Source organism: Aphidius gifuensis, linkage group LG2, assembly GCF_014905175.1.
Source record: "Aphidius gifuensis isolate YNYX2018 linkage group LG2, ASM1490517v1, whole genome shotgun sequence".
Classification (NCBI taxonomy): Eukaryota; Metazoa; Arthropoda; class Insecta; order Hymenoptera; family Braconidae; genus Aphidius; species Aphidius gifuensis.
In genome coordinates, this window is record NC_057789.1 from 20,032,879 (window position 1) to 20,174,553 (window position 141,675).

Sequence of the window (141,675 nt, forward strand, 5' to 3'; positions counted from 1 at the left end):
CTATTGCCTCCTCACTCTAGTGCATCAAGTAGTCGAACATAAAGTCCATCCGCAGCCACGCTGGTCTTACGCCGGACTACTCTATGCATCTGACTACTCAATTATAGGTTACCCTGACAGTAAGTAACCACACTAGAGCAAGAGAGCGAGTGATATACAACGTCCTACCTATACAGCGTAGCGACATCGTAAATCACCCCCGAGAGCATGCACCACGCATCGGGAGCTTGGTTGGACTCATCAGTGACATCAACTAGTTCCAGCCTAGGACCCAGTCGACGTCATCGTCTAAGTCGGCTAACTCTACCAAGGAGTCATGCCAGCTTCACCAATGATATCAACTAGCTCCTCCATAGGAGCATGTCGACATCACCAAGTCACCAGCCAACTCCACCAAGGAGTCAGCTAGCTTCATCGGAAGCCAACCACGGACTGTCACCAGTCCCGGTGCCATCGGCCAGCTCCGAGAGCCGGCCGACGACTGGCAGTGAGATGCCAGCGATCACCAGTTTTATGGACTCTCTATCCCCACTCCTGTTTGACCCACTCCATACGACCATCTGTGCGCACACCTTGATGCGACTCTCCGGTGGGAGTGTCGAAGTAGGGGATACGAATCTGTCGTAGCCAGGGTAGGAATCCGGATTATCCACTCGTGGTGGATGTCTACCAAGTCAACACTGACATTCAGGCGAAAATGGATGTCACTACCGAGGCCACTCACAAACCGGTGGTATTAATTAGCGTCTTAGTCGATAAAACCACTCAGACCAGACCTCTAATTATTTTCGGGAGCGCGAGATCTGCCAAATCTCGTTACAATATATATCATGTGTAGGCCAGGCATGCATGTGTATATAGGTGTATGCTTTGGAATTTTATGATGCTTACAGCTGTTATATCTCGAGCTGACTGAAGGGGTGTGGTCAATGCTCTTTTTCTTTTCTTTTTTTCTTCTTGTCTTGTTGTACATCGGCATAGGGTTATATTTGTTCCATCGGTGCATTCGTGTCATGGAAGAGTACTCGAAGGCCAAGAGTACTCAAATTGTTGTTACATTCTTATGTTTTCATGGTGTACATATATGTTTCAACATTTGCTTGTGTTCCTTTTAATTTCATCGTTGTTAAATTAGGTCAATGGGTTTAAACAGGGAACTACATTTGACAATTTTTCAACAGGGAGAAGATCAAGTACGAGTCCTAGTGGAGAGGCTCACACCTCGGCATCTAGTACTGCTGACAACAGCATTAGTGGAGTCTCTTGATCGCTGGGGTAGGGTTGTCACTATCCGAGCATTGCTGGATCAAGGGTCTGAGACGTCACTGGTTACTGAGGAATGAGCAAACCGTCTAGGACTCAACAGATCATCAGCATGCCTTGCAGTGGTTGGCATTGGCCAAAATTCCATGCAAGCTAGGGGAGAAATTATAATCACGGTGATCTCCAGGGTTTCACCATATCGCCGAGCTGTTTCAGCTTTACTTATGCCAAGGCTCACTGGGTTGTTACCATCGGCAGCCATTAAGAGGCAGCAATTACAAAATTGGCCTCAGATTCAACATCTGAAGCTGGCTGATCCCGAATTTTATTTGCCAGCGCCAATTGACGCCATCCTTGGTGCTGATGTATACAGCACAGTATTAAAGGAAGGCGTCTTGAGAGGTAGAGAAGACCATCCAACATCTCAGAGTACAGAGCTGGGTTGGGTGTTATCTGGTAACACACTGAGCTTTGGTAGAGATGTTTCTCTCACGACATCAAAGCATTACCACCAGGGCATCAAATGTCAGAGAGAAGAAGAGTTGTACCAACTTGTCAAGAAGTTTTGGCTGCAAGAAGAGCAGTTTGAGTCATCAGAGTTATCAGACCTTACAGATGACGTCTGTATGAAATATTTTATTTCAACCTATGAGAGAGATGCACACGGTCGTATGAGTTAGCCTTGAGAATGTTGCACAACCAAGAGAAGAGAATGGCTAAAAATCCAGCTCTTCAACAGGCATATTGTGACTTCATGAATGAATACGAGTCACAAGGTCACATGGTCAAAGCATCACCTGTTGAAGACCATTCTAGATGCTACTACCTACCACATCATAGTGTCATCAAAGAGTCGAGTACATCAACAAAGTTGAGAGTTGTATTTAACGGTTCGCAAAAAACAAATACTGGTGAATCTTTAAACGACAACTTGTACGAGGGTCCCAAGTTATTGAATTCTTTGGTGTCTGTACTCACACAATGGAGAGCATATCAGTATGTTTTTTCGTGTAACATACGACAAATGTTCAGACAGATCATCATCTATCCTGATGATCAAAAGTATCAAAGAATTCTTTGGAGACATACACTCGACTCACCAGTTCAAGAGTATGAATTAACAACCGTAACATATGGTACCAAACCAGCACCATTCTTGGCTTTGGCTACCTTGAAGCAACTTGAACTGGAAGAGGGAGATAGGTTCCCGTTGGTTAAATCAGCTATTTCACAAGGGTCATATATGGATGACATATATGTTGGTGCTGATAATATACAACAAGGAGTTGACAAGGTGGTACAAATACAACAAATGCTTCACTCAGGTGGCTTCGAGCTGAGGAAATGGATAAGTAACTCGAGTGAGTTATTGAGTAAAATTCCAGTAGAATTTCATGAGAAATCATCCACCTCGAGTGATAGTAATCAAGTTTTCAGGACACTTGGTCTCAATTGGGATACAACAGCTGATTGTTTTAGTTATATTCCAATAGGATATAAAGAACTTAAAGCGATCACTAAGAGAGTCGTTTTAGCACAAGTCGCCCAACTATTCGATCCACTTGGTTGGATATCACCAGTCATAGTTAAGGGTAAATTATTTATGCAATCTTTATGGAAGATTAAGCTTGACTGGGATGAGCCAATTCCTGAAAATTTATTGGGTCCATGGAGAGACTTTGTCTCTCAACTGAGTCATCTATCTGAGATAAAAATACCGAGATGGTTGAATCTCACACCAACAGTTTTATCCATTGAGATTCATGGATTTGGTGACGTTTCTGATGCAGCAATTGGGGCTGTAGTGTACTTGGTGTCTACTGATACTCTTGGTGTAGCCAAGAGTAATATAATAGCATCAAAATCGAAGCTAGCACCTATTAAGGCCGAATCCAACAGCTCCAATAAAACTAGAGTAAAAGTTTCGACACCGAGATTGGAGCTGTCAGCCGCAGTGCTGTTGGTGAAATTGGTGAGAGATATTCAACAGAGTTTGGGTTGTCAGTCAGCAAAGATACACTTGTGGACTGACTCATCCATCACTTATTATTGGATCAAAGGCGACGCGAGTCGTTGGAAAACCTTCGTCCATAACAGAGTAGTATTCATACAAAATACACTCACACAGGCAACCTGGCATCATGTGCCAGGTGAGGATAATCCAGCTGATATCGTATCACGTGGTACATCATCATCACAACTGCATACAGACACGTTGTGGTGGCAGGGTCCAGCCTGGATTATCAAAAGTCAAGATTCATGGCCTGTGTTGAGTAACCCAGAGATAGACATGACTCAGGTTGAAGAAAAGCCATTAATTTGCAATGTGACGTCAACCATGCGTGAAGAATTTTTGGACAACTTCTCGTCATTGGTCAAAGCTGTTACAGCAGCAGCTTTGTGGAGGAGATTTTATCAGAGTTTCTCGTTGAAATACCCTGTAAATAAATCTTCTTGGATTACATCTGAAGAACGTCAGAATGCATTGCTGGGTTTGGTAGCCCTGGTGAAAAAAATCTGGCAGATTCTGTTAGATTCTGGCAGATTCTGCCAGCCAAATATTCGGCTTTCAACAGTCTGCCAGATTCTGTCAAGTATTGCCAGTTAAAAACTCGACTTACAACAGTCTGCCAGATTCTTCCAGATTCTGTCAGCCAAATACTCGATCTTAACAGTCTGCTGGATTCTGCCAGATTCTGTCAGCCGAATATTCGGCTTCCAACAGTCTGCCAGATTCTTACAGATTCTGTCAGCCACATATTCGACTTCCAACAGCATGCCAGATTCTGCCAGATTTTGTCAGCCACATATTTGATTTCCAAAAGTCTGCCAGATTCTGCCAGATTCTGCCAGTTCAATTGATAAATATTGTTTTTTTTTTCAATAAATTGTTTTTTTTGAATTAATACAACTGATTAGGAGACATCAAGTCGTCATCGAACTATTAGTATGTTATAATTTATTCTTTTATAGGTCATTTATCATTATTTTACGTTAGTTGTTATTCAACGATTCTCACATGTGCTCAGGTCAGAGTTAATTCACATATATAGGAACTGAGATTATGATACTTATAAAAATTTATAAAAACATATTCAAGTTTAAAAAAAAAAATGCAACGCTTCGAGATTGAAGTTTCTTGATACCTTACCGTGATGTTTGTAATAACCACAATCATTCGTCCAGAATTTTTTTTTAGGGAATTTTAATTTCCTATTGTTTTCGCTTTTCATCTGGACCCCCCCCCCCAACCATGGTAGACCCCCTCCCCCCCGAAAATTTTCTGAGTCCCTTAATCTAAATACGATAAATATGGGAAACATCATTAAATATGAAGGAAAATATAGAAAAATCACTGAATATAAAGAAGAAAAACGATAAATATGGGAAAATATTAGTAAATATAAAGAAAAAAGCGCTTAATATGAAGAAAACTCTTATAATTATGGGAAAATATCAGGGAAATATCAGTAAATATGAAGGAAAAATCACTGAATATGAAGAAAAATATGATACATATGGGAAAATATCAGTAAATGTAAAGAACAATGTAGAAAAAAATAGAAGAATATCAAAGAAAAATCAGTGAATATAACGAAAAAAAAGGGAATAAATATGGGAAAATATCAGCAAATATAGAGGAAAAATTACTGAATATAAAGAAAAAATTGCTGAATATGAAGAAAAAACCGATAATTATGGGAAAATTTCAGTAAATATGGAGGAAAAATTACTGAATATGAAGATTAATACGATACATATAGAAAAATATCGGTAAATATGAAGAAAAAGTCGCTGAATATAAAAAAAAACCGATAAATATCAGTAAATATGAAAGAAAAATCACTGAATATGAAGAAAAATACGATACATATGGGAAAATATCGAAGAAAAATCAGTGAATATAAAGAAAAAACGATAAATATGAGAAAATATCAGTGAATATAAAGGAAAATATAGAAAAGTGACTGGATATAAAGAAAAAAACGATAAATAAGGGAACATATCAATTATGCCCCCCCCCCTGAAAATTTTCTAAGTCCCTTAATCAATCTAAACACGATGAATATGGAAAATGAAGAAAAATATAGGGAAATAAAGAATATATAAACGAATAAACAAAAATATAGAAAAATCACTGAATATAAAGAAAAATACGATAATTATAGAAAAATATTAGGAAAATGTAAAAAAAAAGAAAAGTATAGCAAAATATCATGGAAAAATCATATTTTTCAACAAGATTTTTCAACAAAAAGATTTAAAAAAAATTTAATAACATGATAAATTATTAAATATTCAATTTAAACAAAATATATACAATCACTGGAGGATTATTGAGAAAAATTAATGAACAATACCCATCAATAAATAATAAAGAAATAATGATACCAGTAGAAGCTAATATAAAATTCGATGACGATGAGGAAAATGAAAATATACCAAACATTAATTTCGAGTTTGAAAAAATACAAGAAATTGTACATCTACCAATTAATTCATTTGCAGGCAAAATAATTTTAGCAAAAAAAAAAAACTATTCAATAGTAATAATGACATTATTTAGATATCATCGCAATCATAATAGCAATAAATAAAGTGGAATTTATATATGCAATGTCAGGACGGTTATTAAAATAAAGAACAATAACATTAGCAGACGACAGTGATTATAAAGTAAAATAAAATTAAAATGAAAAAAAGTTTGATTAAACTAAATAAAGATAATAAATTTACCAAAGAAAATATATTTTAGATTGAACTAACTATATGGAATGAAAAGGCAGAAAATTTCTAGGGAAAAAAGGGTGATGTGCTAGTATTAAAGGAATTGAAAATAAATGAATATAAAAAAATTAAGAATATAATGACGACTTCAGCAACAACTAAAACGTTAGATCCTGATTCAACCAAGAGAAAAAAGTAAATAGAATGAATACAATCGAACTCGACAATTTTGTAATAAATATTTAACATTGACAGGCTAAAATCATAGTACAACAAAATGAATAAAAACAAAGAATTTAAAAGGTTAGGAGAAAGCGATTCTGGACATGGAGATGACCCATTAGAAGGAACAAGCAAAACGAATGAAAATTAAATAAATTTTAGCTGTAACAATAATCATTGTAACAATAGAGAATGAAATAAATTTGTAGTCACGAATTTTAATATATATCAAAGAAGAAATTAAAATTCCACCCGCAGAGAAGGCACAGTTGCTTCAGCAACTGTAATATTGATTTTTTTTTTTAGAATTTTTTCGTAAAAATAGTCTGGCAGATTCTTACAGATTCTTGCAGATTCTGGCAGATTCTCACAGATTCTGGCAGATTATGACAGATTATGGCAGATTATGGCAGATTCTGGCAGATTATGACAGATTCTGGCAGATTATGACAGATTCTGGCAGATTCTTACAGATTTAGACCGGTTTTTGAAACAACTGCCAGATTCTGTCAGATTCTTGCAGATTCTGCCAGATTCTGTCAGATACTTACAGATTCTTGCAGATTCTGCCAGATTTTTACAGATTTAGACCGGTTTTTGGAACTACTGCCAGAGCCTGCCAGTTTTTTTTCACCAGGGAGTAAATAATCAACGGTTATACTTTCATGAAGAGATTAAACAATTATCAAAGGGTGAAACCTTGTCAAAGTCTAGTTCTTTGATAAAATTGACACCATTCCTTGATAGAGATGGTACTTTGAGAGTCGGTGGCAGACTGAGTAAATCTCTCATGACAAGTGAAGAAAATATCCGTTGATACTGCCAAAAGAGTCGAAACTTAATGAGCTGGTAGTACATATGTGTCATGCAAATACTTTGCATGGTGGTGCACAACTTATGTTGGCCACCTTGAGGCAACAATATTGAATTGTTGGAGGACGTTTACCAGTCAGAAGTTTCATTAATAAATGTGTTGTTTGTGTGAGACATCGAGCTGAAGCTGCACAACAGTTGATGGGTCAACTACCAGCATCAAGAGTATTGATATCGAGGCCATTTCTCCATACAGGAGTTGATTATGCTGGTCCATTTGAACTGAAAACATGGTCAGGTAAAGGCAACAGGTCATACAAGGCCTACCTGGTTGTGTTTGTGTGTATGGCTTCGTCAGCAGTTCATCTCGATTTAGCAACTGACTATACAACTGAGGGTTTTTTAGCAGCATTTAAGCGATTTGTCAGTCGTCGTGGACGCTGTGAGAAATTGTTCAGTGACTGTGGTACTAATTTTGTGGGTGCAGATGCGGAGTTAAAACGCATGTTTAAGGCATCCTCAAAGGAAGTAAAAAATCTGGCCGGTCTTCTAGCAAAAGATGGTACAGATTGGAGTTTTATTCCACCTGGATCACCACATTTTGGTGGTAAATGGGAATCAGTTGTAAAGTCAGCCAAACATCACATCAAAAGAGTCATAGGTAATCATAAACTCACCTACGAGCACTTCAGTACCTTTCTGACACAAGTTGAGTGTCTACTCAACTCTAGGCCATTGTGTCCAATGTCTGAGGATCCTGATGACTTCCAGGCATTGACACCTGGTCACTTTCTCATTGGGGAACCACTCAATGCTGTGCCTGAGCCATCAGTGTTAGATGTTCCTGACAATAGACTCAACAAGTGGCGATTACAGTATATCAAGAAGTTTTATACAAATTTTTAGATATTTTTATGAATTATTTACTGAGTTATTAATTTAATAACAAATTCAGAAGCACCGTTAAGGCTTTACATGCGTGATTGTCCGCTCCTTCTCTCGCGAACGTCTATACTCGCGCGTTCGTATATCCATTAAATACAAACGATATACGCGCTATTTGTTGTTAAATTAATAACTCAGTAAATAATTAATAAAAATATCTAAAAATTTGTATAAAACTTCTTGATATACTGCTTAACAATATTGCCGCTGACAAGTTCCTCAATTTTTAAATTTCTCCGACTCTTTTTTCATTCAAAGTTTGACAAATTGAATTTTTCATTGGTAAAACACAATAAATAAAAAAAATTAAAAAATATAAATAAATAAATTTTTTGATGTTACTGTTGCCATCGCTAGTCTATAATAAAGCTACAGTCAAATTTTTAAGTCAATTTATTGATTTTTAAAGAAGTTGTCACGAGTTATATGTTTAAAAAAAAGTATTTTTAAAAAAAAAAAAAATTTTGTTTTTATTTTTTATCTCATTAACTAATTATTATAAAAAAAAAATTATTTAAACAAAAATGTTTATTTTTTAATTTTATAGATGACTGCATTTTTTATTTTTTTTATTTTTCAATTTTAATTTTCAACTTAAACAACGTCGCTTTTTCTTGTCTTAGAGCGCGGAGCGTGTTACTGTATCCGGACCCTCGATTATTCTATTTAGTCACATCCATTCCTTAGAGACAGTTTTTTTTATAAATTATCAATGGAAAATGTTGCTAAGAAGAAAATGTAATCGAATAAATTAATGCGTAGTCTGAATTAATTTCTCGGCCATTTCCCACAATAATTTCAATTAATTATAAAAAATATGGCTACGAAATTAATCTAGACTGTTAATTAATTTATTTGCGGCTTTATTCTTTCCTTAGATACGTTTGCCATAATTAATTAATTGAAAAAATATTTGCAAACGTTGCCGCGAAAAAGATGTAACCAAATAAGTTAATTTATAATCTAAATGAACTCTACAGCCATTTGACACGATAATTTCAATTTAATATAGAAAAAATTGCTGTGAAATTAATCTAGACTACGATGTAATTTATTTGGTTACATCCTCTCCTAGCCTCCGTAAAAATTTTTTTTTTAAATTTTATGTATTGTTGTTAAAAACTTTTAAAAAAACAATATAATAAACAATTAAACAACAACAATAAACAATAACAATGATAAATAACGTATTTTGGACTTTTTTCATTTGCTATTAACTAGCTATTGACTAGCTATTGAGTGGATGTTCCATGTCATTTCACTCTCGCGGTAACTTTCCATAAATTACCAAAACTCAGATAACAACGGATGACAGCTCGGACATAACCTAAAAAAATTTGACATTATTCTTCGCTATGATTATTAAGAAATGACATCGAATCACGCTATAATAATATGATAGAAACATTGTTAATTTTTTCCTTAATTTATGTATGTAGATCAATTTTATATGTTCAGTATAATGCAGAGCCTTTGTAATCCATAATTCTTTTTGCTATTGACTTGATATTAATCTGCTATTGGTAAGCGCCTATTTCATTCATGACCTTTCCGCTAGAAGCGCGCCAATGTGGTCGTCTCATAAATAGTGGGTCTCGAGAAATTATTTTTTCTATTTTTGTAGTAATAATATTTAGTATTTGATAAGCTTATAATTTTTTTTTTTATTCATGTCGCCTAAGAATAACAATGAATAACAAGATCAACCATTAAAAATAAACTTGTGTAATCGAAACTGGTTATTTTTATAAAAAGTTTTCAATTTATCAAGTTTCTATCGAACGCTCTCCAGGTATGAACATTCACTGCAAAAAAAATATTCTATATTCGATAACAAAACTTATTGAAACTAAAATTTTCGTTCTAGGAAATTTTTAGTTTTGAAAGAAGAAGAAAAGTTCTTGTTATGAATGGAAAACTTCTTATTAAAAGAGAAAAAAATTCTTGAAACATGACAGAGTTAAATTTGAAATAAAACTAAATTGGTTTTGAAATAAGAAAAATTATTCTTGTAATGACAAAAAAACTTCTTGAAATGAATGCTTAAAAGGTCTCGAATGTTGACGCATACTTCTTGAAAAAATCTTTTTGTTCTCACGTTAAGAACAACAGTTCTAAATTTTAGAACAAGAGTTCTTACAAAAAATCAAGTTGTGTCTTGAATTGAGAACAAAAAGATTTCTATTAAGTCAAATTTAGAGTTAATTCAAGAAGTAAATTACTACTGATTTAAATAAAAAAAAAAAAATATTTATTCATTTTGGATAAATAATTGACATCACTCGGACTTGAACTCACTGCTTCTGGTGTGAAATTCCAGAGCTTTACCTACTTAACTACGGCAGTGATTATAAAACGTAAAAAAAAATTGTCTCCTTAAACACTCATTCACCCGTGATCTAGTTTGATCTAAGTGCAGATCAACTTTGATCTGATCAGATCAAATCTTATCTGAGCTAGATGAAATTAGATTTAATTTGATCTGATTTGATCTGACGATTTGCAACGAAAATACTGTTCGTTTCTGCTGCTCGACTTTTGATTTATTTAATGGTCACCCCGAAATTTTTTTTACAGGCTAACGAAAATATATTCATATATCTTCACGTCATCTACAGAAATCAATGATCTAACGTAGTTACACTCAGATATTGTCTACAGGATATCTACATTGAAAAAAACAACTAAAATGCAGAATTTTTGTTCTTGCAAAAAAAATTCTTGGATAATTAAAAAATTGTCTTCTATTAAATCATAACAAAAAAAAAACCTGATTTTTTTCACAAAAAGAAGCGTCAAGTATTTGAAATCATATATCATATATGTTTAGCTATTTTATTGTTTTAATACAAAAAGATTTAGTACCAAAAAAAGTCAAAAATTAAATATATTTTTAATGCATATAATTAAGTCTTACCCTAGCGAAAATGGCGACACCGATTCGACACCAATCCGACAGTCGGTTTGTGCACTGATCTCATACAAAAACGACACAAAACCGACACACGACTATAAGAATTTCTAAGTCATAAAAATAAATAGTAAGAAGCATTTAAAAAATAGAATATTATGTCTAAATATTTCTAAATAATATTTTTATAATTTGAGACACATTAGAATTTTTTTTAAATAATTTTTTTATTGAAAAAACTCAATTCTGTTTACGTATTAAAAGTGAGGTTAGCTGTCAGAATCATCTGTACACAACTGTGAGATTTTACAATTCTCACACAATTCTGACACAATTCCGACACACGACTGTGAGAATTGGACGTACGACAGTATATTTTTATTTTGTATTTAATATAAAAAAAGAGCATTTTATTAATAAAAAATTTTGTTCAATATTAAAGTTATAATATTTTAATAATTTTAGGCATATTAGATTTTTTCATTCTGAATAAATTTTGATAAAAAAATAATTGGAATCGTCTGTGAGAATTTGCGATTTGCAAAAATTTTTGTATAATAATAAAATTATAATCTTTTAATAATTATAGGCATATTAGATTTTTTTTAAATTATTTTATTAGAAAATTATCATTTTTTGATTTTTTTTAAAAACTAATACATTTAATCAGTTTCTCACGTATTTGGTATTTTTGTAACTCGAATTTTTGTAACGATTCCAATTATTTATTTTGTCAAAATTTATTCAAAAAAAAAAATCTAATATGCCTAAAATTATTAAAATATTATAACTTTAATATTGAACAAAAATTAATAAAATGCTCTTTTTTTATATTAAATACAAAATAAAAATATACTGCCGTAGTACGTCTGTCGGAAGTGTGTGAGAATTGTAAAATCTCACAGTCGTGTACAGATGATTCTGACAGCTAACCTCACTTTCAATACATAAACAGAATTGAGTTTTTTCAATAAAAAAATTATTTAAAAAAAAATTCTAATGTGTCTCAAATTATAAAAATATTATTTAGAAATATTTAGACATAATATTTTATTTTTTGAATGCTTCTTACTATTTATTTTTGTGACTTAGAAATTCTTATAGTCGTGTGTCGGTTTTGTGTCGTTTTCGTATGAGATCAGTGCACAAGAGTATATATACTCTTACTAATACAAATAATAGTTTTACGTCTCAATCGTTAAATGTATTGGGCAAAAAAAAATAATAATACCTTTTCTGAATCATTAAATGTTTTTGATGGAAAAAATTTGAGACTTTAACTTCATTTAAAAAAACAAATTATGCCACATTCACTGAACTAGTTGATATTTTATCCACAAATTATAACAAAATTGTTGATACATGTTTATCAAATAATATGTCAATAGAAAATAATGAGACATTCACGGAATCATTAGATAGATTGTCAAAAAAAAATAAATAAATAATGAAACATTTACATCAAGTGAATTAAAAAGTGCATAATCAATTCCATCAGTTAGAAAATCATATAATTAAGTCTCAACGTACAACGCTAGCAAAATTTTTGGGGAGTGGCCTAAATCCAGCTCCTATGCTTTAACACAGGAAATATTCATGCTTGACAACCCCAAAAAAATAAAAAAAATATTTTCAATTAGTTTTTTTTTGTATGAAATCAATCATTATATATATTTTGATCAGTACCCTGGTCAAAAAAATCTGGCAGATTCTGTCAGATTCTTACAGATTTAGACCGGTATTTTTGGAACAACTGCCAGATTCTCCCAGATTATTTTGCCAGATTCTGTCAGTTTATTCTGCCAGATTCTGCCAGTTTTTTCTCACCAGGGTATAATTATTCTATACCATAAAGAATCATTTTTCCATAAAAAAAAAATTTATAATCGTATTTAAAAAAAAAACACTGAATTGTGTTCATTATGTTGTCAGACTGATGGTGATAAACAGTAAAAAATCTGATGAAATTCCATTTTTTTATGGATAGTTTTTATAATTACAGAAAATCTAATACTATTTGCCACAATAATATTGGTATCAAAAAAAACTTGATATTTTTTTTTATAATTCAGTAGTTTTTGGGAAATCTGTAACTACATTTGACCACATTTGTTTATATTCGAAATTATTTTGTTACACTTGCTCCCGTAAGAGCCATGTATAACCTCTCTAAAACAGGCCGACTTTGATAATTAATATAAAAAAAACGAATACTATTACCTATAATTCTAAGGGCACATTCTAAGGACACAGTATATTTTTATTTTGTATTTAATATAAAAAAAGAGCATTTTATTAATGAAAATTTTTGTTTAATATTAAAGTTATAATATTTTAATAATTTTAGGCATATTAGATTTTTTTTTTTGAATAAATTTAATATTACTGTGAAAACTCGTCAATTTCACCATTCGAATTATCCAACTAATCTCTAGAAGATGGATTACTTTCAGTAACATCACTAAACGTACTTATTTGCATTACTGATTCAGTTAAAATTTGTAAAACAGCCATTGCTAAACAATCACCAATGTCATCGTTACATTGTGAATATTTCAATCCATTGTTAATAAATTTGCTATTGCAACATGTTATTTCCGTTTTCATTAATTTTATCAATATCTGTTGTTGACGTATCTAAAAAAAAATGGTCTTGATGTGTTCATAATTGTTGCATCCTTAAAATCAGTCGATCGATTGATAAAAGAATTGATACCATTCGATTGTGACATATTTAAAAATGCATTAAGACTTTCTTGACCATTTGATAATGACAATGATATTAATAACGTGACTGACACTGATGGTCTCAACATTGCTGACACATGTTCTTTGTCTTTTTTATTTTTATTAACATTTTTATTATTTATTTTTATTGATGATTCTTGTTGATAATTTAATTTCCAAACATTATTACTTGTTGGTGATGTTATTTCCATTATTAATTCCAAACTCATTCTTCCATTTTTTCCGGTCTCGTAAAAGTTCTTATATCAATTGTTTTTGTTGTATCATTTGACAAATCATTAAGTGAACTTACTGATAAATCTTTTCTTAACTAAGCTTGAAGATCTTCGACACTTGATGATATTATGTCATTCACTGACAGCAACCATTTTTCATTATCATCAAAATTAACATGTCCCGAGAAAAAATGAAAAGATCTTCTTATATATCTTTAGATATAATAATATATGAAAATATATTGTTGGATATAATTATATATGAAAATATATCTTTAGATCTCAACTTATATAAAATTTTCTAGCAGTTTTATGTCAGGATATCTTCACAGATGTATGTTGTGACGAGACTCGCTCGTCTACCTTAAATTATAATTATATTTATTTTTCCTGAATATTTTTTCTTTATTATTATTATTGTACGGTTGACCAGTGACGTTTTTATTATTTTTATTTTTGTGAGTAGAGGGGAATAACCGGTTTGTACACTAGTAATATCCCCTCTAGTACTACCATTCCCACCATGTGCCCTACTATGATTTTGACTGGTCAATTTGAGTAACTTTATTGAGATTGGTGCATATCAGTCATAGTGGGAATAAAATTGGAAAGGGTAGAATCACAGCTATTTAAGCTGTGGCACAGCACACACAACACACATTCCCTTGCCTACAGCCGCAGTGAGTCCAGGTTCTCTGGTGAGCCATCCCAGAACCTCGGACAACCCCTCCCTTGCCCCCTTGGAATTGGAGTCATCCATACCATAGTCTTAGGAAGCGGAGCCATCCCTTCCACCAAGGTCTAGGAGCAGGAGTCATCCATCCAAAAGGTCCCCTTTATCTTGGTCATTGTCAGAATTGTGTAGTTCTTTTGTCTCCCTTTGTTAGTAAGCGTACTTGGTCAATCATTTATTGTGTTGTATTTGGATATTTGATAAACTTTCGTATTTAATTATAAAATAAACTTAGTCAATTTTGAGTACATTAATTATCGTTTTGTTGAGTGATTTATTTTCCCATTGTTTTATTATTTCAGTGACGTAATTTTAATATTCTTTACCCGTCCCTCTCTCCACAAACCAGCATACTAAGCGACCCAGGCAAACCCCTCAACTTGATTTTGGGATTTACTATTTCAGGCCCGGATCAACATATTTGGTTTCTTGTGCGTTATTTGGATTATTTGAATTATTGTGCGTTTTATTTGGATTATTTTGGATTATTGTGTGCTATTTGGTTATTGTGTGTTATTTGGTTATTTGGTGCTATTTGGTTATTTGGTATTTGGTATTTGGTTATTTGGTATTTGGTATTTGGTTATTTGGTTAGTTCTAAGGTCGTTTTGTTGTTTTAGCGGCGTAGAATAAAGCAACTGGCATATTTTAATAGTCGTTTTTGGTGATTTTAGCGATGTAGAATAAAATCCCGATAGTTTAGTGACGTTTTTGGTTTGTTTTAGCGTCGTAGAATAAAATTTACTATCCCCCCTTTATCTAAAATAATTCGTTGATCCGCGACCCGAACTAAATTCTAAATTGAGTGAGAAGGTAACATGTCACGTTACAATGTATATATCTTGATATATGACTTTATGACCAAATATCTCTCGATATATACAGAAATATGAGTATATATCTAAAGATATAAAGACATATGATTGTTCTTCCTCTAAATTGTAAAAGATATATCCAAACATATTATTACGAATATCTCTCAAGATATACACAAATATGAGTATATATCTAGAGATTTGAAGACATGAGAATGTTCGTGCTGTAAATTTTCGGCAAAAAATGAAAAGATCTAGATCTTCTGGGTATAAGAAGCTTATACCCAGGAAAAAATCGCGTAGATCTACGTATATCAAATTAGATCTAATTAGATATAATTAGATCCGAAAGTAGAAAGATCTACTTATATATGCTTATATATAATTAGATCTATTGAGATCTAATTATATCTAACAAGATCTTATTGAATCTGAGTAGATATAATCAGATGCAATCATATCGAAAAGGCGGCAAGTTCTAATTATATCTCGATATATACTTGTTAGAATGTGAGTTTGGGGAGCTGATCAAATAAATAGACACTGACAATTATTATTGGTAACTTAATATTTAATGTACATTGAATATATATTTATGTGTTATTACAACAAGTGTTAGAGCAACTCTGATCAAGTACATGTCTTGGTTAACAAGACGTGTGGCAGAGCATGCGCAATGCATATATCTAAGTTGACTATACTATAATGTATTGCACCTAGATGTCGTACTTTCACTATACTCCAACATTCCCCCTTAAAAGTACAAGTATATAACAAGATGACATTATTAACATTTAAGCTTGAAGACCAATCAGTTCAGTAAATTTATAATGTTTAATTGATCCCAAAGCTTTGGTGAATAAGTCAGCTCTTAGCATATCTGTTGATTGATATTTAACACACACTTGCTGTTCTTGAATTGCATCTCTGATGAAATGATGCTTGACATCAATGTGTTTTGTTCTGGCATGATAGATTGGATTACCAGATAGTCGCTGAGCACTTTGATTATCATTAAATACTTCAACTATTTTGTAAACATCAAGGCCCAGCTCGTTTATAAAATTCTTTAAATATATTGCCTCTTTTGATGCTTCAGTAAGGCTCATGTATTCAGCCTCAGTTGATGAGAGTGCTACTGTTTGCTGCTTCTTAGCTTCCCAGGTAACAGCTGCATTTGACAACATGAACACAAATCCTGTGTGGGATTTTCTGTCATTAATACAACCACCCCAATCAGCATCAGTGTAACCAACTAGTTTATCAGTTGTATCTTTCTTATAAACAAGTTTATAATTAATTGTTCTTTTCAGATAACGTAACACTCTTTTAGCTGCTACCCAATGATCTTGATTATAGCAATTGTTAAATTGACTCAGATAATTTACAGTAAATACTATATCTGGTCTTGTACCAACTGCTAGGTACATCAAACTACCAATAAGTTCACGATAAGGTAATTTTATACAATCATTATTTATCACTTTTAGCAAGTTTTAAATTTACTTCCATTGGTGTTAATGCTGGTTTACAGTCTTGCATTTCAAACTTTTTTAACACATCATTTATGTAATTTTTCTGTGACAGTTTTATTTCACTTTTTGTGTCTTCAAATTGAAGCCCCAGACACATATTTACTATGCCAAGATTTTTAATGTCAAACTTCTTGTTCAATTTTAAAACAAATTCATGTATTAAATTTTCATTGTCACTCATAACGAGCAAATCATCAACATATGTTGCTACAATTAATTTTGAAGTTTTATCTTGACTTGAATAAACACATGGATCAGCTTTGAGTGGTTTCAATCCAAGTTGTTTAAGTTCAGCATCTAGCTTTATATACCACTGCCTACCAGCTTGTTTAAGGCCATAAAGTGCCTTTGTAACTTGACATACTTTATTTCCTTGTTTTATTTGTTTCAACATTGTTTTTGGATTTTCATCATCTTGAAGTTCTTCAAGTATTTCTTCAAACATATCAGGAATATTCATGTATAATTTTTCATTTAAAAAAGCAGGGGTAACATCTAACTGATGTATTTTTAAATTATGTTGTGCTACTAAAGCAACAAGCATACTTATGGAATTTAAACTTATCACTGGTGCAAAGGTCTCATTAAAATCACGACCTGGTCTTTGTGAGTAACCCTTGGCAACAATTCTTGCTTTTCTTCTGTAAATATTTCCATATTCATCATATTTATTTACCAGAATTAATCTTGACCCAATAATGTGTTGATTCAATGGTCTATCAACTATTTTCCATGTATTGTTTTTCAGCTGAGCTTGAAATTCACGTTTCACAGCTTCTTTCCATTGTTCACTGTCTTTTCCAGCAAATGCTTCTTTTAAGTTTATTTCAACAATGTTTGCTTGCTCATCAAAAATTGATATTTTTCTTGGTCTACCAGGTTTCCCTGTTTTTAAATAAATATGTTTTTGAGTCTTTGACAGCATTTCTTTTGCTTTATTTATTTCAGCATCATCAAAACCTAAAAATTCATCAATTGATTGATTTAAGTTTTGATTTGTATTTGAATTTACTTGATTAAATACTGACATATTATCACTTGATACACTTGATAAATCTTCATCATCAGGTTTATTATTATTGTTCATGTCATTTCGTGTATTTAATAAATTTTCATCATCAACTTGTTGATGATTATTATCTGTACCATTTGACTTTTTATTTGCATTTTTATTTGCATCAGAAGTATCATGTATATTATTATTTTGTACATCATTTACAAAACATATGTCCAGAAAAACTTGTTCAAGATCATTTTCATTTGATCTTTGTTTATCTTGTGATAAATCTTTTAAATTTTTAATTTTATTTTCAGTCAAATTATTCAAGAAAGTTACACTTCTTGTAACAGCAACTTTATTTTGGTTTACAAGCCAAACTTTGTATCCTTTTTTCTGTTCAGAGTATCCCAAAAATATACAATATACAATTATACATACACATATACAAAAACATACACGTGCATCCAATTTATTTTTGTTAACAATTTGATTCAAACAATAACCTCTTGTTCCAAATACTTGAAAATTAGACAAATCTGGTATTTTATTGTACCAAATTTTGTATAGAATAAGATGGTTGATACTCTTGAGAGGACACCTGTTACGTATGTAGTTTGCAGTGGTCATTGCCTCTGCCCAAAAATTTGATGGTAGACCAGATTCAAATATTAAACATCTAGTCATATCAATTAATGTGCGATTTTTCCTCTCAGCTATTCCATTTTGCTGAGGTGTATGGATAACAGTGTAACGTCTTGCTATCCCATTTTCAGCAAGAAATTTATCAAACAATTTGTTGTCATACTCTTTTCCATTATCAGTTTGGAGTATTTTTATTTTTAACCCAGTTTCATTTTCAACTTGTAATTTAAATTCTTTAAAAGCCTGAAAAGCATCAGCTTTTGATTTTAATAATTTTATCCAGCACATCCTTGAACAATCATCAACAAAAGTTATAAAATATTTCATGCCACCTTTTGAGGTTACTGGCATCGGTCCACATAGATCCCTGTGAATAATTTCAAGTATTTTAGTATGTTCATTTGATGATTCAGGAAATGGAGTGCTTGTGAATTTGCCTTTTAGACATGTTTCACATGTATAATTATTTGGTTTATTGATAAATTTTATGTTTTTATCTTTCAACAATTTTTTTAATACAGCAAAATTCAAGTGGCCTAATTTCTTGTGCCATATGACAATTGATTTATTGCTTAAATTGTTTAATATTTTTTCATGTTGATTTTCTTCAGCAACAAAGTTAATCTCGTGATTATTTCCTTTTATATATTTTGCTTGATCAACATTCTCAACAATGTAATAAAGTCCATTTATTTTTGTTGCAGTGAATTTCTCATTACCCATTTTATCAGAAAGAATTGCATGTTCTTTTGAAAAAGTGACATTGAAACCCTTTTCTGTAATTTTACTCACAAATAATAATCCAGTTCTTAAATCTGGTACAGAGTATTATCAAGTCTAAACATTTCATTTGATTTGTTATTCAGTTTGACCTTCACAATGCCTTTTGATTTAACACTGGTCGTAGCATTATTTGCTAAATTCAGTGTTGTAAAACAATCATTCAATTCATGAAATTTATTTTCATTTCCACACATGTGTGAAGTAGCACCGCTATCTAAACACCATATATCAAATTTATTTTTATTATTTAATTTTAACATGTTTTGTGTGTTGATCAACAAACCAGTTTCTTCAGCAGTTTGTGCTGAATCATTATTTTGTTTTTGAAAATCTTGTCTTTTATAACAATCAATATTTTTGTGTCCTTTGGTTCCACAACAACTACATTTATATTTGAAATAATTTGTTTTATTTATATTGAATGAATGTTGTTTACCTTTTTCATGTGAATATTTATTTTCAGTATTATTATACTTTTGTTTCTTATTGTCATTTACTTTTATTATTATTGTCATTTTGAGATGCTATCATTGCACCTGATTCACTTGCACTTGTTGAACTTTCTCGTGCATCACTTTCATCTGTAATTTTTATTTTGATGCTCTCAAGAGTTGGTAATTTTTCATGTGATTCAATTGCAGTTTTAAAATTGGCAAAGCTGTCCGGGAGACTCATCAATAGCATGATGGTTAACAGTTCCTCGTTTATTTTAATATCAATTCCCTTCAGTTTGTCTACAATTTCAGAAAATTTATATATATTTTCACGCACATCATGACCTTCACTCATCTTGAACAATACCAGACGTTTCAATAGACTTGCCTTTCTGGCTGGTCCATTTGATTGATAAATTGAATGTAATTTCTTCCACATATCACGTGATGTAAGACAATCTTTTATCTGACCTAATTGTGCAGGTTTAATAGATAAAATTAAATCCGATTGCGCTTTGAGATCATTCTCTAACCACGTTTTTATCGCAGCCTGTATTTCAGGAGTATCTCCTTCAGGCTTTTTACAGTTACCGTTTACATAATCGTACGTACCACTTTTTATCAGAACTGCAATTACTTGCATTCTCCAAGTATCAAAATTGTCTTTGCCAAGACCTTCAATCCGTACCATTGCGTGTCCAGCCATTTTCAAGGTTAAGGTACACCTCGTGCTCCAACAAATATTCTTTTAAATATTTTCTTATTTTAATTTTGATTGAATTAATCAACTTATTTTTTTTTAATTTTCAAGAATGCACAGGCCCATAACCTGTTAGAATGTGAGTTTGGGGAGCTGATCAAATAAATAGACACTGACAATTATTATTGGTAACTTAATATTTAATGTATATTGAATATATATTTATGTGTTATTACAGCAAGTGTTAAAGCAACTCTGATCAAGTACATGTCTTGGGTAACAAGACGTGTGACAGAGCATGCGCAATGCATATATCTAGGTTGACTATACTATAATGTATCGCACCTAGATGTCGTACTCTTACTATACTCCAACAATACTTATATATGTATATTTATGTATCAAGAGATATGAGGACACAACAATGTTCATCCTCTAAATTATAAAGGTTACATTTAAACAAATTTTTCCATACACAAATATCTCTCAATATATACACAAATATACTCAATATCTATATATATAAATGTGAAAATGAAAACCTTTGAGGCATATGTTTTCAGCAACTACCCAACTGATCATTATGATTTTTTTTTAAATTAAAGAGCTTAGCACGGAGATCGTTTTCAGCTTTTATCCGATTTCATAACTTAATAAACAACCGAGTTATTAACTATTATAAATAATAGCCTGCTACGAGGCAGAGTCAACAGGCGGCGCTTCGGTAGTGGCTGCTTTACACTCATGCAATCACAGAGTCGGAAAAAGAGAGAGAACGCGCCATAGTCCCAAATGATTTATCTATTTGCATTTAAACATAATCAAAAAATTGAAAAAAAATTAACAATAATATTTTCGAATCAACTAGCTTAGGAATCATCAGACCGATAGATAAATAGAAGTGTAGGTAAAAATATAGTTACAAGCTTAAAAATTTTGGTAAATATTCGGTTTAAATGGAATGTGTTATCAATAGAAAATGTTTAATAAAATGAAAATGTTTACGTACAAAATTTCTTTGTTGGATAACCTTGGTTTAGATTTTCTATTAATTCTGTCTTTAATGATAATGAAAATGGCAGCACGAAATTATTTAATAATCATCATCATACCTTATCAATCCATTCAAAAAATTAAAAAAGAAAATTTTATCTAAACAATTAAAGTAAATCCCATCGTCAAACAAAGTTTGGGCCTAATAGTATGTAATCCGTATTGTAAAGAAAAACAGACTGATAATTGAAAAATAGTAGTAGTAAAAATTTTTTTAACGACAAGCATAAATGTGTATTCTTCCCCTATTCTTATGTGTTGAAGTTGTCGACTTTGACATCTATTATCTAAAAAAAAAAACTAGCATGAAAATTTAAAAAAAATTCATCGAAAAAATTCTGACTTTTATTTGCTACCAAAAAATCGAAAATTGAATAACGGGAAATTTATTCAACTTTCAACCTCAAGTTTGGAATAGGAATATTATTTGGAGCTAGCAAGTCTTCAATTTTTTTGAACAAATGATAACATCTCTAAAATTGTCAAAATAATCTCGAGCGAAGCCGGGTTAATCAGCTAGTATGAGTATATATCTAAAGATATGAAGAGATAGTTCTTACCCGTGTAGGAATTACCAAGACTCACAAAACGGCCAAGTTTTCTCCCAACGAATGCATTCAATGCTGGGCAGCTGATTGTGCGCCATTCATGAGCTATAAGGCTTGGCTGATTCACGGTTGGTTCTTCGCTTACCAAGGCTTGTGCCGACCATTCGTTGAAGAAGAACTGGCCAGCTCTTTTCAAGCCATTCATCGGCCAAATCTTGGTAAACGATTTGGTGGCTGAGACTGGAAACAAATGATTAAGCCAATGAGTGGCTCATTAAGGGCTAGCCGGCTATTGATTCATTCATCGGACGAGTCTCTGTTAATTATTGGGGGCCAGGACTTGGAATATACAATTAAACAAAGAGTCGGCACATTAAAGACTGCAGCCAACCTGTGACTTGCCATTCGTCAGCCGAGTGTCGATTGTTTTTTGGGTCACCAAGACTGAATAAATCATTACAAATATATAAATAATAAAAATGAATTGTTTTAAACAATTAGAGATAGTATTTTTTTTTTGAATCAATTTTTCTCCTGATGATATATCTAAATATACTATGATGATATCTAAATATATTATGATATATTAAAATTTATTATGATATATCTGAATATATTGTGATATATCTAAATATATTATGATATCTTCTTTGATATTAAAAGATAGCGCCATAAACGATATATTTAGTTACCTCTCGATATATCTTGATATCAAGATATCCTGAGATCTCTTGATATATTATTATATCTAAGAAGATCTTTTTATTTTTTTCCAGGAATTTAATAAATGATGTACCGAGTGGAAATCAAAATAACAACAACAATATTGATCATATATAAACAACAGCAATCATAATAGAACAAATACATGGTGGTGGCGGTGGTGGCGATGATGCACCACCATCATGTGTTTGTGGTTAATTAGCTCATAAAAAAGATGTTGAAAAAATCGATCAATATTTGACATTAAATTTTTTTAACATCAAATAGTTCGTATTGTTTTTTTTTTTTTTTTTTTATTCAAATATTGAGGAGATAGCTTCTAAATTAAAATCAAATTTATTTCCATTATAATTTGTATTAATTTTATTTATATTTTTTAGGCTGTAACATGTCAGATTACGAGGCTGAAATTGACTCAATATTCAATAATATTGAAAGCTTGAGTCATCTGAAGTTGATACATCAGGAAAATATTAAAAGATATCATCCTAACAAAAATCCTGAAGATAAAAGAGCAATTAAAAAAACTCAGTATTTCGAGAATATATATATACATAAAATAAAAAGTATACATAAAATAATAACAGAAGTGTTCGGCTGACTAGTTGTTCAATAAATAAATATTTATATAAAGATATATTCTGTGTTAAGTTTTTAAATTAGAATTTCATTTACATAAAACCTTAATATTGTAACTAATCAACAAATTTAAAAATTTCTATCATAATTGTTAATGACTGAATGAACATAATAGTTCACTCGGAAAGAGAGCGAAAAAGACAACTAGTCAAAAATATATTAATGCAACGAGAGATCTTTCAATTATCATTTATTAGAATTACTAAAAAAGTTTCACTTCCCTGTGCGTACAATAACACACATCTTTTTTTTTTATTATTATTATTTACGATTCTTTCATGTTAATCAAGTAATTATCCTTTAGCTTTGGAGTATTCAATATACATTGAGTTAGGAATTCATTAGAAATCCCAATTTGTACATTTAGTATTCTCTCAAAGAGACAGGTGTGTCTGCAGATTAAATTTACTAAGTGTATCATCAAGTATATAGGCGAGGTACTTACAGATTTTTTTATATTAGATTTTATAGAGAAAGGAGAGTATTTCCTAAGATTATTTTTCTTTGCACTATTATTAATAATAATATTTTCTATTAATGATAGACAGTCTACAGTACCTTTAATTAGTTTAATGAAAAAAGAGACGATCGCAACACATCTTCTTACATGAATTGGAATTAACATTAAATTTTCGTTTAGTATTTTATCACATGTACAACGGGGTGGATATTGACCAGTTGATTTGAATATTAGTTGTTTAAGAAATCGCCTTTGTATCTTGTTTAATAAAATAACTAGCTTTTTAATTTTTATCTGCCAATGCATATTTAATTTTCGGCCTAACATAGGCATTAAATAGTAACATTAACGTTTCACGTTTAGTAAAAATTTTAGCCAAACGTGTAATAAATCCAAGAGATGCTGATGCTTCTCTTGTTATGTTATTAATATGAACATCAAACTTCATTCTATTATCAAATATAATACCCAGGTCTTTAAGATTGTCTACTCTTACCAATATCTCATTATTAATTGTGTATTCATGTTTGATTGCATTATTGCCACGATCAAAAGACAAGATTTTACATTTTTTTTCATTTATTATTAATTTATTTGTTTGGCACTAATATGCAAATTTATTAATGTTATCTTGTAAAATATTACAATCAGCACTCGATGAGATTGATGAGTAAATTTTTACATCATCAGCGTACATCAGTACTGCGCATGGTATATAATTGGGCAAGTCATTGATGAATATATTTAAAAGAAGAGGGCCTAGGTTAGACCCTTGGGGTACACCAGATAATGATACATATGGATCAGATGCTATTCCTTCAACATAAACAAAGCATTTTCTCTCTGTCAGATTGATTATATTTAGTGGCAACCCAATGCATATTAATTTGTTTATTAAAATAGGCCAGTAAAGTTTATGAAATGCCTTAGACATGTCAGTGTAGACTACGTCTACCTGGCATTTGGCTTCCAATTTATCTGTAATATACTCTGACATAACCAGGAGGTTCGAGGTAGTTGAACGACCAGGTAAGAATCCATGTTGAAATTCAGATACAAAAGGAGCAAAATAAGAGTAAATTATATTGTATAGGCAAACTTCAAATATTTCAGATAGAGACGGAAGTATTGACACTTGACGATAATTACAAATTAGGGATTATTAAACTGCATTTTGATCATTCTAGGTCTACTATGGTTATTATTATTATTATTTTCAATACTACCAATTCTGTTAAAACTATAATTAATATCTTTACAATCAGCATTAGTAGAAATAAAATCAATCAATTCAGTTATCTTACCATTATCATGTGATTTACATTCACCATGGTACCCCTGTTATTATTATATTAGACATTCTAATAATTCTTTCATTTAACTCATCATTTACTAAGTTAATATGTTGTTTAGATATACCATCAAGTGCTTCAATTCTGGATGATACTTCATTTAGTTTCACCGAATGATCTTTTAATTCATCTTCACATAATTTAATTCTTGTTGCAAGTGTTGTAGAAATATTATTGATGTTGATATCAAATTGCTCCATTTTATCATTGATCAAATCATTGATTTCAAGTTTAAATTCGTCATTACGTTTGTAATGTGCATTTAGTTTACCATCAACTAACTTCATTATTTCTTCCCTGAGCTGATTGTATTTTTCTGCTTGTTTATTATAAGCTTGTCTTCAATTCATTTATCCAGCTTGGCTTGTTCAGCATCAAGTATGATTTTTTGTTCATCAATTATCTGTTTCGCAAGTGCTGTGTTTTTATTATCTATTAATAAAGAGAGTTGATTTAGTAATACGTTGTTGTTACTTGAATCTAGTTTTTCTTTTTTCTCTTTATCATCTTTGGGTGGTCTGCCCAATCTTCTGCTTATTGTTGATATATTGCTGCTGTTGTTGTTGTTGATTTTGACAGATAGATCAGCTGCAGCGTTGCCAACTCTAAAAACAGCAATATGGTATGAAGGAGGGGAAAATATGGTAAAATGGATACTATTATGGTAAAAAAGGAAATTTCAAATTTTTTATTGAAATAAATTAAATGAAAACATGCAATTAATTTTTTTTTTTTATTATTTATTTATTTATTCATATTTACTTATTTTTATTAATATAATTATTTATTAATAATGACATTTTTCATATTAATTTTTTTTAATTTTTATCATATGAATTTTAGTACTCTTTAATGTAAAATATATTTTTAATTAAAAAACAATGGGTGCATTCCTTTAATAAAAAATTTTTTTTCGTTTTGCAATTTCGCCCTGTAATACCGGCCAAAATTTTATAGGAAAAAGCTGTTTCGTGTAGTGGCAGTACTGGCACATGACATTATTTTTTTTGGCTTCCAATTATTAGATGGATGGAACTGTTCAATGTTTATATCAAACTGAAATAAATAGAAAATTGACTTGTTGTGATTGTTTGTTATTGTCACATAGCTCATACCACACATTATCGTAAACTGTAAAGGCTGGAATATTGCATAGAGAAATTTATCACTTTTGTCGTTTTTTCTGTTTCTAGTTTTTAGTCGGTATTACAGGGCGAAATTGCAAAACGAAAAAAAATTTTTTATTAAAGGAATGCACCCAATATATATTGTTTAATTTTTTTTTTAATTAAAATATTCAGTTTGTATCAAATGAAACTCCCGATAACTCATCATCATCATCATTAATATAATTTTCTTTTTCTTTAACATTTGGTTTATAATATAAAGTACTTGTAGTCATACGTGAAAGCATTTCTTTGGATGGCTTAAATTTAATGCAATTTCAATTGGAAATAACATGTTGACTAGCTAATAATATTCCACGCATTGTTGGTACAGCTAATTTATTTCTTATTTTTGTTTTAGCCAAGTTAATTTTACTGAAAGTTTTCTCACTATCAGCATTACAACTAAATTATGGTATATGGTAAAGTCGTTATGGTATATGGTATGGAAGATCAAAATATGGTAAAATGATTCAGCTGTATTTGAGTCACGCAAAATAGATGGTATATCCATGTTTCTCAATTCCTCAGCTGTACTGAGAGACACACTGCGACAATTTGGAGAGTGGCTGAGTGGCATTAATGATCGATAATGAAGAGAGCACGTTTGTCACAAAATAGATAGAGTCGAATAGAAATGAATAATAATAATAATTTTGATTGATAATAATGTCAATTAATGAGATACTTCATTGACAATAAGTCAAATTACACTGAATGAAAGGCCAATTATCACTGAAGATTGACCGTGTGAATGATTAGAGATATCACCCTTATGTATTGATTTGAATAAATAACTCTTATTGTGTTGGCTAATTATGATAACTATCAATCAAAACTAACCTTACTCTATCCAGTGTATGGTTAATTTTCAATTGTTTAATAATTCAGAGCTTATATAGAGTGATTATTGAATTATAAAAGTACACAAAACTTTACACCCTGGTTCAAGTACTTTTGTTTAGTCCAGAAATAATGATATATGCAATTTTTAATTTGATGCTAACTGACAAGGCATCTTTTAAAAAATTTTTTATTTATCAGCGACATATTTGACCTATTGATGATCATCAAAATGCTGTCCAACTAGTACACCAAAATGATCATAAACCAATGAATAATATGATGGTAAATATGAAAATAAGGAAAGAATTTTTAATTTTCTAATTTGGTTTTTTCTATTAAGAATTATTTTATTATATTTCTCGTTTTAAATAATATTATATAATTAACTACTAGATAAAATTTTAGACAAATTAACTACTAGATAGTATTTTAAACAAATTTCTTTAATTAGAATTTTTTTCATTTTTTTTTTTTTTATAAATTATATTTAAACAAATTTTTAAAATAAAATCAATAATTTTTATATTTTTAATATTATAATATTCAAACTGACAAGTACTAATTAAATTTTTGAAAAATTAACTTAAATATATTAAATATTATTTTTTTTCAGCCACATATTGGGCTTATCATTGATCATCAAAATGCTGTTCAACGAGTACATCTAAATGGTCATGAACCAATGAATACTATGATGGTAAATATAATATAATATAATAATTACTTTTTTTGTATAAAGTTGTGTTAGAAAATAATTTTTTGTTGTGTTAGAAAATAATCAAACGATTAATTAATCTGAATAGAAAAATTTTTTTAATAAATTCACCTTTTTACTTATACCATGTAAACGTCATTGAGAATTAATTTTCAATTAATATCAATATTGAATTAATGAATTAAATAGTAAAATGTATCGTCATTTGATTTTGACTAGTAAATTCTTAAACAATCATTTTTAATTGTGAACATTTTTGAGTAGGGTGCAAAATTCACAGTGGGACAAAATTCACAGTCGAGACTGATTCAGGCGCCACCTATCAAAGAAGGTTGTTTCAAAAACATTAAGGATATTCTAAAAAACCTTTTCAACTTTCAATTTTCATTTTTAGAATAACCATTTGGAGTCTTCTAAAAACCTTTTTTGGACTCTTTTGAAGACCCTTTACTTTTTTATAAATTAACAACAATATTAATTACAAAACCCTTTATTGGAAAAACCCTTTATTTCTAAATACATTAATAACAATATTAATCACAAAACCCTTTATTAGAAAGACCCTTCATTTTTTAATAACTTATTAAGAATAATATCTACAACGCCCTTGATTCGAAAGACCCTTTACTTTATAAATTAATAACAATATTAATTAGAAAAACCCTTTAATGGAAAGATTCTTTATTTCTAAATAAATGAGCAACAATATTAATCACAAAACCTTTTATTAGAAAGACCCTTTATTATTTAATAACTTAGAAACAATAATATTTTCAACGCCCTTAATTCAAAAGGCCCTTTACTTTTTTATAAATTAACAACAATATTAATCACAGAACCCTTTATTGGTAAGACCCTTTATTTCTTTATAAATTAATAACAGTATCTCACAAAACCCTTTATTAGAAAGATCCTTTATTTTTAATAACTTATTAACAATATTATCTACGACGCCCTTGATTCAAAAGACCCTTTACTTTTTTATAAATCAACAACAATATTAATTACAAAACCCTTTATTGGAAAGACCCTTCATTTTTTAATAACTTAATAACAATTATATCTATAACACTCTTGATTTGAGCGATCTTATATTGAAAAATTATATTGAAATCGACTCACAGACATAAGGGACTTTTGAAAGACCCTGTGTCATAAATATTATAATAAAAAATAAAGAATTATTAAGTTGTTCTGCTACCAAGGGTTAATTGATACAGGGTCTTTCTGACTTCGGGAATTTTCAAGTTTTATAAAAAAAAAAAAAATTATAGGGGTATGTAATCGAGGCTCACGAATCGAATGGTAGGGTTTAAAATTTGATAGAGACAGAAAAAAGGGTTAAAAAAATAATTAATCATAAAAAGATCAATTTTGCGTATCCAGTTAGCTTTAGAATAAAATGATTCAAATAAACGTTGTAGAGAATATTATTTTGGGAGAAAGAGAGGGGGAGGGGTACTTCTTATAAATTTTTTTTTATAACCACCCGTTTTCAAATAATTAATTTTCAAAGTTTTGTATTTTCGATTAACGCGTTACCCCTTACAAATCCCCACCCAAAAGTCCCCTGCACGACCTTGATAGATATTTCAAAAAAAGAGATAGTTTTATTTCGACCCGACGCTTCCCGACGCTACCCGACTGTATCCGACTGGACGCGCACACGTATAAACTGCTGTTGTATTTACTCGAACCGTAAAAGTATTAGTAGTCCAGTCAAAAAACTTCGAAGTATTGAGAGAAGAAAATTGAGAGGGAAATATATTGATGTCGCGCTCACACTCGGTTACGCTCGGTCACGCTCGTTCATTCGGTTCCTACTATATCTGTCTTCTTTAAATATATATCTTTCCTTTTTTCTTTCAAATCAAATTCTGAGCCGATTTTCGTTTTCGAAGCATCCGCGGCCGAAGAATAATAACGAAAGCAATTGTTTATTGTTAAATTAATATTAACAATTGGATACTAGCTTCAATAGTTGACCAATTTCAATAATTTTTTTTTTGTTTTGAAGGGCTTGAAACGTGCTATTATCTTATTTATTCAAATAAAAAGAATTATCACTTGAAAAACAACAATAAAAGAAATTGTTTATTGTAAAATTATTATTAAAAATTAAGTTTCTATTTTAATAATTGATTGATTTTCTTTTTTTTTTTATTTGTTTCAAAAGGAACAAAACCAACTTTAATAATACTGTAAAAATCAAATTTTCACTCGCAAAACAACAAAAAAATTAATTGTTTATTGTAAAATTATTATTAAAACTTAAATTTCTATTTTAATAATTAATTGATTTAAAAGTTTTGTTTTTTTTTTTAAAGGGGCCAACACAAACTTTAATATTACTGTCGAAAAAAATTTTCACTTGAAAAGTAACGATAAAATTAATTGTTTATTGTAAAATTACTATTTGAAATTGACAGTCTGTTCTAATAATTGATTGCAGTTTGTTTTTTTTTATTAGTATTGAATTTTACAATGAACAAATAATTTTATTGTTGTTTTTTAAGTTGAGAAATTGTTTTTTTTTTCTAATATTGAAGTTTGTCTCATCTATTTTTCAAAAAAAAAAAGAAAAGAAATCAATCAATCATATTGGAATCTCAATTTTAAATAATATTTTTACAATAAATAATATTAAATAATATTATTTAAAATTAAATTTAACAATTAATCGATTTAAAAATTTTTTAGTTTTTTAGTTTTTTATTAAAAGTTTAGAACTTCAATAATACGGTAAAAAAAATTTCCATTCGAAAAATAACAATGAAATTTATTGTTTAGTGTAAAATTACTATTTGAAAATTGAATTTCTATTTTAATAATTTATTGATTGCTTTTTTTATTTTTTTTTGTTTTTTTTCACAGTCATATTGAAGTTTGTCTTGTCTTCTTAAAAACAAAAAAAAAAAAAAATCGCAATCAATTATTAAAATAGAAATTCGTTTTTTAAATAATAATTTTACCATAAACAATTTCTTTTATTGTTGTTTTTCAAGTGATGATTCTTTTTATTCAATAGGATAATAGCACGTTTCAAGCCTTTTAAAACAGAAAAAAAATTATTGAAATCGGTCAACTATTGAAGCTAGTATCCAATTGTTAATATTAATTTAACAATAAACAATTGCTTTTGTTATTATTCTTCGGCCGCGGATGCTTCGAAAACGAAAATCAGCTCAGAGTTTGATTTAAAAGAAAAAAGGAAAGATATATATTTAAAGAAGACAGATATAGTATGAACCGAATGAACGAGCGTGGCCGAGCGTAACCAAGTATGAGCGCGACATCAATATATTCCCCAAAATAATATTCTCTACAACGTTTATTTGAATCATTTTATTCTAAAGCGAACAGGATACGCAAAATTGATCTTTTTATGATTCATTATTTTTTCAACCCTTTTTTCTGTCTCTATCAAATTTTAAACCCTACCATTCGATTCGTGAGCCTCGATTACATACCCCTATAATTTTTTTTTTTTATAAAACTTGAAAATTCCCGAAGTCAGAAAGACCCTGCATCAATTAACCCTTGGTAGCAGAACAACTTAATAATTCTTTATTTTTTATTATAATATTTATGACACAGGGTCTTTCAAAAGTCCCTTATATCTGTGAGTCGATTTCAATATAATTTTTCAGTATAAGATCTTTCAAATCAAGAGTGTTATAGATATAATTGTTATCAAGTTATTAAAAAATGAAGGGTCTTTCCAATAAAAGGTTTTCTAATTAATATTGTTATTAATTTATAAAGTAAAGGGTCTTTCGAATCAAGGGCGTTGTAGATATTATTCTTAATAAGTTATTAAAAAATGGAGGGTTTTTTTAATAAAGGGTTTTGTGATTAATATTGTTGTTAATTTATAAAAAAGTAAAGGGTCTTTTGAAATAAGGGCGTTGAAGATATTATCGTTTATAATTGTACAGAGGAATTTCAGGAGATATTATCATAACCGAGACAACATTTTTTTTTATTCGGTTTTTATAGAAAATTTTCTCACGATTACGGGAAAAATGCGGAAAAAATTCCTACGAATGCGCAAAGTGGTTAAAAATGGAGTTGAAATATGGAAAAAACGGCTATTTATCGGTTATATATCGTATAGTTATCGAAATAACGATTAATTCTCAAATTTAATTATGGCTATCAATGAATCTCGTCAAGTAAAAAAAAACGTCAACATAAAAAAATTCGAATAATTTTCGAGTTATAATAACTTATATATTTCGATATATTAATTTTTTTTTTTTCTTTAATATTAATAAAGGCAATCGATAAAACTCGCCAAGCTAAAAAAAAAGCCCAAATAAAAATTTTTATATCTCGAATAGTTATCAAATTATCGATATTTTTTTTTAAATGTATACATTTTTTTTTTTTTTCAAAAAAAAAGTGGAATTTATTTTTTTTTTCAAAAAAAAACTGCTAATTATTGATTGTCGCGTATTGTTAAGCACGAATATAAATTTTTTTTTCGAAAATAATGAATATATCCAAGTTTTTTTTACTTGGTCGCTAGGTTTTTTGCTTAGCTATATTTTTAACTTAGCAATATTTTTTACTTAGCTATATTTATAGCCAAACACACAATATCTACATAATTTTACCAGCTATATCTTTTACTTAGCTATTTTTTTACATGGCTATTTTTTTTACTTAGCTATATATCTATAGCCGAACACACAATATCTATATAATTTTACCAGCTATATTTTTTACTTAGCTATTCTTTTTACTTAGCTATATTTTTTACTCAGCTATATTTTTTACTTAGCTATATATTTTACTTAGCTATATTTTTTTATTTAGCTCCATTATATTATCAATTATGAAAAAAATTATCATTAACTCTAAAAAGATATCGATAATTCGAAAACTATTCGCGCGATCAAAAAATTGTATTTATTTTTTTTTCTCCTTGATGAGTTTAATCGACTTCTATTATTAAATTAATAAAAAAAAAAATCGATATATCGAAATTTTATAAAATATTATAACTCGAAAACTATTCGAGATATCGAATTTTTTTTGAAGACATTTTCTTCTTCCGACGATCTCTATTGATTACCATTACTAAATTTGAGAATTAATCGTTATTTCAATCACTATACGACATATAACCGATAAATAGCCGTTTTTTCATATTTCAACTCCATTTTTAACCACTTTGCGCATTCGTAGGAATTTTTTGTAGAAACACGCCGAAGATGTTTACACATGATGAACCCGCGAGTCTAGATGGCTCACAAATTTTTTTTTTTCTTTCATTAACGGATTGATAATAACTTGTGACCTGATGATGATCAAAGGTTTGAAAATCCAGGAATGCATCATGTCCCAGCACCACCAGTCAATGAACCTCATAGAAATTTTATTCACCAAGTCAATGATCGGATCGGTGGCAATGTCGATCGTACAAACGATCGGGTAATTTTTTTTTCACTAATTGCAACAGATTTATTAATTTTTTTTTACTAATTATAATACATTTATTTCATTATAATATATTTATAATTATACTTTCATGCATAAATTACTTGATAATTTTTTCAATTTAGCGTTGGACTCATTTACACGGAGAAGTATACATACGAACTGATAGACTTCGTTTCCTTCGTTTAGATTCTCCAAGAGCTAAAACTGCCAGTTCGCAGCTTATAAAAATGCTAGTTCCTCAAGAAGTTCTACAAACTCATTCAGTTTCTTGTAAAAGATCTCCAGCTCTTCCAGATAGAGGTGCCAAACCACCCCTGGATCCAAGATTAATTGAAGCTATATATCGTTAGAATTTTTTTTATTTTCATTATTATTAATATTATGTCCTATAGCTAATATTTATAATTTATTTATTTATTTACTCTTTTTTTTTTTAGAATATGTCATTACTTATGTTGAACCAGGAGCACGAAAGTCATCCATCACAAGTGGAATAACATATGCCTGTAACAATTCAACTAGAAATAATCGTAGAATTGCTAATAATGGTCGACAATAATTTTTGTGCAAGACTTTAAATCTTTTTTTTTTTTTAGGGAATTTTGATTTCCTCTTGTTTTAAATCTATCGCTTTTCATCTGGATCCCCCCCCCCCCCCACGAAAATTGTCTAAGTCCCTTAATCTAAATACGATAAATATGAAAAATATCATTAAATATAGAGAGAAATATAGAAAAATCACTGAATATAACGAAAAAAACGATTAATATGGAAAAATATTCGTAAATACAAAAGAAAATGTAGAAAAAATTAGGAAAATATCAAAGAAAAATCAGTGAATATATAGAAAAAAATGATAAATGTGGGAAAATATCAGTAAATATAAAGGAAAAATTACTAAATATAAAGAAAAAATCGCTGAATATAAAAAAAAATCAGATAGTTATAGGAAAATATCAGGGAAATATCAGTAAATATCAAGGAAAACTTACTAAATCTAAAGAAACATACGATAAATATGGGAAATATCAGTAAATATGAAAGGAAAATCACTGAATATAAAGAAAACAAACGATAAATATGGGAAAATATCAGTAAATATAAAGAAAAAGTCGCTGAATATAAAAAAAAAACGGATAAATATAGAAAAATATCAGTAAACATGAAGAAAAAAGCGCTGAATATAATGAAAATTCCGATAATTATGGGAAAATATCAGGGAAATATTAGTAAATATCAAGGAAAACTTACTGAATATAGAGAAAAATACGATAAATATGGAAAATATCAGTAAATATGTAGGAAAAATCACTGAATATGAAGAAAAATATGATAAATATGGGAAAGGATCAGTAAATATAAAGGAAAATGTAGAAAAAAATAGGAAAATATCAAAGAAAAATCAGTGAATATAAAGAAATAACGATAAATATGGGAAAATATCTTCGTTTTAAAAATTTATAAATTTCCTATTAGACTATCCCATGAGTTTTCCTACACGAAAAGTGATCCGCTCATTTAATATTTCCTGTAAGCATCGCGACCGAAATATTGTAGGACTTCCTACAAGTTTTCCCTGAAGGACGTTCCTATAAGTGACCCTTGTAGGAAATTTTCGTACGTGTATTGGAAAAACAAAAGTATCTGAGTTGGGTTTGTTAAAATTTGTTTGTTGGGCAAGAAGATTGAAGGTCATCAAGATCGAAGAATTGTCCTTGTCAGTTGAATTAATGGATGGGATGATACACCTTTTGGAGAGGCAACGTAAGTCAGTTATAGTGGTAACAGACTACAATTCAAAGACATCGCTCTCACCATCGGATGATTTGAAATTCGTCACATTCATTCTTCATTGAACAAGAGTAATGCAATGAGTTATATATATGAGGTATATCATTTTTAGTATTGGCCGGGAGCGTAATAACCTCACCCTGCGGCGGCGGTTATTACCGTGATCATTAACTTTGGTTTAACTAACTCGCATAACCTAAATCAATACGAGATCGAAGATATTTGTACCTTGCAGGCTTTACCAAATATCCTCCTATTGCCTACTCACTCTAGTGCACCAAGTAGTCGAACATAAAGTCCATCCACAGCCACGCTGGTTTTACGCCGGACCACTCTATGCATTTGACTACTCGATTATAGGTTACCCTGACAGTAAGTCACCACTCTAGAGCGAGAGAGATACATCGCCCTACCTATGCAGCGTATTAACATCGTGAATTACTCTCGGGAGCATGCACCACGCATCGGGAGCTTGGTTGGACTCATCAGTGACATCAACTAGTTCCACCCTAGGATCCAGTCGACGTCATCGTCTAAGTCGACTAACTCCACCAAAAAGTTATGCCAGCTTCATTGATGATATCAACTAGCTCCTCCATAGGAGCATGACGACATTACACTGAGAAAAAAAAATAACAATTTTTACTATGCTAGCAGGGTAATCGTCGGGTAAAACTCGATTTTGGGGTTTTTTCATGTTCTGATATATAAAAATTATTGTTTAGATTATATAAATTACTTTGCAGCACAGTAAAAATTGGGATATGCCAGGGTAGTATTTATTGGTATAACAAATATTGATAAGCTTAATACAATTATTACAGTTTTATTCAAATAAAATACTGAGCTTTGGATAATTTTTATTGTGCTGAACACTAAACATTACTCTGCAGCATGGTAAAATTCAACCCTCGGTAATCTTCGGCGCTGTTCGATAATTATCGTGTCAGGCTTTTGTTATTTTTGTTATTGTGAGACGCACATTTAGGTATTTGTACGTCCAACGGTCTAACGGCCTCCGTAATTATACATAATATTGATATTAATTAATTCAAGTGAATAAAAAAGTGCAGTTATCTAAGAAAAATCTACGACTTAATTTGAGTACTTTTACTCGCTAATTATTTATAGATATCACTAGTGAAATGGAAGTGTGAACATAATTTGTGTGCAGTTTTCATTTGTTTATCGTGAATTTGATAGCAGTGAGGATGGTCTCAATTTTTATATTATAAACAATATTTTAATGGAAACATCCACACAATATTATTTTATAACAAAAAAATTATTAGCTGTATTTTTAAATGAACACACCGAGCATTATGAAGTTAATAAAAAAATTTTGTCGTGAAAAATTTAGATTTGAATAAAATATATAATTATAAGTTAACTTATATAACACAAACACCAAATACAGAATTTATTGTTAAAAATTGGATATAAAAAAAAATACATTAAATAAAAATTTTATTTTGAGTATCGTTATTTAATTTCCCTTTCATTTATTTTTTAAGCAATATTTAAAAAAAGATAATATATTTGGAATTTTTATTAATTCAAATAATAAAAATTGTTGGTAATACATCAAACTTTACTTATCGACACTATATTTTTTAGTGTGTATGTATAGTTAAAATTACTGTGCTTGGCATGGTAATTTTTGTCCAGCCGAAATACAAAATTAAATGGCACGAAGGGTAAAAATTATTGTTCCCATTGTAATATATGTTAAACTTACAAAATACCCGGCCTTTACTACGCAGCACAGTAATTTTTATTTGATTTTAGTTGTAAAAATTGTTATTTTTTTTTCTCAGTGTATACATTCATTCTGTTTTATGTATATATTCATGAAATACTGAGTTTTTTCAGTTGCTCTTTTATCTTCAGGATTTTTGTCGGGATGATATCTTTTAATATTTTCCCGATATATCAACTTTAGATGACTTAAGCTTTCAATATTTTTGAATATTGAGTCAATTTCAGCCTCGTAATCTGACATGTTACAGCCTGAAAAATATAAATAAAATCAATACAAATTATAATGGAAATAAATTTAATTTTAATTTAGTAGCTATCTCTTCAATATTTGAATAAAAAAAAAAGACCTGGTAACATTTGTTGGGTCATGTGGCCAGCGTTACCTGTTGAAAATTGAAAATTTTCAATACTCCGGCTAGGGCCATTGTTATTTTCATTGCTTAGACATATTTTAACCGTTAATTAACGAAAACATTATTCATATTTAAAAGAAAGGCAATAGAGTTTTTCAAAGCTTTTTTTGGAGCCTCATAAACATTTTATTTCAACTCTATGATGACATTTTTCGGTCCGTTTTTTTTATTTTTTTTTCGGCGAGCCATAACTTTTGTTATAATCAAGATAGGGAATTCGTATTAGGCTCAAATTATGCGCCTAAAAAAAATCTAGTGACGGCGTTACGGTTTTTTTTTCTCTCAATAACAGTTTAAAACTTAAGACTTTAAGACTAGTCTCGGTCTCGCATGCGTCGTCTCGCGAGACGCGAGACCGAGATCTCCTTCAGTCAATAAAACGATACCGATACCGAGACCGAGAGTATCGACTGAAAGTCTCGCCGGTATCGCGAGACTTTGAAAATTTCAGATCGAATTTTTTTTTTTTTTTTTCTTTCTCGTAACGAATCGTATTGAAAAGAAGAACTGTTATGCAGTACAATACTGCACAGTAAGACATTGACGCTACAGTCACAACGAGATATCTACAAGCCTTATGTACCTATGAAAATTGTAAAGTTACGCCAATTATATTTTCCTAAACTGATATTTTTTGTATCTGATATTTTAAAAGCAGTATTTTACTTCGTGGAAAGGGAAAAATACATATCAATGAAGAGAAAAAAAGAAAAAAATCTATTATTTGTTTATGAAATTTCTAAAGTCTTTTGTCCAACAACTTCATTGATTTTTAACATTTAAAGTTTCAACTTCGAACATTCTTTCTTTTTATATTTTTTCGGAAATATTATTTTAGAAATTCTAAAAATTATTAAATTATGTTATAATTTTGTATGATTTAATTTATCAATTTTATTGATATAAAATATTAATTAAAATAATTCAATATTTATTTTAAAATATTGAATAATATAATATTAATTGTTTTTATTTCATATGAATTTTTAATAAAATATTTATATATTATTCAATCATTTAATTCAATTTAAATGATTGAATAATATATAAATAAACCAATTGGTTTCTATTCTTTTATATTTTACTTAACGAAAAAATATTAGTATAAAAGCGAGACCCGGCGATACTTGCGAGACGAGACCGAGACGAGACGAGACCGAGACGAGACGAGACCGAGACCGAGACCGAGACCGAGACCGAGACCGAGACCTGGTACGAACGAGCGAGACCGATACCGAGACTCGCTGAATCTCGTCTCGTCTCGTACCGCATGAAGCCCTAACAGTTTTCGAGCAAAAAAATTAAATATCCGAATTTTTTGTCAAATTTTGAAGTTTTTTTTTTTTTTTCTCAAAAACTATTATAGATAGGGGAAAAAACCCATCAAGCGGGCGATAGAGTTTTTTGAGACGAATAATATGAGCCTTATACGAAGTCTCTCTTTTGATTTCGCGTTGAGTTATTCATTGCGCCGTTTTTAAGTTTTTTTTCGGCGAGCCATAACTTTTGTTATAATCAAGATAGGAAGTTCGTATTAGCCTCAAATTATGTGCTCCAAAAAAATCTAGTAACGGCATTAAGGGTTTTTTTCTCTCTCAATAACAGTTTTCGAGAAAAAAAATTAAATATCAGAATTTTTTTTTTTAATTTTATAGTTTTTTTCTTTTTTTCTCAAAAACTATTATAAACGGAAAGAAATTTTGCAAAGCGGGCGATAGAGTTTTTTGAGACACAAAAATTAAGCCTAATACGAAGTCTCTACTATGATTTTGCGTCGAGTTATATATTGCGCCGTTTTTATAACTTGTAAAATTTTCACATGAAAACGTATGTACTATTTCAAGTTACATAAATAATAATTTAAGAATGATGAAATATAAAACAGAAAAGATTCACGAATAAAAAACCTTTGGTGTCAAATACTCTCTGATGGAAAGTTTAGACACCACAAATTTTTAAGTAAGAAAAAAAAATTTTTTCAAAATTTACATTTTAGTTTTTTGATCAAAAACTATTATCAATAGAGCGAAAAACGCGGGCGATAGAGTTTTTTAATGCGCTTCTTTTGAGCCTGGTACGAAGTCTCTCGGTTAGTTAGTTCGTAAGTTATGAGCGTTTTTTTCTTTTCGCCGATGAATTCAAGACTGCGGCTGAGCCTATGGCTCCTAGCCTCCGTAAAAAAAAAAAAAAACGAACTATTTGATGTTAAAAAAATTTAATGTCACATAATGATCGATTTTTTTAACATCTTTTTTATGAGCGAATTAACCACAAACACATGATGGTGCTTCATCGTCGCCACCACCACCACCATGTATTTGTTCTATTATGATTGCTGCTGTTTATATATGATCAGTATTGTTATTGTTATTTTGATTTCCACTCGGTACATCATTTATTAAATTATTATTTACTCCTGTTGTTGTTGTTTCATTGAATGATTCAATATTTAATCATCTGTTCCATTTTTTTGTCCTTAACAAATTCATTCAAGATCTTAAATTTATTTCGATCATGGCAAGCACAAGCACTTGAATAACCACTATCTTGTGTATTATTTGATTATTGAACAGATTTATTTCAAATACTCATTATTTGATTTAAAATATTATTACAACTACCAGTACAAGTCTCATGAAAATTACCAGACATTGGTATAGCACCTGGTCCTATTTTAAATTTTACTGATTTAGGATTACCAGTACATTTATCAGATGTTTTTGATAATATTTCAGTGTCATTAATTGTCTCTTGAAATCCTATACAATCTAAAATACGATCTTCACTATCTTTACGGTCACGTAGTACCAAATTTTATCCACATATTATTTATTGTTGTTTGGTATTGTGATTATGATGTTCCTGTCGTATTATGTCAAGCACTTAAATAACCACTATCTTGTGTATTAATTGTTTATTTAACAGATTTATTTTAGATACTTATTATTTGTTTAAAAATATTATTATAACCACCATTACAAGTCTTATCAAAATTATCAGACAATGGTATAGCACCTCATCGTATTTTAATTTTTACTGATTTAGGATTACCAGTACATTTGTCACATTTTTCTGCTAATATTTCAATGTCATTAATTGTTTCTTGAAATCCTATACAATCTAAAATACCATCTTAACTATCTTTACGTTCACGTGGTACCACATTTCATCCACATATTATTTATTGTTGTTTGGTATTGTGATTATGATGTTGCTGTCGTATTATGTCAAGCACTTGAATAACTATTATCTTGTGTATTATTTGTTTATTTAACAGATTAATTTTAAATACTCATTATTTGATCAAAAATAACATAATAAATTATATATTGTATATAATAAAAGTTTTAACCTCAATATTCACCTTTGTCTTTTGAATCTTTCATGAAACTAAAATTTTAAACAAATTTTTTTGTATCGTTGTTAAGGGAATAAATAAATAAAACAAGATGAAAAATAATTTAAAATTACTTACCTTCATACCGTTACTTTCGTTGCATCCATCTTTTGTTTTTTTTTTTTTTACTGCCCGTTCTAAAGAAGTTTCACTTCAAAAATCGCTATGTATACAGAACAAATTATTTCATTATTTCATAAAGACGTTATAAATCCAAAACGTAATGAAGCGGGTATTGATGGTCTGAGAAAAATTGCAAAAATATCTCTTGCGTACCTTGAGAGACGAATTTTACTGAGTATTATGATACCTCTTGTATCACCAAAAATTTATTCAATATATGAAATCCATCCAGCACCGATAAAACAACATACTTTTCAATCACATATTGCTGCATACATTAAACCTAGAAGTTCTTTGATTTTTATAGCCCAAGATAAAAGTGATTACAGTGCCGACGTTAATATCCAGGCATGTCAGTTTTCTCCAGGCGTACCAACATCTTTTTGTACTCATTCTTTTTCTTTACAAGATACAAGAAATATAAATTCATGTGAAATTAATTTATTGATGACAAACAAACAAGATAATATGTTAGATTGTGATATTCAATTTTATGAAAATCCTCAACCAAATTTTATTCTTATACAATAAAAAATGGTTATATAGCACGATTGAAAATACTGAGTTACGAGTTATTTGTGGTGATGACGTGAAAACCCGCAAACTAAATTATACAGGCTTAGTATCTGTTAATAGTGGGTGTAGAGCTTGTATCGACTCTGTGACATTAGTCGGGGTTCCTGGCATATCCCAAAATAATGATAAAGTCCTCCACCCTTATATTGGCGGATATGAATTTTTATATTCAGTTAAAGGTATAAATGAAACTAATAAAACAGCGGTTGAAAAAATGATTGTCAACTCAAGTGCTCTAAGTCTTAAAGAAATTGTAAAGACAATAAATGCGGTGAAATTGACTGTGCGTGAAAAAGAAAGAATTCACGATAAGCACTTAAAAATTTTACTGGGTCAAATACTATTAGGACTTGATCTTGCGTACCATAATATAAAAAAACCAACATTAAATTGTTTTTACACAATAAGGAAAAAAATTAAAAAACTCAACGACATAAAGGTTGAAAATGATCCTGGATCCTCAGATAGATCAAGCAATACAGACATCTACTAAAATCTGTATACAAAGCTCTTCCACTCTTATTTTAAGAAAAGTATAAAAGCCTTTGAAAAAAGTTCATTCAACATGGCTCAGTACTACAAGGTTCTCGTTCTGCCATATACAACCGATCTCAATAAATCTAGTACAAAATCATTGTGTGTGGGTCTTGAGTGGACAAGTGAAGGGTTTTTCAAATCTACACTCGGAAAATTTCAGATTTTGCCGGTAAAAAATTTTCTTGGATAGAGAAAAATGAAATTAACCGTGAACTACTTCATTCAAGAAAATGTCGATATGATCAAAAAGTATGCCGTGTGTGAGTAATATGAAACTTCAGTTAATTAAAAAAAAAAAAAAAATTCATTAAATTATATTTTTGAATATAGCAACACAATTTTAGATTTCGCTTTATGGCCTTCCATTGGCATCCGTTTTTTCTCAATTTGAGAAAAATATATATTGAACCATTCCACAAAAGTTTTCAAAATATTAAAAAAATTAGGATTTCAAGAACAATTTATATGAAATTCAGAAGATTAATATTTTCATATAAATGAGTTAGTTTTAATTTTAATTATTTAAATTTTAGTTCTGTAAATGATAAGCTTTACTAGTGCTGTCAAAATATCGATTAACGAAAAAACATCCTTTTATAAAAACAATTTTGTCTTTTTTGTCCAGTTGTGGGTTTGTTTTGGGAAGACTGCTAAAAAGCTCAGATAATAAAAATTCACTTTAGTCACAAAAATCATTGTTGACATACGATCTAATTTGTTTTTAAATAAAGAATTAATTTCTCGATCATATCAGCCATTGATTGAAAAAAATAAATAAATTCAATGGAGCCAAAGATAAATAACTTTAAAAAATTATGTCGTGTAATCAGAATAATTGAATGCTCAATAGAAAAATAAAGGTTCTAAAAAAACTGATAAAAGTTTTACAGAAATAATTATAATCTCGAATAAAGAAAAAATTTGTATATTAAGAAAAGAGAGAATCTTATTCTAAGAAAATAATCTTTGTAGTCATTTATTGGATAATTCAGAGATGTGAATATTATAAATATGATCTTCTTAATTTAAGAAGAAAAAAATTTCATCTTGACGTAAAATGTTCCAAACAGAGTTTCTAAAATAATGAATATAGTGCCATCTCATTTCTACTTCATTTGCAAATAAATGCATTTAGATTTAAAACTTTGATATTTCATATTTTTCAATAATAAACTGTAACATTCACTTGAAAATTCTCAAGTAAAAAAAAAATTTTCTAAACTGGAGATTTCAATATGTATATTCCATGCAATACTTAATACAATAAATTTTATGATAAAAATTATCGATGTCTAAAACAGATCAATTTATTTCGAATAAATTGAGAAGAAGCCACAATTAAACGATTTGAAATCGGTAAGGAGAAACATCGTGTAAATAGTATTTAATTTTTTTTTTTTAACAATAACAAAATCACTTGATTAAAATAAACTCAATGTGGAAATCGAAGAAAAAAAAGTTAAAAGAATCGAGTCACGAATTACTGGAAAAATGTTGGCATCGAACCGAAATATTTTGAATATCCATTGAATGAGATTAAAATACAAGTTAAAAATTATGTGTCGTTGTATGTTGAGAAAAAAAAAATGAAATGGAGTTTCGTTGTCGAAAAACGAGAAGAAAACAAAAAAGAGGTAAAAATGGTTTTGAGCGAGAAAGATTATTAATAATTTTACCCCTTGATATTTTTACAAAATTAAAAAATAACTTGAGAAAAGTCATCATTATCTCAATCGGAGAAAATGAGGACTCTTATGAAGCGAGAAATTTATAGAATATTTTCCAAGATTGTACCAAAAAAAACGTAACAAGGGCGCGTATCATATGGTCGGAGCGATAGGTATTTCAAAATAACCTAAATATGCCCGAGACGTACATACTCCATTACTTAATTTAGTATTGTTTGAAAAATTATTTATCTAACTGTATCCTTCTTCTCATTCGTTTTTTATTTATAAATATGCATTGAGAATCACGTAATTTTTTTTTAAAAATAAACAACTACCTAATAAAAAAGATGTTGCTTACCACATAAGATTTTCAGTTCTTTAGCTATATCTTTTCCCTATAGCCACTGCTTTTCCTTGCACATTTTTTATTTTTTAAAAATGAAATTACATGTATTTTATTTATAAAATAAATAGAAAACCCAAGGACAAGCAGTAGCTTAGGAGAAAATAAAGCTGAGGAATCAATATTGCCAAAAAAATATATGTCTCCAGATAGGAATTAATATTGCTTAAAATATAATTTTTTTGGCAACATAAACTTCTTAGCAACATCCTTCCCTTAATAACTGCTTTTCGTCAGACATTTTCATTCATTCAATGAATAAAATACATCAAATTTAAAAAAAAAAAATAAAAATGTCCGAGGGAAACCAGTAGCTGAGGGAAAAATGTTGCCTAAAATATAATTTTTTTGGCAACACCAATTCCTTAACAATATCTTTTCCTTAGCTACTACTTGTCCTCGGAATTTTTATTTATTTAATCAATAAAATACATGTCATTTAAAAAAAAATATGAAAATGTCCAAGGAAAAGCATTAGCTAAAAAACTAAAGTTGCCAAAAACATAACTTTTTTTGGCAACTGTAATTCCTCAGCTACTGCTTGTCCTTGGGATTCTTATTTATTTGTTAATTAAAATACATGTAATTTTATTTTTGAAAAAATAAAAATATCCAACGAAATGCAGTAGCTAAAAAAAAGAAGTAGCTAAGAAATGAATGTTGCCAAAAACATAATTTTTTTGGCAAATGTAATTCCCTAGCTCCATCCTTCCTTAGCTACCGCTTGTCCTTGGGATATCTATTTATTTATAAATAAAAATACATGAAATTTTATTTTTAGAATATAATAATGTCAGAAGAAAAGCAGTAGCTCAGGAAAAGGAGTAGCTGAGAAATTAATGTTGCCAAAAACATAAATTTTTTGGCAACTATAATTTCTTAGCTAATTTTTTTTCTTACCTACTGCTTATCCTTGGGATTTTTGGTGATTTATTAATTGAAATACATATAATTTCCGTTTTAAAAAATTAAAATGTCTAAGGGGAAGCAGTAGCTAAAGAAAAGAAGTAGCTAAGAAACTAATGTTGTCAAAAACATAATTTTTATGGCAACTGTAATTCCTTAGTTCCATCTTTTCCTTAGCTAAATACATGCAATTTTTTTTTTTTCTTATAAAAACGCCCCAGATAAAGCAGTAGCTAAAAAAAAAGAACTAGCTAAAGAATTACAGTTGCCAGAAAAATTATGTTTTTGACAACATTAATTCCTTAGCTACTGCTTTTCCTTGGACATTTTTATATGAAAAAAGAAAAAATTACATGTATTTTATATATTGAATCAATAACAACCTTAACGACAAGCAGTAGCTAAGGAAAAGATGGAGCTAAGGAATCAATGTAGCTAAAAAAAATGATATGGTAACAATTTGAGCTTCCGAGAGATCTTTCGGGTTTTATACATGATATTCTGTTTTTTACGGTTAAAACGTGTTATCTATGAGTAATTGTAAACACTTTTAAAACTTGCATTATGCTCATCCCTGCCGGTGACTGAAATTTCCGAAATTGTTTAGTTGCATATAAAAATCTCAAATGAAGAAATTTTTTGATGAAAACAACATTCATTTTTATATCGTAAGAGAAAGGTGGGTGAAAGAAGATTTAATTTTTTTTCAGCGAAAGTTTTGCGATTTCAATTAGAATATTGTAATTGCAATTAAAAAATATGACAGTCTAAAATTTACTTATTTGTTTCATGTTGAAACTGTATTTTTTTGAATGAAGAATATTTATTATGATTGAACAGGAGTACTCCTGTTAAACGATGACGTGTTTATTTCAAAATTTAATATAAAAACATGTATCAAAAAGCTTTCTCAATCGACAAATTCCGAGCTCAGGTTTGCGTGAAATGAGTGTTATTGAACGAAAAAATCTCAAATGAAGAAACTTGTCGACCAAAACAACATTCTATATTTTATTCTAAACAAAAAAATTTGTGAAAAACAGATTTGTATTTTTGAAGGAGGATTTTTGTCCTCAAAAATGTGAATAGCTTAAATTTATTTAAAAAATATGACTGTCCGGAATTCACATACCAACTTTATATTGAGACTGTATCTTCTTAATTGTAGAAAACTGAATTAGCTATTCCTTACAAACAAATTAGTTGAATAAAAATATCTTTGGTCCCTTTACATTTTGATTTTAATTTTGAAAGACAAAATCTTTATATCAAAAGGAAACAATACTAGATTATCAAAATAAAGTTGTTTCTAAATCGTATCTATTTTTTTCTCAATTCAAGAAATTTTTGTTTGTCAATTCAAGAAATTTTCGTTTGTCATAACGAAAGTGATTTAAATCACGACAATTTACTTTTAACTAAAATTTTTCGGAAAGGTTTAATCGAAGGAAAAAATCTCAAATGAAGAAACTTGTCGACCAAAACCCCATTCAGTATTTTATCCTGAACAAAAACATTTGTGAAAAAAAGATTTGTATTTTTGAAGGAGGATTTCTGTCCTTAAAAACATGAATGGTTTGAATTCAATAAAAAAATATGACAGTCCGGAATTCACATATTCACTTTACGTTGAGACTGTATTTTCTTAATTGTAGAAAACTTACTGAATTCAAACAAAAGTGTTTTGATAGAAAGGCTGAGTGTGTATTCTGAAATGGAATACAAAAACATTTACCAAAAGGCTTGTCCTTTCGAGAAATTTTGTGCTTGGCTTTGGATGGAATTAGCTATTCCTTACAAACAAATTAGTTGAATAAATCCTGAAAAACAACATCTTTATATGAAAAGAAACAATAATAGATTTATAAGATAGAGTTTTGACTCAAATGTATCAATTTTTTTCTCAATTCAAGAAATTTTTATTTGTTATAACAAAAGTGATTCAAATTACGACAATTTACTTTGAACGAACATTTCTAGAAACGTTTAATTCAAGAAAAAAATCTTAAATGAAGAAACTTTGTGACCAAAACAACATTAAATTTCTATTTCTGAACAAAAATATAAGTTAAAGGAAAAATTCATTTTTTCACAACATTATTACTGCCATTTCGAAAATAGAATAGTTGACCTGCAATTTGAAATAATAAAGGTTCAAAAATTTACAGGGTTGACTCGATTAAAGAGTTGATTTTATTCACAGAGACTTTGCTTTGTTCCCGTGAAGGATTCGTTTTTTATCGGACGGTAAAATAAATAATAATAAGAAGTTTCGAAACGAATAATTTCTTGATTTGAGATACCACTGTTCATTATTAAAACATGTTGACATTCAACAACCGTTTGAAAGATTTATTTAATGTGTTTTTTTTTTTCAAACTAAAAACTCTACTTTTTGCATTTTAAAACTTTTATTATTAAATATAAATATAATCATGTTAAATTCAATCCAAGATATATTGTGTTCAATTTATATTTTGGCATTTGAAGCAAGTTATCTCTTCTTAAATTTTTTCTCATGACACAGAATGGAAAAGATTATTTTTCTCTTTTTAAGAAATTATCTCCATTCAAGAATATGTGTAGCTTATTTTAAACCTTTTTTTTCTTATTGAATCATATGGTTAATTATCGGATTAGTGTTTAGTATAAAACTGCAAGTGTAAGCATTGTTATTTTTTGTGGTTATAAATAATTTGATCGATAAAATAAGAACAATTGAAAGGAATCAATAAAAAAGCTTGAGTATCAAGGCTTGGTAAATATGACTAGAAAAATAGTAAGACAAAGCTTTAGAATAATTAATCTCTTCTCCATTGGTTATCATTTTATTGACAGCATGTTATTTTTGGGAAACGATTTCAAACTGTATATAAACATGGCTCTTGCATATTATTTACATTGTAAACAAAGTCATTTTAATTATGACAAACATCACTTATGAGTGATAAGTTTTTACTCATTCTTGTATAGTTTTTTTTAAAAATAAATGGATCAATATGACAAATTAAAAATATCATTGCCTAGTTGGAAAAAAAGAGTTCTTGAAAATGAATGAAAACTGATCCTCAAAATTTAGACTTCTTTATTTATTCAAACATCTTAAATTCTGTAAAATTTTGCGTGGGTTCTAAGTATTCTGTCTTGAAAATTAATTATTAACTACTTGAAAATTCAAAATCGGAACGATTAACACAGATAATAAAAACATATAAAAAATGCATGCTAGTTTTTATATAAATTTTCCCCTTTATAAAGAAATTAGGTGGACCTTCGTCGGAAAATTCTCATCTGAAAATTTCGATTTAAAGAATACCTGAATGCCTGATGTTTATCATAAATAAATGATTTCTGACCGATAAAAAATATTATTTCTCTCATCAAATTTATTTGATGGACTTATTTTACAAAATAAAAATGTAATAATAAAAATTTTACATTTGAGTATGCAATGGTGGGATATATATGTATAGATGGTTGATACGCATGAAATTTTTTTAAAAATTAAATAAAATGAGAGCTAATATAAATATAATTATCAATATTTATAACAGTTTATATAAAGGCATGTGGCCACTAGCATAGTTTTTCGACCAAGTTCTATGCCATAGCACTTGTGTCACTATATCTCACTAAAAATTTACTAGAAAATGGCCGCTGACGACTATGTTGAAAAAATGCTGCGTGCAGCATTTTCAGCATAGAACCGCTAACTTCACACTAGTTTTTTTGGATACAGCCAACATTAAAAAAATACAACAATAATGGTTAGCGTTATTAATAAATTTGTTTGTTTCAGCTGTACCAACTTGCTTAGAAACACATAAAAAATAAATAAAAATATAACCTTTCTTATTTGTTGACAATTTGATATTTTGACAGTCAATCATTAAACACATGTACTATACATGTGTAAATATAAACAACGATTTCAAAAAACGATTAAAACGCCGCCCTATAGCCGTCATATGTGAACTATTTCTGCCATATCGCTATGGCATAGAACTTGGTCGAAAAACTATGCTAGTGGCCACAAGCCTTAATGCATGTACAGACAAATAGGTATATTTAATGAATGTTGCTGAATAAATACAAGTGATTTTACCACCGGATCGTCTAAAGTGTGGTCCCAATATTGAACACAATTGGGACTCACAGATAGAGCGAATGTGGTTCTGTTGGTAAAAATAAGGGAACAGTTAGGTCAAAATGAAAGGTTGTCATTCCCCTTAAATAAATTCTCTTTTAGAGTAATGGAATTTCCAATGAAAGGCTATTACACCTGCATCACAATTCGATACAACCAATGTATTTTTTTATAAGAGTACTGTCCGTAATTCTTAATTTTAGTTCCGATGATATTGATTTCGTTTTATTTTGTTGAAACATTTTTTTTCTTAATTTCAAATAATTTTCTTAAACCAAGAAAATTTCTTAATCCAAGAAAATTTTTTAACGGCAAAATCTCATAATTTTCTCAGTGTACATTTAAGACCTTTTTAGCATTCATTTCAAGAAGTTTTTTTATCATTACAAGAATAATTGTTTTTTTTTCAAAACCAAGTTAGTTTCATTCCAAATCTAAATCTGTCATGTTTCAATAATGCTGAAGCTGGCCGCGGAATCAGCCGCTCTAGCAGGGCCGGCTCAAGCTCCGTTAAATCCGAGATTTTAGTGAAAAGGTAAATTGAATAGATTTTTTTTTTTTTTCATTCTATAATTTTTATAATGTAGAATATTATTTTTTTTTTAATAATCTTTTTTTTTTTTTTTTCTTTTGAATGATTTTGTTTAAATAACTTTACTTTTTTTTTTTTTTTTTGTTTTGAATATTTTTATTAAAAAAAGACAGATTTTTTTTTAACATTTATACCATGAGACAGTTTGGAATCTTTTGTTTCTTGCTCTCATCTCTCTTTGTGCCTTAGATTCGTAACAAAAGCGTGAACTGAGTCAACACACATTTTTGACATTGACATTGAGCCAAGAAGTTTTTTGTCTTTTAACAAGAAGTTTTCCATTCATAACAAAAATTTTTTTTCTTTTTTCGAATCTAAAAATTTCCTAGAGCACAAGTTCTATCATGTAGAACTTTTTTTTTCAGTGTATTGAGTCATTACCTGTGGTACAGAAAAAAAAGCAGTATGATTATTTGTTTTCTCTGTAAAACAGCAACCTCTAACAATACATGTTCTCATCATGTTTCCTGTAGACCTCCATGACCTATATAAATTATAAATATGATATTTAAATTGTGGAAAAAAGGTGGGGTCAAGTTTAAAATTTTGTCAACAGTTCAGACTTAATTATATGTTTTCAAAATATATTTGATTCTTGACTTTTTTGGTACCACATTTTTTACGGAGGCTAGGAGCCAAAAGGCTCAGCCGCAGTATTGGATTTATACCCCAAAAAAAAAAAAAACGTTTATAACTTTTAAACTAATTGTCGTAAAGACTTCGGATTTTGCTTAAAAGAAGCGGCTTTGAAAATTCTATCGCTCCTAATAAAAAAAAACATTATCTATTCGGCCATTTTGTTTTTTTTTTTTTTTTTTCACGAAAAATACTATTCGTACGGGAAAAATTTATTTGAAAAAATTATAGAATTTTGAAAAACGATTCCCTGGTAGAAATTTGGGAGCGCTGCCCGACTTAACCTGTACAAGCATATAGGCTTATACATGTAAAGTCGGGCCAATAAGTCGGGCCAACGTCGGGCCGACGGAATTTTTCTACCAGGGTTATTTTAAGCTTAATATGAAACCTCTGCGACGACTCCATTTTGAGTTATAGCTTGTGCCGTTTTCATTTTTTAGGCAAACAATAACTCGTGATGAAATGGTGTTAGAGACTTAATATTAGGCTTAAAATATGCGTTTTATAACTCCTGCCATAAATGCTGCCATTAAATAAATTTCAAATTTGAAAATACGCCCTTCATCTTTCATCAAAATAATTTTGATAACGGAAAAAAGGCGTAAATTCTCGGACATACCCTTTATCCTTTATCAAAGGTTGTTACGCCCATTTTCCTTTTTTTTTTAAGTATTATAATTTATAATTACATGAAAAACCCGGAAATTTATAAATTTGCACTTACGCTCTTTTTCCTTTAAAATTGACGTTTCTGGCACTCACGCCCTTCATCCTTTAATACGACGATATAATTGATACCATCGATATTATTACTAATATTATATTGATATTATTGTTAATATCATAATATTATTGGAGTTATTATTATTTATAATAATATTATTCATATATAACCATAGTATTGTGACGACCCGAGTGGAAAAATTTTCAGGATGCCCTATTTGACCTCAAACCCTGATCAGAAACGGATCAGGATCCCTTATTCAGGGAACCTGACTCATTCCTGACCCGAACCTGGTCAGGACACCTTACGATTTCCTTAAGTCAGGTAACCTTATCCAATCCTGTTCAGGAAAAGAACAGGAAACCTTGACGTATCCTGAATAAGGTTTCCTGAACAGATTCTGGCCAGGATATTATCAGGAAAAATTTATCAAATAAATTAATTTTTTTTATTCAGTTTTCCTGTTCAGGAAAGGAACCGGAAACCTAAACGTATCCTGAATAAGGTTTCCTGAACAGATTCTGACCAGGATACTATCAGGAAAAATTTATCAAATAAATTAATTTTTTTTATTAAGTTTTCCTGTTCAGGAAAGGAACAGGAAACCTGAACGTATCCTGAATAAGGTTTCCTGAACAGATTCTGACCAGGATACTATCAGGAAAAATTTATCAAATACATTAATTTTTTTTATTCAGTTTTCCTGTTCAGGAAAGGAACAGGAAACCTGAACGTATCCTGAATAAGGTTTCCTGAACAGATTCTGACCAGAATATTATCAAGAAAAATATTTTTTGGATTCAATTTTAATTTTAATTCTAAAACAAAATGACAAGGGACAATTTAACAAATTGTTATATTTTATTTTGACGTTAAATTAACGTCGCAAATTCTAACTTAAGTTTTTTTTAGCTGATGTAATTTATGAAAGCAAAAAATCACATCAGATCATCGATAGACGGCATGGCCGCGCGTGTTAAGGCCCGTAGTTGTAATCTGAAAATTCCGAGTTCGCGTCCCGCTAGTGGTTAGGTAATTTAAGTTATGTTAGGTATATAAAATCTTATCATTCAACCTGTTTCATCATTAACATCGCTATAGTAAATTAGTTAGCCGATTTACAAAACATCAAATAATAAAAATTATTTTTTTTTTAGAATTACTTGATCCGTTTCAGATCAGGAATCCTGTTCCATTCCTGATCAGGTATCCTGCTCAGGTTTCCTGATCCGATTCTGATCAGAGTCCTAAAAAAGAGCGTTACATTCTGATCCGTTCCTGAACAGGATTCCTGGTTATGTTCTAGTCAGGAATCCTGATCCATTCCTGTTCAGGTATCCTGATCCATTCCTGTTCAGGTATCCTGGCTCTAACTCTACAATCTGGTCAGGTTTCCTGATCCGGTTCTGATCAGAATCCTAAAAAAGAGCGTTACATTCTGATCCGTTCCTGAACAGGATTCCTGATCCGGTTCTGATCAGAACCTTAACTAAGTTTCCACTCGGGGAGTTGCACTCGCCCACCTTAAAATTATACTTTATTATTATTATTTTATCTTATTATTATTATTATATTAACGGGTAAGGCTGGCTAAACAAGAAGGGGAATATTGCTAGGGAAAGGGAAAGCCTCCCAAGCTATTTAAGCTGGCGATCCAGCTGGATATGACACTTCGGTTTCTGCCTTCCGACTAGTAAGTTCGAGGTTCTTGAGGAGCTATCCCAGAATCTCGAATAGTCTTCTCCCCACCCCGGTATTGGAGTCATCCATACCTAAACCCAAGGAGCAGGAGTCTTCCTCTCCTGAAAATCACCCTCATTTTCATGTACAGTTTGTTGGTCAGCCTTGCCTAATTTTGCTTTAATTATTGCCATATTTAGTTAATTAATTATTACTTTTGTAGTACATTTTTCTTGTTAAGACCATGACTTGAAGTCAGGCTTCATAACGTTTATATTCGTGTTCATTTGAATAATATTTGATAATTTTTTAAAAAATTTAACTTTGTAACTAGTAATAATTTTGATACTTGATTTTACCTTTTCAGTGACTTAATTTTAACGTTTTTTACTTTAGTTATATTTTCAGGTCCGGATCAACATCAATGGATATCGTTGGATCAATTGGATTATTCAGATTGTCGTGACTATTGTGATTATTGTGGTTATTTGGCTATTTGGTATTTGGTATTTGGTTATTTGGTTATTTGGCTATTTGGCTATTTGGTTATTTGGTTAGTTTTTAGTGACGTTTTTTCCGGTAAGTTTCAGCGTCGTAGAATAAAATTTTCCGTCCTTTGTCTGTAAAGCTAGTTGATCCGTGACCCTAATTAAATCCTAGAACTAAGTGAGAAGGTAACATGTCACGTTACAGTATAAATAAAATAATAATTTCAAAAATATCATCGATGATAATAATATCAATATAATATTAGTAATAATAACAATGGTATCAACCATATTAATAATTATTATTAAAAATAACAATAATATTATCGATTTATAATAATATCAGTGATATTAATAATATTAATAATAATATTGACAATAACATTCATATATAAATATTGATAATTATTAGTATTTATATTCAAAATATTATTATTATAGATATTATTATTAATATCAATACTATTGTGAATAATTGATAATATTATCGAAATAATTGTTGTTATAATTATCATCATTTATGTATATTTATAGTATGAATAATAATAATAACAATAATTTTATAAATAATAATATTAATTACGATATAATATTGATAATATCATCAATATTAATATTTCGAATATGATCAATAATCAGTTATACTGTTTAATAATATGTATTTAAATTAAAAAAAGTCGCACACGCATACACACATAGCAGCTGACGCTCCGAGTTTATACGCTATATATAGTACATGTAAAATGCTTGCCGTCATCCCTTCTCTCTATGTAATTCTCCACTCTTTATACGCTTGTGACCGAGCGTATACCAGAGAGTATACCAGAGAGTATACGAAAGCGTGTGACGCTAGCGGGGCCTCGAATTTTGTCTCTACCCTCCGTAAAGAAGTTTCACTTCAAAAATAAAACAGTTAAAAGATATCGAATACTTGCCCTGACTGAAAAAATATCCCGCGAATATCCCGTAATCGACCCATTAGGAGGTTATGTATCCCGTCAATATGCCGTTACAAAATATTTTTCTTCAAAAATGCATAAATAAAATACAAAGTGTGCGTTTTAACAATCAACACCAAATAGTACCGATAAAAATAATTTACGGGATAAATGGGTCTAGGTTTTTTTTTTTCGTTATGATTTATGTATCAGATAAAATACACATAATTTTTTTTTTTTAATTGAGTACTCGACTCAATATGTGTACATGGATTTTTTCTGTTTTAAGTAATGGGAAAAGAAAAAAAAATGGGAAACAAAAAGAATCGTAACAATTAACGTGTTTTTTTAATTTTATGTTAGCTTACGAACAATAATACCAATTCTTGGTTTATATTTAATAATTCTGTCATACCCAGGTAGGAGTTCTCGGGCTTGAACAACTGTGCCAGGCTTGTGCGAGGGTCGTGTATCAAGCCTTGGGAGCACAGGCTTGACACAAGCTTGTGCCTATTGTTTTCCCCGGCCTCACACAGGCCTCACACGAGCCTTGTGTCAAGCCCGTTTGACGAAGCCTCACACGGGACTTGACTTGTGCATATATTCAATTAAAAAAAAAAAATTAATATAGATCTATAAATTGTAAATAGAAATTTTAAATAACAATTATTAGGTTTTGACTATCGTGCCAGGCTTTTACAAGGACTGTGAATTGACTCTCGAATAAATTCATTCATATAAAAAATTTTGACTGACTCTTTCAGTAATACCCCGGTGGTTGACTTGATAGAGCATTGGAGTTTCACGTGAGTGGCCTAGGATCGATCCCGCGTTACGCCGTTTATTTTCGTTCATATAATTATCGTTAATTCAAATTGTATCGCGTAAAAGATAATAATGTTAACTTAATAAATTAATAATAATTGTTTATTTATATTTTTTTATAAATTTTTTTGCAAGCCCGTGTCAAGCCTGGGAACACAAGACTGTGCCAAGCCTGGGAACACAAGACTGTGTCCAACCTGGGAACACAAGCCTGTATCAAGCCCGATACACTAGTCCGACACCAGCAAATACATCGTGAACATTCCAGACTTGACACAGGCTTGTGTCTCAGGCCTGACACAGGCCCGAGAGCCGGGTAATCAGGCTTGTCCCAGGCTTGTGCCCGTCGTCACTTCCTACCTGGGGTAGTATCAAGAAGTAAGCTAAAGTTGTTGAGAGGAACTTCAACTTTTGTCTCGAAGTCTAATCGTACAATAACTGGTTAACTTTTCAACATTCAAGAAATGTCGGAACAATAGGTCGAAAAAAACTGGCCAACTCCAGAAATAAAACACTAAATAGTATATTTCGTTACAAATGCCCACTCAGAGAGTGTGCTCTCAACGAATTTGGAGGGGCAAGCACGAGCCTTGGTGAGTGTTTCCCTTCCAAATGAGTTGTGAGTGGGCTCTCTGATTGGGCACATGTTTTAAACCATATTTTATGTTACTAGGGACAGTGGTAATAATGTGTGAATTTCTAAAAAGCGCACTACCCCTCTTACGCTTTGGAAATTTACACATTATTCCCACTGCCCTTGTTTCCAAAGTTTGAATTTTCAAAGCGTAAGAGGGGTAGTGCGCTTTTTAGAAATTCACACATTATTACCACTGTCCCTAGTAACATAAAATATGGTTCGTTACATGTGCCCAATCAAAGAGCCCGCTCACAACTCATTTGGAGGGGAAACACTCGCCAAGGCTCGTGCTTGCCCCTCCAAATTCGTTGAGAGCACACTCTCCGAGTGGGCACTTGTAACGAAATATACTATTTCAAAAATAAAATTTCACAAACAAATATCAAAGTTAAATTTTTGAATTTTATTATTGTTATTATATTCGTTTTAAGTGTAGGGATAAATGTTGGTTTAACTGTTGAGTTTGAGTTATTCTTCGGTTATTGTAGGTGTTCTCTTGAGATAGCATAAAATATTGACCCACAGAAATGATGCAGCACTGACAAATGCAACTCGATAACTTGGTGGAATCAAAAGAAAATTAACGAATTGAACTGGAAGCCAAAACATGCAAGATGTCTGAAAAGTGAAACAAATTTTTTTTTTTTATTATTCATCATTATTAAGCGCCAACCAAGTAAATATTGCGAGGGGCTATTCATTGGTGAAGTTATGGTGTAGTATAGCATGTAGTAAAGGTGTAGTTATGCAGTATTTGTTTTTTTTCAACCTCAACTTTCGTAGTAATTTTATGTAGTCATTCGTAGTTTCATGGAGTATGATGTAGTAGTTGGTAGTGATATGTATTCATAGGTAGTTACACCGAAAAAAATTATGAAAGCACAGTCTACGCCACATGCGAAACGAGCCATTATATTATAAGAAAAAATGGAACAAATATTTTATTGATTGATACTAAAATATATTTTTGACGGAGTACAAAAAAAAATTTTGGAAAATTGTTGATTTTTTGTTTTTGGTAAACTATAAATAAAACTAAAACTTTTAGTCGAGTCTCCTAAACTCAAATTTTACCACTTTTGTTCAAAGTTTTCAAAAAATTCATAGGAGTGTATTTGAGGGTGGGAAATTGATTGGTCGTGGGAGAAAATCGCGGAAAAATTTTTTTCGGGAGGAAAAAAAATAAAAAGGGTTAGTTTTTTGAATACTGTGCAGGCTATGGGTCGTAGAGGAAAATAGTTTAAATAAAAAATGTAGGGAATTACATTATCTAAATTTTAAGTATCTATAGTTTTTCGCGTAGATTGAAGGGTTAAAGGGGAAATCGCGGTTGAAATATTTTAAAAATCCTGAAAATCAAACCGAGGGGGGATCTTAAATGAGGGTCGCCGTCTCCGCTTTGTTCTATGCTTCGTAGCTTGAGTTCCGGGAATTTTTGGCTATAATAATAATAATAATAATTAAATTGATACTTTATTTTGGAATAAAATAAAATTTATCATCGACAATTTATTTATTGAAATTTTTTTTTACGGAGGCTAGGAGCCGAAAGGCTCAGCCTCAGTATTGGATTTATCCCCCAAAAAAAAAAAATGTTCATAACTTTTAAACTAATTGTCGTAAAGACTTCGGATTTGGCTCAAAAGAAGCGGCTCTAGAAATTCTATCGCCCTTGATAGAGAAAAGCGATATCTATCCGGGCAATTTTTTTTTTCCCAAAAAACGAAAAAAAAAAAAATTGTGTTTTTTTGTTTTTTTTTTTTGCACGAAAAATACTATTCGTACGATAAAAATTGATTTAAAAAAGTTATAGAATTTTGAAAAACGATTATTTTAAGCCTAATATGAAACCTCTGCGACTACTTCATTTTGAGTTATAGCTTGTGCCGTTTTCATTTTTTAGGCAAACAATAACTCGTGATGAAATGGTGTTAGAGACTTCATATTAGGCTTAAAACATGCGTATTCGAAAATTCTATCGCCTCTCTGAAAAAATTTTGATCTATGGATCACATTTTTCATAAAAAATAAAAAAAAACCATTTTTTTTTTTTTTTAAATTTAGTTTTTAGAGAAAAAAAAAAAGTGACTGAACAGGTAATGCTTTTTCTTATTAGGGGCGATGGAGTTTCCAAAGACGCGTTGTTTGAGCCTAATACGAAGTCTTTACTACAATTTTATCAAAAGTTATTGCTCTCCTCGTTTTCGAGTAATTTTTGAAAAACGCTCTAACTTTTGAGAAAATCGTCCTAGATACTTTGTATAAGACTAAAAAAGCATGTGTGGTAAAATCCTACAACTTTTAGTCGGAACTTTTTCCAAAAAAAATTATAGTTTCCATAAAATAGTGAAAAATAGAATTTTTGAAATATTTTTGTCTATTTTGTTTCATAAATAGAAAAAAACTGACTATTGGAATCAGGATAAACTCCTCAAGGGGCGATAGAGTTTTGAAAACCACGTTATTTGAGCCTAATATGAAGTCATTCCGTTGATTCTAACAGAAGTTATAGCTTGCCTTAACTTGAACAAAAAAAAAAAAAATCGATTTTCAGAAAAATAAAAAAAAATGTACTATTATTACTTGTATTGTTACTTTTAAAAATCATTTAACAGATAAAATTTAACACGGCCCTAGCCGGAGTATTGAAAATTTTTAATTTTCAACGGTAACGCGGGCCACACGCCCCAACAAACGTTACCAGATCTTTTTTTATAAAAAATTATTAACAAATTGTAAATTATCGATATAATGATAAATATTATTATTATAATAATATAAATAATAGTTTAAGTGATAATATAATTAATGATAATATTAATATTATTATTGATAATAATGTTGATACTGAAAATAATAATTATAATAATAACAATAATAATAATCTATTATATAAATTAATAAATTTTAAACAATTACTCGCGATTCCTCCGGTCCAGAATTTTTTTAAAATCTTTTCGAAACGCGCGGCGGTTCCAGGGGAAAAGAGGTGGTCAAATCGCGAAAATGCCCGAAATCAAAATTAAAGTACACAACCTAAGGAAAATTTACATGTATTTATTTTTTTTTTTTTCAAATATTTGAAAAGTTATAAATTTATTTAATGAGGAGAAATTTTTTTTTTTTCAATTTTTTTTGAGATTCGCGGCGGTTCCAGGAAGGGAAGGGGTGGTCAAAAATCCATTATCCAATTAAAATGGGACAGTCTGTATATATATATGGGGCATTCCACGTGACTTTGGACAGTCTAAACCCTGCCCCTGTCCGATTTTGGTCTCAATTTTTTTTTTTCGTTGAAAACACCACCAATAGCGTCCGTGAATTTTTTTAGATTCTTTTGACCATTTTTAACCCCTTAAAAAAATAAAAATACCCCCTTAATATAGAGTAAACTTCAATTTGGACATAATTTAAAATTCTAATTTTTTGAGGGTGAATTATGTGACCCGAAATAGGAATCGTGTAGAGATTTCAGTGGGCATCCTATGGGAACCTTGTTAAATCTGTATCCGCGTTTATTCTTTTTTGTAGCTTTTAGAAATTATTTTTTCGTGTAAATTTGAAAATAGTCAAGGCATGATAAAATTCGCATTGTGATTGAATATTATGAGTCAACTGAGAAGCAGATTTTAAGCAGAGAAAAATGACTGATCGATATCTCAAATGGTTTTCGAGATATCGAACAGCAAGGATGAGTTCTTTTTTTTCGTTTATCATATATTGACGATTATATTCGTAATAAAAAAACAAAAATTATATTCGATTATTATAGTTTTTTCTACGTAGAAAACGTTAGTATAGGCAGAAATTTATTATTGCTAATATTTTTCAGGTATTTATATTAAAGGTAAGCAAAATCGATTTTTCCGACCGTTAATCATGAATACCTGAGAAAATATTAGAGATAATAAATTTCTGCCAAAACATACGTTTTCTACTTAGAAAAAACTATAATAATCGAATATAATTTTTGTTTTTCTATTACGAATATAATCGTTGATATATGATAAACGAAAAAAAAAAACTAATCCTTGCTGTTCGATATCTCGAAAACCATTCGAGATATCGATTTTGTAAATCAGTCATTTTTCTCTGCTTAAAATCTGCTTCTCAGTTGACTCATAATATTCAATCACAATGCAAATTTTATCATGCCTTGACTATTTTCAAATTTACACGAGAAAAAAAATTTCTAAAATTTACAAAAATGAATAAACGCGGATACAGATTTAACAAGGTTTCCATAGGATGCCCACTCTGAAATTTCTACACGATTCCTATTTCGGGTCACAGAATTCACCCTCGAAAAATTAAAATTTTGAATTATGTCCAAATTGGAGTTTACTCTATATTAAGGGGGTGTTTTTATTTTTTTTTAAGGGGTTAAAAATGGTCAGAAAAATCTAAAAAAATTCAGGGATGCTATCAGTGGTGTTTTCAACGAAAAAAAAATTGGGACCGAAATCGGAGGGGGTCAGGGTTCAGACTGTCCAAAATGACGTGGAATGCTCCATATATAAAGTATATAAAATATTTTATAAAAAATATATATATATAAATTAATGGAAATTATTCCATTATATGTTATCAAAAATATTTTGAATATAACAATGAAGACAATTAATACGCTTTCCAAATGTTTTAATATCGTTATCATAGCCTCTCATGAATAATCATAATATATTTCTGTTAATAATAACAAAAAAATTCAAAAAATGTAGTAAATAGTGTGGTCAATGTAGTAGTGTAGTCATCATATTTTGTTGACGTAGTCATTGTAATTATGTATAAGGTGTAATAGGTGTAGTACTTGTGTTTTTTGACTATATTTAGTAGTCATGGTGTTACTAAATCTGGCGACCCGGGAACAAATGAAAAGATCTTCTTAGATATAATAAAATATCAAGAGATCTCAAGATATCTTGATATCAAAACATATCGAGAGATAACTAAATATATCGATTATGGCGCTATCTTTTAATATCAAAGAAGATATCATAGTATATTTGAATATATCATAATATATTTGGATGTATCATAATATATTTAGATATATCATAGTATATTTAGATATATCATCAGGAGAAAAATTTATTCAAAAAAAATACTATTTTTAATTGTTTAAGACAATTCATTTTTATTATTTATATATTTGTAATGATTTATTTGATTATTATTAACCGAAAAAGTACACCATAAATACTTGACATCACCAGGACTTGAACACGGTATCTTCTAGTTGAAACTTCAGAGTCTTACTTACTTAACCATAGCAGCAACAATTGAAGATGACAAAAAAATGTTTTACTCAAATATACATTCTAATCATGGCAATCCAAGAATTAACCGACACTTTGGCCAATATATAAATTTTATTTGTTTCATATACCCCGGAATGTATTTTCATAATTTATGACGAAAAAAATTTACGGAGGAGTAGTTATGTAGAGCCGGTTCTGGACCAGTAGACGAGGAGGTGAAGGGGGCAGGGGACAGAATTCTCGAAATTTCGAAATGACGTCATCGAACATTTTCGGAAGTTCTCGAATATTCTGGAAAGTTCTAGAACTAACGTTAGACGACGACGTCATCAATTCTTGAACATTCGATGCGGAAACGAGGATACTCCTTGAAACTTCCAAATGACGTCATCGAACGTTCTAGAAAAATTTCGAATATTCTAGAAGTTTCTAGAATGTTTAATGAAGTCACTGGTTCTGTACGTTAGACAATGACTTCACCAATTTAGAATATTCTTAAACATCTCAAAACAATTTAGAACGTATTAAGAAAAATTTAGAACAATTTAGAAGGTTTTATAACATCGGAGAATAATTTAGAACAATTTCAAACATTGTAGAACAATTTAGAACAATGTAGGAAATTCCAGAATAATTTAGAACATTTTAGGATATTTTAGAACAATATAGAATATCCTAAAACATTTTAAAACAATTGAGAAGAATTTGAAACAATTTAGAACATTTTAAATTAATGTAGAACATTTTAAACCAATGTAGAACATTTTAAATCAATTTAGAACATTTTAAATCAATTTAGAACATTTTAGAAGAATTTAGAACATTGGAGAACATTGGAAAACATTAGAGAACAATCTAGATTATTCTGTTATCGACCAACCTTTCATCATTTTTGAAATCGATATTTCCCTCTCTTACCCTTAGTATACTCTATCTTTTTCTACTTTAAATATTGTAGTAAAAAACAACCCTTTTACACAATAAATAATATTTCAGATTATTTTTTTCTTTCAAGGTCTTTGATTTTAAAGACGTTAAAAAAAAGGAATAATCTGGAATATCATTTATTGCGTATGAGAGTTGTTTACTATAATATTCAACGTGAAAAAGGATAGAGTATTTTAAGAGTAAGAGAGAGACATATCGGTTTTCAGTAACCTGGGATGTCTAACGTTGCTGCTACTCGATGCAGGTGAATCTAGCCACTTAGTTGGCCACTACAGAAAGTAGAAACAAAACCCTCTTACTTTTGAAATCCGCTATGCTTTCTGAATCTAAAAATTTAGTAAACAAGCTACGACCCAATACTCTCTATTGTATAGTACACTCAAAAAATTTTCTGGCGAATGCCACTGTAAAAAGTTCAGTCACAGGAGTATGGTTGCAGTCACTATACGTTCAGTGACTGCAACTATTTGTTCAGCTGTGAGAGCTGAACTTAATTCAAGTAATCGAGTTCAGCTACCACAACCGAACTTATAGTGGTCTCAGCTGAAGTATCGTGCCCTTAGCTATACACGCATGCGCATATAACGTTAGCCGTATTTTTCCTATATTTTTGAAATTAAATATTAATTATAAATAATAATTGTTCATAGATAATTTTGAGGAAAATGTTTTAGTAAAATAGAAACTAGAAAAATAACAAGATGATTTTATGGAGAATTAGAAGTTAATATATTTTTTTTGTTTATAAAGTATCTGTCAAAAACATAACCTAAATTAAAAATATGATGATACGGTTGTTCAGCTCTCACAGCTGAACAGTATGGTTGATATAGCTTAACTCAGTTACTGTACGCGAGTTCGGTTGCTGTAACCGAACTTCCATGCAGCGGAACTTTGTTCAGTTGTGGCAACCAGAAGTATAGTGGCATTCGCCAGAAAATTTTTTGAGTGTAGGGTTGTTTGCTACAATATTCGAAGTAAGAAAGGACAGAGGATTAAAAAAGTAATGGGGAGAAAGATCGTTCTTTAGAATCAATTTTTTTCGGGTAACTTATGGAATGATTGGAGTATTTAAGTAGCAATGTGATGCGTCCCAGATCATTCGTCATCTTATCCAAAAAATTTCAAAGTAAATTTAAAAAAAAAATGAGTGAGAATGGATAGCAAAATGTCAAAAGGAGTTTCTTTTTTTAAATAATCTAGTAAGTGTCAATATTAATCCATTAATGGATGTAAATATTAATAAATGTGCTGTAATAAAGAATGAATTGAATAAAATTTTCAATGAATATGATTAAATGTGAATTAAAGTGATTAAATGTTAGTTGATGAATGTAAATTAAAGTGATTAAATGTTAGTTAATGAAAGTGAATTAAAGTGATTAAATGTGAGTTGATGAATGTGAATTAAAGTGATTAATTGTTAGTTAATGAATGTGAATTAAAGTGATTAAATGTTAGTCGATGAATGTGAATTGAGGTCAATGAATGAATATTAATTGAAGTTATCGAGTAAGTGTCAATATTAATCAATTAATGAATGTAAATATTAATAAATGTGCTAAAATAAAGAAACTTCTCCTTCTTGTCTGCAAATAGCCTTTACTTATATCTACTCTCATTTTGTTTTTTCGCGTCCCTTCTTCCCTCAAGATAGGACCGGCTCGCTTCACCTTTTTTTTTTTATCTCGAAATTTTTTGTTTTTGTACAAAATATTGCCACTTGATTTCAATGTAATCAAGTTATATTCCGTTTTGTTAGTGCCTGTGGTTTATGTGAGAAAAGTAGAATCCCTATCAAATCGATTCTCGATTCTTTAAAATCGAAATAGATTTGTTGCTGTCCCGGCTAGAAACGAAATTCATACATTTTCCATCACACTGAAGGCCATCTTTCGCACAATTCAGTTATTTTTTACACATAACTTTTTTTGAATGCAATGTTTCCTTACTCCCTTCAATCCGTTTCCATCTACACTCAAGATGGCTTTCTTGATTCAAGCGGGCCTCTTGAATCAAGATTGGAAAATTTCCCTAAAATCGGCGATTTCTCTCAGTGCAGCTGTCCAGCATTGAATGCCATCGTTGGGAGAAAACTTAGCCGTCTTGTAAGCTTGGTAATTCCTACACGGGTAAGAACAGTCTCTTCATATCTTCAGATATATACTCATATATTTGTGTAAATATCGAGAGATATTTGTGTATGGAAAAATTTGTTTAAATGTAACCTTTCTAATTTCGAGGATGAACATTGTTGTGTCTTCATATCTCTTGATACATAGATATATATGGAAATATATCAAAAGATATTCGGACATTACACCATATATCAACATATATACCTATATACATCTGTAAAGATATCCCGACATAAAACTTCTAGAAAATTTTAATTTAAATGAGATTTAAAGATATAAAACGATATATAATTATATCTAAAGATATATTCTTATATATAAGATCTTTTCATTTTTTACCGAAAATTTACAGCATGAACATTCTTATGTCTTCAAATCTCTAGATATATACTCATATTTGTGTATATTTCGAGAGATATTTGGACATAACATCATATATCAAGATATATACATACATCTATGAAGATATCCCGACATAAAACTGCTAGAAAATTTTATATAAGTTGAGATCTAAAAATATATTTTCATATATTATTATATCTAAAGATATATTTTTATATATAAGAAGATCTTTTCATTTTTTCCCGGGTATGGAAAGCCCCTCGAAGTATTATGTGGATAAGTTTGAATGATGGTTAAAATTACTTGCCTGAAATGTTCTTACAAATTTTTCTTTGCATTCTGCAGCAATGTTATCTTTTCCTTCCATTAAGCTCATACCTTTGAATTAAAATTAATAATACGTTATTATGAAATTCAGGAGAGTATAATAGATATAAGAATGTAATAAATTGGCCAACTAAAAATCCGATCGTATGTTACTTGTTCTGAAATCCAATACCTCCTTGCTGCACCAAAAAAGTGCAGGCAATATAGCGCATTCCAAATCGTTTTACTATAGTATGCGGTATCGTCAAAAAACTCAATACCATTATAAAATTTTTAATGTAGTTTCATCAATTTGGAAATAGTTCACTGTCCACCACCAGATGACATGATGGTGATGAAGTTGGTTGTGTAGTTCAATCGAGTGCCAAAATACGGCGCTCGAAGCGAGCAACTATAGTTTATAGGGTTAGGATTATTACTAGGTAAATAATCAAATCTAGACTATATATTATTTTAGGAATAATAATGAGGTAGTTTCTTTATTATCAGAGTATCTAAAGTCATATAATGAAGAGATTCGAATTACATAAAACGTTAGGCTACAAGTGTAGTCTAGTTTACAACTAAAATATATCTCTTGCGACAAGAGTCTTTTTGCGCGGACGCCTTAATGTTCCTAGATGAGAATTCCCTAGATCAGTCGTCGCCATCTTTGGAACTGGGAGTGGATGCGGCAGTTGGCACCGACACATCCACTCCCCTTCCAGTGAATTTGTCACGAATATTAGGAACAAATGTTACTTTTTTTTTATTTATATATGTTTCGACAGGTTTAGGTGTCATCTCCGAGTGCTGTTGTTGATTTAGATTCATCTGGTTTTGTTGAAGCTGCTTTGGATTGTCTTCTTTGGCTAAAAACACAGGCTTTAATCTGTCAACAGAAATATTAACTATTTTGTTTTTAATTTTTAATTTAAATAATCTATGAGTCATCCTTTCTAGGACTTCATATGGTCCAGTGTAAGGAGGTTCAAGAGGTTGACGAACTGCATCGGTTCGTATTAATACGGAATTGTGTGAGAATTGTAAAATCTCACAGTCGTGTACAGATGATTCTGACAGCTAACCTCACTTTTAATACATAAACAGAATTGAGTTTTTTCAATAAAAAAATTATTTAAAAAAAATTCTAATGTGTCTCAAATTATAAAAATATTATTTAGAAATATTTAGACATAATATTTTATTTTTTGAATGCTTCTTACTATTTATTTTTGTGACTTAGAAATTCTTATAGTCGTGTGTCGGTTTTGTGTCGTTTTTGTATGAGATCAGTGCACAATCCGACTATCGGCATTTTCGCTACGGAAGCAGGTTCTTAGACCCAATAATATTGTTGGTAATAATTCAGTCCATGGTTCATCTTGTCCATGCGTTCTATCATACCATTTGCTTGTGGATGATATGCTGTTGTTCTGGCTCTTTTGGCACCCACTAAATTACCAAGTGCAGTGAATAAACTTGATTTAAATTGTGAACCTTGGTCAGTGGTAATTATTTTTGGACCACCAAATCTGAAAATCCAATGTGTCCAGAATAATGTTGTGACTGTATCAGCTGTCATATCTTTCATTGGTACTGCCTCTTGCCAACGTGAAAGTCTGTCGATCATAGTGAGACAGTAACGATAACAATTGACTAGTGGCATGTAAACAATGTCGATATGTATGGCATGTTTCCAAAATGCTATTTTTTTGTTGTTCAAGTGTTGCTTCAATAGCTACGTGAGATGCGTCAGTTATTAAAGCAAGTGGTGCATTCATACTGGGGTGAGTTAATATTGTTGCTTCTGATAAACTTATCTTGCAGTCGTGAAATGCTTTTATTGTTTTATCTGTCCAAAATACTTTTCTTTTGTCATTTTTCTTGGAGTTTGTTAAAAAGTCATTGAGAGGTGCTTGAAGTTGTGCAGCATGTGGAATACAACGACGATAATAATTTATGAGTCCCAAGAATGTGCGAAGTTCATAAATTCATTCCATTAATGGTCTCTGGTAACTTGTATTCATGATAGCTGACACCCGATTTTCTGGAGGTTGATAGCAATTTTTATTTACCTTATATCCCGGGAATAGTACTTCTGTTTGAGCAAATTGACACTTGTTGACGTTAATAGTTGAGTCGTATTGTTTCAAACATGAGAAGACTATTTGGAGATGCTCTAGATGTATTGCTCTGGTGTTTCTGATGCAATTAAGAGGTCATCAATATAACAGTGAGCAAAGTCAAGATCTCTGAGAATGGATCCCATATGTCGTTGAAATGTTCGACTTGCATTACGAAGTCCAAACGGCATGTAGACATATTCAAGTAGACCTATTGGTGTACTGACAGCAGTTTTTTGTATATTTTCTTATATTATGCTTGTAGAACGTGGAATAACTGAGACCACTGATCCAGAATCAGTAAGGAAACCAATTTGTGTTCTTTTGTCCATGACATGAAGACGAGTTTCGTTAATATTGCTGATGCTGTTTATATTTATGCTGTCGTTGCTGCAGTTGTTGTTGTTGTTATTGTTGCTGATTTGGTTGCTGTCGTCATTTGTTTTTAATGACGACAGCTCCATTAGTTTTCCGATTTCATAGTTTGCCATTCAGAATTTTAAGAACATGTTTCTAAGCATTTTTTGCGTTGTCACCAAATCTTCTGTGATAGAAGCACAGATTATTGCTTGGACTGTTTGAGCGTCCACGTGATTTGGATCTTGACCTGGATCTAGATCTGTATTCTCTCTGTAATTTGTCAACTTTATTAGAGAGAGTCTTGATTAGTTTAAAGACCTTTGATATTTTCGATTCATGATTGGCAATAGCTTGAACAGATGCTTGTTCCTGAGAACTGGCAATGGCACATGAAGAAGTATTAGACATCTCGTATATTTTGTCTGCCATCTCAGCTACTTTGTCCAGATCTTCATGCTTACACATGGCTAACAACACACGCATTTGCTCTGGGAGTTTTCCTTAAAATATTGTTCTTAGTACAGTTGCATTGCACTCACCAGATGCTAAATTTTTTATTTCAAGTATTTCAGTTGGCTTTTTATCAACAGATTCATCACCTCGAAACATGCGTCTGAGTCGTGCTTCTGTTGTTTGAGCAAAGCTTTGTAAAATGCGATCTTTGAGTGTGTTGAATTTGTTCATTGATGGTGGATTGTTAGCTAAATCGCCAACTAACATCAATACATCACTCTCCAGATTCACTAAGACTTGTGAAAATTTATCTTCGTCGTTTGTAATGCCACCAAGTCGTAGTGCGATTTCAACTTGTGTCCACCAAAGTTGGGGTTACAGTTTATCAAACTTGGGAAGAACTATACGTTGTGACCTTGGATTAGGTGTCCAACCTTGTTGCTCGTTGATCAAACGTAGTCTTGCTATTTCTTCTTGAAGTTGAGTACAACGTTCATCATCATTCAGCTTTTCTTTTTCTAGAATTTGTTTTATTGTAGTGCTGATTCGATTATATTGCTCATCAATTAATGTTCTTTGTTCATCATCTTCCAAGGTAGCTGTATCGAGATCATCTTGATCATTTTCGAGACGTTGAGCATCAATCGAGTCTTGTATATTGGTAAATTGTTTATACAATTGGTCGAGAGATACTAATTTTGCCTCAGCCTCCCCCACGGAAATATTTTATAAAAATTTTGCAAAAATTATATAAAAGTCATTTTATAAAATCATTTTGTAAAATATGGGCAAAAAAATGAAGAAAATTATGTAAAAGATTTATAAAATTTTTATAAAAATTTCAATTTTTTTTTATAAATATTTTATATATAATATATAAAAAATTTGTAAATATTTTATAAATTTTTTGTAAAAATTTATCAGTTTATTTCGAGTATTTTAACTCTCCCCACCCCCCCCCCCTATTTTTTGTCAAATTTTTATAAAAGAATAATTTAAATTTTCAGAGAATAATTAGAAAAAAAAACTTTTCAACGAAGAATCGAACTCAGACCATCTTGATGACAAGCGGGTGCTTTACCACGATGCCGCAAATCTTTTAAGAATCTTGATAAAAATGTACATAAGAATACTACTTTATTAATTTCAATTACTTTTCAGTTTTAAACGTACTTTTTCATCGATTCTTATATATTTATATGTTGAAAAATAAATTCTGATTACTCTTATATGGATTCGTATGAAAATCGATGGAAAAGTTGTAACGTGACATTTTGACAAAAAAATTTGACAAAAAAAAGGGGGGAGGGGGGAGTTAAAATACTCAAAATAAACTGATAAATTTTTACAAAAAATTTATAAAATATTTATATATATATATTTATAATAAAAAAAAATTGAAATTTTTATAAAAATTCTATAAATCTTTTACATAATTTTTTTAATTTTTTTGCCCATATTTTACAAAGTGATTTTATAAAATGACTTTTATATACAAAATTTTTATAAAATATTTCCGTGGGGGCTGAGTACGTGAACGCCCTTCTTCTTGGAAAAACTTGAACATTAATGTAAATTGCCGTTTAACAATACCTCGTTGTTGGATTAATTTTTTTAAATCAGACATTTTATTAATTTTTATTCACGTTTCATGTCCCATACATAAATATTTTTAAAATACAATTTTGCAAAAAAATTAGCTGACTCTTTATACGTGGAATTTTCAAATATAAACTAATAAAATGCTGTCGTAGTATTTAATTGTTTATGATAAAAAATAAATATTAATTGCAAAAAATTAATATGCACGTGAGAATTCGCTGACTCTAAATACGTGTCATTTGAATAGGTACTCCTTTTACTATTCTATTGTATTTATCCTTATATAAACGAGAAGTTTTTCTGAAATTTCATCATTCGAATATCAAGACTGTAAGGAAAGGTAAGAAAGCAATTTAATAATATACATATATACATTGATAATTAGTATTATATTTTATACATATTTATTTGCTTGAAATTAAAATGTTTGTAGAAAAACAGCATTCAATAGAAATGGAACAACAACTAAATAATGTTGCTAAAATGGAGAGCAAATTGGATGTCAAAAAAATGTCTGAGTTGGAGGTTAATAGAGAGTACAAAGTAACAGCTCTACAGAAGATTCATAATGAATACAATGGAGTTATGGCTACATTAAATGATGAATTTAATGTCTTTCTACCCAGCAGAATCGCCAAGTTTATGAAAAATAATGATTATTTTATAAAAATCGAGAAAGCAGCGATCGATGGATGCTTGGATCTTTTTTTTTGGGAGGAAAATACAACAAATGTGAATTCATTTTCTCATAAAACGAAAAAAATTAGAAAAAGTTTGTGAGCTCTTCTTCAAATGTAATTATTATTATCTAGACAAAAAAAATGATTATAATATAAAACTGATAAACACCAAGACTAAGCGACTTTCAAAAAATTGTAAATTATTGAAAGATTTGACAAAAGATGTTTACTATGCTGTAACAAAAATTCAAAGTTACTGTGGAAAAAAGTCTGGTGCAAGACTATCAGTCGAAATAAATAATAAATATACTGTTTTCTTACCGAAAAATAATGCTGAATATGCTTTTATAATAAAAAAAAGTTCCTTGAATTAGAGGATGGTATTAAAAAAAGAGTTTTAACATTACAATGTATTGGAGAAAATAATCAAGTTGTATTATTAGAAAATTGGCCTAAGCCTATACACACAATATTCAATAAATAAATTACATTTGAAAAAATTTATTTTGTTATAATTTTTTATTAAAAAATTCTTATACCTATATACATTGTAAATATAATTATTCATAATTTTGATTCATTTTCCCATGTGTCATGTTCAGAATCGAAACCTAACCATCTTACAAGTACTTTATTTTTACGTTTTTTTAAAATTTTTTCAACAAGATATATATCTGGATAGCGTACTGGACTCAGTTCTTCTTGATAAAAACATCCTTCAACATTGTTATCTTGATAGTCACCAAGCTTGTAAGTTATCGGTATTGTATTCAATACTTTTGTGATTGTAAAAACTTCAGTTGTCCAATTGGGAGTGTAGCCTTTTTCGAAAATTTTTTTATATTTACTTATTCGCACTTTATCACCAATTTTAAATTTTTTTTTCAACTTTGATGTGACACAAAACATTGGATTTTGATTATGATATATTTCCCTCAATATATCTTTTTCATTGTTTTTAGTTACATTTTTTGGTTTCATTTTTATAGTACTGTGCTTTGTATTATTATAATTTCTAATCAATTCAGGAAGTATAGTCAACCATTTATTTGAATGTAAATCTTTCCCACATTTGATTTTTCAGGGTTCTATTAAACCTTTCGACTATACTTGCTTTTAAAGTACTATATGTTGAGTACATATTTATATTATATTTTTTCATGAGATTCTTAAATTCACTGTTGTAAAATTCTTTGCCTTGATCGACATGTAAATGTTCTTTTGGATATCGACCTTTCAGGAAAACAGATTTCATCGCTGCAGTAACATCTTTTGCACTTTTTGTCTTGAGTGGTACAGCAAATGCATATTTGGAAAAATCGATGAATTTTGTTTAACTTCATACCAAGCCCCAAATATAGTTTTAAATTTCTATAGTGTATCACATTATTTTTCTTGTCATGGAGAGTTGTCATTAGTTTTGATTGTTTTGAATCTGGTGCTGTAAAATGTTCTGGACATAATGGTAAATCTTTGTGATAATGATGCAAATTTTTTGGATATTCTAAATCAACCTCTAATATATATCCAATTTCAGCTTCATCAGATATATTTATCACATCAATATTTAAATTGTCTTCCCATTGGAAACCTCCATAAGGCAAATATTGACTCATGCCAGCACCATATAAATTATTTACATCAAAATACATGATGTATGATTCTTCTTCTTCTGGATTGTATTTATCGCCCATATATCGGTTGTTGGCTTTTGCGTATCGGTTCATACATTGTGCAACACCACCTCGAATTCCTTTCTCAATGAAAAGATGCATTGCTGGGTCTGTCAAAAGTTCAAGTTCCACACCTGTATATTTTAACATTGCATCAAATGCTAGACCTGGTGCAGTAAAATAATGAAGTGCATCTAGACTGTATGTTGATAAACAGCTCAAACGAAAATTTTCAAAAATATCAGCCAACAACAGACATCAGTTTTCAAATATAAATCAGAATATTCACCTAATGTATTTATTTGAAATTTTTCCCGAATATTTTTGGCATGTTCATAGTCTGCATCTGATATATCGGAATTATTTAATTTTGAGAAAAAGTCTTTTTTTGGTGGTAGAGTTGTTTCAGCTAATTTTTCCCATGAGTCAATATATTCGTATGGAAATACTCCTTTTCTACACAATAAATCAAAGTATTCACTATTGCATTCACTACGTGTTATAATTTTTTGATCATTGCTCAAATCAGATGATAATCTATCAATACTACTAGACATAAATCTAAATGAGTCAATGAATCTTAAACTTACAACAGTATTATCCACTTTTTTTGTGAATGAAATGTATTTTTCTTTGTTTATTGGTAGTATATGTATGCGACCATCGAATGCCTTGCAAAGTTCTTGTATTAAAAAGTGTGAGTCGTATCCCGATAAATTGTGCATGACTATAGGTATGTTGTGAGACTTTGTATAATTAATATTGCATCTAGCATGAGCTGGACCTCGATATGTTCCCCGGAAATGGTCGTGATCATGGTGCTTAACGTCTTGCTCCAGGAAAATCTCCTCACATATATGACATATTGTTGCATTTTGAAATTCTTGCTCCTGTTGCACAGTCAATTTTTCCATTGGTATTGGATTTAAGAGTATATCATTGACCTGGTGAGCTAATTTTTCCAATTCTCCAATAAACCATTCAATACAATTCTCACTACGATTCATTCTGTAGAATGATAATGTATTATTATAGGCACATTTAACATAGTAAGCTGTAGGGGTGTGCGAATAGTCTTCGAATCGAATCGAATCGAATTATTCGAATTTTCGAATAGTCGAATAGCTACGAATAATTCAACTATTCGTCATTATACGAATATTCGAAAATTCGAATAATTCGAATAATGACGAATAGTCGAATAGTAACGAATAATTCGACTATTCGACTATTCGACTCTATGTTTTTAATTTTTCGAATAAAAATGATTTAATGCATTTAAAAATTGTTCCAAATGGAAGATAATAATTATTGTAAGAATATTGAACTCAAACATGAGATAATTTTTTTATTTACATTATTTTAATGAATTTATTAGGTATGTAAAGTTAGCACATACACTGTAGCACAATCAAACTGGACTATATCAAAAATTACGTGCGGATTATGTGCGTTTTTTGTGCGGAATCCGCAATTTTTGTGCGTTTTTTTTTTTTTTTTAAAAAAAAGTTGTGCTAGCTTTCACTGTAAGCTAGCAAAACTTTTTTATTAATGATCTGATCTTGATCAAGTTAGGCTTAAAATTAAGTGCGAATTATGTGGGATTTATGTGCGAATAAATAAATTTAAAAAAAAATTTTTTTTTAATTTTTAATAACATTTTTAATAATTGACAAATGAAAGCTAGCAGAATTTTTTATATAATGATTAGATCTTGATGTAAGTAGGCCCAAAATTACGTGCCAATTATGTGTTATTTATGTGAGAATAAATGGTTAGAAAAATTTTTTTCTTAATTGTTTATAACAACTTTTCTAATAATAATCCGATCTCGATGAAATTAAATTTCGTGTTATCTTCAAATAAGTAAACTTATAAATAATTCTTTACAATTATCTAGTGCAAATCCAATTTTTTGCAACTGAAACCTCAATAAGAGCTAAAACGACATGCAACAAATTATTTAAGAAATTCAGTCATTTTTATGATAAACTCATATATATTTATTTTCTAGTGTTATAAATTGTTTTCAAAATATAATTTTTCTTATACTCTTATAATAATTTAACATGAAGTATTACAGTTTCAAAATAATATTAAATATCTTATTGATACTATGTGCACAAAGAAGAATTTTTTTCATTTATTTTTTATTTCGGTGTTATTTCTTAGATATTTATAAGTTTACTTATTTGAACATAACACAAAATTTAATTTCATGAAAATAAGGATATTATTAAAAAAGTTAAACCTAGGTCTTTTCAATAATAACAAAATTGAATTTGTTATAAAAAATGAAAATAAAAAAATTTTTTCTAATGATTTATTCGCACATGAATAACACATAATTCGCACGTAATTTTGGGCCTAGTTACATCAAGATCTGATCATTAATAAAAAAGTTTTGCTATAGCTTACAGTGAAAGCTAGCACAACTTTTTAAAAAAGGAAAAAAAAAAAAAAAAACGCACATAATCCGCATGTAATTTTTGATATAGTCCAGTTTGATTGTGCTACAATGTATGTGCTAACTTTACATACCTAATAAATTCATTAAAATAATATAAATAAAAAAATTATCTCATGTTTGGGTTCAATATTCTTACAATCATTATTATCTTCCATTTGGAACAATTTTTAAATGCATTTAATCATTTTTATTCGAAAAATTAAAAACATAGAGTCGACTAGTCGAATAGTCGAATTATTCGTTACTATTCGACTATTCGTCATTATTCGAATTATTCGAATTATTCGAATTTTCGAATATTCGTATAATGGCGAATAGTCGAATTATTCGTAGCTATTCGACTATTCGAAAATTCGAATAATTCGATTCGTATTCGATACGAATTATTCGAATTTTCGAATATTCGCACACCCCTAGTAAGCAGCACTGTGTGGAATATGTTCTTCAGAGTCGGTATTATCAATCGGTTTTAAAATACACTCCAAATCAGCATAGACGACAAAAGGTACAAGTTCTTTGTATCGATGATTTTTAAATTTCAGTATATTGGCATCTTCTTTTGGCATAATCATCCGTGCATGATTAATTTGACAACAGTCAGCTAAATGTTTTTCCAAATAAAGCTCTGACGAGAAATGATTTAGACATCTGTCACATATGTATAAACGACCATTTTTCTTATTCACTTGTGAGCCTACCAAGCGTGATAAATTTTTAATTAATGCAAAATGGAAAATTTTTTTTCCTTTTTTCTGCTTTTGAACATAATTTTCATATTCGTCATCAACTTCCATTTTATTGTCGTCATCGTCGTCATCATCATCTTCATCATCGTCGTCAGCCGAAAAACATTCATCATCAAAAATACTGTCATTAGTATTGGTAACTTTTTTTTTTTATCATTTTCGTTTTTATCGACTGCCAACAGATGAATCGTTTGACTGTCACAAATATTATCACTCAAAAATATAGGAGCTATAATACTTTTTTTCGGATTATTTGAAACAATTGCGTAAACATTTATTTTCAAATTGTTGAGTTTTTCAAATTTTGGTATGTCTCGCAGCTTCATTGGAAAAGATATTCCATCATATGATAACACTGTACTAAAATGTGGATATGATGCAACACGACACACATTTTCTTGTGCAGGATGTAAAGCTGCAGTCACACACCACAAAAAACAAAAATTATCTCTATTTTCTATATTCAAAACTGCTCTTTTTTTTTTTGATGTCATCAGGCATTTCAACAAACGTAGAATCACCACCACGCAACGGTTGATATTTGCATACAGTGAAGATAATGCTCTGAATTTTTTTCAAGCTCCAGCCGGAAATACCAAGATTAAACTCCTCAACTTTCTTTAATAATGGATCGAAAAAGTGTTCATCGAACCATTTATCGAGGTTTGTTGTTGGTAGTATAACAGCATTTGTCGTATTAAATGACTTAATTTCTCTGACTTCTTGGTCATCTTTCAAAACCTCATATTCACAATGTAAACATGAATTGATCTTGAGATTAATTTTTTTTCTTAAAAAAAGTTTTAGTTTTTTGATGACATGGGCATCTTTCAAAAAATCTTCAATTCTTATATGATACAAATTGGTCACACTTCCAGTTACTATATTGCCTTTAAAAATATTCTCCAAGTCATTCCATTTTACTCTGTCATGCAATGTCGGTTCATCATGATGAGTGCTCATACCAGCACCATGATGTAAAGTTTTTTTTCTTTTTACTTGCAGCTTTTTAACTATAGTTGTAAGTCTAACTACAACTAGTTGTATTCTTTTTTTTAATCCTACAGAATCAGCTGACTTTTTCACAAATTTATTTATTCAATAGTTCCACATTTACATTACCCCATTTGATCCATCGATCAATATTTTCAATAGTATTTGCAGATGAATAACCCGCACTTAAAATGTTAACAAGCTTCTCACACCTTTCGATGGAATACATTTTTAAATATATAATTTTTTAATAGGAAGTAGTTGCCGCGAGATCAACTGACCACTGACTAATGAAAGATGAATAATTTACCGTGCAATCAACATAAAATATATTTAATAAATAAAAAGAACAATACATTTGTCTTGAAAAGAAAAATAAAAAAATGTGCAAAGTAAGCAAAAAATAAAAAGCGATGCATGATTAAGACAACGGATCTACAATGACCGCGCGTGCTTGTTGTACGTCATGGATCATGTTTCGATGCCCCGTTCAAATCATTGTCTTCACGTTGGACGTGATTTATATTATTTTAGAAAAATAAAAAATATAGTTGACTTTACTTTTTTGATGACTCTTCATTTTTTTATCTTTGAATACATTCTACGAGAATCATTTTTTTGTAATTTCATGTTGAATTGATATTCAAGTTAAAAAACTGAATGATGACGTCAGCTTACAATCCTATGATAGTATTGAAAAATGAATGAATAATAATAAAAAATTAATATTTCGAGTAAATTTATTGCTGACAAGAAAAATTTTTAGGAGTTGATCTAAAATAAAGAATATTTTTGGATAATTTCCAAAATTTTTTTTGAAATTTCTGAAAAAATTTTATTACATATTTGGTTGACTCCCGAAACTTGGTCAAATCTACTTTACCATCGGTCGGTAAAGAAGGAATCTTCATTGCCGACCGCGGTGAAAGTTTCATGTGCCATCCAAAAATACAATAAAATTTTTTTAATTTTTATTTTAACTTTTCCTTAATACAGCAACATTCAATTTAAAAAATATATATGTATATAGGACATGAGACATGAGCCTCGAGCCATGAGCTAAGCCCCAGGACATGGGACACGATGAATCGCATGTTAAAATAACAAAATTTAATTTTTCCGGTCAAGTCTGTATTACCGACACATGGAGATTGGGAATTTACACCATCAAATGATATATGGGACATAAAATCTAAGACATGGGGCATAAGACATGACAAAATCGCACGTTAAAATGACAAAATTTTTCCAAATCTGTATTACCGACGTATGACAATTGAGGATTTCACACCATCAAATGACAAATTTCTTTACCATCTCTGCATTATCAACAACTGGGAATTCAAATGACAAATTTCTATACCATCTCTGTTTTACCGACCGAGTTGCAGTCCCCTGTCCCCTCGCCGATCTACCTTTTTTCGACCTCCCTCTGATCCAGAACTCGCCTTGATACACTACTAAAGAGATTCGAATTACATAAAACGTTAGGCTACAAGTTTAGTCGAGTTTACAACTAAAATATCCCTGGTGGAAATATTTCTCCGGAATCGCTCTAGATTACTCCGGTTTACTCCGAATTTGCTCCGGATTATTCCGGAATTGGCTTATTTAGAAAAAATGCAGAAAACTATGAGAAATCCGTAGCAATTCCAAAATACTCGAATTCCTGTGTAAAATGAAGGAAAATAAATGACCAAAAAGTAGTCAGATGCAAGGTCTGTAGATTAGACGGCTGGGATCAGGTCGTCGCATGACTTAGTGCGCATGCGCGGTCAGCCATGTTTGGTGCTATTCCCCACTACTAATATTCACCACATAATGTAAACAAACAGTGTATGGCATGTCAAAAAAATTTCAACATCAAAATTTAATCATTTATTTATTGAATAAATATTATACGTCAATGTTGTGCGATCGGTTGCTTCCCCCAGAGATTCAGATTGTCGTCGAAAATGATCTACTGTTGCTGGTGTGAGCAAAATAAAACCAGGCTCAAGGTTATGTCATGTAAGTTTATTTCTTCACATAATTTTTGTTTTTCTAATTAAATTTATTAGTTTACTAGTTACAAAATATTGATATTTACAGATATATTTATGAAGATCCATTATGATGAATCTCAATATGAACAACATCGTCAGGATGGCTCAAAAAAAATTAAAACCAAATGCTGGTACGTGAGTACCAACTTTGTTTGGTGATATTTTGATAGATTAGTTGAGTAAAATCCATTAAAATAAAAGTAACGTGAGTAAGAATAGACATTGAATTTTAACTTATATTAAAGTTGTCTTGATAAAAAAATATTAATAGTTATTTTTTTTTAGTACATGATGTTAGTTGGACTTCATTTGAATCACTAAAGCAGTTGTCAACAATAAACTTAGGTAAATCTTTTACCAGACCATTGCTTGATGTAATTATAGATGAATATACCACTGACAACAAAAAGAGTTTATTCAAGTTACCAAAGTCTAATAATACCAAATCTTTACCAAGTGATGAGCAGCAGATTGAATTGCCACTAGTAAACTTGGATGAGGATCATTTAGTATCAATTTTTACTCATAATATTTATCCTGACACTTTCAACAGTTTTTCATCAATTCTTGCTGATGAATTACAAGCAAAAATAATGAAAAAATATAATAAAGGAGTTATTCAATTTAATTTCATGCTTCAAAATCAACATCGTCTTAATCACCAAGAAATTTCGAGTTTAAACTAGGAAGTAGAAAGCTTAAAGAAAATAAATATTAATTTAGACTGTGAATTACGATTTGAATAAGAAATAAGGATACAGAAAGACAACGAGAAAAAATTAAAAACAAGTTTAACAAGCTTCTTAATGTATTCGAAAAATTGTCCATTTTTAAAAAACCTTTTAATTGAGTTATTTTATTTACTTATTTATAGTATGCGACAGGTAAAAGCCTACTGAAGCCAGAAAAATATAGTTTGTTGTCAGATAAAAAATTGTATTCGATTATTTTATTCTTATATTAAAAAAGAAAAAATTATATTTTTCGAGTAACTTTTGTTTCACTTTTTTACAACTATTTATATTAAACTGTCTGCTAACTTTGTCAATTTTTCAGAATATTTAATTAATTATTAATTGAAAAAAATTAAGTGTTAACTTCTTGTTATATACTGTTTCTGTTATAGACCAGATGTAAGCTCTAAATATGGTTCAAATAATGCGCGCTTAAAAGTCGGCCATGTTTGAACCTTGTGCGACGACCTGATCCCAGCCGTCTATTAATCTACAAACCTTGGTCAGATGCATAGAGTGGTCCGGCGTAAGACCAGCGTGGCTGCGGATGGACTTTGTGTTCGACTACTTGGTGCACTAGAGTGAGTAGGCAATAGGGGGATATTTGGTAAAGCCTGTGAGGTACGAATATCCTCGTTCTCGTATTGAGTTAGGTTGTGCGAGTGAGTTAAACCAAAATTAATGTTCACGGTAATAACCGCCGCCGCGGGTTGAGGTTATTACGCTCCCGGCCAATACTAAAATCCATATACATTTTAGTAATGGTGCCCGAGTGACGTTTTGGAACCAATATGGTGGACCGCGCCCCTCTACCATTTCTTGCTGAACTAGTTGCTACCGAAATGGCGGTCGGCGGCCATTGCTCCTGAAACTACCCCACGGTCCGTTGGTTACCGTTATACACCAGCTGGCTCCCTCCTGGCGGTAAGAGAGGAGCATGGTGAGAAATCCTCGTTGATCCTATAGTAACTGAGGCTTCTACTTTATCGGTGGAAAAATCAGTTACAATATATGGGGCATTCCATGTCAACTCACAGGGTTTTTTCTCTCACCCTCTCAGATTCGAAAACAAATATTTTTTTTTAGTGAGTCATCGACTCAGATGTACCTCCGATTTTTTTTTTATTTTTACCATCATTAACCGCCGAGCCAGAATCAAAAAACGCCTCCTTCACAAGAGTAAACTACGATTTCGCCATTTTTTAAAATTCTGATTTTTTTACTGTGAACAGTAGAGCACAAGATTAGCTCAATTTCCAAATTTTATCATGGGATAACGATGGGTTCATTATAAAAACCTTTTTTTTCCATGTGAAAATTACTAAAATCAGGCAAGATAATATCCCAAAAACCAGGTTTTTTTTTTTGTTTCTTATAGGAAATTTCCTCACGATTACGGAAAAAATACGAAAGAAATTCCCACGCATGCGCAAAGTCGTTAAAAATCAAGTTGAATTATCGAAAAAACGGCTATTTATCGGTTATATATCGTACAGCTATAAAAATAACGATTTCTTCTAAAATTTTTTTTTCTGTAACATTGAATTGACTTATTTTTGAATATGAGTACATTACAGTTGAGCTTGCCAATGTTAATTTTGGGGTTAAGACTAACACATATAAATATAAAGGCTTGTTCCTTTGACCACAATGATGAGTGGTGTTTTATTATGAAATATTTTAGTACAAAAAATAATAATTTTTTTAAACATATAAAAATGGAAGTAACAGTCGATCATATTGTTCCCATTCAAGAAGAAACTGAACTCTTGTGAATCCGATCAAATATGATCCGTAAAATTTCTCTTGTTATTCGCATCGGAAATTATATATGGATACAACCACATGTTATGAAAAAAAATATATAAAGAGTGTCTGATGATAGATTGTTAGATGAAATTAAATTTTTTAACTATAAACATCTTGATACCCTTCCTGAATGTACAAAATGGTAGAAAAAACTTTTACAGCTCTCATAAAAAACCAGATATGTCGGTATAAACTTGTTTACAATAATTATTAGATATTTTCATTTATAGTTGTGTATAATTATATAAAATCTTATACAAAGTAAATGAAAAAAAATTTACAGTTTATAAATACATGTAGTTATAAATAAATATATATATCTACATTTAATTATATACAACTATATATGATATGATATATACAAAGTCGACGAAAAACATTTTTTCTGTCTGCAATTATATACAACGATATACAATTATATATAATTATATATACTTATATATATAAATATAAGTATAAATATATATAAGTATAAACAATGTTCAAAAAATTTGTCTTGAAATTGTATATACTTATATATTATTATATATAATTTATTATAATTATATATAATTATATATTAAACCTTTTTTTCCGGGAAAGTGAATATATTATTCGAATTTAAGCCACAGTGTTTGGATTTATTAAATGTGCTATTCCTATTATTTACAATTTACAACATATCCTCCACCTCTTTTGATAGCCCTGTATCAAACTCAAGGCCTTACAACCCTTGTGAAATTATCGTGGTATATTTGGATACGTGGTGCGATACAATTAGTTAAACTTTCACACATATACTAGAAACCGAGTTTCATTAATTGCGCGAAAAATTTTCATATGTTGATCGGTCAATTAATGAGAAATTGATTATAAACTTTACAAAAATTAGATGTGGCAACGTATGGCATGTTCAAACACACACACATACCCGCAATCTTATATATTGTATAAGGGGCGCAGGCGCTTTTCACTTTATTTTTTTACAGTGTAGCCAGATTTCAGTTTTGTCTGTGACGTCAGAAGCGCTCCGCAACACCCGCAATGAATTTGTGCATAACCTCCTCAATAAGATTTTGTTCTTGGCTTTTGCGGAATTTGATATCTTTTTTATTAGTGATTGAAAAAAAGTCGAAAGTAGGCTTATTAAAAAGAGGGCCATCGATATATATATAATAAAACTATTTTTATTTTTTTTTTCAGCCAATAGTTAGCCTAAAAATTGATAAATTAGAAATTATGACGTCACAGAGCGCAAACCTAAAATACTTATACCCGGTAAGAGAGTTCGCGTTCGTTCTATATATTTTTTTTCTTTCTAAAATTGAGGCGAGACCCTACCGGGTCTCCTGATAATAATAATTTTGATCAGTATAACTCACCAGAGTTGCATTGATATTAACATTAACAAACTTTCTCTGGTGCAGCAAAGAAGTATTGGATTTCGAAATAGAAAGCATATATATACGATCAAATCTTCAGTCTTCCTTTGTCATACCTCTTACATCGCGATTCCCTATCGACCCTCCCCCTACGTATTACTACCCTTGTCCGATATTTTTTGAAAAACCGAATTAGTCAATTCATTATCCTAATATTAAGTTTTATAAGAAAATTAAAATTTTTAGTATTGACTACCTCCTTTAAAATATATTTGTAATTGAGATAATACTTACTTGTAAAAAAAAGCACTAAAAGTGGTGGTGTCAATATAAACTGATCGCAAAGCAATTTTCTGAGAATTACTCTACTTGCTTTTCCCACAAAAGTTCGATCCAGCCAAACATACCTTGAAAAAAAAAAAAATTATTATAACCTAATTATTTTTTCTAAATTTTTTATATATTTTCAATCTTCGATATTATTCCGGGAAAAAAGATCCATTATTATATGCAATTATCTATTAAACTTGAATCCAATTATATGCTTCCATATTAGTATTATTCAAAACTAATGCAGTGCTAGAAGTGAAAACGAGAGAAAGATTTATATAGTGAAAGCTGAAAGCAACGCAGCTGGCACAAAAGAACTACACAAAGTGTACACCAATGCGTTTACGATTTACAACAGTGTTACGAATAAGACTAAATACGGAACGCTGGAAAGTGTCAATGATTCTCCAATACGTCACTAGTGCAAAATATTAAATATCAAAGTCGACAACTTATAACACGTAAGCTTACGTGAAAACGTACTCTTTCCATTGTAAGAAAAAAACGCTAGGTCAAAAGTTTTCAAATCACGATATATTTTTTTCTTACTCCATGGCAGGATTGCATCCCTTTAATAAATATTTTTCGCTCTGGAATTTCACTTAGTTTCGCTCTGTAATACGAACAAATAGCTAAAAACTGAAACAACGACATAACCCTGGTGGAAATAAGTTGAAAAATTTGGATAGATTTTAGTAAATTTTAAAAAAATTAGTTAAAATTTGTTGATATCAGCCGCTTTTGTTGGTCAAATGCCAATGACAAAAATAAAAAATTAATGAAATTTTTTAACAAAAAAAAAAAATGAATTCAAAATAATTTTTATTGCCAGTATTAGACTTTGTAACTTGAGAATAACAAAAAAAATTTAGTTTATTAACGATTGCATGTTACCTCGAACAATTGTTAACATTTATTAATAAATATTGTTCAATAATTTTTTTTTTTTTGAAGAGAAAGTCGTGAGCTTATTCAAATCTATGATTGCAGGATTCGTACTTCAATAATGATTTAAAAAAAAAAATTGTCCATTGAAAAATTTTAATTAACAATACTTTGTTATTGTTACTTATGTACAAATCTTGATTTTATTGGTACAGATTCGCGTGCTCTATTTAATTATAAAACTATCCATTTTTGTTGTTTGAAATTAATTTTTTTTTCAATTTTTCATTATTTTTTTACTTATTACACATTACTTACTCTTTTATTTATAACGGTTCAATTAAATTATAGTAAATCATTTGAAGGTTGTAGGCACTAATAGTTGTTGACAGATAAAATGTTGTTTTAATCGCATATGGCAACACACACATACATATGTATATGCAATTAGCGCCACCTGTATTAATTTATATAACATGCACGTGATCTATCTAAGCCCCAATCACAAATTATTGCGGCAATCAAATTTTAAATGAAAGTCAATCAAATTCAAAATTCAGGCAGCAACCCTGGTAAAAAAAATTTGGCGGATTATGTCATAATATGCCATAATATGCCATAGAATGACAGGATAATCATGGCATAATATGACATAATCTGTCATTATTGTTTTCCAGAATTTGTTGGAAAATGCCGGAATTTCTAAGGTATTTGGACTTCTGACAAATTCTGACAAGATTTTTTTTAGAAGATTATGACATAATCCGCCAACTTTTTATAGCATTTTATGGCACATTATGTCATAATAATATGACATAATCAGCCAACTTTTATGTCATTTTATGGTATCTGGAGAATTTTTTATTAAACATTATAATTTACGTATTTCTCATTTTTATTTCTTTCAAACAATTACGGGAAAAATTGGTTATTTAAATTATTTTAGTATTATACCCTGGTAAAAAAAACCTTGCAGATTCTGTTAGATTCTGCAAGATTAATCGAATTCGACAAAAAATGACAAAATCAATCAATTTTAATAATTTGATTTTTTTGAATTAATACAATTGATTAGGAGACATCAAATCGTCATCGAATTATTGTCTGTTGAAATTCATTCTTTTATAGAGCATTTATCGTTATTTTACGTTAGTTGTTATTCAAAGATTCTCACATATGCTCTTGTCGGAGTTAATTCACATATATCGGAACTGAGATATCGATACTTATAAAAATTTAAAAAACATACTAAAGTTTAAAAAATCTGCAACGCTTCGAGATTGAAGTTTCTTGATACCTTACCATGATGTTTATAATAACTACAATAATTCATCCAGGATTTTTTTTTTTTTTAGAATTTCCTGGTGAAAGTAGTCTGGCAGATTCTTACCGATTCTCACAGATTCTTACAGATTTAGACCGGTTTTTGGAACAACTGTCATATTCTTGCAGATTCTGTGAATTTTGTCGGAATATGGCATACTCTGACATATTATGACATAATCCGCCAAATTATTTTCACCAGGGAAGTTTGAAAATTATCAACTGCCGCCATGACACCAATGCTTTTTTTATTTAACTAGCGCCCTCGCTGGCCGCTTCAGTTGTTTCTATATGCCTAATGCCAATGACACGTTATCATATGGTGTGAATAACAAAAAAAAAAAAAAACAATGAAATTTTTAATTAGAGAAAAAATTATTTTACAAATAGTATTTGACGAAGCCGAATAAAATGCGTGAGACCAGCCCATGGAAACGAAACCGTTTGAAAATACTCATTGGAAGCCTCTTTATTTGTACTAATTTTGAATAATTTGCTACAATTGTTTCATTTACACCTTATTGAAGGGTAGAGGACGAGTTAATTTTTTGTGTAGTTGACTCAAAATCATGAAAATTAAATTGAATTAATTAATTAAATTAATGGTTTGTGAGGTGTAGATTCCTCACTTTACTTATTTTATAATTTAATTTAATTTCAAACAGTAATTTAAAAGATAGACACGAAATTTATATTTAATATTAATAATAATGAAACAATTTATTTAACAATTAGACTATAATAATTTAACGAGACACAATATGTATATTAGGGTGTTTTTTTTTTTTCGATATTTTTTTTTCTCTTCACCCATCTTTATACAAGTTCATACAACTCTAAATCATGCCCAGAAAAAATTTGAACTCAATTGAAAAATATTTAGAGGTGGTTCAGGAGTCATTTGTTTTTTCCATTTGATTAACATGGGGTTAATACACTTCATTCACTATTTTGATCATGGAGGCTTTAATTTTCGACCGTTCAAGTTCACGTTGGTCTCATTTGATAGAGTATTAAATTCTATAGCATATAATATTCATAGTTTTGATCATTTACAATTAAAAAAAATAGTGAAATAATGCTTCAAAAAGGTAGTATTTACAATTTTTCTGAAAAAAAAAATTGTAAATGATCAAAACTATGAATATTATATGCTATAAAATTTAATACTCTATAAAATAAGACCAACGCGAACTTGAACGGTCAAAAATTAAAGCCTCCATATTCAAAATGGTGAATGAAGTGTATTAAACCCATGTTAATCAAATGGAAAAAACAAATGACCCCTGAACCACCTCTAAATATTTTTCAATTGAGTTCAAATTTTTTCTGGGCATGATTTAGAGCTGTATAAACTTGTATGAAGATGGGTAAAGAGAAAAAAAAATATCGAAAAAAAAAAAACACCCTAATGTATATATTATTGGTCGTAAGGTGGCATAGCCACATCACCAATACAAATTTATAAGTATAGTTCCGACACACCGTTTGGCTTGGTGGCCGGACTAGAAGCGAAGAGAGCAGAGTCTCAAGCAACAAGACAGAGTGAGGATTCTCGTACCCACACATAGATACATAGCTAACACCTCACTGACTATGTCACATGACATGCCAGTGTGGTGGGAGACATCAAATATTCTATCTCGCTACAGTACCCCCCTATTATGTTTATTTTTTGTCATACAATTGAAAAAATAGACATAATACAATTACTCAATATTTGATGACTCCAAAACAAAACTTACAAATACATACAAAATTACACATAAAATATTCAACATAATAACAAACAATATTAGAAATTACAAAATTACAATTTCTTAATGACCATTAAATAAAATTAAATTATTTTTCTTTTAAAATTAAAATTGACCTTAAAAATATTCAACATAATAATAAGTAAAATTAAAATTTAAAAATTTATATCAGTCATTTTTTTTTTTTTAAATTAAAATTATCTTGTTTAAAATTTGACCTTGAGTCTTTAAAATTTAAAACTAATATATAAATTATTAATTAAATTATTTATAAAAAGGATATAATATATATTTATAATTTTTATAAAATTCTGATGAATTTGCGCCACCCCTTGAATATTCCCAGCATATTGTAGAAGTAGCATCCACCATAGTATAATTTGGCCTTGAGCGTTTCTACATGGCATATATTTGAATGCGCCATTGAAGCTCACATATACATACAGTGATTATCATGTCACCTGGTCCTTGGCACGAGGCAAATGACAATAGCCAACTTGATTTCCCATCTCCATTACTTAATTGACAATCCAAGACATATATATCACACATGTCCCATTGACCATAATATTTTTTCCTGCCTCCAAATTTACCATCATGCTTGGACTTATTGAAGTGCCTATCATTATCATTTATTAAATGCAAACAATTTAATTTTATTTTGCATTTAATTTTATCATCATTTATCATTTTGGTATTTACCAATTTTGATTTTATTTTATTTTTATGCTTATTTTTTGCACAATCTATTTTGTATTGTTGACCAGTATTTATTTTTTCAATATTATTATTCATGACCTTGAAATGAATTTTCTTTTCACTGACATTTAAATTATTATTATTACTATTATTTTTACACATATTATTATCACAAATTACTTGGTGACAATTATTTATTTTATCAACACAATTGTTGTGATTTTTATGCACAATATTTAATTCATTTCCATGGTAATTATTTGTTTTTTCAGTGTATTCATTGTGAATATTATTCACAACATTTATTAATTTATTTTTATTATCAACAATCTGTGCTGGATTTTGTTGATCACAAATTATTATATCACTGTGACTGTTGTGATTTTCATGTATGACGATGATTTTATCTTTATTTTTACATACATTATCAACACTTTTATTTTCACATATGTTATCAACAAAATTCAGTTTATTTTGTTGATAACAATTTATTTTATCATTTTGATTGTTGTGGTTATTCATCACAACATTGAATTTATTCTTATCTTGATTATCAACAACCATTGCTTGATTTTGTTGATCACAACTTATTTTATCACCATGATCAGCATCTTTTGAAGAGTCACCCCCCTGCTGATCATTTATTTTATTCATAATTTTTTCTTTTACTTCTTTCTCTACTTCTTGTATAATATTATCAACTAATTTTTTAAGTTCTATACCACCATTTGTCCGGTGATATTCTTCATCATATACCTCTCGATTCATGTTGCATCGCATGAATTTTGATATATCAACATGTGCTCCATGCAACTACAACATGATCTCTGAACATATTTTGTGAATTAATTCCAGTCCATTTATAGAAACTGTGACACATTTTACTTGTTTTATAAATTCAACTATTGTTTCATTGAATCTTTCAATATTTATTGTTCTATCCATTATCTCAATTAATTCTTCAATGACCTCAATTTTTTTAAATATTGTATATAGACTTTGAACATCAGCCTTTCCAATTATCATTGGCTTCCATGTTGGCCACATGTTCACTACCAATGATATTAATTTTTCCATTTTATGTTATTTTTTATATTTTACGCGAACAATTATTTCAATATTTCAATTATTATATTATCAATTATTTAAAATCATATATTATTTGAATGAAAATATTTTGTTTAATTTTCATGTATTTTTTATCATACAGTACATTTATTATTATTATTTTCTGATGAAATCAGGCGTGCCCAACGCTTGGTTGCCACGTGTATCCAGATTTTATTATTATTTTTATTTTTCTGATGAAATTTCCACAAATATGGCGTGTTCAACACTTCGTTGCCACGTATATACAAATTATTATTATTTTTATTTACTCACAAGATTTGTTGATTTTTCTCCAATTTATATGCAAAAATTTTTCTCAACAATTTTTATTTTTAATTTAATGTAATGTATTTTATGCTTTTTATAACTTTGCACATCAATACTTCTCTTCTCACACTCGTGATTGAGATTATAATTTTGAGCCAATTATATGTACTCACGACTGAATTTTCACAATTTTATCAATTTCTTTCTTTTATCAAATATTTATCTTTCTTTTTCTTTCTTTTTCTCACCTCGTGGTATGAGCTGTTAGTTGGAAACCCAATTATGAAATTTGGTCACAACTAAAATTTATAGTTATTAATTTATATAAATTATTACTCTTTTTTTCACCGCGTGGTTTGTGCCGCTAGTTGGGAGCCAATTGTGAGGTGTAGATTCCTCTCTTTACTTATTTTATAATTTAATTTAATTTCAAACAGTAATTTAAAAGATAGACACGAAATTTATATTTGATATTAATAATAATGAAACAATTTATTTAACAATTAGACTATAATAATTTAACGAGACACAATATGTATATATTATTGGTCGTGAGGTGGCATAGCCACATCACCAATACAAATTTATAAGTATAGTTCCGACACACCGTTTGGCTTGGTGGCCGGACTAGAAGCGAAGAGAGCAGAGTCTCAAGCAACAAGACAGAGTGAGGATTCTCGTACCCACACATAGATACATAGCTAACACCTCACTGACTATGTCACATGACATGCCAGTGTGGTGGGAGACATCAAATATTCTATCTCGCTACAGGTTAAATCGTTTAATTTCACTAAGAGAATTAAAAAATGGAATATTATTGAAAATAACTTTATAATCACGGGGTAACACCGCCAGAAAGCGCTCTAACGCTCTAAATATTCTCGTGATAGCATGTGAACTTAACAGGGAAACAACGAAGAATTCACGGGATAGTACATTAAAAAGATAAGTTTATTTCTTGAATACAATGTCGTAGTTTTCACGGGGTATCCCGTGAAAATTTGTACGTGTCACGTTAAATTAGAAAACAAATTTTGTTTTGACTCTATAAACAAAGTGACTTTCACGGGATGCACTGTTGATTATTCTACTTTACTCCATTATTTTTTCTTAAAATTGAAGTAATTTTCAGGGGGTATCCCGTGGAAATTTTTATGTGTCACGTTAAATTAAAAAACGAGAAAAAAAATTCAACAAGATAGTAATTCATATTGATGTCGATGTCTGTGGTATAGTATCGAGGATGACTTATTATTTTACAAGAATTTTTTCCTAACCGGGTTCGAACCTACAACTACCTAACTACTAAACCTAAGACCTAACACGCGAGACCATTTTTACAAGCTGTACGTGTATAAAATTCAGTTCCCATAAACATGACCGATTCTTTTTCACGTAAATACCACGTGAAGATAAAAAAAAAAAACAAAAAAAAGGAGAAACTCAAAAACAACGTGGTTATCCCGTGATAATAAATTAAAACATTTTTATGCGGTTACCCTGTCATGTTTGTCCTCAGACATTTAAATTTATTTGAAAAAATTGCATTAATCTTAATTGTTTAACAAATAAATGAAATACCAAGAAAAAGCAGTAGTTGAAAAAATGTTGCTAAGGAATCAATGTTGCCAAAAAAATTATATCCTTGAAACATAATTTCTTGGCAACCTCAATTCCTGAGCTACATCTTTTCCTTAGCTACTGCTTTTCCTTGGACATTTGTATTTTCAAAAAATAAATTTACATGTATTTTATTCATAAAATAAATAAAAATGTCCGAGGAAAAGCAGTAGCTAAGAAAAATGTAGCTAAGGAATTGAGGTTGCCGAAGAATTATATTTTAAGCAACATAATTCCCTTCAAACATAATTTTTTAGCAACCTTAATTCCTTAGCTACATTTTTTCCTTAGCTACTGCTTCTCCTTGGAAATTTTTATTTATTTTATAAATAAAATACATGTAAATTTATTTTTTAAAAATTCAAATGTCTAAGGAAAAGCAGTAGCTGAGAAAAAGATGTAGCTAAGGAATTGAGATTGCCAAAAATTTATGTTTGAAGAGAATTATGTTGCTTAAAATATAACTTTTTCGCAACCTCAATTCCTTAGCTTCATTCTTTCCTTAGCTACTGCTTTTCCTTGCACAATTGTATTTAAAAAAAAAAAAATTAACAGGTATTTTATTTATAAAATAAATAAAAATGTCCAAGGAAAAGCAGTAGCTAAGGAAAAGATGTAGCTAAGGAATTGAGGTTGCCAAGGAATTATATTTTAAGCAACATTATTTCCTTGAAACATAATTATTTGGCAACTTCAATTCCTTAGCTACATTTTTTCCTTAGCTATTGCTTTTCCTTGGACATTTTTATTTTTTAAAAATAAAATTACATGTATATAATTCATTTCATAAATAAAAATTACATTGACAAGACGTAGCTAAAGAAAAGACGAAGTCAAAAAAAGTATAAATTCCCCTTTATATAAATTCATTAAAATCAATTCAAATATTTCGTCTTATTCTCCAATTAGCTATTCGCTATAGCTCGTTAATTAAAATCTATTTTGTAATGTAATAAATTTCATTATTCAATATTTTTAATTTTTTAATTATATTCTTGTATATTCATTTTTAACTATTTTACTTATCGTTGAAAAAGTCTGTTATTCTGCATTGATTGAAAGTCATTCTTAATAAAGATAAAGTTTTTCTCATTTGCACGTTGGCGTGCGATAGCTTAGCGGATAAGACACTGCCACTTAAAAGATAGGTTTAGGTAGGTTCGAGTCAAGATCAGGACATCGAGATACAAAAAAAAAAAAAAAAAATATACATGTATATTGTATATATGTTGTCACAATTTGTTAAATTCTAAAAATTATTTTTTTTTTGATTCCTTTAACGGTAACCTCGAGATTTTTTCAGTGCGCTACTGATAAAATGTCATTGTTTACAAGACTCAACGGAGCCGAACTATTCTAAGGGGCTACCCCGAGATTATGTCGTTGGACCATTACAGAAACTAAGTGGTGGCAACAAATTCCGCCGACTCGAGGTTACACTGACATTTTATAAAAAATCACATTTTGATAATATATCGAAAATTCTCTCCATATAGGAATGTTCACTGCGCAAACTTAATGTACTTTTCTTTCTACATACATATATTTTTTTTCGATTAAAATGACTAAAAAATAATAATAAAAACGATCAAATGATATAAATTAATCAACAATAGTATTTATTTATTAATTTTCATCATTTTTTTCGTTTTTGATTTGCTCTTGTTTTGCTATTGATTTGCTTTTGATTTTAGTGGTAGGTTTTCATAAATCATCGCTATAGAAATTATTATAATAATAAAAGATGATTTACGTAAAAGTAATGTGTCTAAAGTGTAAATAAATTATTTTACTATTTTATCATCTTATTTATTAGTTCATATTATAATTAGAGGTTCTATAATATTAATTTCAAGTTGCTCTCTAATACACTGAGAAAAAAAACTTCTGACATTTAGAAATAAACTTCTTGGCAAAAAAATTTTTGAAGGAAGAAATAATTTTTTTTTTTTATAAATTATAATTGTTTTGTAAGGAGAAAAAAAAAAAGTCTTGAAATAATCGGAGTTTGTTCATTTCATACAGATGGCGTTTTGTGTCGAACGATAGATCGTTTTCATCAAGAAAAAAACTTCTAAAAAGCATCCCCACCACGCCTTGACAATAACACTACTACGTACCCTATAATAGACATTCTTGTTTCGAACGGCAGGGGGTATTTTTTAAGAAATAAACTTCTAAAGTTATGCCACGTGGTGTTTTCATTCAAACGGTGGCTGTTTGTAAAAAAACAATCGTCATTTATTTAAAACGATGTAATGATTGTTTCAAATGACAGATGACTCAATATACCCTGGTGAAAATAATATGGCGGATTATGTCGTAATATGCCATAATATGCCATCAAATGACAGGAAAATTATGGCATATTATGACATATTATGGCATAATATGACATAATCTGACATCTTCTGTCATTATTACTTTTCAGAATTTGTCGGAAAATGCCGGAATTTCTAAGGTTATTTGGACTTCCGACAAATTCCGACAAATTCTTACAAGATTTTTTTTTGGGGATTATCCCATATTATGTCATATTATGACATAATGCGCCATTTTTTAACGTCAATTTATGGTATTTTATGTCATAATATGACATAATTTACCAACTTTTTATGGCATATTATGCCATAATATGACATAATCCGCCAACTTTTTATAGCAATTTATGGCACATTATGTCATAATATGGCATAATCCGCCGCAACTTTTATGGCATTTTATGGCATCTGGCGAATTTCTCATATTTATTAAACATAACTATTTACGCATTATTCATTTTTACTTCTTTCAAACAATTACGGGAAACATTGATTCTTTAAATTTTTGTATTATTATATCGTCATATTTTTTGGATATGAATATGATGGATCCATATCGTACATATAAGCACTAGTTGTGAGATATGACCACATGCGAGAAACTTCGAAAAGCAATGTACAAGAAGAAATGTAAAAAAAATGGTATCACTCGAAAAATTTCTTGCATAATAATTTAATAACAAAGTCACATAATTAAAACAACGACGTGACCGAGAAAAAAATATTATTTACTAAAAAAACTATTATCAAAATGATTTTGCCATTACAAACTTTTTAGTTGTCAGAATATGCCATATTCTGACATATTCTGACATATTCTTATATAATTTTTGGATGCCAGAATATGACATTTTCTGGCTTATGAATTTTGTCGGAATATGTCAGAATATGTCAGAATATGGCATATTCTTACATGATTTTTGGATGCCAGAATATGCCATTTTCTGGCAAATTGATTTTGTCGGAATATGGCATATTTTGTCATATTATGTCAGATTATGTCATATTATGCCATATTATGACATAATCCGCCAAATTATTTTCACCAGGGTAAACAATAAAAGTAATGAATTAAATAAATTATAATTTGTTACAAACAAAAAAGCCTTTTCAAGGAATTAATTTTTTTGTTTAATACAAACGATTTATTTTTCTAATCAAACTAATGATAGGGGAAAGCGGGGCAAAATGGAACACTTAAGGAAAAAATATAAATCGATGTGTGACAATAGTATTTTCCGATTAGTTTTTTTCACTTATTAATAAAAAAAACATAAATAATTTTTAAAAATTAAAAAAAAAAATTATTATTATAAATTTATTTATCGTTGTTTAATAAAATGTAATATTAATCACAAAAATTAACTTTTTTTTATTTCTCTTCATTTATAATTACGAACAATTGCTTTTAAATTAATTTATCACTATTTTTCTCGACGAACAAAAAAAAACATAAAAAATAATTTTCTTTGTTCTCAAAAAAAATGCTCAAAAAATTTTCTAAAAATTTTTTTTTTTATTGCATCTATTTTCTTCCGGCTTTTTTAATCGAAGAGTGACGAAAAAATGAAAAAAAATGTGAGTCAAAATATTTTTTTGGGTGTCCCATTTTGCCCCGCCGTTCCATTTTGCCCCGCTTTCCCCTATGTTGAAAATGTGACGAAAAAAAAAAAAAAAAATTATTTTTTTTTCGTGGTTAATTATTTATTTTGTTGTTAACTCAATCAATTTTCAGGTGATTGATTTTTTTTTTTTTTTTTTTTTTTTCCTAAACTAAATATCTAAAGACGGGGATCGAACCGAGAACCTTTGGGGCGAGAGGCGAGCGCGTTATCCGATTGACCGCGAGATCGAACGTAGAAATCGAAAATTAATTCTGATACATAAAGAACTTTGGAATTGACAGAAATATTAATTTTTTTCTTCAAATAATAACTTGTTACTATTTAATTAATTAACTTATTAACATATTTTCTTTCAAATAAATGATATTCAATTACAATTATTTGATGAATTAAAAAATAAAGTTTAATATTTTTTTTTTTAAAAAAAAACATTATTTTTCCGGGTCTAAGTCGTCATAACTTTGTTAATAATTAATAAATCGACTTGAAACTTGGCACATAGTTTTGTTATAGTTTAGCGATAATAAAAATGACATTAACAATATTATTCACTTGTATTTATTAATTTATTGAGTAATGCCTGTCGGAAAATACGTTTTTCGAAATTTAAGATCAAAAAGTGTCGAGAAAATTTTAGATTTAAAAAACTTGTCAGTGGCAACATTGTTCATCTATATATCAAGAAGTTTTTCTCAAATTTTCAAATTGTTTTAACAATAATTAACCAAGTTATTAACCAATTAACAAAGTGTGGGCTGCCGCTGCCAATATGAGAGTGCGCATACGTTTGCTACGAACCTACGATCGTAGCGGAAGCTTACACTTTGTTAATTGATTAATAACTTGGTTAATTATTGCTGAAAAAATTTGAAAATTTGAGAAAAACTTCTTGATATATAGATGAACAATGTTGCCATTTAGTTTTATATTTTTGTATTTAGTATTTATTATCAAACTTGATTTTTTTTAATTGGAATATGATTTAATTTTTCTTCTTAAATGTCGTGCTTTATGAGAACAGAAATTTTCGTCCCGTCATGTACATGTGCTCGTGGCTCGGTGGGAAAATCGTTGGGTTTAAGATATCGTGGTTTGCGCCGGTCAAGGGTTCGTTCCCCCTCATAGGTCATTAGTTTAGGAAAAAAAAATATGGTTTACAAAGTAAAGTTGCACTGTACTTCTGGTAATTAACAAAAGTAATGTTAAATAAATAATTTTTTTATTTATTCAAATCAGTAGTAATTTACTTCTTGAATTGAATCTAATTTTGACTTGATAGAAATCTTTTTGTTCTCAATTTAAGACACAACTTGATTATTTCCAAGAAGTCTTGTTCTAAAATTTAGAACTGTTGTTCTTGAAATGAGAACAAAGATTTTTTTTAAGAAGCATGCGTCTCAATTCAAGGCCATTCTAGATTATTTCCAAGAAGCCTTGTTCTAAAATTTAGAACTGTTGTTCATGAAGTGAGAACAAAAAGATTTTTTTAAGAAGTATGCGTCTCAATTGAAGACCTTTTTAGCATTTATTTCAAGAAGTTTTATTATCATTACAAGGATAATTTTTCTTTTTTCAAATCTATTTTAGGTTCATTTCAAATCTAAATCTGTCATGTTTCAAGAATTTTTTCGTCTTTTAACAAGAAGTTTTCTATTCATAACAAGAACTTTTTTTCTTCTTTCAAATCTCAAAATTTCCTAGAACTAAAATTCTATTTTCAAGAAGTTTCGTTATCAAATATAGAATTTTTTTTTTTACAGTGAATTCAAATTCATGGTTTGGAAGTTTATTGATAAATGATATTAAAGAAAAACTTAAAAAACAAATTAAAAAATAAATATTATAACACGTGCAACGAAGTTTTATATAATTCATATAAAATTATTATCGATTATTATATTATTATAATTTATATTACTTTCATATTATTAGATTGATATATCTAACATTATACATATGTTGCAGTAATCTATTTTCTTTTAATTATAACATGTTGTGGAGTTTGACAATATGATGATATTGCTTTGATTTAAATGTATATTTTTTCCGACATTATCGCAATAACACGATATTTTATCGATTATCGTCAGTCAAATATCGTATTGTGTCGTGACGACGATACGTTAAAAAATGGTATTATCGTATTGTCTTGTCGCGATATTATCGATTATCGCGGCATCTCTAGTTATGAATAAATAACCGTTCACGTAGAGTTGGGTTGTTAAACGCTGAATTCATAAAATCGTGTAATTAACAGAAGAAAAATGATTATCATTACTCAAAATCTAATTGGCAAAATGTTTAATCAATAAACTTACCGGTTTAATTTGTATTTTATGGTATCTGGAATTTTGTAATAATATTACCTATAGTTAGGTAATAATATTTAATAAAAGGAAGCAAACAAAAATAATTTTTTTTTATTCTTAAAATTAAAAATAAATAAGTATAGTTACCAAGTATGTAAAATTGGACCAGCCATGAAATAACCATAGAGAATATATCGCTGAATTACTTGCCAATCATAATTTTCAAGTATTTTCATAATATCAATTTTTTCATTTTCATTTGTTTCATAATGTTTTATTTTCAATGTTCCAGATGGCATTCGACTGTTTGTATTTTCCAACATTAAATTTTGTGCCTAATGGAAAACAATTGTATATCAATAAATAATTTGGCAGCATGAAAATCATTTGAAAAATATATATTTAAATTTTATTTACAATTTCTCTTTGCTGATATGTCTGTTGTAAAAATTCAGCACAAATATAAAATGATCCATAAACCATGGAATTTATAATGATTGGTTTTCCTTTAAAAAATGCAAAAATTTGCCTTGACATGGACATTTTGATATTTATTAATACTTCTGATACTATCAAAAAATTGACAAACTTGTTGAACTTTTCACCTCGTTCTTACTCTTAAGAAAATCAAAAAGAACCAAAATATGTAATAGTACAGACAAAAAAGTAATCGAGATCATACAAGAATTTAATAGAATTTAAAGTGATTAAGTAGATGAAATCGAATTTTTAAATAAACAATAATTAACGGTCATACTCGAGTGATGATCTCAATAAATGTCAGAACAAAATTTACTCATATCTGTTTTACAACAGCATTGCAACAGTATCACTCGTCAACTAAATACTTTTTTATGAAAAAAAGTTGTCGATGTGTCTAGGAATATTCTTAACATGAATTTATAGTCCAGTAGAATCTACTTGATACTCGACAAATGAATAAACATCAATATAGGGGTCCCTTAATAGGGTCTAATTTAACATGTAATTTGTCGTTTAAACTTATCATTACTCATATAGACAAAAAGTTTCAAAACAGCATTAACTATGAACATAGTATTTAAACAAGTATATTAAATAATGTCGGTTGAATTAGTATTAATTTTTTCAGATAGTAATTTTAAAATTGATGAAGGTTTGGATATCTGTATATATTCCCTGGTGGAAATAAGTTAAATTTCAACCGATTTTAAAAAATTTTACAAAATTTTTTTAAAATGTGTTTAAATTCCCTGGTGGAAATAATTTCTCCAGAAATCTCCGGAACGCTCCAGACTTTTCCGGATTATTCAGAATTTTTCCGGAGTATTCCGGAATGGCTCTAGATTATTCCGGAATTGGCTCACTTTGAAAAAACATAGAGAAATTCGTAGCATTTTAAAAATACTCGACTTACTAAGTACAATGAAAGATAATAAACGAATAAAACATTTTCGTCAAAAATTAAATATTGTTGTATCAAAAAACTGATAAATGTTATGAATAATACACTTTTTGAGCTGTCTGGAATTTTGATGGGCCAATTCCGGAGTTTATTGAGTGTTCTGGAGTTTTACGGAGTGATTCCGGAGTTTTACAGAGTGTTTCCGGAATTTCACGGAGGGATTCCGGAATTTTACGTAAAATTTTCAGAATTTGACGGAATATTTCCGGAGAAATTATTTCCACCAGGGTTTGCCAGTTTTGATAATTAATAACAGAATCTGTTACTTCTGTTAAATTCCAAGAGATTTTAAGATATTTCAAGAGAATTTTCAAGATTTTTAATAATTCCAAAAAAAAGTAACAGATTTTGCCAAATTTTCATAAAAAAAAGGTAACAATATTTAACACTTTTCGGTAGACATTTCATTGCCAAGAACTATTAAATTTTATTAAAAAGTAACAGTTTTCAACAGATTTTCATAAACTTTGAAAAGCTGAATAAAATTTAATTATATAATAAACATTAATGAATTCTTGAGTGACACCACGATGGTTGATATGATAATGTCTTGGAGTTTCCCATGTGAGTCCCGAGTTCAAGTTCTCGTAGCTATCGTATATTTATGTTAAATAAATTCAGTTTTATCAAAACGAAAGAAAATCTCAATGTTACAATTGAACGTGTCAAGTTTTAACAAATTTTGTTAAAAGTTATCACTTTTTGATGATAAATAACAGACATGTTCCAAATGGCGGACAAATTTCAACAAAATTAAAGAAATACAAGTACCAAATTTCAACAAATTTTATAAAAAAGGTTCCAGTTAAAATTTTTTCTGGGATCAATCTTATTAGCAGCTCATGAAACGAACGTCTAAGAGATAACTGAAACAAGAATTGAGGTCAGAGTTGGATTAAAATAAAAATTATTTTTTCCGTCTGAGTTTTAAATTGTAATATTTCTGAAAAATTATCACATTTATTAATTTAATTTTCATACAATTGAAACGAAATTTTTTGAAATATCATTGACACGGTGGTTAATTTTTTATATACTTTGATATTCGACAAGAAGTTTCAGTTTGTAGCCAATTGAGCCAATTGTCAGTAATATTTTTTTCTAAAGTTATTTCTTTGAAATACTTACTGCGACTGATCTGGAAAATAAATCGAAAAAAAAAGACATTTTTTATATAAAAAAAAAATAATGTTGAACAAAAGGTGAAGTTAGTTAAAATCTTACCTCGGCAAATCCAAGCTTAGTAAACATTTTTATACTTTTTTCATTATCAATTTTTATTTTTGCAGTATATTTTAAAACCCCGAGTTCCTTGATACCTAGAAAAATTTATACCTTTCAGTCATAAAGTCTACAAAAATGAATACAAAAATAATGAAATTTGATAAATAAACTTGAAAAATAACATGAAAAAATAATTTTACCATAATAAAGCATGGTCGTAATAGCTTGCCAGCCTAATTTACGGCCCCTCGCTTTTTCTTCCGCAATCATAATCTCACACTCAGCTGAATGATCATCATAAAGTTCATTGAAATATAAATTAGTATCCCCAATCATTGATTCAACTTCATCGTTAGTTGTAACGAAAGTCTTTTCATCTAAAATTATGAACGTACATTCTGTGACAAAAGAAAATTTGTATCATGTATCATACTCTTTCAATTCGATTAATGTAACTTTTGTTGATTTGATTAAATATACTTTTTTTATCAGCAACCCAAGATTTTTGCATTTTGTATTCTTCCTCAAGAGTTAGGGGCTCTGAACCAGTTAAATGCTGTAACTCTGTTGATTTCATCCATCCGTGATATCTATATATGACATAAAAATTCATTAGAAATTAAAGAACAAATTTTCACAAATTATGAAGTTATATAAACAAAGAGTTAGACATCTTAACTCATATAATATGATCATGAGAATACTGGATTTCGAACTAGTTTCATTCAGCGAACAAAAAATAATAATAATAAAACTCGCCTTTTAACATGTTTTTCTTGATATGGAACAAGTATAACATTATCACAATAAATGCATGTGTCAAAATGTTTATCCATTAAAATAAGAAAAAAATTAAATTAAATTGAAGGATAATATTCGTTTGAATTGTCCAGTTGTTTTAGCCAATGGATAGAATAGAGAAAGGCTGGCAGAAGGAGATCACAACAATTACATAGAGTGAAACCGGCAGAAGAATCTAGTAGGGCACCGTTCAGGGGTAAGTTCCGTGAAGACTAGAGAACTTTCTCAGTTGGCTCGTGATCTCGAAGATGGCGGATATCAGTGTTATATATACTTTTTTTTTGGTGGCAGCCTTGACTTTGGCGGTGGACAGTTGGCCGTAGGCCACTTGGCCGAGAGGGTAACAACGACAAAAGTGATAAATTTCTCTATGCAATATTCCAGGCTTTACAGTTTACGATAATGTGTGGTACGAGCTATGTGACAATAACAAACAATCACAACAAGACACAAGTCAATTTTCTTTTTATTTCGGTTTGATATAAACATTGAACAGTAATCCATCCAAATCAAGGTCTCTAGAATGTCCCAATATACAGGTCATCCGAAGTAAAATCGTCGATATCCCCAATATGGCGGAGCCGCGCAAATTCAAACTGCTACGGCGTCAAGTTATATGAATTGCAGTCACAAAATAAATCATTAAATTTTTTTTTTTGCATCTGTAATCATCATAAATGATCAATATAATAATATGAAATAAAATAATACTAAGAATATTAATGTTTATAAAATATTATTGAATAAAATAACCTGAACGAATTTTTTTTTTTTTTTCTTAGAAATAAAATATAATTATGATAGTATATTAATTTAACTTTGTCTATTTGAATATAGGAGTACTAATATTATCACACAAATTGTATTTATAACTAAATATCAAGTATCTATAATTAACAAATTCAATTCAATTGAACGTCAGACAATGTCAAATATAAACATTGATAAACATGTGTGAATGTGTGTGACTATCCCATGGAGTTTAACATACACCTCCATGGACTATCCACGCATACATACGTACCTATCTTGTGTACCTATACGCATGCACACAACTACTGATCCCCAATATGGGGTCTCAAATTCTAGCTTCGGATGACCTGTCTAAATCTAGTAACTCATCTAGGGACCTTGATCCAAATAATGCCATGTGCTAGTACTGCCACTACAAGAAACAGCTTTTTTCTATAAAATTTTGGTCGGTATTACAGGGCGAAATTGCAGAGCGAAAAAAAAATTTTTATTAAAGGAATGCACCCCTTAAGGCGTGTGGCCACTATCATAGTTTTTCGAACAAGTTCAACTGGTAGGATTACAACTGGTAGGTTACAACTGGTAGGATTATATGCTACCGGTAATCTACTGGTAGCTTACCAGTAACTACTACTGGTAGATAACTGGTAGCTCCTACCAGTAATTTAAACCAGTATATTACTGGAATTCTACTGGTAAATACTACCAGTAAGAACTACCAGTAATCTACCAGTAGAATTCCATTAAAAAATTACTGGTAGGAACTACCAGTAATCTACCAGTAAATTTCCGGTAAAAAATTACTGGTGTCAACTACCAGTAGTCTACTGGTAGATTACTGGTCAATCATTTTAATAAACCCGAAAGCCTCAGCTGTAGAGTATTTGCCGTAATAAATATCACGCTTGCTTGTAATAATATTATTGAATAAATTAATATTTTACGGCATACAGCTAAAGTATAAATGCAGCTAAAAAAATTTATTTTTTTTAAAAGAAAAATGTCCCAGAAGAAGATGTAGCTGAGGAATTAATGTTGCTTGAAACATGATTTTTCTAGCCACATTGATTCCTGAGCTACATTTTTCCCTTAGCTACTGGTTGTCCTATGAATAAATTCATTTATTTAATAAATAAAGTAAATGTAATTTAATTTTTGAAGGATAATAATGTCTAAGGAAAAGATGTAGCTAAGGAATTAAAGTTGCTTTAAACATAATTTTTCTGGCCACATTAATTTCTTAGCTATATCTTTTCCTTAGCTACATCTTTTCTTTGGGGATTTTATTTTCGAAAAATGAAATATTATATTTTTTAGTCATTACAAAAATAAAAATCGCAAGAACAAGCAGTAGCTAACGAAAAGATGTAGCTAAAAAATTAAGGTTGCCAAAAAATTATGTTTTAGGCAACATTAATTGCTTGAAAAATAATTTCTTGGCAACCTTAATTCCTTAGCTAAGGATGTAGCTAAGTAATTAAGGCTGCCAAAGAATTATGTTTCACGGGAACAATTCCTTAGTCACATTAATTCCTTAGCTACATCTTTTCCTTAGCTACTGCTTTTCCTTGGACATTTTTTATTTATTTTATAAATAAAATACATGTAAATTCATTGTTTAAAAATACAAAGTTCCAAAGAAAAGCAGTAGCTAAGGAAAAAATGTAGCTAAAGAATTGAGGCTGCCAAAGAATTATGTTTCAAGGAGATAATTCCTTAGTCACATTAATTCCTTAGCTACATCTTTTCCTTAGCTACTGCTTTTCCTTGGAAATTTGTATTTTTAAAAAATAAATTTACATGTATTTTATTTATGGAATAAATAAAAAATGTCCAAGGAAAACCAGTAGCTATGGAAAAGATGTAGCTAAGGAATTAATGTGACTAAGGAATTATTTCCTTGAAACATAATACTTTGGCAGCCTCAATTCCTCAGCTACATCTTTACCTTAGCTACTGCTTTTCCTTGGACATTTGTATTTTTGAAAAATAAATTTACATGTATTTTATTTATAAAATAAATAAAAAATGTCCAAGGAAAAGCAGTAGATAAGGAATTGATGTGACTAAGGAATTATTTCCTTGAAACATAATTCTTTGGCAGCCTTAATTCCTGAGCTACATCTTCTCCTTAGCTACTGCTTTTCCTTGGAAATTTGTATTTTTAAAAAATAAATTTACATGTATTTTATTTCTGAAATAAATAAACAATGTCTAAGGAAAAGCAGTAGCTAAAGAAAAGATGTAAATAAGAAATTAATGTGACTAAGGAATTATTTCCTCGAAACATAATTCTTTGGCAGCCTCGATTCCTTCGCTACATCTTTTCCTTAGCTACTGCTTTTCCTTGGAAATTTGTATTTTTTAAAAAATAAATTTACATGTATTTTATTTATAAAATAAATAAAAAATGTCCAAGGAATAGCAGTAGCTAAGGAATTAATGTGACTAAGGAATTATTTCCTTGAAACATAATACTTTGGCAGCCTCAATTCCTTAGCTGCATCTTTACCTTAGCTACTGCTTTTCCTTGGAAATTTGTATTTTTAAAAAATAAATTTACATGTATTTTATTTATTAAATAAATAAAAAATGTCCAAGGAAAAGCAGTAGCTAAGGAAAAGATGTAGCTAAGGAATTAATGTGACTAAGGGATTATTTCCTTGAAACATAATTCTTTGGCAGCCTTAATTCCTTAGCTACATTTTTTCCTTAGCTACTGCTTTTTCTTGGAATTTTTATTTATTTTATAAATAAAATAAATGTAAATTTTTTTCTAAAACAATTAAACTTTCAAGGAAAAGTAGTAGCTATAGAAAAAATGTAGCTAAGGAATTGAGGCTGCCAAAGAATTATGTTCCAAGGAAATAATCCCTTAGTCACATTAATTCCTTAGCTACTGCTTTTCCTTGGACATTTTTTATTTATTTTATAAATAAAATACATGTAAATTTATTTTTTAAAAATACAAATTTCCAAGGAAAAGCAGTAGCTAAGGAGAAGATGTAGCTAAGGAATTGAGGCTGCCAAAGAATTATGTTTCAAGGAAAGAATTCCTTAGTCACATTAATTCCTTAGCTACTGCTTTTCCTTAGACATTTTCTATTTATTTTATAAATAAAATACATGTAAATTTATTTTTTAAAAATTCAAATGTCCAAGGAAAAGCAGTAACTAAGGAAAAGATGTAGCTAAGGAATTAATGTGGCCAGAAAAATTATGTTTTAAGCAACATCAATTTTTTTAGCTACATCTTCTCCTTAGTAATCCATTTATCTGTAAATAAAACACATGGAATTTGATAAATAATAAAATTAATAAATAATAAAACTCCATGTGTTTCATTTATTAATAATAAACTCCATGTGTTTTATTTACCGATAAATGGATTTATTATAGAAGATTAACAAGAAATTAATGGTTTTGCTCAAACATTTCCCTGGCCAAATTAATTTCTTTCGCTACTGCTTTCCCTGGGGGGTGTTGGTTTTAAAAAAAAATATCACATATGTATTAATATTAAATAAAATAATATTTGAGCACCCTTCTTTGGTTTTTCAGAAGCTGTTTCACGTATTTTTAGACAACGTCAGCCAACAGATGAAGAGTTCAACAAATTCATGCAATGTGCATTCAAAAGTACCAAAAATCGTTGGGCTGAAAAAACTAAAACAGCCGGAGCAGCATAGATCGACATTTAAAAAAAAAAAAACATTACAAATAATAATTAATTTTCCTGTTCTATTAATTATATTATATTTAATCCATTTCATAAAATTTTCATCAAAATATACAATATATTTATTCATGTAGATTTTATTCAAAAAATTTATTTATAAAATTATATATTCATCACAAAACTATATATGTTTCTACATTTATTTCCTGTTCAATCATCATGCTCTGAATTTATTTTGTGTCACCGAGCATATATTGATACAATTAATAGCTAAATCTTTAGTTTTCAAACTGCGAATTAATTGACTGGCAGAAACTAATGTGTTCTGTTTGTAGATAACTGGTAGGAACTGGTAACCTATTGGTAGTAACCTACAGTAGATTGCTGGTAGGACCTACTGTAAATCTTACCAGAATTCTACCGGTAAATTACTGGTAGGAGATACCGGAAAGACTTACCAGTAATCACCAGTAGGTCCTACCAGTAATCTACTGGTAGGTTACTCAGGTACCGTTAGTTCCTACTAGTTATTCACCAGTAGATTACTGGTATGTGGTTATCTGGGCACCCAGTGTGGGAGTTAGCCGAAAAAAAAATTCTAATTAATTATTGCAAGATTTTTTATCGTTAATTTGTAGAGTTTGATTTGCTGGATCCGAATTTCCTTGTCCCGTTATTTGCCTGATAATAATTAATTAACTACAATAATAATAAAAAGCTCAAAGATTAATAACGAGACAGAGTGAGTGCGCATACTTGATCAGCTGCAGTCCAATTCACAGGGCATTACAATTTAGGGCTTTTTTCCTCCACTGGCGGTGCTTGTGGAGCTCTTGTATTAGAGTGGGTATAAGTAGAGTGGTGCCAACAGCGAAAAGCTGCCCAGAAGTGACGTATATTTTACGGAAACATTTAGTGCCCTCTGCACCAAACATGGCGTCTGGCGGTCTGGTTATGAATATTATTAATGGTTGTTGTAATAAATAAAGTGACACAGAGTAAATAAAAGTATGCAAGCAGTATGAACAAATTGATTTTAATTTTAAAAAAGTGATAGATTACAGTAAGTATATAATTAATTTTATAAATATAGTTCAACAAAGTGTAAGTTGATATGAAGTAAAATTGTATTTGTTGTTATTATTTAATTTTAATTATACAATTGAAATTGAGTTTTTTTTTTTATATTACAAAAATGTGTCAATATTTGTTATTTATTAATAATTTTAGTATTGAGTGGGAACTAATTGATTTATTTTTAATATATGTAACAGGTATTTGGTGACATGGGATATTGTGCTGTACCAGGATGTAAAAATAACACAAGGTATCATGTAAAAATGAACATGCTTCCAAAGGATAAAAGTAGACCAGCACAGTGGGTAAAAAATGCTGGTCTAGATATTACAAAACTCAATGAGCAATCGTTTATCTGTGAGGTAAAAATATTATAATTATTTATTATTTAAGTAAATAATTTTTCAAAGCTAATTATATTTGATATTACTTACTGTCTTGTCAACATAACCTCATTATAAGTATTTGTTGATCAAATATAAATTGTTTAGAATAATTAAATAAAAGTAATTATCATCAGCATAATATAACTATAAATACAAAATTTAAAACTACAATTAACTTAATAATTTTTTAGTACCACTTCACCTCAGACATGTGGGAAAAAGTACGTGTTGATGGAACAAAGAAAATGAAAAAAACTGCTGTTCCAACAATTTTTGGTGATTTAGTTACTCAAGTTAAATATGACTTGAAGGAAACAAGTAAGGGTTGTTAAAAATTATATTTTTTAAAAATAATTTATTTAGTTGTTTTATAAATTTATCGATATTCATTCAGATGAAAGTCCAGTACCATCATCATCATCATCATCATCATCACTAGAGCTGGAACAACAAATAATAACGATTCATGGAGATTCACCTGATGATAAAAAATATTTAATCGTTTTGCAATATTTCGACTTAAAATTAATTCTAAAAAAATTACTTTACAGAAAAATTATTACAATAGCAAAACTATGGCTATGCATGCCAGAGTTAAATAACTTTTATAACTAAAGACTTTATTTTATTATCTATAAAACGTTTCTCAAATATATGTTGCTCAATATGTTAAATTCTAATTTTGTATTCTAACATAAGTTGATTTTATTATATAATAAATAAAATTTATGTCATGTAAATGTTTTGTGTTTTGTTAAATTTAAAAATGCACATGTCACTATAAAATAATATTTTGTTTCAGAAAAATAGAATATACCAGGAACCACCTCCAGAACTTGCACTATTGTTGGATAAAAATATGGCATATTTGAAGAGTAAAAAAAAAGGCACAGGAAAAAAAACCTCTAGCTTCAAGTAAATTTGCTGAAAAATAATAATTGTACATATATTATTGCACAACTTTTAATTGTACATATATAAATTTTGAGTATTCAATACTAACGTAAATTTTTTATTTAATTATGTAAAATGGTTGGAATTGACAACATTAAAATCAATTAATAAAAATAAAAATATTATTTGTCACTTTATCTGTAGTGTTTTGCCTCTTCAAATATCTATATATCTATCATATTTATATTGAAATTATAATAATATATAAATTTAATAATTATAACCATACTATATATATAATATCAGAATATATAGGTATATTTATATCAGTTAAATTCAAATAAGTTTTTATAAATATAATTTGAATATGAATAAAATTAAGTTATTAATATAGCTGTGTTTATTTAAATTATTTCTTGAATTATTAAATAAATAATTCAATAATTAATTTAAGATTAATTTAATAATTAAAAATATAAATTATTATTTATTTAAAATATATATTTACTTGATTTATATATTAAATTAATTTTTTTCCTTTTAAATTGTTCAAAACTCCCTCTTCTCCCCACTCCATACAAAAAGCAGGAAATGGCGGACCAATCAAAAACCAGACGGCTATTGGCACCACTCTACTTATACCCACTCTATCTTGTATGTGAAATCTATATAAAAAAAATTTTATAAGTGCCATCACCGGCAAAAGAAAGCCCTAAATTGTAAAAAATTTGCCCTGTGAATTGGACTGCTGGGGTCATATATGTTATAATCCTACAGCGTAGGACATGAGGGGCTAGATCAGCCATGTTTTAATTCTTATTTTTGAAAAATTACTTGTTCCACTTGCTTTTGTTATTTATTACAGTTGTGAAAAGTATTTTTATAATTATTAATAATAATTAAACAATAACATTTTTCTGTTGCACCTATTAAAATTCATGGAAAAAAAATCATGTCTACCACAACAAAATATCAAAAATTTTCTATGATCACAATCTTGAACTTCCGGGCTTCCGAGTGATTTTTGGAACGTACCCCTGTCATGGTTATTATTATTATTATGACATATTTTATATACTTGCAATATCGCTCTGTTTTCTAAAAATTACGGTTTTTACTTTTTAGTTCTCAAGCCAAGCTAGTTATAAAACAAATTAAATGAAGTCTAGCCAAATGACATTATAAAGTTATCACTAAAGTTTCTCTAAGTATATGGCATAGTGAACAACCAATTTCTATTTTTCGTCGGTATTTCGCTCAATACTTTGCACCTGTCTTACTTATTATGCTCGTTGAGCATTTAGTACTCTGCAGTACTCTGATTTCAACTAAGACGATCAATAAAACGTGCAATTTTATGCTAAAATTTTAGTTAGATTAGACTTAGACTTTTATAACAATTGATTGGTTTTATAACAATTGATTGTCGTAGGATGAATTATTCAAAATCATATTGGCAAGAATGTAATTCTCAACCAGCAATGATGAAAAACATTTCAGATACAACTGAAATTTTTCCACATGAAGTTATTTATATGAAAACATAAACAAAACAAAAATGTACAAAATTTATGATTTAAGAAATAAAGCAATGATATTTATAAATAGCATTAATGCTTCAACACAATATTTTACTAAATAGTATAAATTAAATTCATGTATAAAATTAATTCAAGTTAAAAAAATTATAATTTTTCTAAATTAAAATGATTAATTTCTTCTACAAGAAAGAAAATACAAAACGGAGCAATATTGCAAGTGTATAAAATATGTCATAATAATAATAATAACCATTACAGCTGATTAAGTATGCGCATGCGCACTCTTTCTGTCTGGTTATTAATTTTTGAGCTTTTTATTATTATTGTAGTTAATTAATTATCATCAGGCAAATAACGAGACAAGGAAATTCGGATCTAGCAAATCAAACTCTACAAATTAACGATAAAAAAACTTGAAATTTCAGATTGTCGTGAGTTTGAGCCCTATGTCTATTGATGTCTATTGTGAATAATTGGGGCCATACCGACCTAAGCTCGAGAATATTTTGATAATATTTTTGAAAATGATAAAATAGTATGAATAGGTTTTGGTAAACGATTGTGATTAATATATTTATCAATTTTTTTTTTTTTTGTAAAAATACAATTTTTACTATTGGAAATTGAATATTATTTAAAACGGTTGAAACGTCAAAACGGTCATGTGACGGTCACAAAATTTTTTCACATCCCTAGCCTGGCCGTTCTTAAATGAATGAGGTAGAGTCAGTGGTATACGTGTGGGTAAGTCTTAATCCACTAACTCTACCTCATTTATTCAAGAACGGCCGGGGTTATAGCTGCTGTTAAGGTAACCCTGTCTAACTCTACCCCGTAAATCTCTATTTAAGAACGCAGCAGTCCAATTTACAGATCACATTTTTCACAATTTAGAGCTTGTTCTTGCCGCTGATGGCGCTTGTAAAATTTCTTTTATATAGATTTCACATACAAAAGCTTTACAAGCGCTGCCCTAAACTGTAATGCCCTGTAAATACGGGCCCTAAATTGTAATGCTCTGTGAATACGGGTACAGCTCCCTATGCTGATGGCTGATTTATTACATGAACTCGGTGTTCAGAACACTGATGTGATCTCCATCAGCGCACGCGTAAGCGCAGATGCGCAGAATTATTTATCTTAAAAAACCTGCAGTCCAATTCACAGGGCATTACAATTTAGAGCTTTTTTCCTCCACTGGCGGCGCTTGTAGAGCTTTTGTATGTGAAATCTATATAAAAAAAAATTTACAAGCGCCATCACCGGCAAAAAAAAGCCCTAAATTGTAAAAATTTGCCCTGTGAATTGGACTGCTGGCTGTGCATTGGCACTGGCAACCACCGGCATTTATAGTGGGTATAAGCAGAGTGGTGCCTGGTGGTGCCAAAAGCGATAAGCTACCAAAGAGTGACGTCACTTTGCCTATACCGGCTTCATATACTTGGTTGGCAGGATTATGAAAATTAAAAAACTGAAATACAGAATCGTTTCGGAATGATTTGAGAAACGTTTAGGAAATGATTCTTATGATTTGGTAATGCATAGTTTGATTAATAATTAATAATCAAAGAATGGGTTAAAATTCACTATAGGTATGCGCAAGAGCCTACTGCGCATAAAGAATGATTCAGACTGGTAGAGTGGGTATAATCAGAGTGGTGCCAATAGCGGCAGTCCGATTCACAGGGCAAATTTTTTACAATTTAGGGCTATTTTTTGCCGCTGATGGCGCTTGTAAAATTTTTTTCATATAGATTTTACATACAAAAGCTTCACAAGCGCCGCCAGTGGAGGAAAAAAGCCCTAAATTGTAATGCCCTGTGAATTGGACTGCGGGTTCAGGTCCGCCATATCCTGCTTTTTGTATGTAGTTGGTATAGCAGAGTCACTTCAGGGCAGCTTTTCGCCTTTGGCACCACTCTGCTTATACCCACTCTACAGACTGGCATCACGCACCGCCATCTTTCTTTGTCGTTACTCTATAATCCACTCTTGTCTTTAATCTTCACGAACCAACCAAATAAAAATGGAAAAGCAATAATTTTCCTTTGGAGTAAATGCTAAACGTAAAATAAAAGAGTTTGAAATACAGTTGGCTAGTTATTTGATAGTCGACATGTGTAACAATAAAACTTAATGAAATAAATTTCTCTCAAATATAAATCAACATGCATATTTTATTTATTACTCTATTAAAGACGACACATTGTTTTAAAAAAACCATTAGAATAATTGGCTAGTTAACAATAATACAACATAAAATTCGAAGTTATTGACAAGAAGTGTAAGATTATAAATAACTGAATTGATGAGAATCAATTTTTTGAAAATATGTGGGATAAATCAGACGGAAAAAATGCTGAATGAAAATTACAATTAGCACATCAGTTTTAATTCTTAATTTGTTTTTTAATTGGGATCAATTCATGTATCATACACCGCATTGTTGTATGAGTTGTAGCATATCCTGCTTGTCCAGTTTTCAATTTCAAGTCATTTACTAATTAATATTTAATTCGACAAAATTAATACTATATAAAAAAATATCATAATTTTTTTGGCCTTATGGTGTCATGACATTTCTTTAGTCTTTAACGAGCGTATCCACAATGCAAGTTTGTCAAAATGTCAATTCGCTATGCAAAGCTTGCGTACGAAACAATGAATTGATGGTTTTGGTGATGAAATTGCATTGCAATACTCTACAATTACTTTGCAATTACTCCTTTATTATTTGATACTGAAATGTGGTGCCAGTGTAAATCATGCTTTATGCGCAATAAGCTTGTGCGCATACATCTAGTTAATTTTAACCCATTCTTTAATTATTAATTATTAGTTAAACTATGCATTCCCAAATTATGAAGACCATGTCCCAAACGTTTTCGAATCATTCCCAAACGATTCTATATCTCAGTTTTTTATTTTTCATAATCCTGCACCCGTATTCACAGGGCATTACAATTTAGGGCTTTTTTCATCCACCGGTGGCGCTTGTAGAGCTTTTATATGTAAAATCTATATAAAAAAAATTTTATAAGCGCCATCAGTGGCAAAAAAAAGCCCTAAATTGTATAAAATTTGCCCTGTGAATACGGGTGCTGCAAACCAAGTATATGGTGCCGCCTAGGCCAACTCCATACAAAAAGCAGTATATGGCGGACCTGAACCCACTGTTGGCACCACTCTGCTTATACCCACTATACCAGCATTATATTTATCTTAACATTTGTGTGCATTCGTGTGTTAAATATAAATAAAATACTGCAGTCCAATTCACAGGGCATTACAATTTAGGGCTTTTTTTCACCACTCATAGCGCTTGTGAAGCTTTTGTATGTAAAATCTATATAAAAAAAATTTTTACAAGCGCCATCAGCGGCAAAAAAAAGCCCTATAAATTGTAAAAAATTTGCCCCGTGAATTGGACTGCCGGTGACAATGCACAGCCATTTTTAATTTTTACCGACCGCACCCACCAACTGTAAAACCAAGGTTCCGAGGTTGCTGTAAGATGGCGCAATGAAATTTATGTAAATTACCCCATGTATGAAACTATGAAAGTCAGCCATGTAAATTACAAGCCCATCACTGCATAGAACTTGGTCGAAAAACTAGAGCTAGTGGCCACATGCCTTTATAAAACTCCCATGCCGCAGTCCAATTCACAGGGCATTACAATTTAGGGCTTTTTTCCTCCACTGGCGGCGCTTGTAGAGCTTTTGTATGTGAAATCTATGTAAAAAAAAGTTTACAAGCGCCATCACCGGCAAAAAAAAGCCCTAAATTGTAAAAAATTTGCCCTGTGAATTGGACTGCCGTAAACACTGTCCCTCTTAAAAAGTTACCGGCAGTCCAATTCACAGGGCAAATTTTTTACAATTTAGGGCTATTTTTTGCCGCTGATGGCGCTTGTAAAATTTTTTTTATATAGATTTTACATACAAAAGCCTCACAAGCACTGACAGTGGAGAAAAAAAGCCCTAAATTGTAATGCCCTGTGAATTGGACTGCGGTATTTTTCTTTTTTGATCTCTAAGCGAACGACAACTTACGAATACTTACTTTGTTGTTTATAAAAAAAAACTTGATTCACTTTTATTTACTGAATTATTATTAGATAAAGAGTGCTATTTAATAAACAGTTACAAGTGAAAATGCCAAAATTTCCATTACATGCTGCATCTGGAACTGGGGTTTTCACTGATTGGCATAGAAAAGTAATAAGACTTGCACGTTATGGATGTGCAAATCGGCCTTTTTATCATATTGTTGTTATGAACGTAAGATATAATTATTAAGTCTTAAGTAAGAGCTATATATAAGCAATATTGTTTTAGTCTATCATATAATTGATGAATGTATAATTTCAGTCAAAAGCGGATCCAAAGACACCGCCTATCGAACAGCTCGGTACATACGATCCAAAGGTTAATCAATACAATGAAAAACTTGTGTCATTTAATTCAGAAAGAATAATGTTTTGGCTCGGTCAAGGAAATTGTGACATAAGTCCTCCTGTTGAAGAAATTTTTGGTCTTGCTGGATTTTTGCCGATTCATCCAAGAACCTACATTAAGGCCTGGCGAAATCGCAAAGACATAGAGAAAAAAGAAAAAAAAGCCGATGACGAAGCAGCTGAAGCACTAAATAATGTCCAGTCTAATTGAAAAAAATACAATAACTAAATGAATTCTAGAATTTACTTATCATTATTAAACTCCTTTGTAAATGTATATACAATCAGTAAATTTTCATATTAAATGTTATTAATAATATCTGATCATCGTAACGTCTCTTTTATTTTAACAGTCATATCATCACAATCAATATTGTTATTATATTCGGTATTTTGTTTTTAGGCTGTTGGTAAAAGTCATCGTCGAACCAATAATTGTAGTTTGAGGGGCCCGTATATCGTAACGCTAAATCTCATGCCCGGGTACCCGAAATTTTGTTGCGCTTCTGTCTCGAAAACCGGCTTTTGAGTGTGTCCGTGCATATACAGGCAGACACTAACACTATTTACTGCTAGCAAGCAAGTACAGTACACAGCTACATTATATGCTTGTGTGTGTCACGTCTATGTGCATCACTTGCCGCGAGAAAGCAAATATTTTTTTTTTTAAACTTGAATAACTTTTAAAATCCGAGGTAAACATTACTTATTTTTTCAAATTATATTCGTTTTTTTCTTATCTACAATTTTATAGAAAAAAATCAGTTTTCGAGTAGACAACGAATCTACTATACGCTGTTTAAGAAAAAAAAAACTGTTTTGCCCAATACTCGTGTATAAAAGTTGTCAACTTTGACAGTCATTATCTTAAAAAAGCCGAGGCAAAAAAAATTGAAATAAATTGTCAAGATAGATAATTATTTCATTTAAAAAATAAGCCTAATTAAAAAAAAATCGAGTAGAAATTCAATTATTTACCAACAGCCTTAAAAAATTAAAATAATTACTCAATTTAGACTTGAATTGAATGCTAAAATAAGAAAATTGATTTTTTTTTTGTGATAAAATTAAATTGAAAAGCAAAAATATTCCCCAGGTGAGGCTCGAACTCACAACCCCGGCATCGCTCACGATTCACTGTCTTATAAGTACCGTGCGCTAACCAATTGCGCCACTGGGGACGTGATGTTTTGTAGTTAAAAATTTTCCTGCTGGCTTTTTATATTTTTTTTCATTCCAAGAATACTATAGCCCTAGTCTTCTTGTTTCTTACCATCAACCAGTTTTGATTTTTGCCGAAGAATCTATAAGTTTTTTTTCGTACTCTTTTAATTAGCGTTCAATTGAAAAGTTTCAATTTTCAGTATAGCACAGTATTTTAATTTATGTATTGTTAGGTAAATTTATTTTTGAATTACAAAAAATATGTTTACGTATTTACATTTTACTTTAAACAGTTATATTAGTATCATTGCTTGCCGATAAATTATTAGTTAGACTAGATGAGTATATTTCAATCAAATACAGCTTTGATAAATCTTGTAACTTGTTTAATCTGTTGGACAGTTTCACATTTGTTTGAGTATAAAATCTTAAATGTAGCTAAGGAAAAGATGTAGGGCCCTTAACTATTTTTTTAGTAATCAAAGTAGGTACTCTAACTTGGGTTACTGTATATCAGCCTTACCATATTTGTGCGTGCCTAACACTCAATGCACTTAGCGCTACGTGTGGGCAGATTTCAATTCACTTCAGTTTTTTTTTTTTTTGTTGTTTTTCAAATATTCTCTTTTTCTGTTCAAAGAATTATTACCTCAGACAAATCATAAGTAAATCAGTTTTAATATTCTATTGGTTCACGTAGCTGAAAGAAAGAAATTATTCAGACACAGACCTGGTACTTATTAAATTATTATTCTTTATGTTTATTTATAATTAATTCAGTCAAATTACTATTTTACTCAATTGACATATTACTTCCTTAACTTAAAAAAAAAAAAATTATATTTAATTGTATTAAATTAGTTTGTACATAAATTCTTAAGATAGAATTTGGCTAAATAAATACTCAATTAGGAAGTGTAGATATGTATCATTTTTTTTTCTCATAGACAAAGAAAATACAATTTTCAAAACAATAATTAGGACATCAATTTTCTCAATTTATCAATGACATCAAACAAAGCCTTGAGACCCAAACCATCAAGCTTACATCCAATTTCTACTTCAACAATTTCTGGTATTGTAGTAACACGTATTGTCCTGATAAATCTTCCATCATGGACAATAAAAACAACTGTTTCTACACCAACATTAACTTGCAGCATGATTTCATCCAATTTGTTCACATAATACTCAATGGCTTTTGATGAATAACTATAATCATTATCAAGTTTACCTATCGTTGCCAAATCTTTCAATTGAAGATCAACATTAAGTTTACTTATTTCTTGCTGAATTTGTCGTTTTTTATCATGCCCGAAAAATGAGTTCATTTCATCATGGTAAATTGACAAACGTTCACCTTGGTCTAAGCAGATATTTGAACTATTCTTATTAAAATTATTAACGTCTGGATATCTTATTTTTTTAACCAATTGAGCATCATCTTTGATCATTGAAGAATCATTTAATTTTTCATTTACAACTGGTTTATTTGTTTTTGATGATTCAACGTTCAGTTGATTATTACACGTTTCACGTGAATCAGATAATTTGGGTTGTAAATTTAATGACTGGAATGTCAAGTCAATGTCACATGGCAACTGTTCCATTACCTCCCAATTAGTATCACTTTTGCTAATAATATCAATATCATCACCTTGAAGTTTTTGCATTCTTTCTAACTGATTGTCAGCTTCATGTTTTTTTGTGCCATATATATCTTTGTATGAAGTATCAAATAAATTTTTTGGAGATTTTTTATTCTCATACTCACTATTATCATAGTCGTCATAATAACTATCTGAAATTTTTTTAATGTTATCAATGGCGTTTTCCTGTGAAAATTCAGAGAATTTATTAAGTTTTTCCAGCATAATTTTTGCTGCATCTTGTCGTGTTAAATTTTCACTCTTGCCATGGCCGACCTCATCTAAAAATTGTTTATAACCATACAAATCAACGAGAACAGTACAATGACAATCTTGTATAGAATTTTTAGGATTGGGAATCGGTGTTGAATAAAATGGATCTCCGAATTGTTTTTTTTTGCAGTAACTCTGAAAATGCAATTGGAAAATTGTTGAATGAATTATTATTTTCGGAATGTATCTTGTTTTCATGTTTAAATAGATAAAATAGTTGAAAAATTTATATACCTCGAGTAAAACAACAAAATTGGTCATCATAAATATTAGTAGTTCTATATTTTTGTTTTAAATGTTGGCAAAGCATACACACGACAACATGTGAAACCTTGATTTCTGTTTTGCTTCTTCTGAAGGCCTGCGTTATAGCCAACTGGATAGCTATTCTCGACATAATTATCCCCTCAGTTATCCCCGGCGACAGGGATAACTATTTTGTGGAAATTCACCTTAATTTATGGCTTTATTTGTATCTTTTTCAATGGTTTCCATCAAACGACTATATCGCTTTCGAGCGTTTTCATGTTATCCCCGGTACAGGGGATAATTATGTCAAGAATAGCTATCCAGAAAGACAACTTGAGCTGTGTTCGTTCACTTTTCACACCGAGCGTACGCACGGAGCGTTATGCAAGGAAGCGCTAGAGTCGTGCGGTCATTTAATGAATCTTTAGCAACTAAAATTTACCGACGCATTCGTTATTTTCAGTCATTGTGTTTATTTTGTTAATTTAATTATTTTTTCTAAGACGCAAGAACAAATTACCAATTATTGATGAATAACGAGAACGAAAGAGCTAGAAAAAACAAATAACAATAAATAAATAGTAAATTTTAGTTACTAAAGTTTCTTTAAATGACCGCACGACTCTAGCGCTTCCTTGCATACGCTCCGTGCGTACGCTCGATGTGAATAGTGAACGAACACACCTTTGATAAATCGAAAACTCACCACGAGGAAATCCCATTTAAATATTCGAAATTATAATGTAGCAGTGCTGACACTACAAACATATAAAATAAACCATAATGAGAAATTGGCCGAATTTTTTTGGCCTCGGCCAGCACCCGTATTCAGAGGATGTTCTCATTAGGGCGTTTTTTTTCCGATGGTGGCGCTTGTGAAGCTTTTCTATGTAAAATCTAAATAAAAAGTTCACAAGCGCCGCCATCGGAAAAAAAAAGCCCTAATGAGAACATCCTCTGAATACGGGTGCTGCACCCGTATTCACAGGGCATTACAATTTAGGGCTTGTTTCATCCACCGGTGGCGCTTGTGGAGCTTTTATATGTAAAATCTATATAAAAAAAATTTTATAAGCGCCATCAGTGGCAAAAAGAAGCCCTAAATTGTATAAAATTTGCCCTGAGAATACGGGTGCAGCAGTCCAATTCACTGCACCCGTATTCACGGGGCAAAATTGCTCTCATTAGGGCTTTTTTTTCCGCTGATGGCGCTTGACAAAATTTTTTTTATATAGATTTCACATAGAAAAGCTCCACAAACGCCATTATCGGAAAAAAAACGCCCTAATGAGAACATCCTCTGAATACGGGTGCAGGGCATTACAATTTAGGGCTTTTTTCCTCCACTGACGGCGCTTCTGAAGCTTTTGTATATAAAATCTATATAAAAAAAAACTTTACAAGCGCCATCAGCGGCAAAAATAGCCCTAAATTGTAAAAAATTTCCCCTGTGAATTGGACTGCAGCACCCGTATTCACGGGGCAAAATTGTTCTCATTAGGGCTTTTTTTTTCCGCTGATGGCGCTAAACAAAATTTTTTTTATATAGATTTCATTGGATTTCATATAGAAAAGCTTCACAAACGCCACCATCGGAAAAAAAACGCTCTAATGAGAACATCCTCTGAATACGTATGGCAGTGCGCAGCCTGGTTTGGCCGCTGTGAATCGACCAATCAAAAGGTCGCCTTCTCGCCACAAAAATGGAAGACTTTATGCGCGCGCGATACAAATTTGTTAAGAAAATTTTGAAGTTTTTTTTAAATTTTTTAAAAGTTATCATATTTATTCAACTAGATTTGGTATATTTTATAATGATTCACATACATCAAAAATAAAAATTAATTATTTATATTATATAAATAAATCCAAGTATAATAAATACAACACAACCTCCATTGTTTGTGGCATAAAAAAAAACAACAATAATGAAAATATTATAATTTATTTGTTAAACTGTCTTGGTTTTTTTATTTTTCTTATTTTTTATAAACATGCTCCACATATATTTATTAGTATTTACAACAATATAAAAAATAGTTGTCAAAACAATATGTTAGAGAGAGAGGCTCTTATAATAGAGATTGCGTGTTAGAAAGAAAAGCAAAACAGCTCGATGGCGCGTTGTTGATTGGTTGAAAAAATGAGGCTGCGCAGAACGCGACGAAAAAAGCATGGACTACTGCCATACCTGTAGTACTTCTACCATGGGACGGTAGTACGGAAGCCGGCCAGCAGTCCAATTCACAGGGCAAATTTTTTACAATTTAGGGCTTTTTTTGCCGCTGATGGCGCTTGTAAAAATTTTTTTTATATAGATTTTACATACAAAAGCTTCACAAGCGCCGTGAGTGGTGAAAAAAGCCCTAAATTGTAATGCCCTGTGAATTAGGCTTAGCCGGCAGGATCCAATTCACAGGGCATTACAATTTGGGGATCTTTTCTTCCACTGGCAGCGCTTATGGAGCTTTTGTATGTGAAATCTATATAAAAAAATTTTTACAAGTGCCATCACCGGCAAAAAAAAGCCCTAAATTGTAAAAAATTTGCCTTGTGAATTGGTCTGCGGGTAGGGACATTGAGTGCTTACGTGCAATCGTACGAACGCACACAGAAAACACCAATGTTTGCGTACTTGCAATCAAGGTCTGTAGATTAATAGACGGCTGGGATCAGGTCGTCGCATGACTTAGTGCGCATGCGCGGTCAGCCATGTTTGGTGCTATTCCCCACTACTAATGTTCACCACATAATGTAAACCAATGTAAACAAACAGTGTATGGCATGTCAAAAAAATTTCAACATCAAAATTTAATCATTTATTTATTGAATAAATATTATACGTCAATGTTGTGCGATCGGTTGCTTCCCCCAGAGATTCAGATTGTCGTCGAAAATGATCTACTGCTGCTGGTGTGAGCAAAATAAAACCAGGCTCAAGGTTATGTCATGTAAGTTTATTTCTTCACATAATTTTTGTTTTTCTAATTAAATTTATTAGTTTACTAGTTAAAAAATATTGATATTTACAGATATATTTATGAAGATCCATTATGATGAATCTCAATATGAACAACATCGTCAGGATGGCTCAAAAAAAATTAAAACCAAATGCTGGTACGTGAGTACCAACTTTGTTTGGTGATATTTTGATAGATTATTTGAGTAAAATCCATTAAAATAAAAGTAACGTGAGTAAGAATAGACATTGAATTTTAACTTATATTAAAGTTGTCTTGATAAAAAAATATTAATAGTTATTTTTTTTTTAGTACATGATGTTAGTTGGACTTCATTTGAATCACTAAAACAGTTGTCAACAATAAACTTAGGTAAATCTTTTACCAGACCATTGCTTGATGTAATTATTGATGAATATACCACTGACAACAAAAAGAGTTTATTCAAGTTACCAAAGTCTAATAATACCAAATCTTTACCAAGTGATGAGCAGCAGATTGAATTGCCACTAGTAAACTTAGATGAGGATCATTTAGTATCAATTTTTACTCATAATATTTATCCTGATACTTTCAACAGTTTTTTATCAATTCTTGCTGATGAATTACAAGCAGAAATAATGAAAAAATATAATAAAGGAGTTATAAAATTTAATTTCATGCTTCAAAATCAACATCGTCTTAATCACCAAGAAATTTCGAGTTTAAACTAGGAAGTAGAAAGCTTAAAGAAAATAAATATTAATTTAGACTGTGAATTACGATTTGAATAAGAAATAAGGATACAGAAAGACAACGAGAAAAAATTAAAAACAAGTTTAACAAGCTTCTTAATGTATTCGAAAAATTGTCTATTTTTGAAAAACCTTGTAATTGAGTTATTTTATTTACTTATTCATAGTATGCGACAGGTAAAAGCCTACTGAAGCCAGAAAAATATATTTTGTTGTCAGATAAAAAATTATATTCGATTATTTTATTTTTATATTAAAAAAGAAAAAATTATATTTTTCTAGTAACTTTTGTTTCACTATTTTACAACTATTTATATTAAACTGTCTGCTAACTTTGTCAATTTTTCAGAATATTTAATTAATTATTAATTGAAAAAAATTAAGTGTTAACTTTTTGTTATATACTGTTTCTGTTATAGACCAGATGTAAGCTATAAAGATGGTTTAAATAATGCGTGCCTAAAAATCGGCCATGTTTGGTGCTTGTGCGACGACCTGATCCCAGGGGAGCGTTCGATAGCTGGCCGAGAGCCTCAGCCGGGGCCAACGGAAAAACAACTTGATAAATCAAAAACTCACTATGAGAAAATCCCATGTAAATATTTGAAATTATAATGTAGCAGTGCTGACACTACGAACATATAAAATAAACCATGATAAAAAATTGGCCGGATTTTTGGCCTCGGCCAGCTATCGAACGCTGCCCAGCCGTCTTATTAATCTAAGGTGCGTTCCGTAGAGGACCGCGGTCTACCAAAAATAGGCGTGGTTTATCATGGTGAATTTAATTTCGTTGTAGTGTCAGCACTGCTATGTATTAGAAAACGTAAACATCCCAGATAACCACATACTGGTATGATACCGGTATGTTTCCGGTATATAAGTGGTAGAAAAGTAGTATTATACAACCGGCATAAACAGGTATTATACCGGTATACTGTACTGTCACAGCGTACCAGTAGAATACTGGTAAAATCTCAGACTTTTTATGACAAGCTGTCTACGGAATGTTTACTGGTATGATGCCGGTATTTTACTAATATATATAGAGTAAAAATAATACTAGCAATATACTGGTGTTTTACCGGTACTTTGTTAACGATATATTCTTAATTTATAATAAATAATTTGTGATTTATCAAAAAGGAAATTCTATCAATTAAATCAATAAGAAAAAGTCCAAGGGAAAGCAGTAGCTAAGAAAAGGTGTAGCTAAAGAATGACAGTTGCCAAAAAAATTATGTTTTAAGCAACATTAATTTCTTAGCTGCAACTTTTCCTCAGCTACTGCTTGTCCTGGGTATATTTTATTTATTCAATTAATAAAATACATGTAGTTTCAATTTAAGTGAATAAAAATCCCCGAAAAAGAGCAGTAGCTAAGGAGAAGATGCAGCTGAGGAATTAATGTTTCTTGAAACATAAGTTTTCTGGCCACCGTAATTCCTTAGCTAAATTTGTTCCTTAGCTACTGCTTTTCTTTAGACATTATTATTTTTTTTGAATACAATGACATGTATTTTATTTATTGAATAAATAAAAAATACCGAAAATACAATATGACGCTGAAGCTGGTGTCCGAGCTAGCGTCTGTATCAGGGGCGTAGAAGAACCGGTGCCACGAACTGAAACTTTTTTTTTTTTTTCTAGACTTTGTTAGGGTTTCACGTAACAATAGGTGCTTTCTTTTGTGTATTTATTTTTTTTCCTGTTTATTTTCGCGCATGCGCGATTAAATGCGCAGTCAGCCAAAAGCCAGTTTGCAACAGCGTAGGACATTAGGGGCTGGATCAGCCATGTTTTAATTCTTATTTTTGAAAAATTATTTGTTCGACGCCACTGTTCTCTCAACAAGTTAGCATGACAGGCGCATGTGCATGATCATGCGCATGAAAGTGAAAAAAAATAAATACACAAAAAAAAGCACCTTATGCAAAATCGATTTCCCTTAAAGTACCCTAATGAGTTTAGGCACTGTAAACCATATTCTGAGAAGTGAAAATAAGATGACGCTGAAGCTGGCCGCCAAACGCTGAATAGTCAGGGACGTATAGGGGCCCCGTGCTTACAATACCGAAAATTGCTTCGTTCTCATGTTTCACTACTTAATCTATTATCTAAATCATAAACGAAGTAGATAAAACCTAGAAATACATTATTTACCCTCAGCATAGCGTTTAAGGGGGTAAAAAAGAGGTGAAAACGCGTATACCAGTAAATTAATTTTTAAACTACTTTAAAACGAAAATTGGACTAAGCCATTATTTTTTAAATTAGTATTGAAACAATACAAGGCTAGATAAAAAAAATCAACCCTTAACATAGCGTTTTAGGGGACAAAAGGGGGGTAAAAACGCGAAATTTTTTGAAAATAATTTTTTTAACTACTTTAAAACGAAAATTCGACCAAACGGTTAACATCTAAATCAATATTAGAACAATAGAAAGCTAGAAAAAGAAAATTAACCCCCAACATAGCGTTTTAGGGGGGGCCAAGGGGGACGGAAACTTTAATTATTTTTTTTACTAACTTTAAAATAAAAATTGGGGCATGAAAATATTATCTAAATTCAAAGTCCACTAATAAGAAGCTAAAAAGAAAATTACGACCCTTAACATAGCGTTTTAGGGAGTGAAAAGGGGTGAAAACGCGGATTCTAGACAATTTAATTTTTTTTTCTATCTTAAAATCAAAATTGGGGCATGAAAATATTATGTAAATCAATAGTCGACTGATTGAAAGCAATAAAAAAATATCAACCCTCAACATAGCGTTTTAGGGGGGGCCAGGGGGGACGGAAACTTTAATTATTTTTTTTACTAACTTTAAAATGAGAATTGGAGCATGAAAATATTTTCTAAATTAAAAGTCAACTAATAAAAAGCTAAAAAAATAATTACAACCCCCAACATAGCGTTTTAGGGGGGGCCAAGGGGGGCCGAAACTTTAATTATTTTTTTTACTAACTTTAAAATAAAAATTGGGGCATGAAAATATTATCTAAAACCAAAGTCCACTAATAAAAAGCTAAAAAAAAAATTACGACTTTTAACATAGCGTTTTAGGAGGTGAAAAGGGCTGAAAACGCGGATTCTAGACAATTTTATTTTTTTTCCTATCTTAAAATCAAAATTGTGGCATGAAAATATTATGTAAATAAATAGTCGACTAATTAAAAGCTAAAAAAAAAATTACGACTCTTAACATAGCGTTTTAGGGGATGAAGAGGGGTGAAAACGCGGATTCTAGACAATTTAATTTTTTTTTCTATCTTAAAATCAAAATTGGGGCATGAAAATATTATCTAAATTCAAAGTCCACTAATAAAAAGCTAAAAAAAAATTTACGACTTTTAACATAGCGTTTTAGGGGGTGAAAAGGGCTGAAAACGCGGATTCTAGACAATTTAATTTTTTTTTCTATCTTAAAATCAAAATTGGGGCATGAAAATATTATGTAAATTAATAGTCATTTAATTGAAAACTAAAAAAAAATATCAACCCCCAACATAGCGTTTTAGGGAGTGGTAGGGGGAACTAAAACTTTAATTATTTTTTTTACTTACTTTAAAAAGAAAATTGGACCAAACGGTTATCATCTAAATTAATATTAGAACAATAGAAAGCTAGAAAAAGAAAAACAACCCCCAACATAGCGTTTTAGGGGGGGCCAAAATTAAATTGTCGAAAGTCCGCGTTTTCACCCCTTTTCACCCCCTAAAACGCTATGTTAAGGGTCGTAATTTTTTTTTTAGCTTTTCATTAGTGGACTTTGAATTTAAATAATATTTTCATGCCCCAATTTTTTATTTAAAATTAGTAAAAAAAATAATTAAAGTTTCCGTCCGCTCTGGCCCCCCCTAAAACGCTATGTTGGGGGTTGTAATCATTTTTTTATCTTTTTATTAGTTGACTTTTAATTTAGGAAATATTTTCATGCTCCAATTTTCATTTTAAAGTTAGTAAAAAAAATAATTAAAGTTTTCGTCCCCCCTGGCCCCCCCTGAAACGCTATGTTGGGAGTTGATATTTTTTTATTGCTTTCAATCACTCGACTACTGATTTACATAATATTTTCATGCCCCAATTTTGATTTTAAGATAGAAAAAAAAATTAAATTGTCTAGAATTCGCGTTTTCACTCCTTTTCACCCCCTAAAACGCTATGTTAAGGGTCGTAATTTTTTTTTTAGCTTTTTATTCGTTGACTTCTAATTTAGAAAATATTTTCATGCCCCAATTATGATTTTAAGATAGAAAAAAAAGTTAAATTGTCTAGAATCCGCGTTTTCACCCCTTTTCAGCCCCTAAAACGCTATGTTAAGGGTTGTAATTTTTTTTTTTAGCTTTTTATTCGTTGACTTCCAATTTAGAAAATATTTTCTTGCCCCAATTTTGATTTTAAGATAGAAAAAAAAATTAAATTGTCTAGAATCCGCGTTTTCAGCCTTTTTCATCCCCTAAAACACTATGTTAAGGGTCGTAATTTTTTTTTTAGCTTTTTATCAGTGGACTTTGAATTTAGAAAATATTTTCATGCCTCAATTTTGATTTTAAGGTAGAAAAAAAAATTAAATTGTCTAGAATCCGCGTTTTCAGCCCTTTTCACTCCCTAAAACGCTATGTTAAGGGTCGTAATTTTTTTTTTAGCTTTTTATTCGTTGACTTTTAATTTAGAAAATATTTTCATGCCTCAATTTTCATTTTAACGTTAGTAAAAAAAATAATTAAAGTTTCCGTCCCCCCTGGCCCCCCCTAAAACGCTATGTTGGGGGTTGATATTTTTTTTTAGCTTTCAATTAGTTGACTTTTAATTCAGATAATATTCAACAGGCCCAATTTTGTTGAGTAACAAAAAAAAAAAAAAAAAAATAAGCGCAGGGCACCCGACACACCATATGTTTTCAGGTCCAATTTACGTTTGGCGGCCAGAGTGGCGGCCAGCTTCAGCGTCATAAAATAAGAAAAAGGATATTTGAGTAAAAATAAAGAAAAATTAATTTATCCGAAAATACTCGTAGCTACCTCGAAATTTTTTTACCGTAGATTTACCGATGTAGAGGGATGAAATTTTGGTAGGGGGTTAAAATTACATCGATAACAATTACGGTAAAAAAATTTTAAGGTACGAGTAGTTTCGGAAAAATAATTTTTTTTTTGTTTTTATTAAAACGTGTACCTTAATTTTACCCCCCAGAACACGACAACCTAACCCCCTACAAGAATTTCATTTCTCTACTTCGTGTTTTAGGGGGTGAAATTAAGGTACACACTATATTTATACAAAAAAAATTAATTTCTCCGAAACTACGCGTAGCGTAAGAAGAATTTTTTTTCCGTAATTATTATCGATGTAATTTTAAGCATTTTCAAAAATTTCATTCCTCTACTTCGTGTTCTGCGGGGTGAAAGTAAGGTACACGTTCTGATATAAATAGAAAAAAAAAAAATTTCGCTGAAACTACTCGTAGCTACCTCGAAATTTTTTTACCGTAATTGTTATCGATGTAATTCTAACCCCCTACAAAAATTTTATCCTTCTACGTCGTGTTCTAGGGGGTGAAATTAAGGTAAACACTACATTTATACAAAAAATTTCGAGGTAGCTACCGGTAGTTTCGGAGAGTCTAATTTTTTTTGTATAAATATAGTGTGTACCTTAATTTCACCCCCTAGAACGTATAGGGATAAATTTTTTGTAGGGGGTTAAAAATACATCGATAATAATTACGGAAAAAAAATTTCGAGGTAGCTACGAGTACGCTAGCTATAATCACGCTAAAAGAACGCTATCCTTAGCGTCTATACAAAGGACAGGTATTATACCGTTATGATTCTGGTATTCAATACCGCTACAGTGTACCGGTATTTTATAGGTAAATTTCTTCTCTTTCATTCTCTGCAACATCTTGGTAATATGTACTGGTATTTTACCGGCAATATAGCTTCACTAGTTCCTAGTATATTATACCAGTATTGTACTAGTATTATACTAGTAGTAAAATCCACTGCCATTTTGTAATATTCTGTACCAGTGAGATACCGGTATATAGCTGATACAAATTCCTAGTGGTACGCAGTGGTTATCTGGGCAAACATAAGCAAACGTAAACACCGAAAAATATGATTAACATAATAGGTGTGTTCGTTCACTATTCACATCGAGCGTACGCACGGAGCGTATGCAAGGAAGCGCTAGAGTCGTGCGGTCATTTGAAGAAACTTTAGTAACTAAAATTTACTATTTATTTATTGTTATTTGTTTTTTCTAGCTCTTTCGTTCTCTTTATTCATCAATAATTGGTAATTTGTTCTTGCGTCTTAGAAAAAATTATTAAATTAACAAAATAAACACAATGACTGAAAATAACGAATGCGTCGGTAAATTTTAGTTGCTAAAGATTCATTAAATGACCGCACGACTCCAGCGCTTCCTTGCATAACGCTCCGTGCGTACGCTCGGTGTGAAAAGTGAACGAACACACCTATTATAAAGAAAAAAATAATTTGGCATCAAAAAAAAAATTGTCAATTAAAATAGTAGGTGTATATTGTTGTTATCTCAATTATTTAGCCTGTAAATTGTATTTCTTTTCAAAGTTAATGCTTCAAAACCTATCATAACTCAAATGTAAGGTTAGGACAGCACTCATATTTTTGTTATCTTTCAAGATCTTAAAGTGGCTGATGTTGCTGTTCATTTTCAACAAGAACATTACATCAGTCAATAGATAATGTGTTTGAAGTGGTATTTTTCTTTTCATTTTGTTAACTGTTATTAACAAATTTATTGTTTTAATAATTTTATCAGTACAAAATTCAGTAAGCACCACATCCACAACATTATCAATACATGCATAGAAAGGTGTAAAAAAGAGTATACATGAGACTGGTTGTTTTTCAGGGATTCCTAGGGAGATTTTTAATTTTTATGGATCCACTCTGATTATGGCCAAAAAGGACCGCGGTCCCCCTACGGAACGCACCCCTACAGACCTTAGGTGTGTTCGTTCACTTTTCACACTATGCGTATGCACGGAGCGTATGCAAGGAAGCACTAGAGTCATGCGGTCATTTAATGAAACTTTAGTAATTAAAATTTACCAATGCATTCGTTATTTTCAGTCCTTGTGTTTATTTTGTTAATTTAATAATTTTTTCTAAGTTTCGAGAACAAATGACCAATTATTGATGATTAAAGAGAGCGAAAGAGCTAGAAAAAACAAATAACAATAGATAAATAGTAAATTTTAGTTACCAAAGCATCTTCAAATGACCGCACGACTCTAGCGCTTCCTTGCATACGCTCCGTGCGTACGCTTGGTGTAATCAAGAAGACTAGAAATACAGGAGGACGAACTTGCCTCAAAAAACCGTTCCGCGCACGTTACCCGGGTACTACTAGCGCCCCTCAATTATGCGGCGACCATATAGCGGAACGGTTTTTATATACAGGCGAGATAGGGAGTAAGTCCTCCTGTATTTCTAGTCTTCTTGGGTGTAATAAGGTGTGTTCGTTCACTTTTCACACCGAGCGTATGCACGGAGCGTATGCAAGGAAGCGCTAGCGTTTTGCGGTCATTTGAAGAAACTGTAGTAACTAAAATTTACTATTTATTTATTGCTATTCGTTTTTTCCAGTTCTTTCGCTCTCTTTCATTATTATTAATTGGTAATTTGTTCTTGCGTCTGAGAAAAAATAATTAAATTAACAAAATTAACACAATGACTGAAAATAACGAATGTTTTAGTAAATTTTAGTTACTAAAGTTTCTTCAAATGACCGCAAAACTCTAGCGCTTCCTTGCATACGCTCCGTGCATACGCTCGGTGTGAATAGTGAACGAACACACCTATAGTGAACGAACACGCCTCTTGCTTGCAATCGTACGATTGCACGTACGCACGAAAGAAAAGAATAAAAATCGACGCGCACATGCTTTATTGACAATAGCTGTGTTCGATGGTCGTCTCGGCTCAGTTCCGTCTCACTAACGGCTCACTTATGGCGCTAGCGACGTACGGTTGTTTGAAGAACTACAAAGGCACAAAATCTCAATACAGGTGCCTATCTATAGGTGTGTTCGTTCACTATTCACACCGAGCGTATGCACGGAGCATATGCAAGGAAGCGCTAGAGAGTTTTGCGGTCATTTGAAGAAACTTTAGTAACTAAAATTTACTAAAACATTCGTTATTTTCAGTCATTGTGTTCATTTTGTTAATTTAATAATTTTTTCTCAGACGCAAGAACAAATTACCAATTAATAATAATGAAAGAGAGCGAAAGAACTGGAAAAAACGAATACCAATAAATAAATAGTAAATTTTAGTTACTACAGTTTCTTCAAATGACCGCAAAACGCGCGCATACGCTCCATGCATACGCTTTCGAGCTGAACACACTGTAAATAAACAATAGCTGTGTTCGATGGTCGTCTCGGCTCAGTTCCGTCTCACTTACGGCTCACTTATGGCGCTAGCGACGTACGGTTGTTTGAAGAACTACAAAGGCACAAAATCTCAATACAGGTGCCTATCTATATCATCTGTAAAATTTTTATTTTTATTTCTTTCATTTACTATTTGATCTTACCTGAGTTATATTATCTATATTCATGTTGATTATATATTTATTAATTTATTGTAATAGATTATTATGATGACACTGTTTGCATAAAGTAAATAAACAATATTTATTGGGGCATTAATACAGTTATGATATAGATAAGCGCATGGCCAGGGTACGTATGGCAACCATCACTGGCACCATGTAATAACAGGCTAATGGCCTATTAACCAGGGCATTAATACAGTGATGATATAGATAAGCACCTGTATTGAGATTTTGTGCCTTTGTAGTTCTTCAAACAACCGTACGTCGCTAGCGCCATAAGTGAGCCGTAAGTGAGACGGAACTGAGCCGAGACGACCATCGAACACAGCTAATGCAATGAAACAAATTATAAATTGTCTTTCTACAAAAGAAAAAGAATTAATAAATATATTAATAATAATAGATTACCAAAACAAGTTTTTTTTCGAAGTTCATATTAATATTGCTTTCTTTTATACTATTTCATCAATTTTTCCAAATTTTATTTTCGAACTTGAATCAGTATGGCTCTAATCGCTCCTATTATTCACAATAGACATACATATGTCATAAATCATAATAGCTGTGTTCGATGGTCGTCTCGGCTCAGTTCCGTCTCACTTACGGCTCACTTATGGCGCTAGCGACGTACGGTTGTTTGAAGAACTACAAAGGCACAAAATCTCAATACAGGTGCCTATCTATATCATTACTGTATCAATGCCCCAATAAATATTGTTGATTGACGAAATGACGATTGTTGTTGTTGTTCGTTGTCGTTTCAAAATTTATTGTTATTTATTAAAACTTTAATTTTGTAATAACAAAATGAGTTCATAATATTATTTTGATTGTTTTCATCTATTTCCTATGTATAAAAGATGAAAAATTATTGTTCAATGGCACAGATAATAATTCTATCTCCAAAATTTGTATTTTCATTTTTATTTCTTTCATTCACTATTTGCTCTCACCTGAATCATATTTTCTATATTCATTTTGATTATATATTTATCAACTCATTGTAATAGATTATTATGATGACACTGTTTGCATAAAGTAAATAAACAATATTTATTGAAGCATTGATACCGTGATGATATAGATAAGCACCTGTATTGAGATTTTGTGCCTTTGTAGTTCTTCAAACAACCGTACGTCGCTAGCGCCATAAGTCAGCCGTAAGTGAGACGGAACTGAGCCGAGACGACCATCGAACACAGCTAATCATATACATATGATCGATGTGAACTCCAACGTAACACAAAAAATGAGATCTCTAGTCATGAATTACATTCAGCATAGAGGTTTGACGAGAAATTTTTCAAGCGCCTCCATCGGAAAAAAAAGCCCTGAAGTGTACCTAAAATTTATTTTGCCCTGTGAATTGGACTGCAGTTCCGTTTTACTTATGGCGCTAGCGTCGTACGGTAATTTGAAAAACTAAGAAGGCACAAAATATCAATACAGGTGCCGATCTATATCATCACTGTGACACTGTCACTGTCAATAAATACTGTTCATGGAGGTGAATAAGGAGTGTAAGCTTTGCTTTTTTACTGAAGCCGACATTTCGGAGTAAATGAGGGCGCTGGGATCGGACTCGAACGACAGTATCACGTGTAATCTTTAATCTTTAAACATAGTTGTACAGCACCCGTATTCAGAGGATGTTCTCATTAGGGCTTTTTTTTCCGATGGCGGCGCTTGTGAACTTTTTATATAGATTTTACATAGAAAAGCTTCACAAGCGCCACCATCGGAAAAAAAACGCCCTAATGAGAACATCCTCTGAATACGGGTGCAGGCTAGAGTGAATGAAAATATTTTGTTCTGTCTTTTTATTTTATCAAGGGCTGAAGTCAGCGCTGCAGCTGGTAGTTTTTCGAACTGACTTACTCCAAAATTTAGGCTTCAGTGACAGCCTATGCTTTAACACAGTAAAAAAGCAAAGTTTACTCTCCTTATTCACCTCCATGATACTGTTGATTGACGAAATAACGATTGTTGTTGTTGTTCGTTGTCGTTTCAAAATTCATTGTTATTTATTAAAACTTTAATTTTGTAATAACAAAATGAGTTCATAATATTATTTTGATTGTTTTCATTTATTTCCTATGTATAAAAGATAAAAAATTATTGTTCAATGGCACAGATAATAATAAGTGGAATAATAAATGAATAAAGTCATACATTTTTTTGATCATGAATTTTCTCTTCGTCATCATCATTTTGGTTCATATCATTTCTCCATCTCCCAAATTTGTATTTTCATTTTTATTTCTTCCATTCACTATTTGCTCTCACCTGAATTATATTTTCTATATTCATGTTGATTATATATTTATTAACTTATTGTAATCGATTATTATGATGACACTGTTTGCATAAAGTGAATAAACAATATTTATTGGGGCATTGATACAGTGATGATATAGATAGGCATCTGTATTGAGATTTTGTGCCTTTTTAGTTCTTCAAATTACCGTACGACGCTAGCGCCATAAGTAAGACGGAACTGCACCCGTATTCAGAGGATGTTCTTATTAGGGCGTTTTTTTTCCGATGGTGGCGTTTGTGAAGCTTCTCTATGCGAAATCTATATAAAAAAAATTTTGTCAAGCGCCATCAGCGGAAAAAAACAGCCCTAATGGAAACAATTTTGCCCCGTGAATACGGGTGTGGAGCCGAGACGACCCATCGAACACGGCTGGTTTGTGAATGGTGTGCAAGAAGACTAGAAATACAGGAGGACGAACATGCCTCAAAAAACCGTATCGCTATGTGATTGCCGCATAATTAAGGGGCGCTAGTAGTACCCCAGTAACGTGCGCAACTTGGATCGCTTTTTTTTACAATGCGCATAATACAAACATACTCTGCACCCGTATTCACGGGGCAAAATTGTTCTCATTAGGGCTGGCGCTGATGAACAAAAACAATATTTTTATATAGAAAAGCTTCACAAACGCCACCATCGGAAAAAAAAACGCCCTAATGAGAACATCCTCTGAATACGGGTGCTGCACCCGTATTCACAGGGCATTACAATTTAGGGCTCTTTTCTTACACTGGCGGCGCTTGTAAAGCTTTTGTATATGAAATCTATATAACAAAAATTTGACAAGTGCCATCAGTGGCAAAAAAAAGCCCTAAATTATATAAAATTTTCCCTGTGAATGAAACGGGTGCTGCAGTCCAATTTACAGGGCAAATTTTTTACAATTTAGGGCTTTTTTTTGCCGTTGGTGGCGTAAAAAGTAAAATTTTTTTTATATAGATTTCATATACAAAAGCTTTACAAGGGCCGCCAGTGGAGGAAAAAAACCCTAAATTGTAATGCTCTGTGAATTGGACTGCTGGCAAACTCTAAATAGAGCATCATACAGCTCTCAGGTTTTTTATAAAAATTACTAATTTATTTGATTGCTATAATAATTTGAAAAACTTTTGACAAATGGGTAAAAAAAATAATAAAACCGAATAAATTAATTTCTTAGCCATTTGCCAATAATATTTTAATTTGTTATGGAAAATATTGCAAAGAAATTAATGTAGACTATAAATTAATTTATTTTGTTTAACCCTTTTCTTAGATTCATTTACAAAATTTATTATAGATCATTTGACCAGACAAGTAAGCAAAATGACTAAGCTATATAATATTTAATTATTTTTTCTCAACCTAATTAATGGAAAGTTTAAAATACTAAAATTTAAAAAAACAAAAAAAAATAGAGTCCATACTTTTTCGACTGATATAGTACACTTGAACAACTACTTAAATTTATAAATTGACAAAAAAATTCATATAATATTAATTTGTTCTTTTACATATAAAACTTAACAAATTTATACGATTGAAATTTAATAAAGATGTCATACAGCCTTATTAACATAATTTTATAGATGAAAAAAAATTATCAACTTATTACAACATAATTGGGTTTGAGAAAAACACTAAAACCAACATTTTTTAAAAATCAAAAATATTGTGTCGAATGGCTGATGAATTATTTAGACCGTGATTTATAATTTATTTGGGATTATCTTTCTCTTGGATACATTTGTCATATTTGATAAATTAAAAAGCTATTGGCAAATAATTCTTAGGAAATGGTGTTGCGAAATAAATTAATTAGTAGTTTCTTCGCATATTTTTTTTCAATTAATTAGTAATTTTTATAAAAATCCTGAGAGCTGTATAATGCTCTATTTAGAGTTTGCCAGTGTATGTTTGTATGATGTGCATTGTAAAACAAAAGCGATACGAGTCGCGCACGTTACCGGAGTACTACTAGCGCCCCTCGATTATACGGCGATCACATGGCGATACGGTTTTCATATACAGCACCCGTATTCACAGGGCAAATTTTATACAATTTAGAGCTTTTTTTTGCCACTGATGGCGCTTATAAATTTTTTTTTATATAGATTTTACATATAAAAGCTCCACGAGCGTCACCGGTGGATGAAAAAAGCCCTAAATTGTAATGCCCTGTGAATACGGGTGCAGGTGAGATAGGGAGTAAGTCCTTCTGCACCCGTATTCAGAGGATGTTCTCATTAGGGCATTTTTTTCCGATGGTGGCGTTTGTGAAGCCTTTCTATATGAAATCTATATAAAAAAAATTTTGTCAAGCGCCATCAGCGGAAAAAAAAGCCCTAATGAGAACAATTTTGTCCCGTGAATACGGGTGCGAGTGCTGTATTTCTAGTCCCTAGCGAAAATGGTGACACCGATCCGACACCAATCCGACAGTCGGTTTGTGCACTGATCTCATACAAAAACGACACAAAACCGACACACGCCTATAAGAATTTCTGAGTCACAAAAATAAATAGTAAGAAGCATTTAAAAAATAAAATATTATGTCTAAAAATTTCTAAATAATATTCTCACAATTTAAGACACATTAGAATTTTTTTTTAATAATTTTTATATTGGAAACTCAATTCTGTTTATGTATTAAAACCGAGGTTAACTGCACCCGTATTCAGAGGATGTTCTCATTAGGGCTTTTTTTTTCCGATGGCGGCGCTTGTGAACTTTTTATATAGATTTTACATAGAAAAGCTTCACAAGCGCCATCTTATCGGGCTCTAATATCATCTGCAGTCAATTTCACAGGGCATTACAATTTAGGGCTTTTTTCCTCCACTGGCGGCGCTTGTGGAGCTTTTATATGTAAAATCTATATAAAAAAAATTTTATATGCGCCATCAGTGCCAAAAAAAAGCCCTAAATTGTATAAAATTTGCCCTGTGAATACGGGTGCTGTACACGACTGTGAGATTTTACAATCCTCACACAATTCCGACACACGACTGTGAGAATTGTAAATCCGACACAATTCCGACACAATTCCGACAGACGTACGACAGTATATTTTTATTTTGTATTTAAAATAAAAAAAGCATTTTATTAATGAAAATTTTTATTCAATATTAAAGTTATAATATTGTAATGATTTTAGGCGTATTAGATTTTTTTTCTTTAAATAAATTTTGACAAAAAAAATAAGTGGAATCGTCTGTGAGAATTTACAATTCTCACACAATTCCGACACACGACTGTGAGAATTGTAAATCCGATAATATCGAGGTAAATTGATTTTTCCAACTGTTAACAAAAAAATGGTCCGTGGATTTTTAAATTCAAAATTGATTACTAATAATTATAGGAACTATTGAAATTAAATCGTAAGTTAATTAATAAATTGATACGTATACTTGGTTTTTCATGAAATAACTCATTGAATCTCATCAATCATGAATTATTCATTCATTCATTTAATCCATGCAGATAAATTGGCGTATTAATAACAAATTATAGAAAAATTATAATAAAATTTTCAACAATGTAATTTTTTTTATTAATTATAAGACCAGAAAATAATAATTAGATTTTCTATTTATTAATAATATTTTATTATACAATACTCAGAAAATATAATAATGAAAATGTGTAATTATTAATCAACATTTTATTGAACCATGGCTATGCAATAATGAATACACAATTCCTCAATTTTTTACTACTGATTATAGTTTCCAATGATTTTGTTATTATCAATTGTCAACTGTCTATTTAAAACTCATAAGTTCACACTCATAAATTCACGGCTAATTAAATTAATACGTATATGTTTGAATATTCTTTGATCTTTGATTGGCTGTGGCCATTCAAGCCGCCATTAAAATTTATTGGTAAGTAGTTTTTCAGTCGGTATATCAACCGATATTTTCGTGACGATATTCCGAACGAAGTGTCTATTGGCACTATTCCGCATGCTCTATAATATAGCATGCTGGTAAATATCCCGCATGCGAGATAAGTGACGGTCAGATAAAAATTTACATTATATAGCATGCGAGTACGTTCAGTATCTTTACCAAAACTTCGATACATCCAAGAAGACTAGAAATACAGGAGGACGAACTTGCCTCAAAAAACCGTTCCGCTATGTGATCGCCGCATAATTGAGGGGCGCTAGTAGTACCACGGTAACGTGCGCGACTTGTATCGCTTTTTTTTTACAATGCGCACAATACAAACATACTGTGACAAACACTAATAGAGCATTATACACATGATGTTTGTCAGAGTATGTTTAGCAGTATTATTATATTCCGCACGTTGTCGAATCACTCGCCCTAACAGGCTGGTTCCTCTCTCAAAGGCGAGATAGGGAGTAAGTCCTCCTGTATTTCTAGTCTTCTTGGATACATCGATAATAATTCGAGGCTACTCGGCAACTGGTGCATGCTATGTGTATAGAGCATGCTATATACATATGTACAAGGCTAGATTTTTTACTTAGCTAGATTTTTCACTTAGCTGTAATTATAGCCAAACAATCGATACATTATTTTACTTATCTAGATTTTTCACTTAGCTAGAATTTTTACTTAGCTAGATTTTTTACTTAGCTAAATTTTTTACTTAGCTGTAATTTGTAGACAAACAATCGATACATTATTTTACTTAGCTAGATTTTTTACTTAGCTAGAATTTTTACTTAGCTAGATTTTTTACTTAGCTAAATTTTTTACTTAGCTAGATTTTTTACTTAGCTGTAATTTGTAGACAAACAATTGATACATTATTTTACTTAGCTAAATTTTTTATTTAGCTAGAATTTTTACTTAGCCATTCAAAACCAAGGTGAGGATAAAAATTATGTAACATGTGGTTAAAGATGGTATACACATATAGCATGGAGGTTTACTTCATGGGGACGTTCCAAAAATCACTCGGAAACCCGGACCGGCGCAGTAGATGAAAAAATATAGAGATAAAATAAACTTAAAAATAACTAGAGGTTACTGTAGATATTGTAAGCAACAAAAACAGCCATATTGCATATGCCATTTACTTTTGTTACTTATTACAGTTGTGAAAAGTATTTTTTATAATTATTATTAATAATTAAACAATAATAATTTATTGTTTTGTGCCTATAAAAATACATGAACAAAAAATCATGTCTACCACAACAAACTATCAAAAATTTTCTATGATCACAATCTTGACCTTCCGAGTTTCCGAGTGATTTTTGGAACGTCCCCCATGTCTCCATGACATATAGCATGTATAGCATGCTCGATAATATAGCCTGCAGTCCAATTCACAGGGCATTACAATTTAGGGCTTTTTTCCTCTACTGGCGGCACTTGTAGAGCTTTTGTATGTGAAATCTATATAAAAAAAAGTTGACAAGCGCCATCACCGGCAAAAAAAAGCCCTAAATTGTAAAAAATTTGCCCTGTGAATTGGATTGCTGCTCTAAATATACATATGTAGCATGCTCTATGCGCATATAGCATGCGCCAGTTGCCGAGTAGCCTCGAATCATTATCGATGTATCGAAGTTTTGGTAAAGATACTGCACCCGTGTTCAGAGGATGTTCTCATTAGGGCTTTTTTTTTCCGATGGCGGCGCTTGTGAACTTTTTATATAGATTTTACTGGATTTTACATAGAAAAGCTTCACAAGCGCCACCATCGGAAAAAAAACGCCCTAATGAGAACATCCTCTGAATACGGGTGCTGAACGCACGGGCATGCTATATAATGTAAATTTTAATCTGACCGTCACTTATCTCGCATGCGGGATATTTACCAGCATGCTATATTATAGAGCATGCGGAATAGTGCCAATAGAAACGTCCTATTCCGAAAGTGATATCGAATATCCGATATTTGACGCTTATCCATATCGAATAAATATATCGTCGATATCGGGTAAAAATATCGGGTCATCCGATATATCGACTGATATCGCACATCCCTATGTAGAGCTGTGAGTCGGTAATTAACCGGTTAATAGCAGGCGGTTAAAATTTTTTCGGTTTTTAACCAAAAAAGAGAGGAGCCTACGCACGAAAAGCTGCGCGTACTTCATACTGTGTATGTATTATTTATTTATTTTCAATAATAAAAATATTAATTTACTATAAATAATATTAACATCAAATATTATTTATTTAATGTTAAAAAAATATACATAATTAAATTATGTTAACGAAAATTCAATCATAGTGTCAACTGAAAAATTTATAAATAAAAAAAGAAAGTGAAAAAGGTAAACATCATAACAACTTTAATTTTTATTGTTATTAAAATTTTTTTAAACATTTTTCTAAAAAATAAGAATTATCAGTGATAATAAATTTCAAATAATTATATAACAATTAATATTATTGATGGGTATGTCATATCCAGTTCAGAGAGACTTATTTATTGTAAAAAGGAAATGTAAAAAGTGAGGTTAAACCCAGAGTTGACAATCTACATTTTTGTTGTTGATATGTCATATATGTAAGTAAAAAAAGTAATTAAATTTAGTTCAAAGAATAACAGTCTATATATTTTATATATACCAATTTTAACAATGGGTTGTTTCCGAATCTGAGATTTGAAAACATTTTAATGTTGTTGCAAATACAAGACTGTACCCGTATTCAGAGGATGTTCTCATTAGGGCTTTTTTTCCGATGGCGGCGCTTGTGAACTTTTGATATAGATTTTACATGGAAAAGCTTCACAAGCGCCACCATCGGAAAAAAACGCCCTAATGAGAACATCCTCTGAATACGGGTGCAGGAAGTTGTAAATATTGTGGAAAAAAATATGTTTCAAATGTTGGTAGAATGATGAAGCATTCTGCTCAAGAATGTCAAAATTGTGATGAAATTAAAACAAATTTTATAGAAATGATTGTGCCAAAAAACAAACCTGAAGTCAGACAATCATCTGAGCAAGTTGTAGCACTGATTACAAAGAACAAAACAACTCAAAACGAAGGCTCAATTGACAAGTTTATTGATACTAAAATGTTCAAAGAAAATCATGATAAATTAACTGCTTCTTTTGCACGAGCAGTATATGCCAGTGCTTGTCCATTGTCTTCTTATGATAACCCGTACTGGGTTAATCAACCATCAACATCTGCTGCTTGTGAAAGAAATTGGAAAGACTTTGCAAATCTTCATACAAAAAAAAAGAAACTCTTCATTAATTGATCGTTCTCAAAAACTTGTTAGTATCAAACACAATTTACCACTTGTTGAACCTGCTCGATCAACAAAATCATCAGTAGGAAAAAAATCATTAGCAACAAACAATGATACAAGTTTTGAAGAATTTGTTGGAGAATTATAAGATGATGATGATGATGACGATAATGATGATGATAATGATGAAATATCTGATTGGGAAGATGAAGTTTGGGACGATTGTTTTCTTTATGATGATGAGAAGTGAAAATTGAAATTTAATTTAATTGTGGACCAAAAATTTAATTAGTTTTTCAAAGTGAGGAGCTTAAATTATCATTATTGTACTCAATAAAGGGTTACAAGTTATAACTTTCATGCGAAGTTCAAAGTACACCAAAAATTAATCATATAAAATTTAAAAATATATCTAGTTTTCAGTTGAGTATCTCTTTTTTTTTTCTCATGAGCAAATCGCTTCTTTTTTGTTTTTTGTTTTTCATTTCTATTTTTATCCTTTTATTTTTTTTTTTCAAGGACAAATTGCTAGTGCAAAATATTGACAAACTAATGTCAAAATAAAAATAAAAAGCTTTATTATTTTTTAACAAGTTCATGGTATAAAAAAATATAAAAAACGTTAAAATATGGTATAATTATAAATTTATATTATTTTACTTGTTACAATATTATTGTATAATATTGAAAATTTTATTAGTCTTAATTTTTCTTCCATTCATTGTTACTAATAAATATAATATATGGAATCTACAGGTCTTGGTAATAGTATTCCCAATCATTATTATTTTTTGTATTTATTTTTATTTTCAGATGTATCATTAAAATTTTTTTTTTAACCCGACTTCTATATGGATAACTCAAATATTATATTTTTTTTGTTTATAACAATTTATTTAATTATAATGATTTATTCTTGTATTATTAAAAATTACTTATATTAATAATATTATAATAATATTAATATATAATAATATTATATATACAATTATAATATAAGTCTCTGATTTTGGACCTATCATGAAGCTTTAAATTTTGCGCATGCCCGTCGATGCCCCGCCGCCGTTTGTTTTTAAACCGGTTATTAACCGTCGAAAAAATAAATGACCGGCTAATTAACAGCTCTAGGTAACCCGTATAAATAACGTAAATATATGGGCGTAAGTTACCGATAGATAAGAAATATGGGGGTAATTTACCAAGTTACTATTTTGTACGGTTTTACCCGTAGTTTTTAAAATATCCTTATATTAAATGTTTCCTTACACTGTCATTGCATACCTTGCAAAATTAAAATACGGATTTTTGAATTTTAATACAAACACCAAAATAAATTATTTACGTTTTTGAGAAAATTTTTATATTTTTTTACTTATTATAAATTATTGTAAAATTGAAATTATTTTTTCTTTAGTATTGAATAATACTATATATTCAATTAATTTATAATTATGAATATATTCAACGAAATTATGATACTAAAAGAGAGTAGTACATATATATTTTATAATACCACTGTGCCTTTTTACAGTATGGGAAATTGGGCATAACTATTTTTTTTTTATTTTTTTTTTTAATTGTACCCATTCAAAACGATGAATTAATAAGCAAGCTTTACACTCGAGATATATCTCTTTTTGAACAAATTTATAAATCTCACAAAATCTCTGTCCATCCATTTTATTTTTCTAATAACTCTTTCTACTACAAAGAAAGGATCGCATCTTCGAAAAATTGTTTCACATTCAAAATGTGAATACAGGTGCTGGGGTGCGTTCCCTGCAGTCCAATTCACAGGGCAAATTTTTCACAATTTAGGGCTTCTTTTTGCCGCTGATAGCGCTTGTAAATTTTTTTTTATATAGATTTTACATACAAAAGCTTTACAAGCGCTGCCAGTGGAGGAAAAAAGCCCTAAATTGTAATGCTCTGTGAATTGGACTGCAGGGCACCCAGTCCGTACGAAGTTCAAAATGGCGACGAAAAAAATAAAAATCATAATAGTAGTAAAAGTTACTATGATACATCACTATAGCCAAAAAAAAGGCCAGAGATTTATAAAAATTCAAAATATTAAGTATTACCATTTTTTCAAGGTTTTATATGACAGAGTTTCTATTTAGTTATTCCAAATCTGTCAAATAAATTGGCTAATGACAAATTTTATCAGATTGTTGATAAACGAAAAAAATCAGGGGTACTATTCTTGGTCCTGTTTTGCGGAAGTTATTGCAGCACCCGTATTTAGAGGATGTTCTCATTAGGGCGTTTTTTTTCCGATGGTGGCGCTTGTGAAGCTTTTCTATGTAAAATCTATATAAAAAGTTCACAAGCGCCGCCATCGGAAAAAAAGCCCTAATGAGAACATCCTCTGAATACGGGTGCTGGTCCCGCAATAACGATTCGCCGACAAGAAATTTTAGTCGCGATAGAAAAAGATGAAGGCGCTTGTTGTTGCTTTCATGTGAAGCTGCCATAGTGGTATGCAAATGCAAAAATATGGTAGCTGTATTTCGAGCGAAATCAATCCACCACTTACGCTATATGCTATGACGTACGGTTGTTTGAAGAATCAGGCGGCATGTCCCAATACAGGTGCCTATCTATATCATCACTGTAAATAAACAATATTTATTGGGGCAATCATACAGTGATGATATAGATAGGCACCTGTATTGAGATTTTGTGCCTTTGTAGTTCTTCAAACAACCGTACGTCGCTAGCGCCATAAGTGAGCCGTAAGTGAGACGGAACTGAGCCGAGACGACCATCGAACACAGCTGGTAAAAGCAACAAAAAGCCTCTTCATGTTTTTCTATCGCGACTAATATTTCTTGTCGGCGAATCGTTATATTGCGGGACCCGCAAAAACTTCCTCAATACGGGACCAAGAATAGCACCCCAGATCTACCACAGCAAATCATGATCAACTCCGCCATTTTGAAATTCGTACGGACTGCACCCGTATTCAGAGGATGTTCTCATTAGGGCGCATTTTTTCCGATGGTGGCGTTTGTGAAGCTTTTCTATATGAAATCTATATAAAAAAAATTTTGTCAAGCGCCATCAGCTAAAAAAAAAAGCACTAATGAGAAGAAGCCCTTATGACAGATTGACACAGATTGACAGATGCAGACAGGTACGTAGCTAGAGTCACGACGCCAGAAGGCCGTGAGAATAACAAAAATAAATTGCGCTAAAACTTATTGCGCATGTAAATAATTAATTTTGTAATTACTCATCGAAAATAATTAATTAAAATTATTTAGACAATTTACTAAACTCCAATATTGATTGACTAAACTTAATTGAGCGATGTCCTATCGAATAAAACCATAATTTTAATTTTTCCATAACACTGCCAGCTAACTATATGTTCACTTTTAATTAGCAATTACCAAATTAACTATTGTTTACTAAACTCTAATTTTAATTAACTAAACTTGACCAAACTCTAATCTATCCAGCAGGCAATAAATGAAGTAATTACCAAATTTTTTCCAACTAAGTATATTGAGCCGTCCTCAAGCCATGTGAAATCTATACTTCTCACGCTTTCAGCAGTCCAATTCACAGCACCCGTATTCACAGAGCAAATTTTATACAATTTAGAGCTTTTTTTTGCCACTGATGTCGCTTATAAATTTTTTTTTATATAGATTTTACATATAAAAGCTTCACAAGCGCCACCGGTGGAAGAAAAAAGCTCTAAATTGTAATGTCCTGTGAATACGGCAGTCCAATTCATGGGGCAAATTTTTTACAATTTAGGGCTTTTTTTTGCCGCTGATGGCGCTTGTAAAAATTTTTTTTATATAGATTTTACATACAAAAGCTTCACAAGCGCTGTGAGTGGTGAAAAAAAGCCCTAAATTGTAATGCCCTGTGAATTGGACTGCGGGTGCTGCACCCGTATTCAGAGGATGTTCTTATTAGGGCTTTTTTTCCGATGGCGGCGCTTCAAAAACTTTTTGTCAGAGTTCTGTATGAATCGTATTCTATGACAAGAGGGGTGCATTCCTTTAATAAAAAATTTTTTTTCGCTTTGCGATTTCACCCTGTAATACCGACTAAAAAATAGAAACAGAAACAACGACAAAAGTGATAAGAATTTATAGGTGTTCGAAATTATTCACACCGAGCGTGGCGGCATGGTAGGCAGGCGAAAGCGCTAGGTGCCAGGAGTCATTTGAAGAAACTTTAGTAACTAAAATTTACTAAAACATTCGTTATTTTCAGTCATTGTGTTTATTTTGTTAATTTAATAATTTTTTCTCAGACGCAAGAACAAATT

General features: G+C 30.3%; 6 protein-coding genes and 1 non-coding gene across 13 annotated transcripts; 3 read left to right on the top strand and 4 right to left on the bottom strand.

The window, feature by feature from the left end:
- Nucleotides 1-26,585: 26,585 nt before the first annotated feature.
- Nucleotides 26,586-34,028, top strand: LOC122849300. 4 transcript variants are annotated; one of them, XM_044147989.1, is made up of 5 exons: nt 26,586-27,556; nt 27,888-27,971; nt 33,311-33,428; nt 33,560-33,782; nt 33,875-34,028. In XM_044147989.1, the coding sequence occupies exons 3-5, from the start codon at nt 33,327-33,329 to the stop codon at nt 33,994-33,996; spliced, it is 447 nt and encodes a 148-aa protein (XP_044003924.1). In that variant the 5' UTR covers nt 26,586-27,556; nt 27,888-27,971; nt 33,311-33,326; the 3' UTR covers nt 33,997-34,028. The 4 variants fall into 4 exon arrangements, with proteins under 4 accessions (XP_044003924.1, XP_044003925.1, XP_044003926.1 ...); XM_044147990.1 differs by having other exon boundaries at nt 33,325-33,428; XM_044147991.1 differs by lacking the exon at nt 33,311-33,428.
- Nucleotides 34,029-56,066: 22,038 nt separating this feature from the next.
- LOC122849298 (mpv17-like protein) lies at nt 56,067-97,763 on the bottom strand. 3 transcript variants are annotated; one of them, XM_044147985.1, is made up of 6 exons: nt 96,738-97,763; nt 96,398-96,597; nt 96,128-96,315; nt 82,026-82,138; nt 64,681-64,751; nt 56,067-56,302 (listed from the first exon to the last, which is right to left on the bottom strand). In XM_044147985.1, exons 2-6 carry the CDS (start codon nt 96,521-96,523, stop codon nt 56,153-56,155), a joined length of 648 nt encoding a protein of 215 aa, XP_044003920.1. In that variant the 5' UTR covers nt 96,524-96,597; nt 96,738-97,763; the 3' UTR covers nt 56,067-56,152. The 3 variants fall into 3 exon arrangements, with proteins under 3 accessions (XP_044003920.1, XP_044003918.1, XP_044003919.1); XM_044147983.1 differs by having other exon boundaries at nt 96,398-96,486; nt 96,570-97,763; XM_044147984.1 differs by having other exon boundaries at nt 96,398-97,763.
- A 401-nt stretch (nt 97,764-98,164) lies between these two features.
- LOC122849299 (N-acetyltransferase 9-like protein) lies at nt 98,165-100,059 on the bottom strand. Of its 2 annotated transcripts, XM_044147987.1 has the most exons (6): nt 99,408-100,051; nt 99,129-99,238; nt 98,849-99,046; nt 98,649-98,743; nt 98,553-98,562; nt 98,165-98,290 (listed from the first exon to the last, which is right to left on the bottom strand). In XM_044147987.1, exons 1-6 carry the CDS (start codon nt 99,482-99,484, stop codon nt 98,280-98,282), a joined length of 501 nt encoding a protein of 166 aa, XP_044003922.1. In that variant the 5' UTR covers nt 99,485-100,051; the 3' UTR covers nt 98,165-98,279. The 2 variants fall into 2 exon arrangements, with proteins under 2 accessions (XP_044003922.1, XP_044003921.1); XM_044147986.1 differs by lacking the exon at nt 98,165-98,290 and having other exon boundaries at nt 98,355-98,562; nt 99,408-100,059.
- A 4,802-nt stretch (nt 100,060-104,861) lies between these two features.
- Nucleotides 104,862-107,785, top strand: LOC122850500 (THAP domain-containing protein 5-like). Its single transcript, XM_044149636.1, has 6 exons — nt 104,862-104,944; nt 105,156-105,320; nt 105,536-105,662; nt 105,739-105,845; nt 106,147-106,259; nt 107,671-107,785. Exons 2-6 carry the CDS (start codon nt 105,168-105,170, stop codon nt 107,783-107,785), a joined length of 615 nt encoding a protein of 204 aa, XP_044005571.1. The 5' UTR covers nt 104,862-104,944; nt 105,156-105,167.
- A 3,855-nt stretch (nt 107,786-111,640) lies between these two features.
- LOC122849302 (probable 28S ribosomal protein S16, mitochondrial) lies at nt 111,641-112,557 on the top strand. The gene is made up of 2 exons (XM_044147992.1): nt 111,641-112,062; nt 112,153-112,557. Exons 1-2 carry the CDS (start codon nt 111,937-111,939, stop codon nt 112,447-112,449), a joined length of 423 nt encoding a protein of 140 aa, XP_044003927.1. The 5' UTR covers nt 111,641-111,936; the 3' UTR covers nt 112,450-112,557.
- A 769-nt stretch (nt 112,558-113,326) lies between these two features.
- On the bottom strand, nt 113,327-113,419 carry Trnai-uau. Its single transcript is given in 2 exon segments — nt 113,327-113,362; nt 113,382-113,419. It is a non-coding gene; the product is annotated as a tRNA-Ile (tRNA).
- Nucleotides 113,420-113,721: 302 nt separating this feature from the next.
- On the bottom strand, nt 113,722-115,698 carry LOC122849294. Its single transcript, XM_044147977.1, has 2 exons — nt 115,559-115,698; nt 113,722-115,459 (listed from the first exon to the last, which is right to left on the bottom strand). The coding sequence occupies exons 1-2, from the start codon at nt 115,586-115,588 to the stop codon at nt 114,380-114,382; spliced, it is 1,110 nt and encodes a 369-aa protein (XP_044003912.1). The 5' UTR covers nt 115,589-115,698; the 3' UTR covers nt 113,722-114,379.
- Nucleotides 115,699-141,675: the final 25,977 nt, after the last annotated feature.

Coding starts and splice junctions, on each gene's coding strand:
- LOC122849300 (XM_044147989.1), top strand. CDS start 33,327: ATGCATCATGTCCCAGCACCACCAGTCAATGAACCTCATAGAAATTTT. Junction 33,429..33,559: donor TCGATCGTACAAACGATCGG/GTAATTTTTTTT, acceptor TTTTCAATTTAG/CGTTGGACTCATTTACACGG. Junction 33,783..33,874: donor ATTAATTGAAGCTATATATC/GTTAGAATTTTT, acceptor TTTTTTTTTTAG/AATATGTCATTACTTATGTT.
- LOC122849299 (XM_044147986.1), bottom strand. CDS start 99,484: ATGGATAAACATTTTGACACATGCATTTATTGTGATAATGTTATACTT. Junction 99,239..99,407: donor CAAGAAAAACATGTTAAAAG/GCGAGTTTTATT, acceptor TGTCATATATAG/ATATCACGGATGGATGAAAT. Junction 98,744..98,848: donor TACGACCATGCTTTATTATG/GTAAAATTATTT, acceptor AAATTTTTCTAG/GTATCAAGGAACTCGGGGTT.
- LOC122849294 (XM_044147977.1), bottom strand. CDS start 115,588: ATGATGACCAATTTTGTTGTTTTACTCGAG. Junction 115,460..115,558: donor ATTTTGTTGTTTTACTCGAG/GTATATAAATTT, acceptor TTGCATTTTCAG/AGTTACTGCAAAAAAAAACA.
- LOC122850500 (XM_044149636.1), top strand. CDS start 105,168: ATGGGATATTGTGCTGTACCAGGATGTAAAAATAACACAAGGTATCAT. Junction 105,663..105,738: donor ATATGACTTGAAGGAAACAA/GTAAGGGTTGTT, acceptor ATATTCATTCAG/ATGAAAGTCCAGTACCATCA. Junction 106,260..107,670: donor AAAAAAACCTCTAGCTTCAA/GTAAATTTGCTG, acceptor TGATTGTCGTAG/GATGAATTATTCAAAATCAT.
- LOC122849298 (XM_044147983.1), bottom strand. CDS start 96,660: ATGATCTCGATTACTTTTTTGTCTGTACTATTACATATTTTGGTTCTT. Junction 96,487..96,569: donor CGAGGTGAAAAGTTCAACAA/GTTTGTCAATTT, acceptor CATTTTTTAAAG/GAAAACCAATCATTATAAAT. Junction 64,752..82,025: donor TTTAGTGCTTTTTTTTACAA/GTAAGTATTATC, acceptor TTTAATTCAAAG/GTATGAGCTTAATGGAAGGA.
- LOC122849302 (XM_044147992.1), top strand. CDS start 111,937: ATGCCAAAATTTCCATTACATGCTGCATCTGGAACTGGGGTTTTCACT. Junction 112,063..112,152: donor ATCATATTGTTGTTATGAAC/GTAAGATATAAT, acceptor GTATAATTTCAG/TCAAAAGCGGATCCAAAGAC.